Consider the following 113483-nt stretch of genomic DNA (forward strand, 5'->3'; position numbering starts at 1 on the left):
CCTTCTTAGCATCGTAGGCAAAGTATTTGCTAAGGTCATTTTGACCCGACTGCAGAAGCTGGCTGAACGTGTCTACCCGGAGTCACAGTGTGGTTTCCGCGCAGAACGGTCAACCGTAGACATGATTTTCTCCCTACGACAACTCCAGGAGAAGTGTAGAGAACAGCAGATGCCCCTGTACGTCTCCTTCATTGATCTCACCAAAGCCTTTGACCTGGTCAGCAGAGACGGACTCTTCAAAATCCTTCACAAGATCGGCTGCCCACCAAAACTGCAGTTTGATTGAATCCTTCCACACAGACATGAAGGGAACAGTGCAGTTTAACGGCAGTTGCTCCGAGCCTTTCAGCATCAGCAGCGGCGTCAAGCAAGGCTGCGTTCTTGCCCCCACATTGTTTGGGATCTTCTTTGCCCTGCTCCTCAAGCATGCCTTCGGCTCAGCAACGGAAGGAATCTACTTCCGCACCAGATCGGACGGCAAGCTATTCAATCTCTCTCGCCTCAAAGCCAAGACGAAGATACGCGAGACGCTGATCAGGGACATGATATTTGCCGACGACGCAACAGTCGTCACACATACCCAGGAAGAACTACAGTCGCTGATGAGCCGTTTTTCCATGGCCTGCAAAGACTTTGGGCTGACTATCAGTTTGAAAAAAACAAACGTCTTAAGCCAGGACACTGTCACTCCACCAGCCATCACAGTAGACGACTACCAGCTTGATGTCGTCCACCAGTTCACGTATTTGGGCTCCACCATCACCGATAATCTCTCCCTTGACGCTGAGCTCAACAAGCGGATCGGGAAGGCAGCCTCTACTTTAGCCCGCCTGACAACCCGAGTGTGGACCAACCCCAGGCTGACAACCGCAACAAAGATGGCAGTGTACAACGCCTGCATCATCAGCACCCTGCTGTACGGGAGCGAGACATGGACCACATACGCGAGACAAGAGCGGAGACTGAACGCCTTCCATCTACGAGGTCTGCGCCGCATCCTGGGCATTACCTGGCAAGACAAAGTCTCCAACCTCGAAGTTCTGACTCGAGCCGGCCTCCCCAGCATGTACACCATGCTCCGACAATGTCGCCTGCGTTGGCTTGGCCATGTACGCCGCATGGAGGATGGGAGGATCCCAAAGGACATCCTCTACGGGGAACTGGCATCTGGGAAGAGAACCACAGGGCGCCCGAACCTGCGATTTAAAGATGTCGTGAAGAGGGACATGAAAGCCATCGACATAAACACGCAGTCCTGGGAAGACCTCGCAGCAGACCGCCCGAAGTGGAGGGGCACCCTGACCACACAGCTCAAGTCAGGCGAAACGAACATGATGCGTGCATCAGAAGAAAAGCGAGCCAGCAGGAAGTTACGCAACAACAACAGCCAGGGAACCACCTACAGCTGCGACTTCTGCGGCAAAGAATGCCTGTCCCGGATTGGCCTTTTCAGCCACCAACGACGCTGTCCCCGACGCTGTCCCAGACAATCCGACACGAACCAAGACGAGAACTAGGATACGTCATCCATGGTCAACTGACCAACGGAGGCCAACAGTGTCCTGCCCCTAGCCAGCCTCACTGGAGGTTTCAGCTGCTCCCTGTGGATCCCCCACTCCCCCCCCCTCCCCGCAAGGAGCCTTCATTCGAGGACCCAAGCCAGGCTCAGTAACACAACAGAGGCTGCTCCCTGCCACACTCCATTGTTCATACATTAGTAGATTGGTGAATATTTGTGCTTTATTTCTCGCATGAATTGCTCTGCTTTCAGCTTCCAGCCACTGCGTCTGTCTGCTCGATTGCACAGCTCTTTGATACCTGCTGTTTTCTCTCCGGGAAGACACGTCAACACTTCAATAAAGTCACCTTTCAATCTTCTTTGTATAGCCAAGCAGACTGAGCTTTTTCAGTACCTCACTAGAAGGTATTTTTCTCCAGCCCTCGAAACATTAGGTGTCTCTTTGCTGCCTGTGATGGGCAGACCAGGCCCTGAGGCCAGAAAAGAGCATAGAGGAGTCCTCTAAGGAGTCTAGATGGGCTGCAGCCAATCAGGGGCCAGGAAAGCCAAGAGGAAGCTAGAGGACCAGAGTCAGCTCAGTTGCAATTGAGCCCTGAAGGAGAGAAGAGCAGGAGTAGGTGAGGGTGGGGAGCAACTGGCTGGCTGAGGGAACGGCAGCACAATGGACAGCTCCCAGTGGAGAGATGCTGCGAGACTGAAGGACTGGAAGACAAAGCCCCAAGGGTCTGTCTACACAGCACACTCACTTCAAAACAAGCTAGTTTGGATTTTTTTTTCTGAAATGGCTTATTTCAAACTAGCACGTCTACACTACAGGGAAGCCTCAAAATGAGTCCGAGGTTGGCTCCCCTAATGTGGACGCGCTACCTCGGTTTAGAGCCCCAGGAGGCGCTGGAGAGAAGCTACTCTGAGTGGGGGAGGAGCCATTTTGAAATAGCCGCAGTGGAGCGTGCACACGATGGCTGTTCCAAAATCGCTATGTCAGAAGAGACGTTATTTCTCCTGGAATGAGGTTTGTAGATTTCGAAGTAAGCCGTCCGTTGCTTCGAAATGATTTTGAAAGAACGGAATTGCTGTGTCGTCGCTCGCACGGTTATTTCGAAATAACTGTCCTGTGTAGACGCACCCAAGATAGGGGCGAGGGAATTGTCTCCAGGAGGAGGAGCCCTGGAGGCACCACTCTTGATGGGAGTGGGGAGAATGAACCGAGAGACACTCCACAGGGAGCACCGGGATGGGCCCGTTAGACGTGTACCCAGGGAGGTGTTTGTGATACAGCGGGTGGGACTCGGCAGAGGGCTGAGTTGCCCAAGAGACGTTGGACTAACAAACTGAGGCAGTGCAGACACACGCCCTGGGCCAGATGGGAGCACTCGTGGGAGGGGACGGCTCCACATGAGCACCGGTTTCCCCAGTGCTGCTTGCCCCCTGCCCTTGTTGCTGCCTCCGGTATGAAGGCAGCAATGCAGCGAGGCAGGCAAGAGCCGGTGCTCATGGGGAGCCGTGACAGTCGGCTCCCTGCGAGTACCAGCTCCCGCCTGCCCCCGCGTGTAAACATAAACACATTACCAAAATACGCCGTTGTGAACTCCCCTAGAGTAGATGATCACAAGGGTCCCTTCGGCAGAGTCGCAAATCGGATGCTAATCTGCATCCCTGGAGAGAACCCCAGGCGAGATTGTTTAGTGCGTTGGATTTCGACATCGTCACCTGTGGCCCCTACACATTTCAAATAGATGTGAGGTCCCCATGGGTATTTTCAGCTTCCTCACTGGCCTGCCCAGAGCACAGGCTAAAAGCCATGGGTGTGGTCAGTCGTTTGGCTCAAGAGACCCAATGCCAGTGACACTCAGGTTTATTAATAAGCACAGGAGAGAGGTTCTCAACTCCAGCAAGCCCTGAAGAGCTGTCCCCTGTAGCCACTTTCCAGGTGCCCTCCGCAGAAGATTTGCCCCCGGCGCGCACATTCCAGCGAGGATCACTGATTCTGTTTCATGCCTGACGTGTTTCTTTCCACGTCACTAAAACTGCCCCTCACTTTGTCCCAGTTCTCCAACTTGTTCTCTTCCTCCCTCACCTGCGTGCGGGACCAGCCTCCCAGGGCAGTGCAGGAACGCTGCTTCCCCAGCCTGTTCTAAGGCGGGGAACGAGCGTATCTTCCTTTGGATAGATATCTCCTCTATTGGCTCCGCCCAACGGCTTGTTTCAGAACAAAGGCGGGGAGTTCTGGGCTGATTGGCAGAAGGGACCAGGGATTGGGATTGGGTCCAGGCCAGCTTAGTCTACAGCATGGCTACAGGAGTGGGAGAAGCAGCAGGAAGTTGGGGTGGGGATATGGGGGTGAGCCTGGGGCAGAGGGAACCGGACAGGAAGGTGCTTCCTGCCTGATCACACCAGTTGCTAGTGGCACCTTGACCCAAGGCCAGGCACATGGCAGATGCTCCAGCCATTCTCTATTCTACACAAAGGCATGGACTTCCTAATTTCCCTGGGAGCACCTGACTTCCACTCTGCCCTAGGCCCTGCCCCCACTTCCACCAAAGCCCCACCCCTTCCTGTCATACCCTGCCTCTTCCCTCTCAGCCCACCCCCTCTGCCTCAGTGCCTCCTGCCCACAGAGAACAGCTGACTGCAGCCGGTGGGAGGGGCTGAGATGGAAGGGGAGGAGCTGAGCCGCACAGGGGGGGTGCTCCATGGAGTTAGCACCTAAGCGCCCAGGCCCCGATCAGCTGGGCACACGGGTTGTGAATCCTGAGTCCCTTCTGTAGGACAGGGAATTCTGGGTTCTTCTCCTTCCCCACCCCCACCCCATCCCTTCCCCCTCAGGACCAGAGCAAGCTGGGGATCCTGCCACAGCCCCTCCCATGCCCTAGATCACACCAGTGTGGTTCTGCTCCCAGAACCTCCATACCAGGGGCACTGAGAGGCCCACATCAAGTCGCCCCCTTGCTGAGCTAAAATGCTCCAGCTCCTGATGTCCCTGCAAGGCATAGGGTCGTGGATTTCAAGGCCAAAGATGAACATATTTAATGACACAAATAATAAATAACAATGAACGACAACCTGAACTAAACCTCACTTGGAAACTCAGCAGCCATCCTGGCATAATACATCAGTAGTGTTACATCAGCAGCGTTACATCAGTAGCGTTACATCAGTAGTGTTACATCAGTAGTGTTACATGAGAAGCGTTATCCCCATTTTACAGGCCAGAGACCCTGCGGTGACTCTGCGAGAAGATGGGGTTGGTCTCCCAGCTCTTGGCCAAGGTCCAGGGCAGCAGGCAGAGGAGCATGGCTGGATGGTAGAGCCAAGCAGTGTGAATTGTCCTAGCTCCTCCCAGGGCTCAGTTGCTGTGAGATAACAGAGCCCGCTTGGTGCTGATGGTGACTCCAGCTCTGCCCAGCCAGTCCCCTAGGTCTCAGCCCCGGCTGGCTGCTCATGGCCAGCGGGGCCGACTTGTCCTGAGCTGAGCCCAGCTGGGACCAGGCAAGAGGCCTCTTTAGGTTCTTCCTGCTCAGCCTTCCTCCGGGAGCAGGAGCCGACTGGGCCTTGGCGGAGATGGCAGAGAAACGCAGAGACCAGCAGGAGGAGGAAGAGGCAGGCAGCACAGAGAACAGCCAGGCGGCTCCCCAGGCAGGAGGCTGGGGGACCCAGGAGCCCTGCAACAGAGAGAGGACATGGGACGGCCTCTCAGGGCAGGGGCGAGTGCTTTGAGAAAGGGGCAGGGCCCAATCGCATTGGCTGGGCAGATCTACCAATGGGAGCACTAGACTGAGGGAGATGGATGGGGCTCCCCTGTCCTGGTTGGTTCCCCCACACACACACACTCTCTTTCAGGGTCTGCGAGGCTGCACTGCTCCTGGGGGCTGGACCCCCCACCCAACTCACCTGGGCTCAGCTCCAGGCTCAGGGACCGGGTGATCGGCACTCCCAGCACACGAGGGGTTAACATGAAGGTCAGCTGGGCGCTGCGAGTCTCAGGCGGCACCGTGACCCAGCTGGTTACGTGGTACAGGCCCTGTTCATCCGCCCGCTGCTCCGTGGTGCTCTCTGCCATGATGTCCCCGCCTGCCTCGTCCAGCCACCGCACTGTGGCTGCGGGGTACCCGCCCCCTGTGCAGGCGGTCAGCCTGAGCCCGGCGCTGGAGAGGCTGACATTCAGATGGGGCTCGCTGAACGGGGCTGGAGAAGGAACGTGGGGGCAGATTTAGGCAGGGGGCTTGGATTTGGGCCCCGCCGTGTCCTGCCCTGGGCTCTGTGAACACGGCAGTGCTGTAACGCGGCAGTGCGGCCACTCCCCCACGTGCTAAGAAAACCAACTCCCTGCACCGGGAGCCCATTTACTGGTGCGTTACTGCACCGTCCCCAGCTGCGCGCCGAGGGGGGTGTTTTCACACCCCTGGGCGAAGTTACAGCACAGCAAAGTGGCCACACAGACAAGCCCCACGTTGACTCCCAGAATCACGGCAAATGGGAGCTGCAGGGGCGGAGCCTGCAGGCGAGGGCAGCGGCCGGACAGAGCTCCACGATGCACGGCTTGTGGCTGCAATGAGGCTTGGGGAGAGGGGGGAGAAGAGAACGGCAGCGTGTGGAGCTGCGCCTCATCCCAACCACCAGGCAGAGCTGGCCCCGTACTCAGCACACAGGCACTTCAGAGGCTGCAGCCCAAGCCCCTCCTGAGCCCCAGCCCTAGGCTGCAGCCTGAAGCGCTGCTCTGAATTCGGGCTGGGGGGGGCACTGAGCAAGTGTGCACAGCGACAGCGAGTTTCTGTGGGACTGCGGAGCTGACACCCTGCCCCCATCCCCTGCCCTGGAAGCAGCCCAGCCCAGCGCAGTGTTGATAAAATACCACCTGCACGATGAGGGAGGCTTGGACCTGAGCTCTCAGAGTCCGAGCGCAGAGAGCTCTGGGCGGCAATTACATAGTAAAGCACCCTGCAGCCCCCAGCTGAGGGCATGGAGAAGGCCCCATCCCAGGACCCAGCGTTCCCGGCACTCACCTCCCACTCGCAGCTCCCAGTTCTCAGTCCTGCTGCCCTGCTCCGAGGCAACATGGCAGCAATAGACGCCCTCGTCCTGCGTGCGGACGCCCCTCAGCACCAGGGATGCATTCCCCCGGGCCAGCCCCTCGGCATCCAGCCACGTCCGGTTCCGATAAGCCACATCCTGTCTCTCCAGCTGGTCCTTCCCATAGTAGTAACTATGAACCACCCGGGGCTCTGCCCTCGCCTGCTCCAGCTCCTTCTGCCAGGTGAGGGTCAGACGATCAAGGTTCATCCTGGGCTGGGAGGGGAAGAGGCAGCTCAGGGTGACGTCCCCCCCGAAGTGAGCTACCATGTCTGGTACTGACTGCACTGCAGGGAGCAGGAAACATGGAGTAGTGAGTTTTAGGGTAAGAAACTCCAGTGACCCAGCAGGGGGCACCATGGGGAGCCAGGTGGGACTGTCGGCCTCAGAGATGTTCCTGGCTACTCCAGCCTAGCCCAGTAGGGGGCATTGTGGGAGGTGGGATGGATCTGCCATCAATGGGAGGATCTTCTCAGCTACCCCAGTTCCAGTATGGTCCAGCAGGGGGCACGGTGGAGAGTGGGGTAGGAGTGCTAGCCCTGGGAGGAGCTCCCAGCAACCCCAGCCCCAGCCTGGCCCAGCAGGGGGTGCTGTGGGGAGTGGAGTGGGAGTGCTAACCAGGGGCAGAGCTCCCAGCTACCCCAGTCCCAGGTTGGCCCAGCAGGGGGTGCTGTGGGAGTGGAGTGGGAATGCTAGCCGTGGGAGGCGCTCCAAGCTGCCCCAGTCCCAGCTTGGACCAGCAGGGGGCGATATAGGGACTGGGGCAGAGCTCACTCCAGCTGTGATGCACAAGGTGCTGAGGGTGACACATCCCATTACCTGTTCCCATGATCAGAACTGGGAAGTGCAGCCAGTACACGAGGAACATCTTCATGGCTGTTGCAGGCAGCAGGTGCCTAGTGAGTAAGGGTCAGGACTCCTGGGTTCAAATCCTTGCTCCACCACAGACAACTATCTGCACCTAGGATGTGGCATGTCCTCCTCTGGGCCTCAGTTTCCCCATCTGCAACAGGGGAACACCAAGCTGCCCAGTGTCTCGTTCACTGCCCGATCGCTTCAGGCCCAGCCAGTGCATGTGATTTCAACTGCTCAGCGTTGTTCCTGTCAGATCATTTTGTGCCAGGGCAGGGGTGAAAGTAAATCACGTTTCTTACAGGTACTGTTGCATTGCACCCTTGGGAGGGACTTAGGGCAGGGGCATGAGAGGTTGTGATAGGGCAGTATCTGTAAGAAATGTAAGTGTGGGCTGGAGTGCAGGGGAGGGGGGGACGGATGGGGGGGACAGGAGCTTGAGGGTGTGGGGAGCTCAGGGTAAAGGGTTGGAGTTTGGGGGTGCAGGAGTCAGAGTTGGGGACTGTGAGGAGGGGCTCAGAGCAGGGAGCTCAGGGGGTGTGGGGTGAGATCTGGGGGGGCAAGAGCACCATTTTGGGAGGGGGGCTGCAGGCTAGCATTTTCCCCTTCCTCCCTGATAGTCAGGGGAAGAAGAGTAGGTAGGACTGCAGGCCCCTCCCCCACCCTCTCAAAATCGCCCGGGGGGGAGGAGGCTCAGGGCTGGGGCAGTTCCAGAAAGGGGGGGTGCACCCCTGTCACTTGTCTGGCAGCCGCGGCCCCTCCTCCTGCACCCGAGCGCCCTGGCCACGGCTCCTTGCCAGAGCAGCGCACCAAGGCACAGCGGCTCATTCTCAGCTCTGGGCCCTTTGCCCTGATTGTAAAGTCATTTTAACTCCGAAAACCCATCAGTGGAATTACATGGGGGGGCTTCAAACAGCCCTTTAACCTGCATCGCAGGGACTGTGCCAGCTCCTCCCCCTGCAGCAGGTGTGGGCAATCATCTTTGGTGTGGGCCACTCCAAGAGTCAAGGGCTGCACTTTTCTGTGGAGGGAGTGCGGGGTCTGGGATGGAGGTCTGAGGAAGTGGGGAGTTTTGAGGATTCAGGGGAGCTGTCTGCAGAGGGACACTCAGTGCCCGGATGTTACTGGTTTAATGTGACAGAGGGGAGGGAGGTTGTTTCAGAGAACAGCCCAGAACTGGAGCCCAGTTACCGGTACCCTGGTGACCCCGGACCTGCTCAGACGACACAACGGCTATGTCTACACTGGCGGGTTCTTGCGCAAGAATCCGCAGCACATACACTGCCCGCCCGCTCTTGCGCCAGAAGATTTACAGTACGGCGTCGGAAGAGAGGGCTTCTTGCGCAAGAGCTATGGTCTTTTCTAATACGTGTAAGCCCTCTTGCACAAGAGAGCAGTGTGGATACGCGGCAGGGATTTCTTGAGCAAGAAAGCCCTATGGCTAAAATGGCCACCAGTAGTTTCTTGTGCAAGAGAGCGTCCACACTGCCATGGATGCTCTTGTGCAAAAGCACATGGCAGTGTGGACGTGTTCTTGCACAAGAACCTTTGCACAAGATGTTCTTGCACAAGAACCTGCCAGTGTAGATATAGCCAACCAGTCCCGGCCAGAGGACAGACAATGGGCTGCAGAGAGAAGACCCCAGGGACCGACCCATCTGGTCCCAGCGAGGGGCGATCATTGGACAGAGGAGAGAAGAAGTGGAGAAGAGAGGGGCCCAGGTGATCCTCTTACCTGGAGAGTGTGAAAGTAGAAAGAATTATACTGTAAGAGAAAGATGAATTATGCTGTAATAATTGAATAAGTTGAAGGAATTCTGTTTGTCTCTGAACAGGAAGAAGAAAAGTATGTTAATGTTGTTTGTAGGAATGCAGATTACAAAGTGCTAGCCAGAGTTAATAGGAAAAGGAACATTAGGTGTTAGGGAGACAACAATTGAGATAACCAAGCAATTGGACAGGAGATTGCTGTGTGCTTGATGTGGAAATGAAGAATACTTGAGTAGCCTCACACTAATTATGTGAAGTTTTGCCCCCCTTTTAATCCTGTTAATTTTGGCTTTCTTTTGACTGTATAAATCAAGGGGTTTGAACCTTGTATGGCGCTCACATTTTCTCCATGCATTTTAGCAGAGCTTTGCTGAATAAACAGAGCAGTCTGACAAATCTGTGTGTCCTGTCTGACTTTGACAAGAGAGACAATGGCCGGGAAGGGGCTGTTGCTAAGGATATTGGAGGCTCTGCTGGGAGACTGCTGGGCGGTTTGAGACAGAAAGCAGAACAGGCAGGACTCACTGGCTGCAGGAGAGACTGATATGTGGGGCTGAGGGCCCAGCCCTACAGGCCTGACAGATCCTTTCCTGTGTTCAAAGCTCAATAAACCCTCTTGGCTGAGAGTCGCTCTGCTCCAGGGAACAGGGGGGCGCTATTCCCTCTGGGTACGTCTACACTACAGCGCTAGTTCGAACTAACGCGTCTAGAACTAAAAACTAGTTCGAATTAGCGTTTTGCTAATTCGAACTAGCAAGTCCACATTGAGTGGACTCTGAACAGTGCTTAAGGATGGCCGGAAGCAGTGCCGGCAGGGCATCAGAGGAGGACTTAGAGCATGGAGATGCTGTCTCAGGCTAGCCAAGGGCTGCGCTTAAAGGGTCCCGACCCCCACCCCGGACAGACAGTTCTAAGGGGTGCCCCACTTGCAAAGAAGTTCTGGCTTGGAGTGCCCGGAGTACCCACACTGGGCACATCACACCACTCGGCCATCAGCCCGGCTGCACTTGCCGCAGGCTGCCATCTGGGGAGAGGGGGTAATTGGGGGGCTGCACGAGAGCTTCCACCCCCAGAAGCCCGCAGAGCCAGCCCAGTCCTCCCCATCGGGGGTTCGTACCCCATTCCTCCCTCACCTCCTTCCACTTACCCTTCCCTAGCCCCCCTTCTTATTGATGTACAAAATAAAGATAACGTTTCTTCCAACATTGACTCTGTCTTTATTGAACAAAACTGGGGGAGACTGGGAAAAGGAGGTGGGAGAGGGGAAGAGAAAGGCTGGGAGAAGGGAGGGCAACTAACATGATCAGGGGTTGGGAACAGGTCCCAGATGAAGAAAGGCTACAGAGACTGGGACTGTTCAGCTTAGAAAAGAGGAGACGGAGGGGGGACAGGATAGAGGTCTCTAAAAGCAGGGGTTGGGTGGAGAGGGTGCATTCAGAAAAGTTCTTCCTGAGTTCCCATAAAGAAGGACTAGAGGACACCAAAGGAAAGGAATGGGTAGCAGGCTTGAAACTAGTAAGAGAAAGTTGTTCTTCTTGACAAAGCAAATAGTTAACCTGCAGAACTCCTTGCTGCAGGAGGCTGTGAAGGCTACAACTAGAACAGAGTTGAAAGGGAAGTGAGATCAAGTCATGGAGGTTGGGTCCATGGAGTAGTCTTAGCCAGGGGGTAGGAGTGATGTCCCTGCCCAAAGTTTGTGGAAGGCTGGAGAGGGATGGCACGAGACAAATGGCTTGGTCACTGTCTTCGGTCCATCCCCTCCGGGGTCCCTAGGGTTGGCCGCTGTCGGCAGACAGGCTACTGGGTTAGATGGACCTTTGGTCTGACCCAGGACGGCCATTGTAAGCTCAGGGCTCAGTGTCGGGGGTCTCAGTGGACCCCCTTGATTTTCATGCACACCTGCTCCTGGGTGGCCAGGCTGGCAGCTCTCCTGCCCTAGACGGCCACTTTCCTGTGCCTAGTGCGGAGATCGTGGACGAGGTCCACGATGTCCGCACTAGCCCAGGAAGGTGCCTGCCTCTTGAGGTCCAGGGCAAGCTCCCGGGAGCCGCCAGCCTGGTCCCGGGAAGAGGGGGTGGGCTGGGGGACATCGGGTGGGTGGCTCGATCCGTGCCAGGTTCAGGGTCTGCTGGCTGGGTGCTGGAAGGCTTGCATCTGGCACGGGCACCGTAGCCAGCCCGTGCCCCTTTAAGGAGTCCGGGGCCTCAAGGGGGGCATAGAGTTTCCCTGGTGTTGGCCAGAGTGGCCACCAGGGAAACCTGGGGAGGGCTAGCCTCCCACTAGTTCGAACTAAAGGGCTACACAACCCTTAGTTCGAACTAGGCGTTAGTCCTCGTAAAATGAGGTTTACCTAGTTCGAACTAAGCGCTCCGTTAGTTTGATTCAAATTCGAACTAGCGGAGCGCTAGTGTAGCGCCTAGGAAAGTTAGTTCGAACTAACTTTTCAGTGTAGACATACCCTCTGGGAGTAGAAGCCCCAGGGGTCTAGAGGGAGGGGACCCCCTGAAGGGGCTCACGGAGGAGGCAGGCGGCTGAAGGCCCTGAGAGATGCTGTTCTGGAGGCGGAGGGGCTGACCCCCCCAGGTGAGAGTGGGCCCCCCAGGAGAGGGTCACTGCAGTGGAGCGGGCTCCCTGAGAAGGGGCTGCTACGCTGAAGAGGGGGGTCACGCCCAGGGCCGAGTGCGGGCACGACCTGTGAGCTGTGACAGGAGGTTGGGTGCAGAAGGGCACACGGGGTAAGGGACTCAGTGCAGGAGACGGTGTGAGGTCTGACTGTTTGGGTGGAGGAGGCGGTTGTGACCTGGGGCAGAGGGTTTGGCTGGTGACCTGGGAGAGGAAGTTGGGGGGCAGGTAGGGCTGCCAGGTGTCCGATATTGACCTGGACAGTCCGCTATTTTCACCTCCTATTCAGTAAAAAAATTCAGAAAATAACGGACACCTGAAATGTCGGGTATTTTCTGGGATTTTTCCCTGCCAGGAGGCGAAAATACCAGACACCTGGCAACCCTACGAAACACTCGACAACTGGTCGTCCCCCCCTTCTACCCCCGGACCCCCGACCACGGACCCTCTGCTTACCTGGGGGGGGGGGGGTTCAATCAATAAAACAAGATGGCCACCTGCAAAAAGACCTGAAGCAAGGGGATGCAATGCCTCCCCTCTCTCAGTTAAAGAGGCCATGCTGTTTTGATGCTGTTTTATTTTATTTATTTGTTTGTTTGTTTGTTTTGTTCCAGCGAGGGGCGAACATTGGACATTTCCCCTCTCCCGCCCTCAGGAATGGCGTGGGCCTAAGGGAGGGTTGCACATACTCCCCCTCCCCCTCCCCCTCGGGAATGTGGGGTTTTGTTTTGTTTTTTTTTGCTTAATAATTTTCAGTCCTTTTTTTCCCCTCAACATCTTTGGTCTTCCCCCTTCCTCACCCCCAGGTGGGTTTTTTTTGTGGTGGGGGGGGAGGGAGGTATTTTTGGTTAAACCATCTGGCAACCCTAGTGGCGGGGGTGCCAGAGGCAGGCTCTGGCTGGGAGGTGCCTACCTAAGAACTCAAGGCAGGCTGGGCTCCCTACCTGCTGTAGCCCCAGCCAGCTTGAAAATACAGGCTGCTCCCTCCATGTGGCTTTCAACTCTGGCAGGGGGAAGAGGCTTGCAGTGCCCCACCCTCCTCCCAGGCCAATCGCTCAGCTCCTATCAGCTGGTTGTTTCTGGGCTGGGGGCAGGGAGATCACACAAAACTTCCCCCCTCCCAGCAGAGCAGCCTCTTCATAACACAGGAGTGTTTATGGCTGGCCCGGATCTGGCCTCTCCAGAGCTCAGCCCTGGGCAGCTGAGGCCAGAGGTGCCCCCCTCTGCTGAGACCCAGCTTGGCTGCCGGTCACTCTGCAAGGGCCCTGCTGTGGTCACAGCAGCGTCAGGCCCAAGCCGGGCCTCTAGGACCAACGCCTGTGCCACGGATTCCCAGGAGCCCCACCTGGAAATTCCCCGCTGGCTCAGCAGCCTTGCACAGCTGTGCCTGTGGAGAGGGGCTCGAGCGGCTGCTGACCAGCGCGGGAGAGGGGCCAGCAAGCGCCCAGGACCCTGGTTCGGAGCTGGAAACCCGGGGAACACGGCTGTGGGGCTGGAAGGACTGAGGCTGGGGTGGGGCTGAGTTGTGGGGAGCTTTTGCCAGGCCTGTGGGTTCTCAGGTTGAAGAGGCGTGGGGCTTGCTCAGCAGCTGTCTGGTCACTCGGCGCTGCGGCAATTCCTCCGGCCCAGCCCTCAGAGAGGAAGCCAAGGCCGGGCGCTGGGCCGGTGAGGCTGTCTGGGAGTAGCCCCAGCCAGGTAGGCAGGGGACTGTGTAGCCACACGGGAGAGAGACGTGGTGCATGGAGGGGGAAAGCAGGTGCAGGTACCTCAAACTGCAATGCTCCCTTTCCAGGGGCTGGTTTGTCTCCGCTGCTGCCATCCCCTTCTCACCGGCTCTCAGCTGCACCTTGGTCCGTCATGCTCATTAGCTAAAACAACAGCATAGGCCTGACGTATCACATAAGTGGTAACCATGGCACCAGCTGAGAGCTTCAGATATCCAGGCTCCCCTGGGTAGTAAGGCAGCCTTGCTGGGGAAACCGAGGCAGGAGTGGCCCCTAAAACACCGCGATTCAGGGACAGCTCTCTGCATCCACAGCCACATGCTCCCCCAGGCCAGGGAAAATCCGAAACAACCTCCCTTTGCCCCTAACCCTACCTCTCTCCACTCTTCCTCCTAGATGAACTGGCCCAGGAGAAAAGAAGGCTGGACGGCAGGTGCAGTCAATAGAAGTCTGCATCTTCCTCTCTGCACCCTAACATCGTTGGGGCCTTTCCACCATCTCCAGGCAAAGAGTCCCACAGCTTGATTGAAGAAATAATTTCATTTAAATCTGCTGCCTATACAATTTCAGTGGATCGGCTTCTTGTGTTATGTTAGTGAAGGAGTAAATAATGTTTCCTGATTCTATTCTTCCACACCATTCATGATATGCTAGACCCCTAACATATCCCCCCAGATTTCAACTTGGAAAAGAAATGACTGACAAGTCCCTCTCTTGTTAATCTCGCCTCATATGGAAGCTGTTCCAAACCCCTAATCATTTCTGTTGTCTTGGATGTTCCTTTTCCAAATCCAAGATAGCTTTATTTAGATGGGGTGACCAGATCTGCATACAGCATTGAAGTTGTGGCCTTACCGTGACTTTATACCGAGGCAATATGGTATTTTCTGTCTTATTCTGTTCCTTTCGTAATGATTCCTACGCAGGCTGCGCTGGTCGCTGCCGATTCTCCACTGGAGCCTGAGTTGTTTACAGGGCAGGGCTGAGCCAGGTGGCTGGGAGTGGGGCAGGGTGGGGAGAAAGCATGGGAGTTAGCAGAGCCCTGACAGGTGCCGATATTGACTTTATATCAGCGAGGATCTGCAGACACGGCTGCAGATAGCACTGGCTCATTTGTACGGATACGGACGCAGATACATGATTGTGCATCTGCGCAGGGCTCTGGGTGCTAGCGCTTTTGGCTGAGTTGCTGGGAAACCGTGGGGCTGGGCAAGACGAGACGTTGTGCCTGGCATGCTCCAGGGTGCCAGTTCCAGGCAAGCAGAAGGGCAGGGGAGAGCGACAGAACATGTTAGCGCTGCCGTTCTGCTGGGGAGATATAACCCGGCTCTGTGACTAGCCCCACTGCAAACCATTAACCATGTGTGTGTCTGTACGTCTGTCCTTCCTGCTGCCCCCCCGCTGGAAAGTCCCATGTGCTGACCTTGCCTGACCCAATGCATCAGCCCCACCCACGAGGGCCTCGTGCCCAACAGGTTCCTGCCTATCAGTGCGAGCCCAGCGCTACCAGTCTGTGATCACCGCCCCAGCCTGCGTGCTCCATGGGGCACTGGGGGCCTTGCTGGCTTTTTCCTGAGGCATTATTTGGAACTCGGGGGCCAGTTATTTCCAGCCCTTTCTCCAGTGTCTCAGAATGGGGGGGATGATATTGCGCAGACCCAGAGATACTCATACAGATGAAAACGCCCCTGCTAAGTGAACGTCCCCTTTGGCCTCTCCTAAAACCTTCAGCCCCCCTTCCCAGCTGCCCCCGAAATCCCAGGAAGGTTCAATAGCAGCTGGAATGGGGAGAGGCAGAGAGCGGCTACCCCAGTTTGGGCACCACATGCTAGATGTGACAGCAGGTGCAGGTGTAGGTGTTGGCTGCTGTTCTCAGGTTACCTCCCCCGGGGCCTCCTATGAACCGCCATCAGCCCAGGGCTCCTTCCCCCCCCCCCCCCCCCCCCGTCTCCAACAGTACCTGGCTTCCAAGGCAACACACAGAACAGGGCGATTTTCAAGTGATCCCGCCCCGGGGCCAGCCCCAGCTTCTCGCGCTCTGGTTCTCTGTCCTCTGCAATTGCCCCTTCGACTGAGCTGGCCTTGGCTTGGAGAGGCCACTCGGCGCTAGTGCTGAAAGAGGATCCCACCACACCCACCCCTTATGCCTTCAGCTTCCCACAGGGAATGTTAATGCCACTGAACTCCAATTGAATCCTGGTCCTTCCCCTACACCAGACAGCTGCTGCACTTCCCTCAGTCCCTGCCCTCCCATTGCTGTCACAAAGGCAGGAAGCTACCCGTCCCACCTTTTCCTAGCAGGCCTTGCAGTGAAGGGAGCTGCTCTAGCCAGGAGTCAGCAGCTGGTGCTGTCACAAACTGCCTTCCAAAGCTTTTTTTAAATTGGATCTTGGGTTGGGATCTGTAGCTACTCTGGATTAACCTCAGTAGTGTAGACGTAGGCTACAGCAGCAGAAAGGGGGTTAGCCATCAGTGTAGGACAAGCCTGTGTCTACGGTAGATGTTTGGTCGGGATAGCTACAGTGTTCAGGGTGTGGCTTCTTCAAACTCCTGAGGGCCTTTGCTACATGGACGTAAGCGTGTGAGCGAGAGGCCAGTCTTAGGAAGACATTATGGAAGGGTGTCTGTGGGGGCCATGTAGTTGTGTGAACAGCAGGTCAATTCACTCTCTGCCTTGAAACGTCTCATGGAATCCAAGATTTTCCTGTGGCAGCCACGTGAAGGAGAAAAGGCCAAATCTCAGGCTCAGATCCCACCTGAATGCCCAGCCCCGAGCTCAGGAGATGCTCAGGGCCACCCTCCATCTGGGAAGCTGCCAGGCACATCCAAAGAACCCTATGTGGGCTGAAAAAACATGTCCACACGTGGCTTGTCTGTAAGCCAGGCTCACGGCTGGAATGATGCTGCCACTCAATGCGCCAGCCAGGCCTTTGCCAGGGCTCTATGCTTCCTCTGTGCTGGGATGGGGGGAGGGTCACAGGCAGACGCTATCCGGGTCTATGTCCCAACCTGTAACTAGGGTTGCCAGGTGTCCGGTATTCACCTGGACAGTCCGGTATTTTCACCTCCCGTCCAGTAAAAAAATTCAGAGAATGCTGGACACCTGAGATGTCGGGTATTTTCTGATTTTTTTTCCATTCCCCTGTTCCTATCCCTGTGCTCACTCTTAAAGGGGACATGCTGTTTTAATGCTCTTTTATCTTAATGATTTTCTGCTTAATAAGTCTTGGAGTCTTTTTTTTTTTTTTTTGCTCAACAACTTTGGTCCCCCCCCCCTTTTTTTTTCCGTCAACAGAATTTTTTCCCAGTGTTTTTTTTTTGTGGGGGGAAGTTCAGTATTTTTGTTTCAATCATCTGGCAACCCTAGCTGCACTGCCTCACGGCTGGCGCGGGCCTGGTGCGTGGGGGAGCTGAGTGCACAGGGTCGGTGTTGCTGTCCAGGACCGGTCTCTAGGCACTGGCCGCAGGTGGGGGGATCTCCCCCCGCTTGGCGCTTGGCTGGGCGGTCAGAGGGACGGCTGGGGGAGGAACACCCAGCTGGCAGGTCTGTGTTTCCCAGGCGGCGCCGCGCTCTGCTGAGGAAGGGCATTTGAATGTCTCCTGACGCTGAGAGCTGCTGAATCTGCAGCCCAGCTTAGCCTGCGTGTATTCTGTGTCTGGCCATGGCTGCTCTCTGCCTCTGGGCCCCATGGCGCCAGTGAATCAGTCCAGGGGCCCACCTGGCCTGGGGCCCCATCTCTTAGAGGCCCGGCTAAAGCTGCTCCGTCCATAGGAACCCAGGCTCCGAGCTTTGAGGGCCCAGCAGCAGCCACCTCGTCTGTCCCACGGCCGGGATGATTCCCTGTATGGATGTGAGCCCGGGGGTGGAGGGCAGCCAGGGGGGTTGCTTGGGGGCACAGGGCAATGGCAGGGGTAGACCCCCTGTGCTCACCATGGCGCGGGAGCTACAGGACACGGGGTGACCCAGCAGCCTGCTCCACTCCGCCGCCGTCTCCCAGCTGGGTCACAGAGTGCAGTGGGATGCAAAGTGACCTGTCTCTCCCCTCCCCCGAGCAATGCGGGGCTCAGGGGAGCAGCGTGGAGAGGCTGGGCCCAGGTGGGGCGCCCTGCTTCCCGCAGCTCCTGGCTCTGTGGTGAGTGTGAGGGGGGCGATCCCTGCTGCCGCGCCATGCCAGGCCCCCCAATAGCTCCCCGGCTTATGTCTCTTGGAGGAAAGGGGTGCAGTGGGGGGAGAGGCCAGAGCAAGGCTGGGGCTGGAGCAGGGGCAGGAAGGGAGTCGCTCCATGCCTGGGGAAGGGACGCTGTTGCCGCAGACCCCGCACCCCTCTAGCGATGACCCTGGTCATGACCACCCCCTGCTTCACAGGGAGGTGGAAGCAGAGACATGTGGAGGGCTCAAGGGGTCACATGACCCCCAAAGGCATGAGCGGGAGGGGCTGGCCAGCAGCTGGCAGGGGCATTAGTGGGGAGAGGGGGGCCTGGCACCTGCAGCAGGGGGCTGGCCCACCCACCCCCCGGCAGTGGCGGGGGAAGCAGAGCAACGTGGCCCAGCTCGCTCTGCTCTCCTGGCAGCCCCCCCAGTCCCCCTCTGACCAGTCACCTCCGGGTGTAGGACAGGAAGGGCATCCTGGGATACCCTGGCCCAGGGCCAGTTCCCGCCCAAGCCCTGTGAGCCAGGGTTTGGCCTGTCTGAGGTACGGAGCCTGTTCTCAGGTGGATGCAGAGAAAGGTCCCTCTGAGCCTTGGGCCTCACTGGTGTGTGGCAGCGAGCACCACAGGAGAGGGACCGAAGGGACCTGCGGGGGATCTGCCTCGCGCTGTGCGGCCCCATCCCACCTGGCAGTGCGGCACCGGCCAGTAAATACTGCGATCCAGCTGCCCACGCACCTTCCGTTTAGTCGGCTCTTGGTGAGGGGCCGGGGCAGGGGCAGGAGCTCGGGGCAGTGACCAGGGAGCGGGTTGCTCTGTGTGTGCAGGTCCCAGTGGTGGCTCCAGGAGCTTTGAGACGTGGCTGTGCAATGGGAGCAGGCAGGCCCTGGTTGGGGGTCTAACGGAGATCACCCTCCCCTGCTGCGTGAGCCCGGTGCCAGCGCTGGGCTGCGGCGTGCTCAGGGCGTCATGGGGTGGGCGTCACTCAGCATCGCGAGGGCTGGGGCGTCTGGTGAGTCCTCCCCTAGCACAGATGCGCTTGCAGCCCTGGTGGCTTTCTGTGGCCTGATGCTTCGCCCTGACCCCCATGGCTCATTCAAACCTGCCAGATGGGGGTGTGCTGGTTGCTGGCCAACTCCGGGATGTGCTCCCTGCAGCCAGAGGCGCCCTCACACACACACGAGTGGTGCCCCACATGCACATGCATGGTCACACAAACACTGTGCTTTCACTAACACACCTTGGGTATGTCTATACTGCCACCCTAGTTCGAACTAGGGTGGCTAATGTAGGCATTCGAACTTGCAAATGAAGCCCGGGATTTAAATATCCCGGGCTTTATTTGCATGTTCCTGGGCGCCGCCATTTTTAAATGCCCTGTTGTTCAAACTCCCTGAGACACACACGTTGGCGGTCGCACGTGTGTGCACATGCACACAGGCACACGATTTGAGCAGTCTGACGTGCCAATGGTTATTGTTCTCCATGGCAATGGTCAATCCATGGTGGAGATTGATCTAGAAACAGCAAAGAAAGGAAAGCGGCAAAACGCCCAGCGCCAGCACCTCTGGGGCAGGGGGCAAAGAGTCCTGACTTAGGGGCAGGGAGCAGCAGCAGCAATGGGGTAGCCCCCCCATCAGGGGTACCAAGGCCAGGTGTGTCGTTCCATGCTTGGAGGCCCTGCCTCTGGGAAAGGAGTGTAGTGTAGTGGTGAGAGCCGGTAAAAAAAATTCAAAAACAACCAGACACCTGAAATGTCCGGTATTTACTGATTTTTTTTCCCAGCCAGGAGGCAAAAATACCAGATACCTGGCAACCCTACGACACACTCGGCAACTGGGCCCAGACCCCGGCCACCCTCCCCCCCGGGCCCTCGACACCCCCAGCCCCCTGCCCCCGGACCCTCTGCTTACCTGGTTCCACTGAGAAACTGCATTCTGGCTTGATCAAGAAAACAAAATGTCTGCTGACAGAAAGCCTAAAGGCCAAGGGGAAGCAAAGCCTTCCCTGGGTCGTCTTAGTGCTCAGCCGCTCCCCTGTTCCTATCCCTATTCTGCATGCACTTTGAAAGGGGCCATGCTGTTTTAATTAATTAATTTAGTTATTTTTTACTGATCAACTTTGGTCTCCCCTCCCCCCCCCTAGAATTTTTTCCCTGGTGGGTTTTTGGGGGGGGTCGGTATTTTTGGTTAAACCATCTGGCAACCCTACCTGTAACTGCCCCCTTGGGCGGCCGGGTCCCACACAACCCTGTAGCCTCCATGACCCAGAGTGGGCCTCCAGTCCATCATTCCCAGGCAGGCTGGAACCCGAGCTCCGAAACCCGTCAAGGAGAAAGAGCCTTGAGCTCGGGTTGCAGCCCAACCAGGACCTGCTATTTTGTAGCCCTGACAGCAGCACTTTCTCTCACTGGACGTGGGGTCTTTAGCTGTGTGTGTCGGAATAACTCAGACATGCGTTGTCACAGCTCACCCCATCCAGGTCTAGGCAACCTGCAGCCCAAAGACAGAAGGATAAATCCCTTGAAACTGGAAGTCAAAACATCTCACCTCTTCACAGAGCTCACAAAGGGCTTGTTCACCCAGACACACAAGCCTGCCCCACGAAAGCTCATCACCTAATAAACCATCTTGTTAGTCTTTAAAGTGCTACGTAGTCCTGTCTTTTGTTTCAAGTCATGACAACTCTCTCTGGAGAGTTGATACATCCTGCCTCTCTGTGGACGCGCCAAGTGTTTTCACATGGCATCGTAACATGCTGCTTAAATCATCAACTGCTTGGATGAGGAAGGCTCACAAAGACTCTATCCACCATCCCCGCCCCGGAGTGACACGGTGATTTCACCGCCGTGGTACCAGACCTGATCTCTCTGTGGGCTCTTGTGGAGCCGCAGGGAACCCGCCTCGGTTTCTTGAGGAGAGGGGCCGAGGTTGCTTCTATTTCAGTGGTTCTCAAACTTTTTGGCCCGTGGACCACCTGGCTCAATGTAAACCTTTCCATGGACCACCAGTTGCTTATGGAAACCCACCGCTAATTACGTAATTACGCCCGAGCCATTTTGCTAGTGCTGCAAATAGGGAGAAGGGTTTAATTTATTAAACAGATTAAGCATTTTACTTTCCTCGTGTTAGTTTATCAAACGTCATTTTAAATAAAGTAAAATATTAATTTATGTCCAACATAAAAGGTTTCAATGTTTTCTTTCTTTATGGCAGGGGTAGGCAACCTGTTTTGGGTTGGGGGCCACTGAGTCACAGAGAAATCAGTTGGGGACCACACAAGTGAGAAGCAAAAAAACTCTTCCAAAAAACCCAACACTCCCTGATGTGGCCGCCAACTGAGACACCTCCAGTGCTGCAGCCCCACAGGGTGAGGGGAAAGGACAGGGAGGACGGGTGCTCAGGGCTTCCCATAGGCCAGATTTTCTTTTCTGGTGAATTTTATGGAACGAAGGGGGAGAGGTTGTGAGGTCTGGGTGGCAGGTAGGGTGCAGAGGCAGGCTGGGAATAGGGTGTCTGGCCAGGGGAAGGGAGCAGGAGCAATGGTGGATGCAGGAGCAGGGTGAGGGAAGGGTGTCTGGCCAGGGGGAGGGAGCAGGAGGGGATTTGAGGTGGGAGTTGGACCTCTCTGGTCTGGCACCCTCAGGTTCCAGATGAGGGATTTTTCCAGACCAGGGGAGATCATTTCAGGCCCCCTGCTGCTGCCCCCCTCCACTGGGCTTCTTGGTACCCCCTCCCCCACAGCCCAGCTGAGCCCCACACCAGTTCCCAGTGCCCCCCCTTGCAGCCCGACTGAGCCCTGTGCCACTTCCCTGCACCGCCCCCCTCGCAAATCACTTGCTTTCCCATGCTCCCAAGCCCCACCTCCTGCTGCTCCTATTGAGCAGGAAGCGTCCATGACACCTATTCCCCCAGTGAAGAAGGAGAAGGGGAAACAGCAGCATGCAGCTGTGTTTGGAGTCTCGGGGCTTTTCAGGACATGTCAGTGCTTCACAGGGACACCAGGACAGGAGATTAAAAATCGGGACTGTCCCGGATTTTCCAGAATGGATGGTCAGCGTAGGGTTAGCTGTACCCTCCATCTCTAGTTCAGGCCCAGGTCTCCAAAGGTCAGCCCTGGTCTCCCTCTTCCCCCTTTGTTCTCCAGCTGAGCTCAGTGGCTCCATGCTCTCTGTTGATTGTTTAGTCGCCAGGGACCTCAAGGGCATTCTGGATCCTCTGTGGGTCTGGCTCAGTTTCAATCAGTTCTTTAAAGGCTTATTCGTTGCACCCCAGCTGCCAGGCCATTCACAACTCCTGCTCTTCTCCAGAAGCAGGGTTATCCCTTTTGAATCCAGGGGACAGCAATGCTAACTCCAGAGGGAAACTGAGGCACAGATCCATTTCATTAACAGGTTACAGAACATTCTCTCTTCGTTATGCCAGCCATGAGCTTATCGACTGCACATAACCCCCTTGGGGTGCTTTTCAGGAGGAAGGCTGGCATAGTGGTTAGGGTGCTAAGGTAGGACACGGGAGACCCATGTTCTTGGTCTACCCTCGACTGGGGTTTGTCTCATGTCCTGTGAAAAGTTCCAGAGAAAGAGCAACTTCATGCGAATTCCCGCTGTACCAAGAGTTCCATAAACCTTAGGAGCCAGGAGTGTATTTTTTCCCTCTGCAGGCAGCATCAGCAAGGTAGATACAAGAACATCGTGTCCTTAGGGTGTTGAAAAACTGGAGAGGGGCAGAGAAAAGCCACAAACAATTATTTGAAGCTGGAAAACTGCCTGATGGGGAGTTTTACAGGCTTCACTTTCTTTGTGTTATTACCACACTGGTCGAGAGGTGGCATGGCCCCGGTACGTACAGGGAATAAACCCTGGGTACTAAGGGGCTCTTGAATGTAGCAGCAAAGAGTCAAACAAGAATCAATAGCTGGGAGTGCAAGGCAGACACGCTCCAATTAGAAGTCAGGCCCCCATTTTCAACAGTGAAGGTGATTAACCAGAGGATCAAATTCCCCAGGAATGGGGTGAGCGCACCATCTCTCAGTGGCTGGGTCATAGAATCCTAGGCCTGGAAGGGACCTCGAGAGGTGATCGAGTCCAGTCTCCTGCCCTCACAGCAGGACCAAGCACCATCTAGATTATTTCTGGATGCCTGCTTTGGGCTCAGTGCATGGGGTGGAGGGGATGGGATGGGCGAGGTTCTCTGGCCTGTGCCAGGCATGTCTAGCTATGTGATCCAAATGGGCTCTTCTGGCTATAAGGTATGTAATCAGCCATTTTCCTTCCACTGCCGATCCCACCGCTGCCACCAGCATAGTGAAGCTCAGCAGTTTCCTTCCTGGCAGAGTCAGAGCAGAGAGACAGACTCTCCATGGTACAGATGCATCCTGCATTTAACACCATCCATTCATTCCTGGCAGCAGAGCTAGAGGCTGTTCCCATCCTGTTGCTGGGGCTAACAATGAGTTCTCTTCCTAAGCTGAATTGATGTTTCCTGTGAGTCGGGGCTTTCCCCCGTGGAATACCAGGAAACAGCCGCACACCCAGCCAGCATGTTAACACTGGGAGCTTGTTCAATGGGGACTGTAAAGAGCACAGGAATTACAGGCATTGGCTCAGCCATGCCTCTTATTGGCTACACTGGAAATGGTGGTGGATCCCAAATCGAACAGATTAATAATAAATAATAGTTCCCTGCTCTCGGGTAGCAAGATCAGTCTCCCCATTTCACAGGTGGGAAAACTGAGGCAGAGGGGGTGCAAACTGGCCCAAATTCACCCAGCAAGTGAGTGTCAAAGAGCTGGGAAAAGAGCCCAGGTTGCTAGGGGCTCAGCCTGCTGCTCTACACACTAGGCAATGCTGTTGCCCATTGGGCTCTCCCGGAGGTAGTACCTGACAAAGCTAGGACCTCTAAAACTGGAGCAAGGAATCCTGCCAGCTGAGAGGGAGCAAAACTCGGAAGTGATGTGGATGTGGTTGCAGGCCCAGGAGAGGATCTGCCTGTCCAGCCTGGCTGCCTGCCTAGCCCCGGCCGGAGACTATCCCCCAGGGATGCCAGCCACCAGCCTGGATCTGATGGTCGAGCTAGAGCACAGTTTTTAGAGACAGATGCCCAATTGCAATGCAGGTCACATGATGAGATGCTGTGAGATTCAAGGGGAAAGGAAGAGATGTTGGAACCACCTGATAAACTTGGGAGCTACGTGGCACATGCGAGAATTCAGAAGCAAATTTAGGACTGAAGTACTGGTACTTGAGGTCAAGGCAGCCTTCTCTTGCTCTACGTTTCAGGCCTTGAAGACAGGAGCCAGGGTCTGATCCATCCTCAGCCCACTTCCTCCATCTCCCCTTTCCTCCCAAGGGCCAATGTTTGCAATGAGGCCCCGGTGCAGGGGAGCCCGGCTCCCCAGAGAGATCCCACGGGGTTCCCTTCTTTGACACGGGAACTGATTTGGTGGGTAGCAGGAATGTGGGGGCTGTGATGTCCCTGGACTTGAGCAAGGCTTTTGACACAGTCGCACACGACATCCACATAAGGAAACTGGAGAAAGGCAGCAAATTGGACTGAAAAGCAGCCACAATACGACCGGTATCATGACCTCACCATCCCCAGAGCAGAGAGAGGGTCATGTTATCACCACATGTTTCTACTCTAGGCTCTTCTCTGCAGTCATTAGGCCTCAGCTGGAGTGTTGTGTCCAGTTCTGGGCACCACGTTTCAAGAAAGATGTGGAGAAACCGGAGAAGGTCCAGAGAAGAGCAACAAAAATGATTAAAGGTCTAGAGAGCATGAGGAAGGAGGCAAGGCTGAAAGAATCGGGCTTGTTTAGTTTAGAAAAGAGAAGACAGAGAAGGGACATGAGAGCAGTTTTCAAGTAGCTAAAAGGATGTTACAAGGAGGAGAGAGAAAAATTGTTCTCCTTGGCCTCTGAGGACAGGACAAGAAGCAAGGGGCTTAAATTTCAGCAAGAGAGGTTTAGGTTGGACATCAGGAAAACCTTCCTATCTGTCGGGGTGGTTAAGAACTGGAATAAATTGCCTAGGGATGCTGTGGAGTCTCCATCACTGGGAGAAGTTCAAGTGCAGGTTGGATAGGCAGCTATCTAGATCTAGATGGTGCTTGATCCTGCCGCGAGGACAGGGGACTGGACTCAATGATGTCTTGAGGTCCCTTCCAGTTCTAATATTCTATGATAATCGGGCAGCACCATCAGCCCAAGCCAGGACATACGGACCAGAATCAATAAAACCAGGATCACTTTCAGGAGCTTAAACACAGCCTGGAAATCATCAAAACACAGCACCAAAACCAAACTCAGGAGCAAGACTTATCAGAGCTTTCTCTCCCGCCCCGCCCACAGGAAGCCAAAGCTGGCGCTCCAGTCTTGGGGAGAGGGGGTTCCCATTGTGCAGGCGGGAGGGCAGGGGGTGGGGTCAGGCTAAGTTCGACCTGCAGAACCACTGCAAAAGAGCCATATTTGGCTTGGGAGCCATAGGTCGCCGATCTCTGCTGTAGATGATCTTAGAGTTACCGGTCTGTTGTGAGCTGTCTGCTGGCCAGTTAGACTGAACAGGAGTGAAGAGTTGGGTTCTGCGGGACATGAGCAGAAGCCCCAAGGCAGGACGGATGGCAGGACTGAACCCAGCATCCCTTGGCAAGAGCCCCCCATTTTTACACTTGGGAGATCCCGCTGGAGTCTGTGGGTTTGGCAGTGTCATGCTGCTGTCCTTGCTGTGTTACTCTTGGGGGGTTGCCACCATTCTCCTTTGATGTTTCTGGCCAGGCTCCCTTATCTCGTTTGTGGTCTCCCCTGCGGAGTGTCCACCTGTGTGACGGAGGGCGGGGAGGCACCGGGCCCTGCGCCCCCACCCGCGGCAGGGAGAACAGAAGGGTTATTGGTTCCCAGGGGCACAGCGTAGAACAGACTTGTCAGCACAGGAACCAGGAGCAGCCAGCACCATCCATCCTGGGGAGAGGGGGGCTCAGAGCCAGGGCCCGGGGCTCCCTCCCTGTATCCTGAGCCAGCGGAGACCCACTCACACACCCAGCAATCAGTCTAAGCCAGCAGGCAGCCCCACCCCCTCCTCTGTCCCCTTCCCAGGCAAAAGGTGACACCTGGTTGCACCCCCCATCTAGGCTCAGGTTACAGAGAGCCTGGCCCATTGTGTACAGGCTGGGTAGGGCAGCCTGGGGCAGCCTCCCCTCAGTGAGAGCCACCCCCAAAACTTCCAGCCCCAGCCGGGCACCAGGTGCAGTGCCCAGGGAAACTGAGGCACACCCCACGTTACTACAGAACAGCACGGGTGAGTAGAATCAGGTGCCACACAGTGGAGTGAACAGCGTGAACAAAATGTCCCTTTCCTCTCAGCCAGCCTGCGAGCTTAATCAACTCTGCAGGTTTCATTCTAGCGTCAGTGGATGTTTCCTGCTTCTCCACAAGGGTCTCACTTGTTCCGAACCACCTGGGCGTGTGCCGTGGCTCTCACACGAAGCCTAAGCCACGCGCCTGCCCTCTACATACCCCACACCATACTCACGGCATTTCCTGCTCCCCAAGTATGCAGAGAGTGTCCGACGGGGCTGCGGCGTGGAACTTGTGCGCTAAGTGATGCAAGATGGGATGAAGATGGACAGCCCTTGGTGGGTAAAGAACAGGTTAGGAACTATTTAGAAAAGCTAAATGGACACAAATCCATGGGTCTGGACTTAATGCATCCGAGGGTACTGAGGGAGTTGGCAAATGTCATTGAGGAGCCTTTGGCCATTATCTTTGAAAAGTCGTGGAGATTGGGAGAGATCCTGGATGATTGGAAAAAGGCAAATGTAGTGCCCATCTTCGAAAAAGGGAAGAAGGACGATCCAGGGAACTATAGGCTGGTCAGTCTTACCTCGGTTCCTGGAAAAATCATGGAAGGAATCCTTAAGGAATCCATTTTGAGGCACTTGGAAGAGAGGAAAGTGATTAGGAATAGTCAGCATGGATTCACAAAGGGCAAGTTGTGCCTGACCAAGCTGATTAGCTTCTATGATGAGGTAACTGGCTCGGTGGACATGGGAAAGTCAGTGGATGTGATATACCTTGACTTTAGCAAGGCTTTTGATATGGTCTCCCACAATATTCTTGCCAGCACGTTAAGGGATTGTGGATTGGATACATGGACGGTAAGATGGATAGAAAGATGGCTAGAAAGCCGGGCCCAGTGGGTAGTGATCAATGGCTCGATGTCAGGATGGTGGTCGGTTTCTAGCATAGTGCCCCAAGGTTCGGTTTTAGGACCCATTTTGTTCAATATCTTTATTAATGACCTGAATGAGGGGATGGATTGCACTTTCAGCAAGTTTGCGGATGACACTAAGCTGGGGGGAGAGGTAGATACGCTTGAGGGCAGAGATAGGGTCCAGAGTGACTTAGACAAATTGGAGGATTGGGCCACAAGAAATCTGATGAGGTTCAACAAGGACAAGTGTAGAGTCCTGCACTTGGGACGGAAGAATCCCAAGCATTGTTACAGGCTGGGGACCAACCAGTTAAGTAGTAGTTCTGCAGAAAAGGACCTGGGGTTACAGTGGATGAGAAGCTGGATATGAGTCAACAGTGTGCCCTTGTAGCCTAGAAGGCTAATGGCATATTAGGTTGCATTAGGAGGAGCATTGCCAGCAGATCCAGAGATGTCATTATTCCCCTTTATTCAGCTCTGGAGAGGCCACATCTGGAGTATTGTGTCCAGTTCTGGGGCCCCCCCCACTACAAAAAGGATGTGGACGCATTGAAGAGGGTCCAGCGGACGGCAACCAAAATGATTAGGGGGCTGGAGCATATGCCCTATGAGGAGAGGCTGAGGGAGTTGGGTCTATTTAGTCTGCAGAAGAGAAGAGTGAGGGGGGATTTGATAGCAGCCTTCAACTTCCTGAAGGGAGGTTCCAAAGAGGATGGAGAGAGGCTGTTCTCAGTAGTGACAGATGGCAGAACAAGGAGCAATGGGCTCAAGTTGAGGTGGGAGAGGTCCAGGTTGGATATTAGGAAAAACTATTTCCCTAGGAGGGTGGTGAAGCACTGGGATGGGTTACCTAGGGAAGTAGTGGAGTCTCCATCCCTAGAGGTGTTTAAGTCTCGGCTTGACAAAGCCCTGGCTGGGTTGATTTAGTTGGGATTGGTCCTGCCTAGGGCAGGGGGCTGGACTTGATGATCTCCTGAGGTCTCTTGCAGCTCTATGATTCTATGATTCTATGGAAGGGAGACACGGTTACTAAGGGCAGGGCGGTTGGCGGTGCAGACAAGAGGCACAAGCCTGTAGCGCTAACAAGAAGCCAGCCCTTCTTCCAATATTGCCAAGCCATGGCAGGTGCCTGGCGGGGTCAAGTGCAACCCACAGAACGGATCAGCCAATCACCACAGAGGGCTTATTACTGTCTAGTGCCACGACGGGACTGCTGCATGTTGGCTACACACGGTTCGGGAGGGGGCTTGACCTGGGGCAGGAGTGCAGGAGGGGTGTAAGGGATTGGGGTGCAGGGTCCGGGAGGGAGTATGGGTACAAGAAGGGCGCAGAGGTTTGGGGATAGGGTGGGGCTGGGGTGTCAAAGGCAGGCTCTGGCCAGAAGTTGCTTACTTGGGAGGCTCCTGGCCAGCAATCCAATGGGTTCATCACCCAGACTTCCCTCCTTCCATGCCCCTGCCCATGGCTGGGCGAACCCCACTCATTCCCAGTGGCAGGGAGTTCCACAGGTTAACCCCACTCACACCCAGTGGCAGGGAGTCCTGTGGGTTTAGGGTTCAATGATTCTAACCCCGCTCTGTCAGGAAGTGCCAGCCTGCAGAGGTGCAAGTCACATCTAGGCAAAGGAAGGTGCAAATCCTGCCCGTCCCCCCTGGATGGGAGTGGAGGTGCAAACTTCACTTGCTTTGTGACAGCAGGTGCCTGGCTCTGGGGGCTGGATCTGGCCTTCTTTGTCTAGTGGCGCTTTTGTACCTGCTGGGGGGGGGGGTGTCTACGCCAGGCTCAGCTGGCCCAGCCTGCTGCACACTCTCCCATCCCCAAGTCCCAGTGCAGGTCAGGCACTGAGAGAGCAGGACCCTGAAGATCTAGGTTAGGCGACTCCCTGCTGCTCCGAGCCCAGAGGAGCTGGGGATGGGCACAACGGAGACAGCACAAGGGGTCAGGGGATGCGCCCGTCAAACCCCTTCCCAGACTGGGGAGATTGCCAGACCCCTGCTGGCCCCATCCTGGCTGGTACCCGCCCTCTGCCCCATGCAACCCCGGACCAGGCCCCAGCCTGGCATGCGCTGCCAGGGCCCAGGGCCCATCGCCCCCAGCTCAGGGTCTGGCCCAGCAGTGCTGAGTCACGTTAGGTGGGGCTGAGCAGATGGCGCTGAGCTCAGTGGGGGAGGGGCAATTAGCTGACAGCTGACAAACTGCAGAGGGCGGCAGGGAAGGAGCTGCGGGGGGGGGGGAGGGGGGCTACAGGGTTCCCCAGCCCTGTGCTGATTTTCCACAGGGCCTTTTCCAGCTTCAGAGACCTCAGCCCTGGTATCCCCCCACCCCCCTCATACCAGCCCCCCATACTCACCCCCCTCCCTGTGTTCTGCCCCCTCACCCAGCTGCAGGGCAGGGGGCTGAGGGTCCCATCCCAGAGCTGCTGCCAGGCTGGGGGAAGCAGAGCCCCGCAAGCCAAGGGGCTAAGTCTCCTACCTGCTCCTGGCCAGTCCCTGCAGCCGTGGCTCCAGACAATGGTGGGCGGGATACAAAGGATGACAGTGGAGCTGATCGAAAGCCTATAGCCCAGGAGAGGATCTGCCTGTCCAGCCTGCCGGAGACTGCCTAGCCCCGGCCGGAGACTCTCCCCCAGGGATGCCAGCCACCAGATTAGCTAGAAGGTCTGGAGTGGGGGGGGGGGGGCGGCTCTGTGCTGAGTGGAAGCCTGGCACCTTGTGGGGGGGCCTTGCACGAGTGCGACGTGTCCCAGCTCACCAGGGCTTTGCTGCAGCACAGGACTCGCTGCGACTGGCCTGGACCCCAGACAACAGCCTGGAGATGGGGCACCCTGGTAGCGACTGGTAACACCCCCCCTCCCCCGCCGGCTAGCAGTCAGTTGTTTCTGGCCAGTGAGAGGCTAATGGGCTGAGGAGAGAAGGCCCAGGCAGGGCTGTCAGGGAGGGGGCAGTTTCCCTGGGGCTGGCGATTTAAAAAGCCCAGCCTTAGGGAAAATTGCATCCTAGGCAAATTGCACCCTAGGCCATCCCCCTTGGTCTCCAAGGCCTCCCTGGGCTTCCCCGCCCCATCACCTCTGGACCCCGCTGCCCTCCAGTGCTTGATGACAGAGATGTTGGAGCCCAGCCCTGGCGACCTGGCCCCAGTGTTTGCAGGTCGGGTGCCCCGGGCCAAAGGCAACGACACCGCCAGCAGCAGCGCAGAAGTAAGGGTGGCCTGGTCTAGGGAGCTTTGCCACCCTTTCTCTGCCCTGCTGGTGAATCCTAGAATCCCAGGGCTGGCAGAGAACTCAGGAGCCAGCGAGTCCAGCCCCCTGCCCGAAGCAGGACCAATCCCAACTAAATCATCCCAGCCAGGGCTTGGTCCAGCCGGGACTTAAAAGCCTCTTGGGATGGACATTCCACCCCCTCCCTAGGGAACCCATCCCAGCGCTTCCCCATCCTCCTAGTGAAATCGTTTTTCCTAATATCCAACCTAGACTTCCCCCACTGTAACTTGAGACCATTGCTCCTTGTTCTGCATCCGTCACTACTGAGACCAGCCTCTCTCCAGCCTCTTTGGAACCTCCCTGCAGGAAGTTGAAGGCTGCTATCAAATCCCCCCTCACTCTTCTCTTCTGCAGACTAAACAGACCCAAATCCCTCAGTCTCTCCTCATAGGTCATGTGTCTCAACCCCCTCATCATTTTGGTCGCTCTCCTCTGGACCCTCTCCAGTGCGTCCACATCCTTTCTGTAGCGGGGATCCCAGAACTGGACGCAACACTGCAGATGTGGCCTCACCAATGCGGAATAAAGGGGAATAATCAGCTCTCTAGATCTACGGGAAATGCTACCCCAATGCAACCTAATTAGCCTTCTTGGCTACAAGAGCAGCTTGTTAACTCATATCCAGCTTCTCATCCCTTCTAATCCCCAGGACTTTTCTGCCAAACTGATGCTTAGCTAGTCGGTCCCCAGCCTGTAACAATACTTGGGATTCTTCCGTCCCAAGGGCAGGACTCTGCACTTGTCCTTGTTGAACCTCATCAGATTTCTTTTGGCCCAATCCTCCAATGTGTCTAAGTCACTCTAGACCCTATCCCTGCCCTCCAGCGTATCTACCTCTTCCCCTAGGTTAGTATCATCCGTTAACTTACTGCGGGTGCAGTCCCCTCAGCCAGGCCATCCCGTCGTGCCTCTGTGTTTTCCTACAGCTGCTGTTGTGTCTTAGAGCAGCCTCTGGGCTGCTCCAAGTCTGCTCTGGCCAAGGCCCATAGGAGGCCAAGAATACACACAGCACGGCTCCAGTTTTCCTCCAGCGTGCCCCTATACCAGGAGTTTGGGGGGGGGCACCATAGCACCATTTAATTGTCTCAAAGCACCTAGGGCTTCCCCTAGCTACACTGGGGGTACGACCCAAGGAGGGAGGCGAGATCACTGCCTTTAGGGTCCCCTTGCGCCACTGGAGAGCAAAATGGTTCTGGGCTGGAGTGGACAATCATTTTTGACCAGAGGCCATTGCAGAAATGTTTAAAGAAACGCCAGGCTGCCCCAGAAGGGGCGGGTCCAGGATACTTCCATTGCTTCCTGATTGGCCTGGGCTTGGGGGAGCTCAGAGTTTTAAATACTTTCTTCAATGTACATACGATTCAATTGCCTTTCCTCTGGATAAATACAAAACAGGCCACTTTTAAAACCACGGCTTTGCGATGGCATAAACAACCAATCAACGTGGGGCAAGGAAGGGATTTGCTCTCCCTCAGTGGGTACAATTCAGACTGCCGAGATTTCAGTGGGAAGATACAACCCTGGTGCCAGCTGATGACAGTATTTCTGCTGGTGCAAAGACAGGCAGGTGAGGAACTGCCCTGGTGAATAGCTCTCATGCTGACCTTCTGCACCGGAGTGAATTCCCCCCGCCCCTTCCCCGTGTGATCATCCTGACTGAAGAACGAGCAGTGCCACAATAATCTTACTGTGCTGATAAAAAAGTTTTTCCTGCGGGATGACAGTGACATCATCATGTCACTCTGGTGTCCCGCAGCCCCTCCCTCCCCTTTCCCCCGGGCTTGGCTGTCAGGAGGAGAGAGCGGGGTGTGCGAGGCCTCGGAGCAGCTCCCCACCACCACCAGCAGGGGGCAGAGCGGGGCCTGATGCTGCCTTGGCTGGAAAGTGGGGTTAAGGTTAGGCAGCGGCAGGGTGTGGGGGAGAGAAAGAGGGCCTGGGCTGGCGTGCCTGGGGGAGGAGGGAGAGGGAGTCTGGCTGGCGCAGCTGCAGCCCAGCCCTCCCTGGTGGTGACCAGGGGAGAGCATGGGGCCTGGTGAGGCCGTGGAGCAGTCCCCTTCCAATCCTCTCCCCCAGGAGGCTGGGGTGGGGCAACAGGCCAGGGTTCCCTGGTGGCTGTGGGGAGCACTGGGCCCTCCGGCCCACACAGACAGGGGGCTGTACACTGCCCCCTAGTGCCCTGGACTGGTGTTTAGCGGATGTATCTTCTCAGGTGCCAATCAACTGGAGAAACAAGAACATTAAGCTGAAGCTATGGTCTGCTCTTGACCTAATTTGTTCTCACCTATTTCATTCCCAGTAGCCCTCTGGAGGTGGATACTTTAGAAGAGCACATGGCGGCTCTCTAGTGCGGATGTGCCATCCCTTCCATGCCCTGCTATGCCAGACAAACCGAGGGTGGGACAGATAATCTCACCTCTGTTGAAAACCTCCCAGTAAAATCACAGCCAGGGTGAATTGCATAGACAGCTCTTGCTGTTCAACCGCGTGAGGTTAACTGACTCCTACCGTTTACCTGCTAAAACAATCATTAGCACAATTAAAACAAAAAAAAATATATAAGATCTTTTTTAAAAGACAATCTTTCTAAAAGCACACCAAAGAGTAAAAATGAATTGTTCAGCTACCAATTTAGGAGAAAGATTGGATGGCTAGGTACGATTCAAGATAGTTGCTAACAGTTAGCTATCCAATCTTTGTCCTAAATTGGCAGCTAAACAATTTATTTTTATTCTTTTGATGCGCTTTTAGAAAAATTGTCTTTTTTAAACGTTTATATATATAAACTACACACTTCAACCCACATATTCAGCACTAGGTGGAAGTGGTAATGAGTGCATCTACATTGCTGTTCCCTCCCTTCCACCTCACGGGCTCTTCAGTCGCTCCCGTTCTCCACCGGAAGGAGCAGAGGAAAGCCAGAGTCCATACTCAGACCCGAATGGAGGGCAGTGTCAACACAACGTGTCGTAATTCGGAGTTACTGGTCTCCAGGTGATGGCCCAGAGGTCTCCGGCGTGACCCTCCAGTGGGCACTGTGGACTCCAGTGCTGCTCAGCCGGGCAAGCAGGGAAAGCCCTGAGGAGCTTCTGAATGGTCATTCCCCGCTGGAGCAGGTGGCAAGCTCAGTAGGACAGCTGAGCAGGCCTGGCCAGAGGCAGGGACACACTCCAGCTGGGATCCCTCAGGAGAGATGCCGGAGAGACACTGGATCTGACTGCTGGGGAGGGGGAGAGTCCCTGGGGGCAGAGCTCTGAACCAATCAAGGAAATGCCCAGAGTGCACAGGGCAGGGCGGGTACAGGCTACTCCGGGGACTGCCATGTGAAGGTAAAAGCACCAAGACCCGTGTCACAGAGGACAAGAACCACAGACGTGGCAGGCTGATGACGTGCTCATTCCATGAGGGACAGGGACCCTCGCCTGGGATTCTAATATGCTGCAGGGACCATGTCACAGCTACCCACTGGGCATCACTCCTGGAGCCCATGCAACCCCTGGCAGGGAGGATGGGCTCAGTCCGCTACAGCCACCTTGTGGGGACATGCAAAATTGCATTTGTTAAATGAATCAAAGTAAAATCCACCCAGTTTTGGAGACACCCCTTACAGCCAGCTCTGCCCCAGCCCTGGAAGTCCGGCTGAAGGGACGCAGCTCCAGAGATGTAAATAACGTAGCTGGAGTCGACATACCTTAAGCTGAGCTTGGCACCATCTTCACAGTGGGAGGTTGATGAGAGCAAAGGCTCCCTCCTGACTGCCAGGAGTACCAGCATCCATGACCAGGGGCGCCCTCAGCGTTTGATTTAGCAGGTCTTTCCTAGACCCGCTAAATCAACCGCCAGAAGATCAATCTCAGGTGCGGCTAGTGGAGTGTGGCCTAAGTGTAGACAAGCCCTGATCCTCTTCTTTATTTTCTCATGGTGCGATGCTCTTGGAATACAAAGTTAGAGAAGTGGGGATGGTGTTTCAAAGTGCAGGTGAACACTAGACCTACAGCCATTTGAACCTCAGAAAAGTATCTGACCCCAAACACACGAGTGGCACGGTCCTTACAATCCCAGGTTTTGTTAAATGACAAGGAACGTTCTACACGGCTGGTTCAATGCCAAGGGAGGTGCAGACGTGCAAAACAACCTAGCAGAGGAGCGAGGAAAGATGATCCCAGGACACAAGAGCAGAAACTAACCTGCCATCACCAGAGTCACACAAGCCACGAAGTCTCTGTCCAGGCTGGTTAGAATCCGACATTCTCCTTCTAGCCATTTACTCATGTTCGCAGCAAAGCCGCCCGGGGAGAGGGACATGGAGCCTTTGTAGGTATTATTGAGGCAGTTTGCCTTTCCGTCCCTTAGCACCATGATATCACGGAGTGAGTGCACAGTTTGCCTGCTGACGGAGACTCCACATGCTCTTGGGTAGTCAATTGGGACAAACACACGAGCGCCCTCAGGTGAGACGCAGTGATATGCAGGGCAGATTTCTATAAGAAAAAAATTGCAAAGTGCCAGTTAGTACGGGAGTTGCCACCGATGTCAGCTCAGTGCCCCCTTTCCTTCCCCCTCCCCTGTGCCGCTGGCTCACAGCCACCCCCTGGACTGCAATGAAGGGAGCCAGCCTCTTGGGTCCTACTAGCCTGTTTCCTGGCACTGTTAGCCCTTCACAGAAATTGAGCCCCTCGGCCCATCTGCCTGAGGCCCTCAAAGTCAGCACTGCCCCAGCGATGGGCAACCTCGGCTAGTGAGTGGGCCATGTTAGCAGCCTCCTTCAGCTCAGTAGCTGCAAGACTGTGGGAGCCCAGGCGGTCTCCCTGGGTAGGGTAGAGTTGCTGTCCGCGCTTGCGCACCTTGGATTAGCGGGTGAGCTGACGGAGCAGTCACAGCGTGTGGACTGGCTGCAGAGCGAGCGCACGGCTCCCCCCCCCCCCCCCCCCCGTCAGTGCTGGTGCAATCCGTGCGCCCCTCGCACCACGGGCCGTTTAGGTGAGCGTCACTTTAGTAACAAAAACACTTGTGTGGGCGGAAAGCAGCGGAATCTGGCAACTCTGGCCATGGGCAAGGGGAAACAAAATGTCTCGCAGGCCACACCTAGAACCCCAATGGGCCATATGCAGCCCTCAGGCCACAGCCCGTATGCAGCTCACCACTGCCCCAGTAAAGAGGTGGGGTGGGTTCTGGAGAGGCCTAGGAGATATGGCGTTCGCCTGGGGACACAAGGTGGTGGAATCGTCTGGCAATTACAGATGAGTAAGTCTAACATCAGTACCAGGCAAATTAGATGAAACTATAGTGAAGATGAATATAATTTGTTAGGGGAAAGTCAACATGGTTTCTGTAAAAGGAAATCATGCCTTACTAATCTGCTAGAGTTCTTTGAGAGGGGCAACAAACATGTGGACAAGATTGGATCCAGTGGATATAGTGTACTTAGATTTCCAGAAAGCCTTTGACAAAGTCCCTCACCAAAGACTCTTAAGTAAAGTAAGTTATCATGGCGTAAGAGGGAAGGTCCTTTCATGGACTGATAACTGGTTAAAAGACAGGAAACAAAGGGTAGGAATAAATGGTCAGTTTTCTGAGTGGAGAGAGGTAACTACTAGGGTTATCTCATCCTGCTTTCTAACTATGGATGCCACCCCGCTGTCCCCAAGTGAATGCCCTATCTCCTAGACCACTCTAGAAACCACCCCTCCTGCTCTGAGCTTTCTGCTGGTCCTTCATCCTGCTTGGGTGCAACCACTCTGCTCATGCCTTATCTCCTAATCCACACCAGAACCTATCCCACCTCCCTACCTTTTGCAGGTCCCTAATCCTGCATTTGGACTGCAGGTGCCAGCTCCATCACTGGGGCAATCTGTGTTAACAGTTCCTCAGGTAGGTAGGTGGTACTTGAATTCACCACTCTAGGTGAATGCACACATTGCTATGCCACTCCAGAATCCACCTTAACACCCTTCCTTCTTTGGGTCCCTTATCCTGGTTTCTAAATGCAGGAGCCAGGTCTATGTCTCTAGCATCCTTTGTTTGCTGTCCAGCTGCCCCCAGAGTGGGCAAAAGTGGGACTTCAATCCACCACCCTGCTCTCCCCAGGCAAATGCCCTAGCCCCTAAACCACTTCAGAACTTCCCCAGTTCCCTACTTTCAGGGTGTCCCCTCCCCCATGCCAAACCCTGTGGCCCAAGACCAAAGTCTGCACCCCAACCCCCCACTCCAACCTGGTGAAAGTGATTGAGATTCCAGGAGGAAGGTGGAGGGAGCGAGGGCGGAGGGAGGGTGAGGCCTCAGAGAGGTGGGCAAGGAAGTGGGCAAGGGTATTTGTGTTTGAGGTAGATCTTACATTGCACTTAAATTGAAAAAGTGATTTTGTGTTTAAAAAGGTTGGAGACCACTGATGCAGATCATCCCTGACCGGTGTCTCTCTAACTTGCTCTTAAATATCTCCAGTGATGGAGATTGGACAACCACCCTAAGCAATTTATTCCAGTGTTTCACCACTCTGACAGCCAGGGAGTTTTTCCTGATGTGCAACCTAAACCTCCTTTGCTGCAATTCAAGCCCATTGCTTCTTGATCTCAGAGGCCAAGGAGAACAAGATTTCTCTCTTCTCCTTGTAACGCCCTTTCTGAAACTTGGACACCGCTCTCGCCCCCTCTCCGCCGTCTCTTTTCCAAACTAAACACTCTGGATTCTTCCAGCCCCGCCTCCTAGCTCCTGTTCTCCAGACTGCGCATCAGTCTGTTGCTCCTCTGGACCGTCTCCCACCGCTCCACGGCTACGTCTAGACTGGCATGAATTTCCAAAAATGCTTTTAACGGAAAAGTTTTCAGTTAAAAGCATTTTCGGAAAAGTGCGTCTAGATTGGCAGGGTGATTTTCCGCAAAAGCACTTTTTGTGGAAAAGCGTCTGTGGCCAATCTAGACGCGCTTTTCCGCAAAAAAGCTCCGATCGCCATTTTCGCCATCAGGGCTTTTTTGCGGAAAACAGTACTGTGCTGTCTACACTGGCCCTTTTGCGCAAAAGTCTTTCGGAAAAAGACTTTTGCCCGAGCGGGAGCAGCACAGTATTTCCATAAGATCACTGACAATCTTACATGAGATCGTCAGTGCTTTTCCGGAAATCCAAGGGCCAGTGTAGGCAGCTGGCAAGTTTTTCTGGAAAAGCGGCTGATTTTCCGGAAAAACTTGCCAGTCTAGACACAGCCCACGTGTTTCCCGACACTGGCCTGGGAGACTCCAACAGGGGCGGAGCCTGGGAGGGGAGGGGCCACGTGGGCGGGCGGGGCCAATTTGGGCGCAGTGGGAGGGCTGGGCAATGGGGAGGGAGAGGCGGGGCCAGTGTTTGGGGCGGGGCCAGAGCAGGGGCGGGGTCCTGCGGGACTCGCCGCTCTACTCGGCGTAGGAGACGGAAAATGAATTAGAATCACGTGCCCCGGGCAAAGGCCAATGGGAGCCCTGCCTTCTCGGCCCCGTCCCACGTGAGACATGCAAGCCACGCCCCCTTCCCGCTAGGAAGGTTTCCCGTGCGCCCCGCCCTTCTGTTACGCCATAAGATCGCGCCGGAAATGATGAGAGACAACTTCCACAGTGGTGTTTAACTTCCGGCTCCGCGCCGGAAGCCTCCTTACGTCATCACCGGCCCGCCGGAAGCGGGTGCGTCGGGCCGCAGCGCGGAGCGGCGGAGGCTGAGTCCAGACCCCGCCATGGCGGCTCCGCCTGCCCCGCCCCCCGCCGGGGGGGCTCCGGCCCCGGCACCCGCCCCGGCACCCGGCCCCGCCGGGGGAGCCGCGGCTGCGGGGGGCGCCAAGAGCGGGGAGGAGCGACTGAAAGAGATGGAGGCGGAGATGGCGCTGTGAGCGCGGGGGGGGGGGGGGAGTTTAGGGGGAGTCTGAGGGCGGGGATCTGGTCCCTGGTTTCAGGAAAAGAGGAGCCTGCAGGCTCCAGGGGCTGGGAGGGATCAAGAGCAGGTGGGGGGAGAGGGGGGAGCTGGAGCATGGACGGGAGGATCCGTGGAGATCCCCGGCTAAAAGGGAGGAGGGAGCCCATGGGTGGGGAGAGACGCAAGGGGAGACCTAGGGGGTGGCTCAACCAAGCTAGGGCAAAAGACTGAGACCCCTGGGGGGGGGGGAGTGACGTGGAGCAGGTGGAAGGAGGATGAAAAGGTTGTGGAGGAGCTGATGGGAATGGGCCGGTTCAGATGAGGAATTAAAGCTGGTGCATAGCCCAGAACAGAGAATTCTGGAGGGAGAAGGAGAAAGGGACTGTGGTGTTATAGGTCAGTAGATATTTGAGCAGTGGAGTGTTCTGGAGGGAGACTGAAGGTCAAAAGGATGGAAATCTTTCAGTGGGTGCAAGAGTGTAGGATGGGGTAGGCAATATTTTGTATGGGGAGGGGGGGCACTCCAAGATTTTGGAAAGTGGTCATGGGCTGTACTCTTCCATGATATTAATGGAGGAGGTGCAGGGGCTGGGATGGAGGCTGGGTGGAGCAGGGATTGGGGTGCAGAAGGGAGAATGGAGGCTGGGAGGGAGATTGGGTAAAGGCAGTCATTGTGACCTAGGTCAGGGGACTAGAGTTTGGGAAGTGACCTATGTTAGGACGGGATTGTGATCTGGGTCAGGAGACTGAGGTGCCAGATCTGGGAGGGGGTATGGATGCAAAAGGGAGGCAGAGGATTTGGGTATGTTGACTGGGTGGGGCAGAGGATTGGGGAAGATGGGAGCTGGAGTGCCAGAGGCAGGTTCTGGCCAGGAGACTTACCAGCCAGCAGCCAAACCTGCCTGCCTGCCCAGCCATGTGCTTTTGTGGCTAACTGAGCCAAGAAGGGTGGGGGGAGGGGGTTCTTCTTGGCTGCCTGTTATTCAAATAGCTCCTGAAGCTTTCCTCCATCCCCTCCAGTTTTTAAAAAAAAACAGGACTCAGCAGCCATTTTTCTGAGTGGCATGCAGGGGCAAGCAGGGGAGCCTGCCTGGAGCTCCTCATTGGCTGAATTTTGCCCAGGCCTAGTATAGGAGCCATAGGAGTCCTTGGGGGTGTTTGGAAGGGTGATGGGGAGCCTTTTCCGGGAGGGAATGGAGAGCTGGGTGGAAGAGGGCTGGAGGTGGGCAGATACCAGGGCAAAGCAGTAAAAGATCCTGAATTGAAGAAGGAATGGACCTTGCATCAGGAGGGAGACGTGGGGTCTCGGGGCCCTGAGATGATGGTGGGGAAACTTCAACACGCTTCCATTTCTCACACTGTACAGGTTTGAGCAGGAGGTGCTGGGGGCCCCTGTTTCCCTCCCTCCTGGGGCTCCAGTGGTTGAGGCTGTTCCAGTAGCTCTGGCAGTGCCAGCTGTGCCCGCGGTGCCCCCAGTCCCAGTGATCCGGCCCATTATTGCCACCAACACCTACCAGCAGGTAAGGCACTGACTTGTCCCTCACCAAAGGCCATGAGCAGCACAGGGGTGGTGCTGGGTGCAGCTGCTGTTTGTTGCGCAGAAATGCAATGAGAGAATGTAGTTGGTGGCAGCCAAGAGATTAAAAAACAGATTCCCTGGGCACATGCTGGCCACAGCCATGACTTGGGCTCTCTGTGACTCCACTCTCCCCGTCCCCCATCTATACCCTGCCGCCACTGCTGCATGTCCATCTTGCCTGCTCAGGGGTAAGTGGTGACACCCCTCACTAGGGAATGAGTGATCCCCTCCTCCTGCTTATTATATGTACATATGCCCACCCAAAGTATCTTTTCCTCCAGGTTAGTAAATCAACGTAATGGCGTCTCTCATTGACCTCGGGGGACAGGCTGTGCATGTGTCTTTCTCCCACATTGGCTTTTTGCGGGCTGTGCTTGTAGGTTGCTTTGTTAGTGGTGGAGTAAATTGTGGCGGAAATGTCATGAAATGCAAAACACCTTTCTCCATTGTGACATTCCCTTATTTGTGTTGCAGTAGCTCCTACAGCCCTATTCATTACTAGGCTGGGAAGGAATTGATTTTTTTTGAGATGTCAATTTTACTTGCAAATGCTGAAAAGATTTTTCCATGCATGATAGTCAAAATTTACATTCAAAGTAAGCAAAATTAGCTTGACAACTTATTTGATTTAAGGTCGTTTACTTTGCATATTTTGAAATGTGATGTTAACAGGTTGTGTTTTAACTGTTATAAACTTATAACTTTTTGAATCTCAGCATCTACTGTTGGTAAATAAATGTCCGACTTCTGATAATTTCCTGCAACTGTGGAAATTTAAATGGATAAATTGTGTGTGTGTCGGGGGGGATCAATATTAGTATCATAACTGTTTTAAAAAAAATCAAATTCTGCCATGTGTGCAGGGCTTCTCCTAGGTGCTGTACAAATACACAATGAAACAGACATTCCTTCCCCAGGAGATTTAAAATTGTTTGTGTGTGCAACTAGTTGGGAACAAGTGTTCCCAAATAACTTCCGTGTTTGCATGTTCCCAAGTGAATAAAAGTGTTCACATAGGAATAGGTACTGCGCTTTTAAATTCACACCCTTCCTTGGGGGTTTTCAACCTGGGGATCTGCAGACTGTCTAAGCTTTCCAAAGAGGCCTGCATCTCCAGGGTTTTTAGGGGACTGTAAATGAAGAAAAGTTGAAAGCTGTTGCCCTGTCTTGTTCTAGACTTGTCTACACAGAGAAGTTTAAGGATGTCTTGTTCCTGTTTAGCTTAATCCAAATAAATCTTTGGTGCATACAATCCACCGTGGTCCTTGGGAGTAAGTTTGTTGATGTCTCCTTACTGGCAGATGCTTGACTCAGATATGAGTGATTGGGCTCAGGACAGTGGGAGCTAGCTTAAATTTTCTAGCCTGTGTTAGCCAGGCGGTCACACTTGCTCTAATGGTCTCTTTTGATCTTGGAACCTGCATGAGAAGCAGTAGCCACAGCACAAAACGTGGGTCGCCATGTCCTTGCCCCGGCTGGCTGTACCCCTGTTTTGTATGGTTGTGGGTTGGCAGTAGGGATGGTAGCAACTGGCCAGCTAACCAATAAGCAGGAGCACTGTTGACTAGTCCCATCCCCCCGGCTGCCACTCTGCTTTGCACAGCACAGGGAAACCGGCACAGAGACGCTGGGTCAGTCCCTGCTCCGTGGGTCTTCTAATAAGAGACTCCCCTGGGCCGTGTGATACAGAGCAGCAGCTGGGGAGGAGGGGGGTGTTATGCTCAGTGATAAACGACCCCCGGAGCAGGGACTGACCCAGCTTCCCTGGGCTGTGGGATGCAGAGCAGCAGCTGGGGAGGTTATGCTGTGAACTGGCACGAGCCAGACTGTGCTGGAACTGCTGACCCTTATCAACTGCTCGAGTAGTAAATGAATCACATTTTAACATCCCTAGTTGGCAGGAGCTTGGTGAATCCAGACTGGCTGGGATCCAGCCTGCTAATAGGCTGTGCCCAGGTGTCAGTACCATGCTCCACTGTGGGTCCCTGGCTCTGCTCATGGCTGTGGGGTTGTAGAGGCCAGGGGTGTGGCTGAGCCGAAGCTAAATTAACCCTCCACTCTTATGCCAGGTTTGACAGGGCAGCTGAGGGGAGTAAGTCCCCCTGGTCCTGTGCCCTTTAATCTGCTGCTCCTTTCTTCAGCTGGCCAGCGACTTCCTGGGGAAGTGGGGGCTATGTCACCTGAGGCCGGTGAGCCTCCAGACAGATGTTTCAGGGCAGGGGCCTGGGCAGAGGTGGGTGTTCCTCCTGCACTAGCCCAGGTGCCTCTCCCCCAGAGGTATCGCAGAGTTCTGTTGTGATCCCTCCCTCCCTCTGGGGCAGCTGGCAGTGGCCACTGTCGGCAGACAGGACACTGGGATGGATGGACCTTTGGTCTGCCCATTGTGGCCATTCTTATGTCTACATTGACCTTTGGTCCTGTGTCCGTTCTGCCCCAGGTCCAGCAGAGCTTAGAAGCCCGAGCGGCTGCTGCAGCCACCGTTGTGGCCCCCATTGTTGCCCCCCCGGTGCCGTTTGTGGGACCAGGTAGGTAGCGAGTCTCGGGGGCCTGGTGTCTGGCTGCACCTGGCCCGTCTGAGATTCCAAGGCAATGTGTCTGTTCTTTCTCTTTTGAGTGAACTTCAGCGCTGGCGAGAGGTGCCGGATTGACAGCCCCGAGAGCCGAAGCCCCCTCTTCATCCGCAGGGCAGGTACGGAGACAGGGCAAAAGTCCCCCCGTACCTCACCGCCTGGAGGGAGGCTCGGCCAGCCCGCGGCTCCCCTGCCACGGCTGCCGATGAGCTGTTTGTGCCAGCTGGGTGCTGGGTTTGCTGGGGCATCGATACCGCTGGGGACTGCCAGGGGGCCCAGCAGCTCCACTTCATAAATGGGGCAACTGAACTGTCATCTCTGGGGCGCAACTTTATCCTGTATCTAGCAATGGGCCCTTCTAAGCGGATATCCTGCTGCCACGGATCAGACCCGTGGCTGCCTCCCTGCCGTCTGCATCAAACCAGCAAGTCCACCTAGCGAGGTCTCCCGCTTCCGCCAAGTGACCTACACCAGCCGCTGGTCCCCGTTATGGAGTAACCTGCTCTTGGGAAAAGTTTGCTCCTGAAGAATCCTGTACGAAAGCTGCGCACCACCCCAGAGGCAGCTGCACTGTAACCCTGCCCTGGGGACTCCAACAGAGGATTTCCAAGCCCTTTAGCACCGTAGCGTCCAACCTCTTCAGAAACAGTAGCCGCTCTAGGGGCTGCTGCTGTAGTGAACTAGCCACCCTCAATGGGCCAAATAGCCACTAGTGGCTAGCGCGTTGGAGGCTGCATACGCAGTCGTCGTTCTCTGTGGTGAGATGCACCTGTCTCTAGGGTAGAGCACAGCAGCTGTATCCGCAGGGCCATGTCATCACTGAGTGAACGAGGACTGTGCAGCATCTGAAGGGCTGTGGGAAGCGTCAGCTGCAGAGGTGTAGCAAGATGCTGTGTGTGTTCTGTCGGCTGTGCTGATGTGACCAGACGGGGGTGGGGATGAATCCAGCTCAGTCAGCAGTGAGCTGTGACTCAGTTTGCCCAGTGTTTGCGACATGTTTGTGGACACCTGCCCTCCAGCTGGGGGAGGGGATTCTGGCTGTCATCTTCCTTCTCTCCAGATGCTGGATGTAACTGTGTGATCCCTGTACAGAATCGGGTTTGGGTTGATGGATATTAACACGGTCCCTCCTCCAAAAGCAGCTGTCTAATCAGCCAGGATGCAACTCCCTCAGTGCTCCACGATTCCTGAGCAATGCTGCCTTATGGCCTCCAGTCTAGAAGGGGTTTTCCCCTAATGATCTATTCCAGAGCTGGTACGCATGGACTGTCTGTGTGTAATGCTGTAGCACCCCTCAGCTGAGATCGGAGCCCCCTTGTGCCAGGCACTGTTCAGACCCAGCTGGATACAGGCCCTGCCCAGCTGGGATCAGGGCCCCGTTGTACCAGGCGCTGCCCAGGCCCAACCAGAGACAGGCCCTGCCCCAGTTGGGATCAGGGTCTCGTACCAGGCGCTGCCCAGGCCCAACCAGAGACAGGCCCTGCCCTGGAAAGCTCTCAGGGCAACTGGACAAAACAAAGGACAGACCATTCTCTTAGTTTTTCAGGTGAGGAAACTGAGGCACAGAGAGTCACATGTAACTTGTCTGCGGTCACGCAGGGAGCGTGCGGCCTTGCTGGGAATTGAATCCACCCCTCCCAAGACCCAGCCTGGTGCCTTAACATAAAACCGTCCTTCTCGCCCTCTGCAGTTGTCCCTCCACAGAGGCCTCCCATCCTTCGGCCAGCCTTTGTGCCTCACGTCCTGCAGCGATCCGGTAAGTGTCCTTCGCCAGCCCCATCTTTGCACCAGGCTCCATGCTGGGAGACACTGAGTCTGACGTTGGGTTGAATTAAAAGTTCCATCCTGAGTTTTCCTGATAAGATTCTTGCAGAAAAAAGCCCCCAGGCCACCTTATAAACCCTGAGATTGGCAGTCTGGTGTGGCCAAGGGACTGGGGAGGGTGGTCCCTAAGATGGTCAGAGGAAATGACCGTCGAGCACGAAGGGGAAGCCTGTTATCCTAGCGACTTTTGCCCTTTGCTCGCTCTTTTCCTTGAACTTCCCAAAGCCCAGGGGAGGGTGGTCAGTTTCACTTCCTGTTGGGTCAGTTTCACTGCCTAGATTTGGCTAGTCCCGGAATCAAATCTATGTGGGAAATCCCGTTGCCACAGAAATGAAACGCCTCTGTCTGTCTGTCTGTCTGTCTCTCAGCAGGTGCTCCCAGGCCCCTGGCAATGCGCCCGCCTCACCACCCTGCTATGGTGGGGCCCCCCATGCCCGGTCCCCAGGGCCCACAGATGATGATGGGCCCCCCCATGCAAAGGCCCCCTGGCCCACCCCTAGGGCCCATAGGACCGATGAGGACTGGCCCTCCGGTGAGTGTGTTTCCTGCAGTGGGGGGGAGGCGTCGGCCGAGGGGAGAGTTGGCTGTTCCTGTGACAGGGTGGTGGGCAGAGAGGGTGCCCTCCTCCAGCAGTCGTGTAACCCCAGACAGTGCTAGGGGGCGCTGTGCTGCAGGGAGGAGGAAGGGCTCTGAACAGACACATTTATGCCCCACCCCAGAGGCAGCAGCACGTCAGCATGGGGTGCATCATCGGCTTTGACGGGCCTGTATCCTGGGCTCTCAGCAGCTGGACAGACCCATGCTGGGGAGCCAGCGTCTGCATTCGCCCCTTTAACAGCCTTACTGTCGCTGCTTTCTAGGTGGGACCCGGGGTCCCCGTCGGGCCGATCACACCTCTCATGTCGGTTCCCCGCCCCCCCGTCATGGCCGCTCCGAAGATAAACCCCATGGTGATCCAGGCAGCCCCCACCGTGTATTCTGCCCCACCCGTGAAAAAGCAGGAGGTGAGTGGGGGGGAGGGGGGGAGCCTGCTGCCACTCAACCTCCATCCATGCTGGGAGGAAGCTTTACTACCCCGCTCCCTGTGGTGCATCTCGCTGGGTCACCTGATCCTCGGGGTCCTTCCCTCCTGGCCCGTGTGGGCTTGTGCCATGCCCTGAAGCTCTGGTCCCTGCCATCCCAGCCTCACATGGAGTTGTCGCACAGCGAATGCCCCTTTTAAACATGCCAAGCGGATTGCCTCAGTGGCCCTGTGGTGGGGAAGTTTCCTAGAAGGGGTTTGATTCTGGTCAGGTGGGGCTGGTTCTTGTAGTGGGAGTGGAGGTTTCCCCGAATTAATTTCACCAGAATTCAAGCCTTATAATGAATCTTGGGATTTATCCCCTGGCATTGACCTGGAGGGGATTGGTGCATGGAACTTGCAGAACCTCCAATATGTGTCCCACTGGCAGGGAGTTCCACAGGTTAACCCCGTTAACTGCCCTAGCGCCAGGGAGTCTCATGGGCCAGCTCTGCCATCCTATTGGTCCATTCCTTTATAATAACCAGGCAAGAGGAACCCCTGCAGGTTATTCAGTTAACTCAGCACATCAGACTGGTCTATGAGATTCATGGGGCAAGGAGTCCCACAGGCTAGCACGCTACCCCCTGCCCTCGGGGGGTCATGAGGAGGGGAGTTCCACAGGCTAATCCCTCTACAGTCACATGGCCCGGGTGCTAGTCTCCTCGTTGCCGCAGGAGGAGTTGCGGGAGCCACCCCCACCAGTCGTGGTGGAGGAGAAGGAGCCATGTGGGCTGGAGGAGGCTATGATCGGCCCCAGCATGCCCGAGATGGAGCCTGTGATGCCAGAGGTCAGGGTCCTGCCGCCACTGCGAATGCCAGAGCTGGGGCCCATCCGGGGGCGGCGGCCCAGGGGCCCCGAAGCCGGATTTGCACCAATGGAGGTAAAGGGGGCATCTGGCCGGAGGCGGGACAGATCGAGGCAGGAGTGAGGGGCCTGCAAGGGGCGGGGGGATTATGGGGTAGTTGGGGGGCTGGGATGGAGTGGGGCTAGGGGTGGGCTCTGTGCCAGTGGGTAAGGAGGCGTCTGTGCCGAGGCTGGTCCGCCCTGGAGGAGAGGGGAGAGTGGTGGAAGGGCTGCTCCGGGCTCTGCCTGTCATTGACCCCTGGCCTCCCCCCAGCCCATGGTGGAGCCAGTAGTTGAGGACAAAAAGAAAACCAGGCAGGAGAAGCTGAAGCGCTGCATTCGCACGGCAGCTGGGAGCTGCTGGGAGGATTCCAGCTTGCTGGAGTGGGACCCTGGTGAGTGAGGGGAGGGGAATCTGGGGGGTGGGGGGCGGGAGCGATCGCCGCTGGAGAAGGTGAGCTCCAGGATACTGCTGTTAGCTGGTGCAACTCTGCTGCTGGGGGATTGAGGTTGACTGTTAACCTCCGGAACTCCCCACCACTGGATGCTGCTGGGGGTTAACTAGAGGGCGCGTTCCATGGAGCAGGTGCTGGGCCATGGCAGATGATGCTGCGAGCACAGGCAGCCTTGACCTGGCCCTGCCCCTCTCACTCCTCCCCTCCTCCATGCCAGACGACTTCCGGATCTTCTGCGGGGACCTGGGCAACGAAGTGAACGACGACATCCTGGCCAGGGCCTTCAGCCGCTACCCGTCCTTCCTCAAAGCCAAGGTGATCCGGGACAAGCGCACCGGCAAGACCAAAGGCTACGGCTTCGTCAGCTTCAAGGACCCCAACGACTATGTCCGCGCCATGCGTGAGATGAACGGTGAGGGCCTGGGGCAGGGGAAGGGGCTAGGCTGACCCGCTGCTGATGGGTGGGGGAAGGGGAGGGGCTAGGCTGCCACGCTGCTGATGGGCGGGGGAAGGGGAGGGGCTCGGCTGTCACGCGGTTGATGGGCGGGGGAAGGGGAGGGGCTCGGCTGTCACGCGGCTGATGGGCGGGGGAAGGGGAGGGGCTAGGCTGTCACGTGGCTGATGGGCGGGGGAAGGGGAGGGGCTAGGCTGTCACGCGGCTGATGGGCGGGGGAAGGGGAGGGGCTAGGCTGCCCCCCTGCTGATGGGCGCGGGAAGGGGAGGGGCTAGGCTGTCACGTGGCTGATGGGCGGGGGAAGGGGAGGGGCTTGGCTGTCACGCGGCTGATGGGCGGGGGAAGGGGAGGGGCTCGGCTGTCACGCGGCTGATGGGCGGGGGAAGGGGAGGGGCTCGGCTGTCACGCGGCTGATGGGCGGGGGAAGGGGAGGGGCTCAGCTGTCATGTGGCTGATGGGCGGGGGAAGGGGAGGGCTCGGCTGTCACGCGGCTGATGGGCGGGGGGAAGGGGAGGGGCTCAGCTGTCACGTGGCTGATGGGCAGGGGAAGGGGAGGGGCTCAGCTGTCACGTGGCTGATGGGCGGGGGAAGGGGAGGGGCTCGGCTGTCACGTGGCTGATGGGCCGGGGAAGGGGAGGGGCTCGGCTGTCGGGCTGCTGAGAGGGGTGGGAAGGGGGGTCAGGCTGTTGCGGTGCTGATGGGGTGAGGTGAGATGCAGCCAGATGCCCCCTGTGCCTGTGCTGAGCCCGCCCCTCTGTGCCGCAGGGAAGTACGTGGGCAGCCGCCCCATCAAGCTGCGCAAGAGCATGTGGAAGGATCGCAACATCGACGTGGTGCGCAAGAAGCAGAAAGAGAAGAAGAAGCTGGGCCTGAGATAGCGAGGGGGGGGCAGGGCCTGTGCTCCCGCCGCCCCCGCCCCCGCCTGCCCTGGGAGCTCCGGGCCGGGGGGCCAGCCGCCCGCCCTGCCCCTGCCAGCGCCTGCCCCAGGGCTGCTCCTCCATGGACTCTGGGGAGCCCCGGGGGTCGGGGCTCCACCCTAATAAAGGTTCTTGGGTTTTTGTACTTCCAGGCCCAAGTGCTGGGGTTGTAGAGGGCTCCGGCTGGAGGGGCGGGGCCACCAGTGCTCTGCAGCCAGCGCCGCCCCGCACTCTGCTCCCTGCTTGAAGCTGCCGGGGAGGGGCCCCGCCTGCTTGTGGGCACGGGCAGCTCCCGGGCCACGTGCTGCGCAGAGACGCGCACGTTGGGGGGGCAGGCGGGAAGCTGCCGGAGGGTCCTGCTGGCCGAGAGCCACCTAGGTAAGCGACTCCTGGGCGGAGCCCGTGCCCCTGCCCCAGCTCCCCGCCACAGATCACAAACCAAACACTGTCCCAGCTCCTCCCCCAGGCCAGGACCCTCTCCTGCACCCCACCCCAGTCCCAGCTCCTCCCTGACCCTGCACCCCTCCCCCAGGCCAGCATCCTCTCCTGCCCCAGTCCCAGCTCCTCCCTGACCCTGCACCCCTTCCCCACCCCTCCCCCAGGCCAGTGTCCTCTCCTGCCCCGGTCCCAGCTCCTCCCTGACCCTGCACCCCTTCCCCACCCCTCCCCCAGGCCAGGACCCTCTCCTGCACCCCACCCCAGTCCCAGCTCCTCCCTGACCCTGCACCCCTTCCCCACCCCTCCCCCAGGCCAGTGTCCTCTCCTGCCCCGGTCACAGCTCCTCCCTGACCCTGCACCCCTTCCCCACCCCTCCCCCAGGCCAGGACCCTCTCCTGCACCCCACCCCAGTCCCAGCTCCTCCCTGACCCTGCACCCCTTCCCCACCCCTCCCCCAGGCCAGGACCCTCTCCTGCACCCCGCCCCAGTCCCAGCTCCTCCCTGACCCTGCACCCCTTCCCCACCCCTCCCCCAGGCCAGAACCCTCTCCTGCACCCCACCCCCGTCCCAGCTCCTCCCTGACCCTGCACCCCTCCCCCAGGCCAGCGTCCTCTCCTGCCCCGGTCACAGCTCCTCCCTGACCCTGCACCCCTTCCCCACCCCTCCCCCAGGCCAGGACCCTCTCCTGCACCCCACCCCAGTCCCAGCTCCTCCCTGACCCTGCACCCCTCCCCCAGGCCAGCATCCTCTCCTGCCCCAGTCCCAGCTCCTCCCTGACCCTGCACCTCTTCCCCACCCCTCCCCCAGGCCAGGACCCTCTCCTGCACCCCAACCCAGTCCCAGCTCCTCCCTGACCCTGCACCCCTCCCCCAGGCCAGCATCCTCTCCTGCCCCAGTCCCAGCTCCTCCCTGATCCTGCACCCCTTCCCCACCCCTCCCCCAGGCCAGTGTCCTCTCCGCCCCGGTCACAGCTCCTCCCTGATCCTGCACCCCCCTCCTGCATCCAGAAAAGTGCAGCCCTTGACCACTTACCCAAAAATCAAAAATGCTTGCCCCTCTCCCCGGCTGAGGGCCTCTTTCTCTCCCCTCTGAGCCAGGGCAGGGATGGTGCCCTGGCTGCGGAGGCGGGCGGGCAGAGGGAAAGGTGGTTACTGCAGTCCCAGCCCCAGGCTGCCCCGCTGGGGGTACTGGATTCAGGCTCTGGCTGTGGAAGGTGGAGAGCCCTGCTGTCTCCCCTAGGGGGCAGTAGCGCTGTGTGGCTCCTAGGGGCTGGCTCCCAGGTCTGGGCCTGGCCTCAGCCCCATTCAGCCAGGCATCCCCGGCTGCCCCCATCCCAGCGCCTGGGGGCCAGGAAGCAGGAGTGCCAGGGTTGGGCTGGTGGCGCAGGGCAGCTGTAGCCTCGGGGGGGGGGGGGGTTCTGGAGTTCTTACCCCCCACAGCTAATCCCCGTCCCTAACCCCTGCTTCCCCCCCCCCCCCATCCCTCCAGGGTGCCCCGCAATCATTTTGCAAACAGTCTCGCACATAACAATGCAACCTTTAATACGGGGGGAGGGGGGACACATTACAGTCGCTGTCAGCCCCATGGAAGCCGGTGGGCTGTCCCAGATACAGTCCCTCACAGAGCCGCGTCTCTGCGCACCGCTTCCCAGGGAGGGGGGCTGCTGCCATGAGCCGCACAGGGTCTGCCTGGAGGGGTGGGGTAAAGGGGATGGGGGGCATCTGGCTTGGCTCCTTGGTCCGGGTCCAGGTGCGGGAGCTGGTTTCCGGCCCTCAGTCAGCGTCCTGGGGTGTGCAGGCGCCAAGCAGAGCCCCCACTCGCTCGCCAACCTCTGCACCTCTTGGGGGTAGAGGCAACGGCTGCTCCACGGCCACAGAGGGCTCCATGCGGCAGCCCCCACCCCCACGCTGCATCCACCCAGCGGGTAGCCAGCCTACACCAGCGGCATCCACCCAGCGGGTAGCCAGCCTACACCAGCGGCATCCACCCCAGCGGGTAGCCAGCCTACCCCAGCGGCATCCACCCAGCGGGTAGCCAGCCTAGACCAGCGGCATCCACCCAGCGGGTAGCCAGCCTACACCAGCGGCATCCACCCCAGCGGGTAGCCAGCCTACCCCAGCGGCATCCACCCAGCGGGTAGCCAGCCTACCCCAGCGGCATCCACCCCAGCGGGTAGCCAGCCTAGACCAGCGGCATCCACCCCAGCGGGTAGCCAGCCTACACCAGCGGCATCCACCCCAGCGGGTAGCCAGCCTACCCCAGCGGCATCCACCCCAGCGGGTAGCCAGCCTACACCAGCGGCATCCACCCCAGCGGGTAGCCAGCCTACACCAGCGGCATCCACCCCAGCGGGTAGCCAGCCTACACCAGCGGCATCCACCCCAGCGGGTAGCCAGCCTAGACCAGCGGCATCCACCCCAGCGGGTAGCCAGCCTACCCCAGCGGCATCCACCCCAGCGGGTAGCCAGCCTACCCCAGCGGCATCCACCCCAGCGGGTAGCCAGCCTAGACCAGCGGCATCCACCCCAGCGGGTAGCCAGCCTACCCCAGCGGCATCCACCCAGCGGGTAGCCAGCCTACCCCAGCGGCATCCACCCCAGCGGGTAGCCAGCCTAGACCAGCGGCATCCACCCAGCGGGTAGCCAGCCTACACCAGCGGCATCCACCCCAGCGGGTAGCCAGCCTACCCCAGCGGCATCCACCCAGCGGGTAGCCAGCCTACCCCAGCGGCATCCACCCCAGCGGGTAGCCAGCCTACCCCAGCGGCATCCACCCCAGCGGGTAGCCAGCCTAGACCAGCGGCATCCACCCCAGCGGGTAGCCAGCCTACCCCAGCGGCATCCACCCCAGCGGGTAGCCAGCCTACCCCAGCGGCATCCACCCCAGCGGGTAGCCAGCCTAGACCAGCGGCATCCACCCAGCGGGTAGCCAGCCTACACCAGCGGCATCCACCCCAGCGGGTAGCCAGCCTACACCAGCGGCATCCACCCCAGCGGGTAGCCAGCCTACCCCAGCGGCATCCACCCCAGCGGGTAGCCAGCCCACCCCAGCGGCGGCCTGAGCCAACAGGCTACTCAGGCTGTTCAGTGCCCCTGTGCAAGGGCTGGGGAGGGGTGGCATCTGCTGAAAGCAGGATTTGGGGGCAGAGACAACTGCAGGTTAACCTCTCCTTTAAAAACCCTGCACCCCAACTAACCCTGGACTCCTGGGCTGTGCCCCAGACTCTCCCTTGGCCCCCCAAGACTACCCACGGGTCAGGAGACCCCACAGCTAGTAGAAGGCTGGCAGGTGGCTGCTGGCGGGCCAGGGCACCGTGTGGCTAGTAGGAGGAGTCAGGTGACCACTGGTGGGCCAGGGCACCCGTGGCTAGTAGCAGGAGTCCAGCTGGCTGCCGGTGGGGCGGGGCACCCCGGGGGCTAGTACAAGGAGTCCAATTGGCCACGGATGGGCCAGGGCACCCCGTGGCTAGTAGCAGGAGTCCAGCTGGCTGCCGGTGGGGCGGGGCACCCTGTGGCTAGTAGGAGGAGTCCAATTGGCCACAGACGGGCCGGGGCACCCCGTGGCTAGTAGGAGGAGTCCAGCTGGCTGCCGGCGGGCCGGGGCACCCCGTGGCTAGTAGAAGGAGTCCAGCTGGCTGCCGGCGGGCCGGGGCACCCCGTGGCTAGTAGAAGGAGTCCAGCTGGCTGCCGGCGGGCCGGGGCACCCCGTGGCTAGTAGGAGGAGTCCAGCTGGCTGCCGGCGGGCCGGGACACCCCGTGGCTAGTAGAAGGAGTCCAGCTGGCTGCCGGCGGGCCGGGGCCCCCCGTGGCTAGTAGAAGGAGTCCAGCTGGCTGCCGGCGGGCCGGGGCACCCCGTGGCTAGTAGAAGGAGTCCAGCTGGCTGCCGGCGGGCCGGGGCACCCCGTGGCTAGTAGAAGGAGGTCAGGTGGCCACCCGGGGGCCGGGCCACAGGCGGGCTCTGGTAGAGGTTCCCGGAGCTGGCATTCCAGTAGGGCGTGGGGGTGCCGAAGAAGCTGGCGGAGGAGACGGGCAGCTGGGTGCTGTGGCCCAGGCCGAAGCCAACCTTCTGCTGGTGGTAGGGCGGCAGGTAGGCCAGCTCGCCCGGGTGGTACTTGTAGGCAGCCCCCTCGCCCGGGTGGTTCTGCTGGGCCTGGCTGATGCCCTGGAAGTCGAACTTGTAGGCGTAGCGCTTGCCGTGCACCTTGGTCATGATGCTCTTGTCGTAGTAGTAGCGCAGCGCCCGGCTCAGCTTGTCGTAGTTCATGTTGGGCTTGCTCTTGCGGGCGCCCCAGCGCCGCGCCACCTCGTCCGGGTCCGTCATCTTGAACTCCCCGTTGGTGCCCTCCCACGTGATGCAGCCGGAGTTGCTGCTGTCCGACAGCAGCTCCAGCAGGAACTGCCAGAGCTGGATCTGCCCGCTGCCTGCCGGGCGGGGAGACGGGCTGTGAGCCGAGGGGCTGGCCTCTGCCCAGGGAGCAGGGCCCTGGGGCGTCCGCGCAGCACTTGGCTTTGTTATTGGAGGGCCTGCTGTGTGCACTGGCTGGTTAATGGGGGGGTCTTTCCTGGTTTGTTATTGTAGGGTCTCTAACACCCTAGACCCCACTCCCCACCCACAGCCCGGGTAAAACCCAGGAGTCCTGATTCCCAGCCCCCTCTCCTCTCCCCGCTCCTTCAGCCCCACTAGGTGCCACTCCCCTGCCAGAGGGCCCCCCTCCCCAAGCCTCCAGCCATTCTATAGTCCCCCAAGAGGGAATAGGTACCCAGACCCACCTGGGTTTGCCAAGCGGCTGCTGGTGGGTCCCAGGACCTGGTATGGATCTGGGGGGTGAAAAGGGAGTCGGGGGAGTTAGTTTTATGGGTGTCAGAGACCCTCCCGTAAGATCCCTCCCCTGGCCCCATCACCCCCAAAGGGGCTTCACCCCAAATCCCAGGGGCCAGCTACCCCCCATCCAATCAGACCCCAACCCGCAACTCTGCAGTGGCTGGAGCTCTGGGCCTTCGTAACCCTCGCCCAGTTTGGGGGGGGGGGGTTAGCTACAGGCTCAATCGCCCTAACCCCCAAGCAGCGGCACCCACCTGGTACGATTCGTGGGGAGTCACTCGTCCGAGTCACCCCCTGGATCTGTGGAGGGGAGCCTGCGGGGGAGGGAGGGAGAGGGTTAGTGGGGGAATGGGTATGCCAGCTGCCAAGCCCGGGTAGTAACCCCAGGGTTCACCCCCATGCAGGGGCTCCGGGGCCATGGGGCACTGCCCCCCAAGGGATGGGGACAAGGGGCTGGTACCTTTGGGGCCGCTGCTGACAGAACTGCTCCAGCTGTTGCGCCTGATTTCCTCATAGGGGGATTCTGCAGGCAAATGGGGGGAGGGGGAGAGACAGCCCATTAGTAGTGTGTGGGGGGGGTGAAATCACTGCAGGAGGGACAAGCCCAGCAGTGTCTGGTCCCAGCACCCCCCTGTTCTAACCACTAGACCCCGCTCCCCCCGGGATAGACGCCAGGTGGCCTGGCTGCCAGCCCTCCCGGGGGGGCCTGTGCGCACCAGGACTGGTGTTTGTAGACTCACCAGTTTTCACCTGCACCCGTGACGGGGGCGCAGGGGGCTGGGGCGTCACAGCTGGGGCGGCCGGGTAGCTGAAGGTCGGGCTGCCTGTGTGGGAAGACCAGAGAGCTCTGCTCAGAGCTGGAGTCTGGGTGGGGCAGGGGGCGAGGGCCTGGGTGGGGTGGCGCTCCGAGCCAGGCCACGGCCATCCTCCTGCTAAGGCGCCAAGGGCAGGGGAAGGTGGGTGAGTGGGTCCATTGATGGGCAGAGGCCCAGCAGGGGGCGCTGGGCTGCAGGGAGCCGGAGGGGGTCTCAGCAGGGGGCGCTGGGGAGTGGGACAGGGGCCCAGCAGGGGGCACTGGGCTGCAGGGAGCGGGAGGGGGGCCCGGCAGGGGGTGCTGGGGAGTGGGGCAGGGGCCAGCAGGGGGTGCTGGGCAGCAGGGAGCAGGGCGGGGTCTCAGCAGGGGCCGCTGGGCTGCAGATTGGGTGCCCCACAATGGGGCTCTGGGGAGCAGGCATGGCCCGGCAGGGGGCTCTGAGCTGCAGGGAGCGGGTTGGGGGCCCATCATGGGGCACTGGGTAGCAGGGTGGGGCCCAGCAGGGGGCGCTGAGCTGCAGGGAGCGGGTTGGGGGCCCATCATGGGGCACTGGGTAGCAGGGTGGGGCCCAGCAGGGGGCGCTGAGCTGCGGGGAGCGGGTTGGGGGCCCATCATGGGGCACTGGGGAGCGGGGCGGGGCCCAGCAGGGGGCGCTGAGCTGCGGGGAGCGGGTTGGGGGCCCATCATGGGGCACTGGGGAGCGGGGCGGGGCCCAGCAGGGGGCGCTGAGCTGCGGGGAGCGGGTTGGGGGCCCATCATGGGGCACTGGGTAGCAGGGCGGGGCCCAGCAGGGGGCGCTGAGCTGCGGGGAGCGGGTTGGGGGCCCATCATGGGGCACTGGGGAGCGGGGCGGGGCCCAGCAGGGGGCGCTGAGCTGCGGGGAGCGGGTTGGGGGCCCATCATGGGGCACTGGGGAGCGGGGCGGGGCCCAGCAGGGGGCGCTGAGCTGCGGGGAGCGGGTTGGGGGCCCATCATGGGGCACTGGGTAGCAGGGTGGGGCCCAGCAGGGGGCGCTGAGCTGCGGGGAGCGGGTTGGGGGCCCATCATGGGGCACTGGGGAGCGGGGCGGGGCGAGGCAGGGCCCAGCAGCGGGCGCTGAGCTGTGAGGAGTGGGTTGGGGGCCCATCATGGGGCACTGGGGAGCGGGGCGGGGCCCAGCAGGGGGCGCTGAGCTGTGAGGAGCGGGTTGGGGGCCCATCATGGGGCACTGGGGAGCGGGGCGGGGCCCAGCAGGGGGCGCTGAGCTGCGGGGAGCGGGTTGGGGGCCCATCATGGGGCACTGGGTAGCAGGGCGGGGCCCAGCAGGGGGCGCTGAGCTGCGGGGAGCGGGTTGGGGGCCCATCATGGGGCACTGGGTAGCAGGGTGGGGCCCAGCAGGGGGCGCTGAGCTGCGGGGAGCGGTTGGGGGCCCATCATGGGGCACTGGGGAGCGGGGCGGGGCCCAGCAGGGGGCGCTGAGCTGTGGGGAGCGGTTTGGGGGCCCATCATGGGGCACTGGGGAGCGGGGCGGGGCCCAGCAGGGGGCGCTGAGCTGCGGGGAGCGGGTTGGGGGCCCATCATGGGGCACTGGGTAGCAGGGTGGGGCCCAGCAGGGGGCGCTGAGCTGTGGGGAGCGGGGGCCCGGCAGGGGGCGCTGGGAGCAGGGCGGGGGCTCCCTGCCAGTGGCCGGGGTCTGGGGCCAGGGCCGTACTCTGCCGCAGGTAGGCCAGGTGGGACAGCAGCACGTCGGCGTTGTAGGGCGTGGTGAGGCGCAGGAACTCCTCCTTGCCCATCTTGCACAGCTCCTTGCCGTCGACATGCTGGAACAGGGCCACGTCCACCCCCTCCAGCCCGTATTCCTTCACCGCCCAGTCCAGCCACTGGCGTACGTGCTCCTGCGTCCACACGCCCGGGTCTGCGGGAGACAGACACACGGAGTCCAGCCGGCCCGGACGCCGGGTTCCCGAGTACAGCGACCCACCCAGGGCATGTCACAAATACGGCGGGGGGAGCCCGAGTGGTCCAGGCTCCTCAGAGCTCTACCCACCCGAAGCGCGGTCCCCACAGACACGGGCGGGCGCCGGCCCAGATGCCTGAGTCCAGGGGAAGAGCAACCCCCTTGCGCCTCGCTTGGAGAGGAAAGAGTCCAGCTGGCCCGGACGCCTGGGTTCCTGGGCTACGGCCCCCCCAGAGCCATGGCACGGTGAGGGGCAGCCTGGGTTCCTGGGCTACGGCCCCCCCAGAGCCATGGCACGGTGAGGGGCCGGCTGGCCCGGACGCCTGGGTTCCTGGGCTACGGCCCCCCCAGAGCCATGGCACGGTGAGGGGCCGGCTGGCCCGGACGCCTGGGTTCCTGGGCTACGGCCCCCCCAGAGCCATGGCACGGTGAGGGGCCGGCTGGCCCGGACGCCTGGGTTCCTGGGCTACGGCCCCCCCAGAGCCATGGCACGGTGAGGGGCCGGCTGGCCCGGACGCCTGGGTTCCTGGGCTACGGCCCCCCCAGAGCCATGGCACGGTGAGGGGGCAGCTGGCCCGGACGCCTGGGTTCCTGGGCTGCGGCCCCCCAGAGCCATGGCACGGTGAGGGGCCGGCTGGCCTGGGTTCCTGGGCTGCGGCCCCCCGAGAGCCATGGCACAGTGAGGGGCCGGCTGGCCCGGACGCCTGGGTTCCCGGAGGTGTTTACCAGCCCTGCCCCAAGCTAGGACTCTGGAGACCTTGGGGCTGGGCATGCGCCAGGGGAAGGTCCCTGGTGAGCACGAGGGGCGGGGGGGCACTCACCCGCTGGGACGATGACCCTCTTCTCCTCGCTGTGGGGGTTGGCTGGGGGGCTGCTCCGCTGGTCGCTGTAGCTGGCCGGGTAGGGGATGGGGTGGGGGTCGCTCCCGGACTTGCCCCGCCTGGACACGCTGCAGTCGACCGGGGACTGTCTGCAAGCGACAGGGGCAGTGAGCTTAGCCAGTTTCAGGCAGCTGGGGGGGGGGGGGGGGGGGCAGGGGCTGTGGGTCAGGAGTGAGGGACACTGGGCCGAGGGTTGGGCCACCCTGCCCTGGAGCACTGATGCCGGCTGGGCTCACAGTGCAGCCCCTGGCACTGACTGAGGTTTCCTGGGGATGAGACGAGGGAAATGAGTCACTTCCTGTGGATGCCACCACAGCCCAGCTCGACTGAGCCAGGAGCTTGGGCTGTGCCAGGTCCTGCTGGGCCATGGACCCCCCGTCTGTGGCCTAGCTCCATGGGCCAGTCTGCACAGTGGCAGGGAGTCCCGCAGGTTAACTCCATGAACACCCAGGCGCAGGGAGTCCCGCGAGTCAAACCTCCTAACCTGGAGCAGTTGACGTTTTCGTTCTCCCGCTTCACAGGGTGCCCCCTGCTGGTCTGACTGGACCAGTCTGGCTCCCCCAGCTCGGGCCCTTCCTTGCCATTGTACTCCTCAGCGGGGGCAACCTCAGTCTTCATGAGGTGGGGGGGGCCGTAGGACGGGTTGAATATGGACTGGTCCTCGCTCACCACGGAAAGCGCCTCCTGCAGGGAGGACACATGGTGGGGTTAGAGCCCCTGGCCTGCTCCCTGCAGCCCAGCCCCCTGCTCCCTGCAGCCCAGAGCCCCCTGCTCCCTGCAGCCCAGAGCCCCCTGCTCCCCCCTGCTCCCTGCAGCCCAGCCCCCTGCTCCCTGCAGCCCAGCCCCCTGCTCCCTGCAGCCCAGCGCCCCCTGCAGCCCAGCCCCCTGCTCCCTGCAGCCCAGAGCCCACTGCTCCCTGCAGCCCAGCCCCCTGCTCCCTGCAGCCCAGCGCCCCCTGCTCCCCCCTGCTCCCTGCAGCCCAGCCCCCTGCTCCCTGCAGCCCAGCGCCCCCTGCAGCCCAGCGCCCCCTGCTCCCTGCAGCCCAGCCCCCTGCTCCCTGCAGCCCAGCCCCCTGCTCCCTGCAGCCCAGTGCCCCCCCCGCTCCCTGCAGCCCAGAGCCCCCTGCTCCCTGCAGCCCAGCCCCCTGCTCCCTGCAGCCCAGAACCCCCTGCTCCCTGCAGCCCAGCGCCCCCTGCTCCCTGCAGTCCAGCCCCCTGCTCCCTGCAGCCCAGTGCCCCCTGCTCCCCCCTGCTCCCTGCAGCCCAGCCCCCTGCTCCCTGCAGCCCAGAACCCCCTGCTCCCTGCAGCCCAGTGCCCCCTGCTCCCTGCAGCCCAGTGCCCCCTGCTCCCCCCTGCTCCCTGCAGCCCAGCGCCCCCTGCTCCCTGCAGCCCAGCCCCGCGCCCCCTGCAGCCCGGCGCCCTCTGCTCCCTCCTGCTCCCTGCAGCCCAGCCCCCTGCTCCCTGCAGCCCAGCCCCCTGCTCCCTGCAGCCCAGCGCCCCCTGCTCCCTGCAGCCCAGCCCCCCCGCTCCCTGCAGCCCAGAGCCCACTGCTCCCTGCAGCCCAGCGCCTCCTGCAGCCCAGCACCCCCTGCTCCCTGCAGCCCAGCGCCCCCTGCAGCCCAGTGCCCTCTGCTGAACCCCCTGCAGCCCAGAGCCCCCTGCTCCCTGCAGCCCAGCGCCCCCTGCAGCCCAGTGCCCTCTGCTGAACCCCCTGCAGCCCAGAGCCCCCTGCTCCCTGCAGCCCAGCGCCCCCTGCAGCCCAGTGCCCTCTGCTGAACCCCCTGCAGCCCAGCACCCCCTGCTCCCTGCAGCCCAGTGCCCCCTGCAGCCCAGCACCCCCTGCTCCCTGCAGCCCAGTGCCCTCTGCTGAACCCCCTGCAGCCCAGCACCCCCTGCTCCCTGCAGCCCAGTGCCCCCTGCAGCCCAGCACCCCCTGCTCCCTGCAGCCCAGTGCCCCCTGCAGCCCAGCACCCCCTGCTCCCTGCAGCCCAGTGCCCCCTGCAGCCCAGCACCCCCTGCTCCCTGCAGCCCAGAGCCCCCTGCTCCCTGCAGCCCAGCGCCCCCTGCTCCCTGCAGCCCAGAGCCCCCTGCTCCCTGCAGCCCAGCGCCCCCTGCTCCCTGCAGCCCAGAGCCCCCTGCTCCCTGCAGCCCAGCGCCCCCTGCAGCCCAGTGCCCTCTGCTGAACCCCCTGCAGCCCAGCACCCCCTGCTCCCTGCAGCCCAGCGCCCCCTGCAGCCCAGCACCCCCTGCTCCCTACAGCCCAGCGCCCCCTGCTCGCCCCTGCTCCCTGTAGCCCAGTGCCCTCTGCTGAACCCCCTGCAGCCCAGCGCCCCCTGCTGAGCCCCCAGCTTGTGCTCCACGGCACATACACTCTAGTGCTGCACTGGGGCATTGGGGCACCCTCCTGCCCGGTGCGCTGGTGTTATTCTGCCCCTAGCAAGGTGGTGTCTGTCCCCGGCTGTTAGCCCTGGGGGGAGGGGACATTTCCTGTTTGCCAGAGCCCAAGCGTGGCTGCTGGCAGGTGACAGTTAGTGGCCCTGACTGACTTCCTGCCTAGCCTAGCCCTACAAACCCCCTTCCTCCCCCAGCCCTGGGTCCCAAGGAGCTCATCCATCCTTGGGCAGCTGCAGCTGCAGCTGCAGCTGAACTTGGCCAGGTGACACACCCGGGCCAGGTACAGCCACATGGACACACCCGCTGCACCAGCCAACACACAGACGGACACCTGCACTTCATAGCCTGACACACAGTGAATCACACATACACACACATGCCTTGGGCAGGCCTGGACAGTGATACATGGTCCATGCATACCATTATACAGACTTGCACAGTGCATGCAAAACAGTCAGCCACTCCCAATGCCCTCATGAAAACGTACAACCGGACACACAGACGTCATGCACTGTAATGTGGGCAGGGGTATACGTGGTTGTGTTCCCTTGTAGTTATTTGGCTCCTGGAGAAACTGAGGCACGGGGGGAGGGATAACCTATCCAAAGTCACATATTTACTGGCAGAGTCAGACCTGGATCCCATCTCTTGCTGCAACCCACTGCCCTCCCCGAGCTGGGGCTAGAACCCCAGAGTCCTGGCTCCCCGTTCTGCAGGAGACTTGCACAGGGTTGTGACACTGGGCTGGCTGTGCAGTTGGGAGGGGCTGTGGCCTCAGCGCTTTGTAGCCAAGGGAGCAGAGAAGGGCCATGAAGTTGGGCCAGAGCTCAGAGAAGCCACCTGCAGAAGTACAAGCAGAAAATACAGGCGGAGAAAGTGCACACCCCCAGGGAGGTACAGCAGCAAACAGGCAGGGAGTCTCAGGCTACAGGTAAAAAGTCCCAGATACAAGCAGAGGTGGGAAAGGCAGACATGGGGAGTCCCGGGCACAGGCAGGGAAGCAGAGGTGGGAAGGTCCCTCCCACACCAGTTCATAGCTCGACCTCTTCCCTCTCCCCTTCCCTGCCCTGGGTTACATGCACCAGTCATAGCTCCACCTCCCCACCCCCTGCGCTCGCAGCGCCCCCTGCTGGGGTGAGGGAACTGAGCCCTGAAATCCCCCCCCCCTGCGCTCGCAGCACCCCCTGCTGGGGTGAGGGAACTGAGCACTGCAATCTCTCCCCCCCCCCCCCCCCGCGCTCACAGCACCCCCTGCTGGTGAGGGCGGCCAGAGCTGCAGGAAGACCCAGACCTCAGGGGAGCCCCTCCCAGCCAGACTCAGCCACCACAGATCTTCCCTCTCCCCCTAAAAGTGCCTCTTCTGCAGGGCTGGGGGGTGCTGCTCTGTGGGGCTGGGGGGCGCTGCTCTGTGGGGCTGGGGGGGATGCTGCTGCTAGATTCCCCGCCCCCCACCCCCCCCCGGCTGTGCACTGGGTGTGGGCTCTTTGCACAGAAAGCAGAAGTCTCGGGGGAGCTGGGCTGATCTTTTTTTGCAGCCTGAGCTGCTGCGCTGGAGATGTTATCGGGCCCTAGAGGGGGGAGGGGGGCTGGCTGTGGTTGCTCCCTTACCATGCCTGCCCGCCCCCGAGCCCGCTGCTGCACAGGCCTCGGCTGAGCGTGCATGCAGCACCCCTCCTTGCAACGGCAGGTAGGAGCCATGAGGTGCAAGGGACCCCCCAGTGGGGCGCCGGGGAAGGCCGCCTGCAGGGTGCCCCATGTGGGGCGAGGCGCGTGCCACCGGCAAGGCTGCACGAGCAGCACAATGCCCACGGGGCGAGGTGCAGCCCTGCCTGCATGACACCAGAAGTGGTGACGGGACGGGGGGGCTGCAGGATATTGCAGGGGGGCATCCAACCTCGTACAAACCACCCTGGGCTGGGCCGTAGCCACTGCGGGGCACAGGGTGCAGCAAAGATGCCACGGTGGCGCACAAAGGGCAGGTCGGGGTTGCTGCACGGGCTCTGGGTGCCCAGCTGGGGTGAGCAGCCTGTGGCCTGCGCCCAAAGCAGGGGCCATGTCTTGCAGCACAGAGCCCCACAGAGCTGGCCCCATATTGTGCCTCCCCATCACATGACGGATGCACCATGTGCCCCACAAGCCCTGTCACCACCTCTTCAGTGTGTGCACAAAGGCAGCCCTTCCAGCAACAGAGGCACCACTCACATCACAACCGGTGTGAGCCCAAGCAGTGCAAACTCCACGTGCACCACAACAGTGCAAACATGACCCCACTGCACGAGGGACGTGCCATTTGCCTCCCAGTCAGTGCACTCCATGGATCACAGTCGGAACAGGCACAATCCATGCAACTGCACACTAACCGTGAGGCCGTACCTCAGGCATCACAATCAGTGCAATTGCACAGCCATAGCATGAGGGATGTGCCAGTTGAATCACAAGCAGAGCGTGCACGAGAGCACTTGCACTGTCATTGCACGGCAGCTGAGCCAGGTGCATCAAAAGCAACATGCGCAATCAGTGCAAGTGCACACTCACTGCATGATGGGTGTGACGTGTACACCAATGCTGCATGCACAATGAGTGCATTTGCACACCCATTGCACAACAGCTGTGCCATATGCATCAAATCAGAGGCCAACCAGTGCAACAGCATACCTGTTACAGTGCATCCATGCAAGACGCATAACACTTGGCGCATGCACCAGCACTGCAACTGCACACACGTTGCACGATGGATGAGTTGCATGCTTCTCATTCAGAGCAGGCACCATCCGTGCAATTGCACGACAGCTGTGCCACACTCAGCACATGCATGACCAGTCCCATCAATAGCCCCGTGGCACCTGGCAGATACACTGTTGGAAGCCCCGTGCACAACGGAGGGCCCCGTGTAACACAAGCCATGGGGGAAGAGGAACTATGGTGCCTGGTGAGGAGCGCAATAGCATGTAGGCCATATGCCATGGCCATAAAATCGAGGGAGGCACAAGCCCATGCCCTGCACTGCAAGGAGGCACAGCTAGCCTGTGCCAAGGTGCCAGGGAGGGGAGCCAGGTCCAGTGCCTGGAGGGAGGGACACCTGGCTCGGCACAAGGTTCTGTGTGTCACCATCTGAACCCTTCCCTTCGGCTGCACAGCAGGGAGTGACCGGCCATGGTGGAGCATCTCCACACGAACGCTCTGTCAGTGCTACAGGCAGGGCTCTGACCTAGGGGGCAGGGAGGGGGACGGAATACCGGGGTAGACGGGCCCCGGGGTCTGATGAACGGTGGGATCCCAGGATAGACGGGCCCCTGGGCCTGATGAACGGCAGGATCCCAGGGTAGACGGGCCCCGGGGTCTGATGAACGGCAGGATCCCAGGGTAGACGGGCCCCGGGGTCTGATGAACGGCGGGATCCCAGGGTAGACGGGCCCCAGGGTCTGATGAACGGCGGGATCCCAGGGTAGACAGGCCCCGGGGTCTGATGAACGGCGGGATCCCAGGGTAGACGGGCCCCTGGGCCTGATGAACGGCAGGATCCCAGGGTAGACGGGCCCCGGGGTCTGATGAACGGCGGGATCCCAGGGTAGACGGGCCCCGGGGTCTGATGAACGGCAGGATCCCAGGGTAGACGGGCCCCGGGGTCTGATGAACGGCAGGATCCCAGGGTAGACGGGCCCCGGGGTCTGATGAACGGCAGGATCCCGGGGTAGACGGGCCCCGGGGTCTGATGAACGGCAGGATCCCAGGGTAGACGGGCCCCGGGGTCTGATGAACGGCGGGATCCCAGGGTAGACGGGCCCCGGGGTCTGATGAACGGCAGGATCCCAGGGTAGACGGGCCCCGGGGTCTGATGAACGGCAGGATCCCAGGGTAGACGGGCCCCGGGGTCTGATGAACGGCGGGATCCCAGGGTAGACGGGCCCCGGGGTCTGATGAACGGCGGGATCCCAGGGTAGACGGGCCCCGGGGTCTGATGAACGGCAGGATCCCAGGGTAGACGGGCCCCGGGGTCTGATGAATGGCGGGATCCCAGGGTAGACGGGCCCTGGGGTCTGATGAACGGCGGGATCCCAGGGTAGACGGGCCCCGGGGTCTGATGAACGGCAGGATCCCAGGGTAGACGGGCCCCGGGGTCTGATGAACGGCGGGATCCCAGGGTAGACGGGCCCCGGGGTCTGATGAACGGCGGGATCCCAGGGTAGATGGGCATGTGGGTCTGATGAACGGCGGGATCCCAGGGTAGACGGGCCCCGGGGTCTGATGAACGGCAGGATCCCAGGATAGATGGGCCCTGGGGTCTGATGAACGGCAGGATCCCAGGGTAGACGGGCCCCGGGGTCTGATGAACGGCGGGATCCCAGGGTAGACGGGCCCCAGGGTCTGATGAACGGCGGGATCCCAGGGTAGACGGGCCCCAGGGTCTGATGAACGGCGGGATCCCAGGGTAGACGGGCCCCGGGGTCTGATGAACGGCAGGATCCCAGGGTAGATGGGCATGTGGGTCTGATGAACGGCGGGATCCCAGGGTAGATGGGCCCTGGGGTCTGATGAACGGCGGGATCCCAGGGTAGACGGGCCCCGGGGTCTGATGAACGGCGGGATCCCAGGGTAGACGGGCCCCAGGGTCTGATGAACGGCGGGATCCCAGGGTAGACGGGCCCCGGGGTCTGATGAACGGCAGGATCCCAGGGTAGATGGGCATGTGGGTCTGATGAACGGCGGGATCCCAGGGTAGATGGGCCCTGGGGTCTGATGAACGGCAGGATCCCAGGGTAGATGGGCCCCTGGGTCTGATGAACGGCAGGATCCCAGGGTAGATGGGCATGTGGGTCTGATCCAGGGTAGATGGGCCTGTGGGTCTGATGAATGAGGGGATACCAGGGTAGGTGGGCCCATGGGTCTGACCCAGGGCAGGATACTGGAGTAGATGGGCTGGTGGGTCTGATTGAGGCAGGATACCTGGTGTGACATAGTGGGGGGTGCTGTTACAGTCACTGCTGTAGTGTGTGTGGGGGGGTGTACCTCATTCCCCCCCCCCCCTTTGCAGCTCTCTCTGCAAGAGGGGGAAGAGGCCAGGCATGACTCACCGTGGAAGTGTCAGTGTCTCACCTGCTGGGGACCAGGTGACAAAAGATTCACCTTTGGTCTGGGAGCAGGCCAGTGCAGGCGGCGGAGCTGCCTGGGGGCTCAGGGACCAGTTGCTGGGCCTTGCTTTAGTCTGGTTGGGGGGAGCATGAAGGGAGCAGACTAAGTCGAGTACGGGGGGAGTTCAGGGGCCTGTGAACTCCTTTTCCCCAAGAGGACTCAGGCTGTCGGCCCTGGCTCCTAGATCAGCAAGCGCCTTTGCTGTGCTGTACCTCTGAGAACCAATAACCCTTCTGTTCTATGGCTGGCAGAGTCACGTCTGGCTGCGGACAGGGGGTGCAGGGTCAGGGCTCCCCAGTGTGTTGTCACACCTGGGTAGGTGGGCCCATGGGTCTGATGAAAGTTGGGATCCCAGAGTAGGTGGGCCCGTGGGTCTGATGAATGATGGGTTACCAGCGTAGGTGGGCCCATGAGTCTGATGAAAGTTGGGATCCCAGAGTAGGTGGGCTCGTGGGTCTGATTGGGGGTGGGATATCAGGGTAGGTGGGCCCATGGGTCTGACGAGAGGCGGGATACCAGGGTAGATGGGCCCGTGGGTCTGATGAATGACGGGTTACCAGCGTAGGTGGGCCTGTGGGTCTGCCCCAGGGCAGCATACTGGAGTAGATGGGCCGGTGGGTCTGCTTGGGGTGGGGTACCAGGGCAGGTGGCCATGGGGGCGGGATGCCAGGGTAGATAGGACCCAGGGTGTAATTGAGGCGGGATACCAGGGGCAATGGGCTGTGGGGCCGACCTGGCAGGCTGGGGGAGGGGGCTGTAAGAGCCGTGCGGAGCTGTGGGGCAGCAGCACAGGAAGCTGAGGCAGGAAGCCTGAGGCTGCGAAGCCGGAAGCCTCTTGGGCTCCTGATAAGGCCACCTGATGGGGAGCGAGGCTCTGAGCGGCTGGCCTGGGCTGCTGTAAATAGCTCCCATCCGGCCAGACAATGGCTGGGGGCTGGGCACCAGCTGGGCGGGGGCCCCTGCTTGAAAACCCCTCCAGCTTCTGCCCACAGCCCAGGAGTCCTGGCCCCTCTCCCTGCTCGACACTGTGTGGGAGGAAGGCAGGGCTGGTGGGGAAGCTGCTGGATTTGGGCCAGACTCCCTAGTGAACTTGTGTTCGTTGTCACATCACTCTGTGCCTCAGTTTCCCCCTCCACACAATAAGAAGGACTCTCCCTTTGTGTTTGCAGCCGGGGAGCAGGGGGCCACACCAGCCTGCCAATGACAACCCTCCCCCACCCCCAGCTAGTTCATTTACAGTCACCTGGAAACTATAATACAGCAAGCAGTAGCTGTATACTCACACAGATACAAAGACAGGCAGACAGACACAAACCGGCAGGGGGCAAGTACATACACGCATAGCTACACCTAGCCAGGTAGATATACAGACACAGACCCAAAGACAGGCAGACGCAGACAGGCGGACATGCCCAGAGACACGCCAATACAAGCACACACAGGGAAAGGGGCAGACATGCAGAAACAGGAGCCGCATAGATGCACAGACACACAGGGAAACAAGCGGACACTCACACACACACAGACTGAGAGGCAACTACCCCCCATCCCCTCAGAACAGCCCACAAAGCCAAGGAGAAGGGACTCCCTATAAGAAGGGGGTGTCCCCGCCTGTGCGTTTCTAGGGCAGATCCACCCACCCAGTGTGGTAAGGGGCTTTCAACCTGGGAACAGCCCAGACGCTGAATCTGGACTTTGGGAGACGCCGGCAGAGCTGCCAAACGTTGTTTGAAAACAAGCCATGTCGGGGGGCTGGTTGGAGCAGAACGGGGGCGCTGGCCGCGAGGGGGCTGGGAGCCAGGGCTGCTAGGCAGGGAACCCACCCTCCAAGTCTGGCCTGGAGTCTCCAGGGATGAACGATCATGTCACATGAGGCCATCTCCAGGAACAGGTCCGGCCACCCTACGTGGAGCCAGGCCTGTCAGTTCGCCTGGCGGGGTTTGTTCAGCTTTTGCGGCTGTTCGCCCTTGGCAGGAGCCGTCCTTGCCCTCCCGCAGGTGCAGAAGGGGTGCCCCAGAGACCCCCGTGAGCGGAGCACGACCATAGTTTGCGCAGGGCACGGCTGCGGGCTGGGGCCTGAGAACCCAGACGAATCCCTAACCTGCCTGCTTCGTCAGTTGCTACTTGTGTTCAGACTGTGAACTCTTTAGGCAGGGCCTGTCTCTGGGCAGCGTCTGGCACAACAGGGCCCTGATCCCAGCCAGGGCAGGGCCTGCAGCGCCCTGCACAACAGCTCCCCTGGGCTGGCCAAGGAGCCGCCGGGACCCCGCTCTCATTGCCGAGGCTTCCGATTCCCCTCAGCCTCAGGCACGGCCTGGCCGGGGAAAACGTCCTCTCGCCGGACAGGCTTAGAGTGGCCGGGGAACCGTGTGCGGGGATCTAGCATCAGCCAGGCGCGGGGCCCCCGGCCGGCCCGCCCCTCCCCAGGCATCAGTGCCACTGATTTGTTAGAATGGGGGAGATCAACATTAATAGACCTTCTGTGTTATCTGCTGGTGCCGGGCCCCTCCCCACGGCGCACACCAGCTTCCAGCCCCATCTCTCCCTGCAGGCTCAAATCCTGGAGACCAGCCAAGTGGCGCTGAGCCCTCCCCTTGGAGAAAGGGGCCCTGTCTCCAAGCAGCAAAGGGAGCCCCCCCAAATCCAAGCAGGGCTCAGCTCCAGATCCGGTTCCCCTGAGCAGCGTGCGAGATTCCCGGCTTCCCAGGCTGGCCGTTGGGCTCTCAGCTGGGAGGCACGCGACCCACCGGTGGGCGCGCTTCGGGCCTGAAATCGGTGCACCGGGAGCGCTTGCTTTGCTCAGACAGCAGCAAGGACAGGGCGGCCAGCGGAGAGTGAAAAAAAAAACCAAAACAAAACACCAAAACCGAGAGAAAAAGAAAGGGAGAGAAAACCAGTCAAATGCGAAGGAGAGGAAGGAAGGAAGGAAGGCTGGGCAGGAAGGGGAGAGGGCACAAAAGGACCACGCAACTAGAAAAGGAACGAAAGAACAAACCCAAGGGCCAGCAGCACCCCGGCTGGGACAGGCACAGAAGGGACAGGCTGACCTGTTAAGCAAGGTTGCACCCCGGTACCTCCACGGTGCGGGCACAGCCCCCTATCTCCATCCCAGTCTCAGGTCTTTTCTCCCCTGCTTGGGGCGGGGGGGTGCAGTTGCCCCATGGCGCCCCAGTGCTCCATGGAGGGGAGCCCCCCATTTCCTTCCCTTGGGGTGCAGGTGCTCCCCGATCCTGGCCCCCTTCTCACACACGCCTGGGGAGGGAGGGGGAGAGATGTGTGGGGCTCTGGCTGTGCCGTGCCGTGCGTGTCTCTCTCTGGGGCGGTTTGGTTTGGGTTATTTAAGCTCAGCGACATCGACCGCCACGAACGGGAAGGAAGAGGAAATTTTTTGTACCAGAAGGAAAGAGCGGACGGGGGGGGGGGGCGTTTGTGGAGCCGGGGCGCGCACCAGAGAGAGGAACTGAACACCGCCCGCCCGGCGTGAATCCAGCACCAGCTGGAGCCGAGACGCCCACACCTGGAGGAACATCTCCAGAACCTACCTTGATGGTGCCGTCCATCGCCGGGCCCGCGCAGAGCTCCTGCTTAGAGCTCCATGAACGAGGCGAGGTGGTGCATTGGCAGAGGGGGCCGGATGAGCGGGGCTTGGGGTGTGTATGTGTGTGTGTGTGTGTGTGTATGTGTGTGTGTGTGTATGTGTGTGTGTGCGTCTAATTTTGGGAAGTGAAGTCACACAAACCGCTGTTGCTGGTTTCCTATTGGTGTGACCGAATTTTGCAAAGCTTTTTTTTCTTCTTCTTCTTTTGGCGCTAGGGCTGGGTGCTCCTGTACTGCTCTTGAGGGCAGCAGCACTAGGGGCTCAGTGTGGAGATCTGGGGAGCTGGGGGGAGGGAGGAGGGGGTACGGGGGGGATATCACATTTAGCCCTTGCACAACGCTGGTGCATGCACGTGCACACCTCTCCGTATTCACTATTGATCTGCACAATGGTAGCATCTAGAAAGGCCAAGGCAAAATCAGGGCCCCCTTGTGCCCGGTGCTGCCCAGACCCAGCCAGAGACAGGCCCTGCCCAGTCAGGATCAGGGCCCCCTTGTGCCCGGTGCTACCCAGACCCAGCCAGAGACAGGCCCTGCCCAGCCGGGATCAGGGCCCCCTTGTGCCTGGTGCTGCCCATACCCAGCCAGAGACAGGCCCTGCCCAGCCGGGATCAGGGCCCCCTTGTGCCGGGTGCTACCCAGACCCAGCCAGAGACAGGCCCTGCCCAGCCAGGATCAGGGCCCCCTTGTGCCCGGTGCTACCCAGACCCAGCCGGAGACAGGCCCTGCCCAGCCGGGATCAGGGCCCCCTTGTGCCGGGTGCTGCCCAGACCCAGCCAGAGACAGGCCCTGCCCAGCCGGGATCAGGACCCCCTTGTGCCCGGTGCTGCCCATACCCAGCCGGAGACAGGCCCTGCCCAGCCGGGATCAGGGCCCCCTTGTGCCCGGTGCTACCCAGACCCAGCCGGAGACAGGCCCTGCCCAGCCGGGATCAGGGCCCCCTTGTGCCGGGTGCTACCCAGACCCAGCCGGAGACAGGCCCTGCCCAGCTGGGATCAGGGCCCCCTTGTGCCCGGTGCTACCCAGACCCAGCCGGAGACAGGCCCTGCCCAGCCGGGATCAGGGCCCCCTTGTGCCGGGTGCTGCCCAGACCCAGCCAGAGACAGGCCCTGCCCAGCCGGGATCAGGGCCCCCTTGTGCCGGGTGCTACCCAGACCCAGCCGGAGACAGGCCCTGCCCAGCCGGGATCAGGGCCCCCTTGTGCCCGGTGCTACCCAGACCCAGCCGGAGACAGGCCCTGCCCAGCCGGGATCAGGGCCCCCTTGTGCCTGGTGCTGCCCAGACCCAGCCAGAGACAGGCCCTGCCCAGCCGGGATCAGGGCCCCCTTGTGCCCGGTGCTACCCAGACCCAGCCAGAGACAGGCCCTGCCCAGCCGGGATCAGGGCCCCCTTGTGCCGGGTGCTGCCCAGACCCAACCAGAGACAGGCCCTGCCCAGCCGGGATCAGGGCCCCCTTGTGCCGGGTGCTGCCCAGACCCAGCCAGAGACAGGCCCTGCCCAGCCGGGATCAGGGCCCCCTTGTGCCGGGTGCTACCCAGACCCAGCCAGAGACAGGCCCTGCCCCCAAAGAATTTAGTCTCCATACTCGAAAGTGGGAAGAGAAACTGAGGCCCAATGTCACAGCATTGAGAATAGAACTCAGGAGTCCTGGCTCCTCCTGCTCTAACCACTAGACCGCACTCTGCTCCTAGAATTGGAGATGGAACCCAAAAGTTCTGGCTTTCACCCCCCCCCCCCCCCCCCGCATACAACCAGGAGTCCTGGCATCTAGAGGGGAGAGGAGACTAATGGTTAGCGGGAGGCTGGGCGTCAGGACTCCTGGGTTCCGTGCCCGGCTCTGGGGTTACAGTGGGGTCTGGTACGTTAGCACAGGTGGGGCTGGGAGTAGGACTCCTGGGTTCTTCCCATCCCCCCCTTAACCATCTCACACAGCAGGAGGGGGCTGGGCAGGAAGTGGTGAAGGGGTGAACTACCAAGAAATGCAAATCCTCGAAGGAGCCTATGCCAGGAACCCAGAGGTGCAAAACCCACGGCCCCCCTCCCCATCTTTGTGCCCCTCTGTCCCAGGGGGAGGGAATAGCCACTGAGGGTGCCTAGAGAGCCTGGGGGCCAGGGAACAGCCACAGTGCTGGGACCCCATCCGGCTGCGTGCGAGGTGCTGCAGTAACCCCCGGGGGTGTGTACAGATTTGCGAGTTCTGCAGGCGTTGTGGGGCGTGTGTCAAATTGAGGGTGTGGGGGTTATGACTGTGTGGGGCCAGTGTCTGGATTTGTGTGTTTATGTTGATGGGGGGGGGGGGGGGGGCGAGATTGGTGGTGCTGTTTGCATTTGTTAGCCATTATGTGTGTGTGTGACTGGATTTGTGCATGCGTAGGACTGTGTGTGAATGTTGGCTTGTGCCTGGATTTGTACGTTTGTGTGTGCATGCTCTGCCGCCCTCTGCTGGCTGCAGCCACAACCACGCCTCCATGTGTCAGAGCCCACACACAGCTGGGAGAATCCCCCTTCCTTTGGGGGCTGGCTGACCCTGCCCCACCCTCCCCTGCGGAGTGTGGCAGGGCTGCAGTGTGCCCCCATGGGGCAGGCGTGGCGCCAGGCTCCGATGCACCTGGAGGGCAGCGTAGGCAGGGCGGGCCAGGCCCTGTGGTTTCCGTTCGGCGTTGCCTGGTGTTAGGCCGTTGCACAATCCCCAGCCCTGCTGCACAGCATGCGGGGGGAGAGGGGTGGAGCAGCTGACCCAGCACGGGGGGGGGGGGGAGGTGGCTGGGGGAGAGGGGAGGGAGACCCCAAAACCAGCAGCAAAGGGATGGACAGATGAGGCAGTCTAAGATCTAAAGGGGAGCAGGGTCTAGTGGTTAGAGAGGGGGAGGCTGGGGCTCAGGCCTCCTGGGTTCTCTCCCCGGTGGGGTCTGCTGGCTACGGGGGAGGAGCCAGAGCTCCTGGGTTCTCTTCCCAGCTCTGACTCTCTTGTGCAATCCCTGAGCCGTTACCCAACCCACCAGCGGGTAAGGGGCTGGGGCTGGGTTGCAACAGGCCCAAGAGTCCTGCACCAGCCCTTTGTTACTCAACCAGGGGCAGGGCAGGGGATGGCTGGGGAGTCCCCCGGGGGGGTCACACTGCCCTTGCTGCACAGGCCGCACTAGCCCAGTCCCAGCCTGGGGCAGATCCTGGGGGCCCAACCCCCACTATCATCACAGTTCTGGGCCCCTGGCCAGGTCCCACTCCATTTCAGAGTTGTCCAGTGGCAGGGAGTTCCACTGGCCAGGTCCTCGGGGAGGGGGGGAGCAGTGGGAGTCAACGCTGCACAGTTGTGTCTGAGTGCGACTGTGAGTATTCTACAGGTGTTGCGGGAGCGCTTGTCTCTCTCTGGGGGGTGGGGTAGGCCCTGGGTGTGTCATGCGTGTGCTTGGGATTGTGGGCGTCCACACAGACTGGCCGGGGTGTGTGTGCGCGGCTGGCTGGGGGTGTGCCTGTATGTGTGTGTGTGTTGTTTTCCCCTGCAAAGCCCAGCCCTGCCCTCACAGCATCTCATGGACACAGAGCAGGGCTCAGCCCCACCAGCAGGGGCGGCAGTAGCAGGCCCTCCCTCTGGCCGCCTTAGGGGGCTTCCCATTAGGCCCCTACCCACCACTGGTGCCCCACACTGGGGAGCGGGAGGCAGCCATGGGGCTGGGACAGTGTGAAGCACGCCAGCACAATCAGGCAAGGCCCTTAGCCCAGCCAGCGAAGAAAGCGCAACCCCAGGGCAGGGAGTGGGGGGCACTGGGAGCCAGGACTCCTGGGTTCCTTTTCCATCTCGTTCCAAGATCCCAGGCCAGCCCTCTTAGTGGGGGGGATAGGAGAGGGGCGCAGCCTGACCCCAAGGGTGTGATTTGACCCCCTCCCCCACTCTGGCAGAGTCAGCTGGTGGGTTCACTGGGGTCTCAGGCAGACACCCCCTGGTGGTTGCAAGGGGACTCCTGAGCCTGGCGGGGCAAGAGGTGAGATGGGGCCACAACGGCAGGAGGGGGGCAGATCCAGCCCCCTGCTGCAATCCTCAGGGCTGGCGGGGGGCAGCAAAAGGGGAGTGGGGTGGGAACTTGCTGGAGCCGAGGCTCTGGGGCAGGAAGAAGTGGGGGGACATGGGGCAGGGGTTGCCAGGCTCGGGGAGCTGGGGGAGAGTGACACTGTGGGGCTCAGGGTGGGGCTGACAAACAGGGCTGGGGCCTGTTAGCCCTCCACTGTCACCCAGCCAGCACAGCAGGGCCCAGGGGGCAGGCCCTAACCTGCTAGGTAAGGGGGGTTATTTTGGGGGAGCCTGGGCGCTGCAGCATCACCCAGCTCTGGGGATGGGCCCCTCGGGCCCACCCCCCTACAACTCCCTTCACCTCCCCCTGTAATCCCAGGCACTGCAGGCCGACCGCCACCACCAGGCCCTGCCGGAGACCAGGGCCCACCCCTCCTGCTGGAGCAACTCCTGGACCCACATGCTGCCCCCTCCTTCAGGGGCCCAGCCCCATGGCCAGCTCTGTGATCCCTTCCCCCACGGACAGACAACCCCCCCCCCCTTGGTCCTGGGCCACTCCAGCACGCTGGGCAGCACAGGGCCCAAACAGGCAGCAGGACAGGGGGGTGGGAACTAGGATTCCTGGGCTTATTGCCAGCTCTGCAAAGGGAGGGGCCAGGACTCCTGGGTTTGGGCCATTCACCTCGCCTGTGCCTCAGTTTCTCTGTGGAAGAGGGACCATGACACTTCCTCCCCCCCCCCCCCCCCCCCACCCTCAGAATGGCTTGAGAGCTGGCTCTGCCCTGAGCCCTGCTAGACCAGGAAAAAGACACCCCCTTGAGCAGGGCAGGAGGAAGCCTGGGATGAGCAGCCCCGGGGGAAAGGGGAAGGAGCCCCGCCCTGCCCCTGCCCGGGGAAAGGCCCCGTAGCCCAGTCCCTGCTCAAGGTCTGACTGTGAATTTGGTCCGATTTATTCAGAACAACGGGAGCCACAAAGCCCAGGGGGCGGGAGCCACAAAGCCCCCCTCAAACCCTCCCATGACCAGCACCTGGTCCCCCCTTCCTACGCCCAAGCCTGCACAGAAGGGCAGCTCCACAGGGCTACACCCCCATTAACCACACGCCCCAGCCATAGCCCCTCCCTCACTGGGCGGCGCCGCCTACAACTCCGCCCCCTAGGAGGGGCCTGGGGAGCCCTGCCCCCAGGCCCGGCCGGACTGTCAGGCCCAACTGTGGTGCTGCTGCTGCTGCTGCTGCAGGGTCCGGAGGGCCAGGGTCCAGCGCTCCAGCCACTGCTGCAGGGTGAGGCCCCGACGGCGCTCCTCAGGCAGGGCGAACTGCCCCGGCTGCTCCCACCTGTGGGGGGGCAAGAGGGGGATGAGATGGCTCCTTCCAGCCCTGCCCCTGCAGAGCCACCCCCCACCCCTCAGCCCCTGCCCCCCAGCCTTCCCCTAGCCAGACACCAGGGCACCCCAGCCCTTAACTCTCCCAATCAGCCCCCACCTGGGCAAGCCCCCTTCCTCCTCCCAGCCCCCCCCGGGAGCCAGGTGGGCGGGGTCTCACCAGGCGTCGATGGCGGCCTGCACCGTGGGCCAGCGCTCGATGCGGCGCTCGCACTGCTCCGTCACCAACCGGATCCGCGGCCCCAGGGCTCCAGCCTGCTCCCGGTTGTGGGCCCGCACGGCCTGCACCAGGGCTGGGGGAGAGAGGCCGGTGACGCCCGGGAGCCGCGCACTGGCTGGGAGGGTGCCAGGAGTGTGCTGCCCCCCGGCCAGGCATGATGGGGCCTCACGCAGCCCCGGGGGAAGGGAGGGGACTCACCTTGCGCGTCCGTCCCGGGGGAGCCCTGGCACTGCTGCAGGCTGGCCAGCGCCCGGCTCTTGTAGCCCAGCTGGGCCCGTAGCGCCAGCAGCTCCTTCTTCAGCTCAGCCACATGGGGCAGGAGGTGCTCCGGGGCCTGGGCAGACAGACGGGGTGAAGGGAGTCAGAGCCGCTCCCCCCGAGACGCTTTAGCACAAACTAGGGGGTGCTCCTGCCCCACCCCTCCTCCGGGACCCCATCCCCTCCCCCACAAGACGATCCCATAGCCCAGAGGAGTTCAGCCCCCCAAAGCGTGTGCCACCTTGTAGAGGGGAAAGCCAGCAGCCAGGCACACGGTGAGGAAGGCCCGGTGTTGGGCGGGCGCCGTCCGGTCCAGCCTGTGGATGGAGAGCTTGTGGGCTGGCACCAGCTGGGACCTGGGAGGGGGGCGGAAGATGCCAAACATCAGCCCCTGAACCCCCCACTCCCAGCCACCCCAGCCCACATGCCCCCCCCCCCCCCCCCCCCCAGGAAGGGCTGACGAGGCAAACCCAGGCATTTCTGCCAGCCCCAGAGCTCCCAGACAGGGTCAGGGCTACGAGGCCCGAGGCCCCTACAGCCCTGCCAGCCCAGAGAGCGGCTGTGTTCCTCCCCCAGCTGGGGGACCGACGCTCTCGGATCATTGTTACCCCGGAGGGAGGGGGTAACAAGGGGGGCTCACATTCCCTCTCTTCACTTTGCTTTGAGTGCTACTGTCCTGCAGTAACCCCCTCTGTGTGACTCAGTTTCCCTAGGCTCTGCCCCACTCTCTTCGTGCAGGTGGGGATTTGGGTACACACGGCTGATACTTTCTATAAGGGGGTGCGCGCAGGTGGCATGTTTGGGCACAGGCTGGAGGCGGGGCTGGCTGGGGGTAGGGGGCAGTAGGCAGACACCCCCTAGTGGTTGCAAGGGGACTCCTGAGCCTGGCGGGGCAAGAGGTGAGATGGGGCCACAACGGCAGGAGGGGGGCAGATCCAGCCCCCTGCTGCAATCCTCAGGGCTGGCGGGGGGCAGCAAAAGGGGAGTGGGGTGGGAACTTGCTGGAGCCGAGGCTCTGGGGCACTTCTGGGGCAGGAAGAAGTGGGGGGACATGGGGCAGGGGTTGCCAGGCTCGGGGAGCTGGGGGAGAGTGACACTGTGGGGCTCAGGGTGGGGCTGTCAAAAAGGGCTGGGGCCCTGACCTGCTAGGTATGGGGGGTTATTTTGGGGGCACCTGGGCGCTGCAGCATCACCCAGCTCTGGATCCCCGGGGGCAGGGCCCTCCCCACAAGCTGGGCTGTGCTGGCTGCTCCCGTGCTGACCAGTCTGCCCCACACTGTGTCCCTGGGAACCTCCTGCTCTGCCAGCTGGGATCCAGTGGCTGGGACGGGGGTGCAGGGCCCGGCGACTCCCCGCCCCATTCCCAGGGTAGTCACTCTCCTGTCCCCAGCACCCCGCTCTGGCCGCAGCCATCTCCCACCCAGGTCACCAGGCCCCTCCACAGGCCTGACCCTCCACCTGCTGCTCCCCACGGGGCTGAGCCGGTTCAACAGGGCACAGGCGGCAGGGGAGGGGAGAACCCAGGAACCCTGCATGCCCCAAGTCCAGCAGGCGGGGGGCTGCCCGCCATGGAGATGGGGCCCCGAGGCCTTGCCAGCTGCAGGGAGAGCGCCCAGGGGGCAGGCAGAGCTGGGGGACTCACCCTGGCAGGCTGCGGCGCAGCAGGCAGGGGAGGGCGATGGCCCCCAGCTGCCGGACCTCACGCTCCACGCCCCCGTGCAGCCGCTGCGTCTCCAGCGCCACCGCCTGCTCTGGGCCCAGCAGCTTCCTCTGCACGAAGGCCTGGACCTGAGAGAGGGGCAGGGTGGGCAGGAGAGCACGGCAGTGCCCTCTAGTCCTGATCTGCAACCCCCACTAGCCCTCCCCCCAGCCCTGCTGGTGCCCCTCAATCTCACCCCACAGCCCCTGCTAGCCTAGCCCGGCTGGTGCGCCTCAGTCCTGACCTGCAGCCCCCACCAGCCTCTGCCAGTGCCTCTCACTCCTGCCCTGCAACTCCTATCAGCCACCCCTGCCCTACCCCCTGCCTCTGCCGGTGCCCCCACTCCTGCCCCATGCCATGCCTCACCTCGGCCTGGTCCTTGCGGAGCTGGGACTTGATGTAGGAAGTACCTTTGATTAGTGCCCGGATGTGCTGCTGCTTTTCATGCTGTGGGGCAGGGAGAGGAGGGGAAGATCATAGAATCATAGAGCTGGAAGAGACCTCAGGGGGTCATCAAGTCCAGCCCCCTGCCCAAAGCAGGACCAATCCCAACTAAATCAACCCAGCCAGGGCTTTGTCAAGCCGAGACTTAAACACCTCTAGGGATGGAGACTCCACTACTTCCCTAGGGAACCCAGCCCAGTGCTTCACCACCCTCCTAGGCTGCGTCTAGACTGGCATGATTTTGCGGAAATACTTTTAACAGAAAAGTTTTTCTGTTAAAAGTATTTCCTCCAAAGAGTGTCTAGATTGGCACAGATGCTTTTGCGCAAAAAGTGCTTTTGCGGAAAAACATCCGCGCCCAGTATAGACGCGCTTTTGCGCAAGAAAGCTCTGATAGCCATTTTAGCCATCGGGCTTTCTTGCGCAAAAACTTAAGGTGCCTGTCTACTCTGGCCTCTTGCACAAGTATTCTTGCGCAAGAGGGCTTATCCCTGAGCGGGAGCATCAAGGTATTTGCGCAAGAAGCCCTGAATTCTTACATTAGAACGTCCATGCTCTTGCGCAAATGCAAGTGGCCAGTGTAGACAGCTGGCAAGCTTTGGCGCAAAATCTTGCCAGTCTAGATGCACCCCTAGGGAAATAGTTTTTCCTAATATCCGACCTGGACCTCTCCCACCACAACTTGAGCCCATTGCTCCTTGTTCTGCCATCTGTCACTACTGAGAACAGCCTCTCTCCATCCTCTCTGGAACCTCCCTTCAGGAAGTTGAAGGCTGCTATCAAATCCCCCCTCACTCTTCTCTTCTGCAGACTAAACAGACCCAAGTCCCTCAGCCTCTCCTCATAGGTCATATGCTCCACCCCCCTAATCATTTTGGTTGCCCTCCGCTGGATCCTCTCCAATGTGTCCACATCCTTTTTGTAGTGGGGGGGCCCAGAACTGGACACAATACTCCAGATGTGGCCTCACCAGAGCTGAATAAAGGGGAAATCCTAGGGCTGCTCCCCCTTTACATGCCAGCCAGGCACCCCCACATTTACCCAATCAACGGTCCCCCGAATCCTTTCCTTCCACTTGAGGAATACATTTGCCCGTGTGCCGAGGCGTGTGTTGTCGTGCACCACCAGGAGAAACACACCCAGCTGGGGGTGCTCTGCTAGCCAGCTGGGCAGTGTGTGACACTCTCCTGAGCCCCAGCAGGCCCCCCCAGCAGGCTCCTCCCCCTGCCCTGTCCATTCCCCCTGCCCCCCACCAGCTGCACACCCCTCTTTTCCCCCATCCTGTACCCCTCCACCTGCTCTCCCCCCCAGGCTAGCCAGTCATCCCATGGTCACAGAGGAGCCTTCCATCCCAGCCAGGCCCCCAACCTCCACCACACTCACCACCAGGTGGCGGAAGTCCAGGATGCGCTGGCGCTTGCTCTGCAGGGCCTGGAGCTCGGTGTGGCGGGCGCTCGCCTCCTGCTCCAGCTCCCAGCAGCTCTGGCGCAGCCCGGCCTGCAGCCCCGCCAGCCTCACGGCCCGTAGCTCCAGCTCCAGCGCCGCCCTGGGGCCGAATGGGACGGGACAGCTCAGGCCACAGGCTGGCTCCGGCCCACCAAGCCCTTTGATCCGACCTGTGGCCACCTGCCACTCTCCCACTCCCAGACCAATCGAGACCGAAGCTGGGGGAGCAAGGGAAGTCCTGGCCAGGGCTTCCAGCCAAGGCCCCACCCCTTCCGGGGCAGCCCTGAAATTCATGAAGTTGCTCCCCTTCAAAAATTATTGCCCACCCCTGCTACAAGAGCTGGGGTGCCATAGAGAGCAGAAGATAGAGGTTCCCCAGCAGGGAACGGCTGGGTGGCTGCTGACTGTGCATGGTGTGGGTGTGTTATCCCGAGGCGGGTGGGCGGGTGGCGACCGTGTGGGGCGTGGGCGCGTTATGCCCTGTGGTGGGCGGGCGGGCGCTGACTGTGCGGGGCGTGGGCGTGTTATCCCGAGGCGGGTGGGCGGGTGGCGACCGTGTGGGGCGTGGGCGCGTTATCCCCTGAGGTGGGCGGCGACCGTGCGGGGCGTGGGCGCGTTATCCCCCGAGGCGGGCGGGCGGGCGCTGACCGTGCGGGGCGTGGGCGCGTTATCCCCCGAGGCGGGCGGGCGGGCGCTGACCGTGCGGGGCGTGGGCGCGTTATCCCCCGAGGCGGGCGGGCGGGCGGCGACCGTGCGGGGCGTGGGCGCGTTATCCCCTGAGGTGGGCGGGTGGCGACCGTGCGGGGCGTGGGCGCGTTATCCCCCGAGGCGGGCGGGCGGGCGGGCGGCGACCGTGCGGGGCGTGGGCGCGGGCGCGTTATCCCCCGAGGCGGGCGGGCGGCCGGCGACCGTGCGGGGCGTGGGCGCGTTATCCCCCGAGGCGGGCGGGCGGCGACCGTGCGGGGCGTGGGCGCGTTATCCCCCGAGGCGGGCGGGCGGGTGGCGACCGTGCGGGGCGTGGGTGCGTTATCCCCTGAGGTGGGCGGGCAGGTGCTGACCGTGCGGGGCGTGGGTGCGTTATCCCCTGAGGTGGGCGGGCAGGTGCTGACCGTGCGGGGCGTGGGCGCGTTATCCCCCGAGGCGGGCGCTGACCGTGCGGGGCGTGGGCGCGTTATCCCGAGGTGGGCGGGCGGGCGGCGACCGTGCGGGGCGTGGGCGCGTTATCCCCCGAGGCGGGCGGGCGGGTGGCGACCGTGCGGGGCGTGGGCGCGTTATCCCCCGAGGCGGGCGGGCGGGCGGCGACCGTGCGGGGCGTGGGCGCGTTATCCCCTGAGGTGGGCGGGCAGGTGCTGACCGTGCGGGGCGTGGGCGCGTTATCCCCTGAGGCGGGCGGGCGGCGACCGTGCGGGGCGTGGGCGCGTTATCCCGAGGTGGGCGGGCGGGCGCTGACCGTGCAGGGCGTGGGCGTGTTATCCCCTGAGGTGGGCGGGCGGGCGCTGACCGTGCGGGGCGTGGGCGCGTTATCCCCTGAGGTGAGCGGGTGGGCGCTGACCGTGCGGGGCGTGGGCGCGTTATCCCCTGAGGTGAGCGGGCGGGCGCTGACCGTGCGGGGCGCGGGCGCGTTATCCCCCGAGGCGGGCGGGCAGGCGCTGACCGTGCGTGGCGTGGGCGCGTTATCCCCCGAGGCGGGCGGGCGCTGACCGTGCGGGGCGTGGGCGCGTTATCCCCCGAGGCGGGCGGCGACCGTGCGGGGCGTGGGCGCGTTATCCCCCGAGGCGGGCGGCGACCGTGCGGGGCGTGGGCGCGTTATCCCCCGAGGCGGGCGCTGACCGTGCGGGGCGTGGGCGCGTTATCCCCCGAGGCGGGCGGCGACCGTGCAGGGCGTGGGCGCGTTATCCCCTGAGGCGGGTGGTGACCGTGCGGGGCGTGGGCGCGTTATCCCCCAAGGCGGGCGGGCGGCGACCGTGCGGGGCGCGGGCGCGTTATCCCCCGAGGCGGGCGGGCGCTGACCGTGCGGGGCGCGGGCGCGTTATCCCCCGAGGCGGGCGGGCGCTGACCGTGCGGGGCGCGGGCGCGTTATCCCCCGAGGTGGGCGGTGACCGTGCGGGGCGTGGGCGCGTTATCCCCCAAGGCGGGCGGGCGGCGACCGTGCGGGGCGCGGGCGCGTTATCCCCCGAGGCGGGCGGGCGCTGACCGTGCGGGGCGCGGGCGCGTTATCCCCCGAGGCGGGCGGTGACCGTGCGGGGCGTGGGCGCGTTATCCCCCGAGGCGGGCGGGCGGCGACCGTGCGGGGCGCGGGCGCGTTATCCCCCGAGGCGGGCGGGCAGGCGCTGACCGTGCGTGGCGTGGGCGCGTTATCCCCCGAGGCGGGCGGGCGGTGGCCGTGCGGGGCGCGGGCGCGTTATCCCCCGAGGCGGGCGGGCGCTGACCGTGCGGGGCGTGGGCGCGTTATCCCCCGAGGCGGGCGGCGACCGTGCAGGGCGTGGGCGCGTTATCCCCTGAGGCGGGTGGTGACCGTGCGGGGCGTGGGCGCGTTATCCCCCGAGGCGGGCGGCGACCGTGCGGGGCGCGGGCGCGTTATCCCCCGAGGTGGGCGGTGACCGTGCGGGGCGTGGGCGCGTTATCCCCCGAGGCGGGCGGGCGCTGACCGTGCGGGGCGTGGGCGCGTTATCCCCCGAGGCGGGCGGGCGGGCGCTGACCGTGCGGGGCGTGGGCGCGTTATCCCCCGAGGCGGGCGGGCGGGCGCTGACCGTGCGGGGCGTGGGCGCGTTATCCCCCGAGGCGGGTGGTGACCGTGTGGGGCGTGGGCGCGTTATCCCCCTCACCTGGCAAGGATGGCACGCTCGGAGCCGTCCGCGAGCTGTCGGTGCATCTTCTGCACGAGGGAGGCCAGCTGGGCTGCGCCGCGCTGCTCCTGGGCCCGTAGGGGGAGCTGCTGCACCCACAGCGCCTCACACTTGCTCCAGCCTTCCTGCAGCCGGGGGAGGGCAGGTTAGGAGGGGGCAGGGGACATGCCCCCTCTCCCCATCACATCTCAGCCATGTAGCCCACTACGGCCCCAGGAACCCCCGTCCGGGGATGCAGCCCCTCCCGCAAACTCTGCAGCCAGCGATAACATGGCAGGGGAAGGAGGAGGGCACCAGCCCCGCCTCTCACCACCCCTTGCTCCGCCCCCTGCCCTTGCTCCGCCCCTCTCCACCAGTCTCTTTCCATTGTGGTGGGGAGTGGCACAGCATGGCCTGGAGCCACCCAGCCTGCAGCTTCCCCACCAGCCTCTGCTGGGTGGGGGGGTGCCACGGACTCCTGCCGCCGGCCCTCCTAGCAGCTGCGCCTCCTGCCTTGGGAAGGGGTGTGTGAGCCCTATGTGCACCCCCCACACACTGCCTGTGCCCTCAGCACCCAGACACGACCCTCCCCCTGCTAGAGCCAAGGGCCTCCCATCACCCAGCTCCCCCACCATATATCCCAGCTCCCAGGGCTCCCCAGCACCCAGACCAGCACAGGGACAACCCCTGGGAGTGGGGGTGTCCTGGCCTGCCCCTGCCCTCACTCACCTGGATGAGGCCCTGGACAGAGGGCAGGGCTGCTGGAGGCCCTGCCAGGTCTTCCAGGTGCGACTTCTCATAGCGGAACCTGCCGGGAGGAGACACAGGCCCCTGCAGCATCCCTGGGCGACGGGTTCCCCGCACGCTGCCACTGCTGGGGCCAGAGCCCCACGGCCCTCCTCCCCCAGGACAGGCAGGGGACGCGCACCCGGCCTGCCTGCCCCGCAGCGGTACCCACCTGAGGGCCTCCACGTCACGAGGGATGTCGATGCGGCTGGTGAGCTCCTGCAGCTGCAGCGTGTTCTCCAGGGCCAGGTGCTCCAGGGCCGCCAGCACGTGGCTGGGCGGGTGGGAACCCACGATGTCCTGCACGGGCAGGGAGGTGGCATGAACCACAGCAGGGAGTGGGGGGAGGGGCTCTCTGCAGCAGGCAGGGCTGGTCCAAGGCCCCAGGCGGTGCTGTGTTGCAGGGGGCAGGGTGGGGGCTCTCCCCAGCAGGCAGGGCTGGCCTGGCGCCCCAGGTAGTGCCAGGAAGTGCCCAGCTGCCCCTCCCACAGATGGCTGCCCTCAGCGCTGGGCAAGCTGTCCCCATGCAGTGTTATGTGCAGCTGTTCCCAGCTGCCCCAGCCCAGAGGTGGCTGCATCTCTGCACCAGGCGAGCTGTCCCCAGGCTCACTCCCACGTTACCTCCACCTTGCTCAGCCAGTGCTGGTAGGATGAATCCAGCGAATCCTCGCTCATCCCGCTGCTGAGAGAGAGTGAGAGATGGGAGGAGGGGGTCAGAAAAGGAGCAGGTGTGAAGGGGCCTGGGCCGGGGCAGTTGCGGGGTCTTACGGGAGGGTCCCAGCCGTGCTGTGCTCAAAGAGCGACTTCAGGAAGTGGAAGCGTAGCTGGCAGGCCGTCCGCACGTCCCGCTGCAGAGAGACGGACAGACACGAGGACAGGTTACTGGGCAGGGTGGGGAGCAGACGACAGCCTCCAAGCTGCAGATCACCAGGAATCGCTGCGATTCTGCCCTGCAGCGACCGACTGACTCCTCCCCCGGGGACCACTGGACTGCCCAGCAGCCTCTCTGTGTCCCAGCTCCAGGGTCAGCCTGACTCCCTCCTTGTCCCCGAACACCCTCCCCGCCCCTCCAGATCCTTCAGCGGGCTCCCTGGAGTTCAGATCATCTTGTCTTGTCCTGTCTCAGGATCACCAGATTCCCCCCACAGGATCACAGTGCTGGAACCCCATAAATCCACCCCTCAACACAGGACATTCCCAAATCCCCTCCTCCCCTCCGCAACTCACCAGCACTTCCGGCTCCATGCCACCGGGAAATCCAAGGTCGGACACTTTCCCTCCCACCGGCAGCTCCACCTTGGCCTTTCTGCAGAGACCAGAGGGGCCGTGAAGATGGGACATGGGGGGAGCACAGTTCAGAGCTCCCAGACTGTAACCTCAGCCGGACCCTGCCAGGGAGCAAAGCATCCTGGGACAGACCACCCTCGGGAGCAAAGGATTCTGGGGGATGCTGCCAGCACAGCAGGGACCCCGCCCCTCCATACACACACCTGCTGATGTCCTGCAGCTGCTCCAGCCGTCCCCCCAGCTGTGCCACGCTGCCCTGCAGACGCTGGCGCTCCTTGGCCGCACGGGCTGCATAGGCCCTGAGCAGCAGGGAGCGGCGCTGTGCGTCCCGGATCCGCTCCTGGGTCCCCTCCAGGGAGGCCTCTGGGGTGGGAGGAGAAAGAGCATCAGGGAACCTCCAGACGCTAATCGCTAGGCCCCTCTCCCCTCCCAGGAGGAGGTGATGGGTGTGACACCCACGGGTGTGGGGAGTGAGCCGGGGGAAAGCCGGCATTGCCAGGGCCCTGGGAAGAGACCACATGGGGAGACGCTGCCCCCCAGGATGGCAGGGCAACAACCCTTCTCCCAGGAAGAAGTGGGGGAACATGCATCTGCGCTGAAGGGGGACAGATGGGAACCCTGGGATGGATTTTGTGCCCCAGGGCTGGGGGCACAGACTGTGCTGCCCCCGCCTTCGGACTCCCTCCTCACCATCAGCCATGACCTCGCGCTGGGCTGTCTCGATCTGCAGGTCCAGCTGCTGCAGCTCCCCACGCAGGCGGGCCACGCCCTGGGCCAGCTGCTGGCGCCGCTCCTGGTCTGGTTCCGACCCGCTGGGCTTTCTCTGGAGCCAGGATTGAGGGGGGAAGAGAGATGCTGACTGGGGGCAGGGCCTTGCCTAGATGAGCTTGTCTCCCCGCCCCCAATCAACCCACTGCTGTTGACTTGGGCATCCTCACCCCATGGAACTCTGATCCCCCCAAACCTGCCCCCCACCCTGTACTACCCCCCCCAACCTGGCCCGCATCCCCCCTCCCAGCACCTGCTGATCCCCTTTCCCCTCAATCACAATCCCACTGCCCACTCCCATTCCACTCCACCAGCAGCCTCTGCCCCCACAAGGCCCCCTCACCTCTGCCTCCTCCAGATGCTGGTACCTGAAGCAAGGCCTGAGTTAAGGAGGCTGAATGTGATAAGTGACAGAGGCCTGATGGACGGACAGATGTCAGGGAGGGGTGAGAGCCACCAGGCTGGGGGGGTGCAAGGCCAGGAGATAGAAGCCAGCCAAGGGTTGGCAAAGGAATTAAACCTGCTCCCAACTGCTGTAGGGGGCAGGGGGACATCAGGCAGACCAGGCCCAGGGGTCTGATCTAGGGGGCAGAGAAAGGTGGGACACTATTGGACAGGCCCTGTGGTGAGAAGCCTGCAGATAGCTAACATAGTTCCCAAGGTGGAGGGAGATGAGGGAAGGATACCACAGTAAGTTCCCCCGGATCTTCTTTACGTTCCTGCAAGGAAAGAGAGTGAATCTACTGTTGAAACCAACGGCTCTAGGAGGGGACTGGGGTCCAGTGGTTAGAGCAGGAGTTGGCAAAAGGGCCTCCACGAGCCGGATCTGGCAAGCGGGTGGATCTGGCCTGCAGAGGCCTGGCTGCTCCCCCGCCCCCAGGCCAATAGATCACTGCACACCCCTCCCCTCCTCCCCCCACATGACCCTCCCCAGAGGTCAATTAGAGCCTGGGGGGTGGGGGGGACACACAAAGTTTCCTCTGCCCTGCCAGGAGCACAGGGCGCTGCTCGCAGGGTGGGGACAGAGCAGCGGAAACTTCCCACGCTCCCCCACCCCTGATTGGCCTGGGGATAGGGCAGCGTGGGAAGTCTCCTCCCAGCCAGGGGCACACCTAGGGGGCAACAAGGCGCAGGTGGGCAAAAGTCCGGGGGGGGGGGGACCCAGAAGTATCCCCGCCCCGCCCCTCCTGCTTGAGGCCCTGTGCCTTCTGGATTTTTGAAGTGGCCCCAGCAGAACAGTATTGCCCACCCCTGGGTTAGAGCAAGAGGGCTCCATGCCCCATTTGCTGCCGCCCCAACCAGCCAGTCTCCGCCCTGCGGCTCGATGGGAGCCAGCGCCCCACACCGAGGGGTCAGGCCCCGCCCCCTCCCCTCCGGAGACAGCCCGCCCCCCAGCAGCCAGGCCCCGCCCCGCTGCTCTCACCGCTGGTGGCGCACGTGCCGGGTGACGTATGTCCAGATCTCCGCGCACTGGCCCGAGCACAACCTGGGGACACAGCGGGCGCGTCACCCCGGCGGGACACTGCGCGGGCGGGGGACGCAGGGCCCAGCCCTGGCCTGGACCCCCCCGGCCTGGCTCGCGGGGGAACCCCGCACGGCCCAGGCCCTTCCGGGTGGGGAGGTCGCAGGGAGCAGCCAGGAGGCCGGGGGAGTTCCCAGAGGCGCTGGGGGGTGCGATACGGGGGGGGGGGTGCGATGCGGGGGGGAGGGTCCCAGAGGCGCCGCGGGGGTGATGCGGGGGGGGAGGGTCCCAGAGGTGCCGGGGGGGCTGATGCGGGGGGGGAGGGTCCCAGAGGCACCGGCGGGGGTGAAGTGGGGGGGTGCGATTCGGGGGGGAAGGGTCCCAGAGGCGCCGGGGGGGTGATGCGGGGGGGGAGGGTCTCAGAGGTGCTGGGGGGTGCGATGCGGGGGGGGTGCGATGCGGGGGGGGAGGGTCCCAGAGGCGCTGGGGGGGGTGATGCGGGGGGGAGGGTCCCAGAGGCGCCGGGGGGGTGATGCGGGGGGGGGGGAGGGTCCCAGAGGCGCCGGGGGGGGTGATGCGGGGGGGGGAGGGTCCCAGAGGCGCCGGGGGGGTGATGCGGGGGGGGGAGGAGGGTCCCAGAGGCGCCGGGGGGGTGATGCGGGGGGGGAGGGTCCCAGAGGCGCGGGGGGGTGATGCGGGGGGGGAGGGTCCCAGAGGCGCCGGGGGGTGATGCGGGGGGGGGAGGGTCCCAGAGGCACCGGGGGGGTGATGCGGGGGGGGAGTGTCCCAGAGGCGCCGGGGGGTGATGCGGGGGGGGGAGGGTCCCAGAGGCGCCGGGGGGGGGGGGTGATGCGGGGGGGGAGGGTCCCAGAGGCGCCGGGGGGGGGGTGATGCGGGGGGGGGAGGGTCCCAGAGGCGCCGGGGGGGGGGGTGATGCGGGGGGGGAGGGTCCCAGAGGCGCCGGGGGGGGGCAGATGCGGGGGGGGGAGGGTCCCAGAGGCGCCGGGGGGGTGATGCGGGGGGGGGTCCCAGAGGCGCGGGGGGGGTGATGCGGGGGGGGAGGGTCCCAGAGGCGCCGGGAGGGTGATGCGGGGGGGGGTCCCAGAGGCGCCGGGAGGGGTGATGCGGGGGGGGGTCCCAGAGGCGCCGGGGGGGGTGATGCGGGGGGGGTCCCAGAGGCGCCGGGGGGGAGATGCGGGGGGGGTCCCAGAGGCGCCGGGGGGGTGATGCGGGGGGGGTCCCAGAGGCGCCGGGGGGGGTGATGCGGGGGGGGGTCCCAGAGGCGCTGGGGGGGGTGATGCGGGGGGGGGGTCCCAGAGGCGCCGGGGGGGGTGATGCGGGGGGTGAGGGTCCCGGGGGTGATGCGGGGGGGGTCCCAGAGGCGCTGGGGGGGGTCCCAGAGGCGCTGGGGGGTGCGATGCGGGGGGGGGGTCCCAGAGGCGCCGGGGGGGGTGATGCGGGGGGTGAGGGTCCCGGGGGTGATGCGGGGGGGGGTCCCAGAGGCGCTGGGGGGTGCGATGCGGGGGGGGGTCCCAGAGGCGCTGGGGGGTGCGATGCGGGGGGGGGTCCCAGAGGCGCCGGGGGGGGCGATGCGGGGGGGGGGGTCCCAGAGGCGCCGGGGGGGTGATGCGGGGGGGGGTCCCAGAGGCGCCGGGGGGGTGATGCGGGGGGGGGGTCCCAGAGGCGCCGGGGGGGTGATGCGGGGGGGGGAGGGTCCCAGAGGCGCCGGGGGGGTGATGCGGGGGGGGGGGAGGAGGGTCCCAGAGGCGCTGGGGGGGTGATGCGGGGGGGGGAGGGTCCCAGAGACACCGGGGGGGTGATGCGGGGGGGGAGGGTCCCAGAGGCACCGGGGGGGTGATGCGGGGGGGGAGGGTCCCAGAGGCGCCGGGGGGGTGATGCGGGGGGGAGGGTCCCAGAGGCGCCGGGGGGGGGGGTGATGCGGGGGGGGGAGGGTCCCAGAGGCGCCGGGGGGGGGTGATGCGGGGGGGGGAGGGTCCCAGAGGCGCCGGGGGGGGGCTGATGCGGGGGGGGGGGAGGGTCCCAGAGGCGCCGGGGGGGGGTGATGCGGGGGGGGGGTCCCAGAGGCGCTGGGGGGGGTGATGCGGGGGCGGAGGGTCCCAGAGGCGCGGGGGGGGGTGATGCAGGGGGGGAGGGTCCCAGAGGCGCTGGGGGGGTGATGCGGGGGGGGGTCCCAGAGGCGCCGGGGGGGGGTGATGCGGGGGGTGAGGGTCCCGGGGGTGATGCGGGGGGGGGTCCCAGAGGCGCCGGGGGGGGTGATGCGGGGGGGGTCCCAGAGGCGCTGGGGGCGGTGATGCGGGGGGGGGGTCCCAGAGGCGCCGGGGGGGGTGATGCGGGGGGTGAGGGTCCCGGGGGTGATGCGGGGGGGGGTCCCAGAGGCGCTGGGGGGGGTGATGCGGGGGGGGGGTCCCAGAGGCGCTGGGGGGTGCGATGCGGGGGGGGGTCCCAGAGGCGCTGGGGGGTGCGATGCGGGGGGGGGGTTCCCAGAGGCGCCGGGGGGGGTGATGCGGGGGGTGAGGGTCCCGGGGGTGATGCGGGGGGGTCCCAGAGGCGCTGGGGGGGGGTGATGCGGGGGGGGGTCCCAGAGGCGCTGGGGGTGCGATGCGGGGGGGGGTCCAGAGGCGCTGGGGGGTGCGATGCGGGGGGGGGGTCCCAGAGGCGCCGGGGGGGTGATGCGGGGGGTGAGGGTCCCGGGGGTGATGCGGGGGGGGGGGGTCCCAGAGGCGCCGGGGGGGGTGATGCGGGGGGTGAGGGGTCCCGAGGGTGAGTGATGCCGGGGGGGGTCCCGGGGGGGGTGAGGGTCCGGGCTCGGGGGGGGGGTGATGCGGGGGGCGGAGGGTCCCAGAGGCGCGGGGGGGGTGATGCGGGGGGGGGGGTCCCAGAGGCGCCGGGGGGGGTGATGCGGGGGGGGAGGGTCCCAGAGGCGCTGGGGGGGTGATGCGGGGGGGGGGGTCCCAGAGGCGCCGGGGGGTGATGCGGGGGTGAGGGTCCCGGGGGTGATGCGGGGGGGGGTCCAGAGGCGCCGGGGGGGGTGATGCGGGGGGGTCCCAGAGGCGCTGGGGGGTGATGCGGGGGGGGGGTCCCAGAGGCGCCGGGGGGGTGATGCGGGGGGTGAGGGTCCCGGGGCGCTGGGGGGGGGTGATGCGGGGGGGGGTCCCCAGAGGCGCTGGGGGGGGTGATGCGGGGGTGGGGGTCCCCAGAGGCGCCGGGGGGGTGATGCGGGGGGTGAGGGTCCCGGGGGTGATGCGGGGGGGGTCCAGAGGCGCTGGGGGGGTCCCAGAGGCGCTGGGGGGTGCGATGCGGGGGGGGGTCCCAGAGGGCGCTGCGCTGGGGGGGTGATGCGGGGGGGTCCGGGCTGGGGGATGGGGGGGGTCCCAGAGGCGCCGGGAGGCGGGTGATGCGGGGGGGGGGTCCCAGAGGCGCCTGGGGGGGTGATGCGGGGGGGTCCCAGAGGCGCGGGGGGGTGATGCGGGGGGGGGGTCCCAGAGGCGCTGGGGGGGTGATGCGGGCGGGGGGGGTCCCAGAGGCGCCGGGGGGGGCGATGCGGGGGGGGGTCCCAGAGGCGCCGGGGGGGCGATGCGGGGGGGGGTGGTCCCAGAGGCGCTGGGGGGTGATGCGGGGGGGGGGGTCCCAGAGGCGCCGGGGGGGGTGATGCCGGGGGGGGGAGGGGTCCCAGAGGCGCCGGGGGGTGATGCGGGGGGGGGAGGGTCCCAGAGGCGCCGGGGCCGGGTGATGCGGGGGGGGGAGAGAGGGTCCCAGAGGCGCTGGGGGGGTGATGCGGGGGGGGGAGGAGGGTCCCAGAGGCACCGGGGGGGTGATGCGGGGGGGGGAGTGTCCCAGAGGCGCCGGGGGGTGATGCGGGGGGGGAGGGTCCCAGAGGCGCCGGGGGGGTGATGCGGGGGGGAGGGTCCCAGAGGCGCCGGGGGGGGGTGATGCGGGGGGGGGAGGGTCCCAGAGGCGCCGGGGGGGGGCTGATGCGGGGGGGGGGGGAGGGTCCCAGAGCGCCGGGGGGGGTGATGCGGGGGGGGGGGTCCCCGAGAGGCCGCTGGGGGGGGTGATGCGGGGGCGGAGGGTCCCAGAGGCGCGGGGGGGGGGGTGATGCAGGGGGGGAGGGTCCCAGAGGCGCCGGGGGGGGTGATGCGGGGGGTGAGGGTCCCGGGGGTGATGCGGGGGGGGGTCCCAGAGGCGCTGGGGGGCTGATGCGGGGGGGGGGGGGTCCCAGAGGCGCCGGGGGGGGTGATGCGGGGGGTGAGGGTCCCGGGGGTGATGCGGGGGGGGGTCCCAGGAGGCGCCGGGGGGGGTGATGCGGGGGGGGTCCCAGAGGCGCTGGGGGGGGGTGATGCGGGGGGGGGGGTCCCAGAGGCGCCGGGGGGGGGTGATGCGGGGGGTGAGGGTCCCCGGGGGTGATGCGGGGGGGGGGTCCCAGAGGCGCTGGGGGGGCTGATGCGGGGGGGGGGGTCCCAGAGGCGCTGGGGGGTGCGATGCGGGGGGGGGTCCAGAGGCGCTGGGGGTGCGATGCGGGGGGGGGGGTCCCAGAGGCGCCGGGGGGGGTGATGCGGGGGGTGAGGGTCCCGGGGGTGATGCGTGGGGGGGGGTCCAGAGGCGCCGGGGGGGGTGATGCGTGGGGTGAGGGTCCCGGGGGTGATGCGGGGGGGGTCCCAGAGGCGCCGGGGGGGGTGATGCGGGGGGGGGTCCCAGAGGCGCTGGGGGGGGGTGATGCGGGGGCGGAGGGTCCCAGAGGCGCGGGGGGGGGGTGATGCGGGGGGGAGGGTCCCAGAGGCGCCGGGGGGGTGATGCGGGGGGGGGTCCCAGAGGCGCTGGGGGGGTGATGCGGGGGGGGGGTCCCAGAGGCGCCGGGGGGGGTGATGCGGGGGGTGAGGGTCCCGGCGTGATGCGGGGGGGGGTCCCAGAGGCGCCGGGGGGGGTGATGCGGGGGGGGTCCCAGAGGCGCCGGGGGGGTGATGCGGGGGGGGTCCCAGAGGCGCTGGGGGGGGTCCCAGAGGCGCTGGGGGGGGTGATGCGGGGGGGGGGTCCCAGAGGCCGGGGGGGTGATGCGGGGGTGAGGGTCCCGGGGGTGATGCGGGGGGGGTCCCAGAGGCGCTGGGGGGGGTGATGCGGGGGGGGGGTCCCAGAGGCGCTGGGGGGTGCGATGCGGGGGGGGGTCCCAGAGGCGCTGGGGGGTGCGATGCGGGGGGGGGGGTCCCAGAGGCGCCGGGGGGGGGTGATGCGGGGGGTGAGGGTCCCGGGGGTGATGCGGGGGGGGGTCCCAGAGGCGCCGGGGGGGTGATGCGGGGGGGGTCCCAGAGGCGCCGGGGGGTGCGATGCGGGGGGGGTCCCAGAGGCGCCGGGGGGGTGATGCGGGGGGGGGGGGGGTCCCAGAGGCGCCGGGGGGTGATGCGGGGGGTGAGGGTCCCCGGGGGTGATGCGGGGGGTGGTCCCAGAGGCGCCGGGGGGGGGTTGATGGCGGGGGGGGGTCCCAGAGGGCCTGGGGGGGGTGATGCGGGGGGGTCCCAGAGGCGCTGGGGGGGGTGATGCGGGGGGGGGTCCCAGAGGCGCTGGGGGGTGATGCGGGGGGGTCCCAGAGGCGCTGGGGGGGGGTGATGCGGGGGGGGGGTCCAGAGGCGCCGGGGGGTGATGCGGGGGGGTGAGGGTCCCGGGGGTGATGCGGGGGGTGAGGGTCCGGGGGTGATGCGGGGGGGGGTCCCAGAGGCGCTGGGGGGTGCGATGCGGGGGGGGTCCCAGAGGCGCTGGGGGGTGCGATGCGGGGGGGGGTCCAGAGGCGCTGGGGGGGGTGATGCGGGGGGGGGGTCCCAGAGGCGCCGGGGGGGGTGATGCGGGGGGTGAGGGTCCCGGGGGGGTGATGCGGGGGGGGGGTCCCAGAGGCGCCGGGGGGGTGATGCGGGGGGGGTCCCAGAGGCGCCGGGGGGGTGATGTGGGGGGGGTCCCAGAGGCGCCGGGGGGGGTGATGCGGGGGGGGGGTCCCAGAGGCGCCGGGGGGGGTGATGCGGGGGGGTCCCAGAGGCGCCGGGGGGGGTGATGCGGGGGGGGTCCCACAGGCGCCAGGGGGGGTGATGCGGGGGGGGGGTCCCAGAGGCGCCGGGGGGGGTGATGCGGGGGGGGGGTCCCAGAGGCGCCGGGGGGGTGATGCGGGGGGTGAGGGTCCCGGGGGTGATGCGGGGGGGGGTCCCAGAGGCGCTGGGGGGGGTGATGCGGGGGGGGGGTCCCAGAGGCGCTGGGGGGTGCGATGCGGGGGGGGGGTCCCAGAGGCGCTGGGGGGTGCGATGCGGGGGGGGGTCCCAGAGGCGCCGGGGGGGGTGATGCGGGGGGTGAGGGTCCCGGGGGTGATGCGGGGGGGGGGTCCCAGAGGCGCCGGGGGGGGTGATGCGGGGGGGGTCCCAGAGGCGCCGGGGGGGGTGATGCGGGGGGGGGGGTCCCAGAGGCGCCGGGGGGGGTGATGCGGGGGGGGTCCCAGAGGCGCCGGGGGGGGGTGATGCGGGGGGGGTCCCAGAGGCGCCAGGGGGGGTGATGCGGGGGGGGGTCCCAGAGGCGCCGGGGGGGGGTGATGCGGGGGGGGTCCCAGAGGCGCCGGGGGGGTGATGCGGGGGGGTCCCAGAGGCGCCGGGGGGGGGTGATGCGGGGGGGGTCCCAGAGGCGCGGGGGGGGTGATGCGGGGGGGGAGGGTCCCAGAGGCGCCGGGGGGGGGTGATGCGGGGGGGGTCCCAGAGGCGCCGGGGGGGGTGATGCGGGGGGGGTCCCAGAGGCGCCGGGGGGTGATGCGGGGGGGGTCCCAGAGGCGCCGGGGGGGGTGATGCGGGGGGGGTCCCAGAGGCGCGGGGGGGGTGATGCGGGGGGGGAGGGTCCCAGAGGCGCCGGGAGGGTGATGCGGGGGGGGGTCCCAGAGGCGCCGGGAGGGGTGATGCGGGGGGGGGTCCCAGAGGCGCCGGGGGGGGTGATGCGGGGGGGGTCCCAGAGGCGCCGGGGGGGGTGATGCGGGGGGGGTCCCAGAGGCGCCGGGGGGGTGATGCGGGGGGGGTCCCAGAGGCGCCGGGGGGGGTGATGCGGGGGGGGGTCCCAGAGGCGCTGGGGGGGGTGATGCGGGGGGGGGTCCCAGAGGCGCTGGGGGGGGGTGATGCGGGGGGGGGTCCCAGAGGCGCCGGGGGGGGTGATGCGGGGGGTGAGGGTCCCGGGGGTGATGCGGGGGGGGTCCCAGAGGCGCTGGGGGGGGTCCCAGAGGCGCTGGGGGGTGCGATGCGGGGGGGGGGGTCCCAGAGGCGCCGGGGGGGGTGATGCGGGGGGGGGTCCCAGAGGCGCCGGGGGGGTGATGCGGGGGGGGGGAGGGTCCCAGAGGCGCCGGGGGGGTGATGCGGGGGGGGGGGGGAGGAGGGTCCCAGAGGCGCTGGGGGGGTGATGCGGGGGGGGGGGAGGGTCCCAGAGACACCGGGGGGGTGATGCGGGGGGGGAGGGTCCCAGAGGCACCGGGGGGGTGATGCGGGGGGGGAGGGTCCCAGAGGCGCCGGGGGGGGGTGATGCGGGGGGGAGGGTCCCAGAGGCGCCGGGGGGGGGGTGATGCGGGGGGGGGAGGGTCCCAGAGGCGCCGGGGGGGGGTGATGCGGGGGGGGGGTCCCAGAGGCGCTGGGGGGGGGTGATGCGGGGGCGGAGGGTCCCAGAGGCGCGGGGGGGGGTGATGCAGGGGGGGAGGGTCCCAGAGGCGCTGGGGGGGTGATGCGGGGGGGGGGTCCCAGAGGCGCCGGGGGGGTGATGCGGGGGGGGGGGGTCCCAGAGGCGCCGGGGGGGGGTGATGCGGGGGGGGTCCCAGAGGCGCTGGGGGGGTGATGCGGGGGGGGTCCCAGAGGCGCTGGGGGGGGTGATGCGGGGGGGGGTCCCAGAGGCGCCGGGGGGGGTGATGCGGGGGGGGGGGTCCCAGAGGCGCTGGGGGGGGTGATGCGGGGGGGGTCCCAGAGGCGCCGGGGGGGGTGATGCGGGGGGGGGTCCCAGAGGCGCCGGGGGGGGTGATGCGGGGGGGGGGTCCCAGAGGCGCCGGGGGGGGTGATGCGGGGGGGGGGGTCCCAGAGGCGCCGGGGGGGGTGATGCGGGGGGGGGTCCCAGAGGCGCCGGGGGGGTGATGCGGGGGGGGGGTCCCAGAGGCGCCGGGGGGGTGATGCGGGGGGGGGGGTCCCAGAGGCGCCGGGGGGTGCGATGCGGGGGGGGGTCCCAGAGGCGCCGGGGGGTGCGATGCGGGGGGGGGTCCCAGAGGCGCCGGGGGGGTGATGCGGGGGGTGAGGGTCCCGGGGGTGATGCGGGGGGGGGGTCCCAGAGGCGCCGGGGGGGTGATGCGGGGGGTGAGGGTCCCGGGGGTGATGCGGGGGGGGGGTCCCAGAGGCGCCGGGGGGTGCGATGCGGGGGGGGGTCCCAGAGGCGCCGGGGGGGTGATGCGGGGGGTGAGGGTCCCGGGGGTGATGCGGGGGGGGGGTCCCAGAGGCGCCGGGGGGGTGATGCGGGGGGTGAGGGTCCCGGGGGTGATGCGGGGGGGGGGTCCCAGAGGCGCCGGGGGGTGCGATGCGGGGGGGGGTCCCAGAGGCGCCGGGGGGGTGATGCGGGGGGTGAGGGTCCCGGGGGTGATGCGGGGGGGGGGTCCCAGAGGCGCCGGGGGGGGTGATGCGGGGGGTGAGGGTCTCGGGGGTGATGCGGGGGGGGGGGGGTCCCAGAGGCGCTGGGGGGGGCGATGCGGGGGGGGGGGTGGGTCCCGGGGGTGATGCGGGGGGGGGGCTCACCGGCGGAAGGCCGCGTCGGGCGGTGCCTTGGCGGGGGGCAGCCCCATCTCCCGGGCCGCCCAAAGCTTCAGCTCCAGCGCGGGCCCGGCCCGCTCCATTTCGGACCGAGACCCGCCGCAGAGCCTCACGGGAGGCGCGAGGGGCGCTGGGAACTGTAGTTCGGGGGGGAGGAGGGTGCTAGGAGCTAGGGGATGCTGGGAGCTGTAGTTCGGAGGGTGCTAGGAACAGTAGTGGGGGGCGGGGGCGGAGGAGGATGCCGGGAGCTGTAGTTCGGGGTGTGTGCTGGGAGCTGTAATTTGCAGTTTTTTCCATTCACGGGCAGGTGACAACCAGAGCCCCTGGGCCCAGCTCCGTGCTGGGAGCCCCCAGCTCCCTGCAGACCCTGCACAATCAGCCCCAGGTCCCCGACTGATGGTTTTGTAAAAGCCACTTTATTATCCAATGACCAGAAACATAAGGGGCAATTCCCCGACCAAAACTGTGTGAAATCCAGGAAAGGGGCAGGAACTGAAGCAAAAAGCAGCCAGGTGGTAACACTGCCCTGCCCGGCATTCTCCAGCCAGAGATGGCCAAGTGCTACAGACAAGAGGGCAGGATCATTACCCCTCTTGCACACATGGGGAAACTGAGGCACAGAGCAGGGCTGTGAGTTCCTCAGGGGCAAGCAGACCTCAGATTGCCTTCCTCCCAGTCCCGCTCTCTGGCTGCTAGGCCAACCTGCCTCCTGAACGCCAATTCAGCCTGGAAAAGGGAAGCTACAGTTAACCTGCCCAGAGGTACCCAGTGCCAGTGGCCCAGGTGAGGCTGCTGCAGGTCTGGGAGTCAGGACACCTGGGTTCCCGTGGCTTTCCCTGCTTCCGGAGGCTGTCCAGGGAGTGAAGAGTGGTATCTAATCGAGTTCTGGCTCGCAGTAGATGTGGGAGCGCGGACAGCAGGGATCTCAGCTGTGCTCAGTTACAGTAGTTCTTTGAGCTGTTGTAATAGTCCTCTGTGTTATCCGAGGGGTGAGGAATATCCCCAACTCCTATGATTTCCTGCCAGGGGCACAGGAAGAGAGACAGGGTGTGTGAAAGGGGTCAGCCCCCCAGCAGGAGATGTGTGTGTGATATCTGCCTGTACCTACAATAGTGGGTACCTGTACCTGGCAACTGGGAGATTCTCTGGTCTAGTGGTTAGAGCTAGGTAGGGGGCAGATGGCTTGGAGCCTGGACTCCTGGGTTCCATCTCTGCCTTTACCACCTTACAGAGCTGTGAACTGCAGTTATGTGGCACACTCAGCCTGAGCATCCCCAGCTGGGTTTGGGCAGAGGTCTCCCAGCCTCCTGCACCAGCGCAGGTCCTGGCTATTTGATGAGGAGACTCTTCCCTAGCCATCAGTGTGAGAGGGTCTATGACAGTGGTCCCCAACCTTTTGGGGCTGCTGAGCGCCCGGGGGGGGCTGCTCACATGTCGGCATCCGGGGGCGGGGCCGCACACGCGCCCGGGGGTGAGGCTACCCATACGCTGTGTGCCCGGAGCTGGCGCCACCCATGTGTCGCACTCCCAGGGCTGGCGCCGCAACTATGCTTCACTCCCGGGGTGGGGCCGCCCATACACCGAGTGCCCGGGGCCGGAACAGCCCATGGCCTGTGCCATGCGCCCAGGAGCTGGCAGCGCCCCTGTGCTGCGCGCCTGGGCTGGCACTGCCCGTACGCCGCATGCCCGGGGCCGGGGCTGGCACAGACCTTGCGCTGTGCACCCAGGGGTGGGGCCACCTAACCGCCACACACCCAGGGACTGGCACCGCCCATGCACCGCGCGCCTGGGGGCGGGGCCGGCCCCGATCACTCAGTGGGTGCACAGAAATGGCCCGGCGGCACCATGGCGCCCACTGGCACCACGTTGGGGACCACTGCTTTATGACGGGGGTGGGTGGTGCTGGTTCTGTCCAGCCAGGGCAGAGCTTCAGATGGCTGGGGGGAGAGGCTGCACATCACTCCCAGCCAGCAGGGGGGGCAGTGGGGCCCAGGGCTGGCAGATGCTTCCCCACTAACCTCATACAGTGAGTCTTCCTGTGGGGCGCTGGAGTCCACTCTGTTGCCCCCTAGGGAAGGAGACAATTTACCCCTTTTGCTTTTTATGTTTCTGCAAGTCGACCATTTCCACCGCCCCCGGCAGCCCCCGCAGGCTGCTTCTGCCAAACATCACACCCGCAGGGCAGCAGGGGGTGGCAGGGAGACTTGAGCTGCCAACCCAAACACTTTTACCCTGCCCCTTCACTGCACCCTCCCCCCCATTGCTTGCTCTCCCCCACTGGCTCATTTTCCCTAGGTTGGGACAGTGAGGGGTGGGAAGGGGTGTGGGCTCTGGCATGGGGCCAGAAATGAGGGGTTCAGGGTGTAGGAAGCAGCTCTAGTCTGGGGCAGGGGGTAGGGGTGGGAGTGGGAGCTCGGGGTTGGGGTGTGGGAGGAGCTCAGGGCAGAAGTTTAGGGTGTGATGGGGGTTTAGGGTGAGGCTGTTAAGAGGTGGGTGATCCACGAATCGTGTAGTCGATACAATTTTTATCGACTACACGATGAGTCGATAAGGGAAGTCCTGGCTCGCAGTACCTAAACTGCAGAGGCGCAGCGGTGGTAGCCCCGGACCCAGCATGAGCCGGGACTGAGCCGGGATTGGTAGAGGCAGCAGCGCAGGGTGGAGGGTAGGTGGCACCGTGGAGACGGTGCTGTGGGGAGCCGGCTTTTAATAGAGGCAGCAAGGGGGGAGCAAGTAGTCGAAGAGTGACTCCACTAAGCAGTAAGCCCAGGCTTCTCGGTACTCGACTACTCGCCTACACCCCTAGTTTAGGGCAGCAATGACCTTGGATCCAGATTCCTGTCCCTCCAGCTCCTAGGGCCTAGGCGGAGGTCTGGCCTGGGGACTCTGCTGCCAGCACCTCCCCATGCCTGCGCTTCCCAGGAGCCAGCAGAGCTGGGCAGGGAGCCTGCGAGCCCTGCGCCAGCTGGACTTTTAATGGTCCGGCCCATTGTGCTGACCAGAGATTCCAGGGTCCCTTTTCGACCAGGTGTTCTGGTCGGACACAGGACTCTCTGTCAGGGCAGGGCCCGTTCTCTCCAGCAGGGGGCAGCAGGGACACAGACACTGTCTCTTCATCCTGTCCAGCAGGAGGACTCTCTCTCCCAGGGCAGGGCCTGTCCCCACCCCCTGCTCCCACAGAGCTGGCGCATCCCCTCCAGCAGGGATGCACATGGGCACACAGAGAGCGAGAGAGATGGCCCTCCAGCAGGGGGCAGCAGGGACACAGACTCTCTCAGGGCAGGACTCAACTCCTCCAGCAGGGACAGAGACACACGCTGTTTCCTTCCCACGCCCATACTCCAGGTTTTCCAGAAGGCAGGGTCCCCTCTTCTCCCTGCCGCCCCCAGGGAGACCCTTGCCTGGCAGAGTCTCTTCCGGTTCCTGCCAGGGGCGGATTCTCCTGGCCAGGCAATAAACCCCGAGGTTGCTCAGGAGGAGGAGCAGCAGGACCCCTGCCCCGAAGCCAGCCATGGGGCCAGGGCTCAGCCGGTACCAGTCACTGCCATCTGGGGGAGTGGACAAGAGCTGTTAGTCCCTGTGCCGAGCTGGGGACTAACAGGTGGTGGGAGCTGGTTGAGGGGAAAGCATAGTCCAGGGGGCTGGGGGAAGCGGTGGGCAATGAAGGTACATCTCACTGGACTGGGTGGGAAGGAAGCTGGATTTTTAACTGGGAGATTTTTCCTCCCAAATGTTTATTGGACATTGAAATTTCCCAAGTTCATAAAACCTCCAGACCCCTTTTATTACATGGAAACTCCAGCTAGGATCAGAGCCCCGTTGTGCCAGGCGCTGCCTAGCCCCAGCCATAGACAGGCCCAGCCCGAGCTGAGATTGCAGTGAGATTCAACCTGCCCCAAGTGAGAGACCCAAAAGGCAAATGGTAGAATGAAAAGTTGAGTATAATCACAGCAGGATGTGGGTGTTCCTCCCAAAAGGGTTGGGAATTTGCTATTTGAAACTTTTGCTAAACTTTGAATCCAGCTTTTCGTCAAATGCTGAATCCGACTTTGAGCGAGCGTTTCCTCAAACTGTTCGTCTCATGGTTTATCTACATTTTGATCAGCCATAACAATTGTCAGTTCCTCAAAAACCTACACAGTTTTTTTGCCACCCCCACCATTTTCTGTTTAACAGATTATTTGACTTTCATTTTTATTTATTATAATTTTCAACAACTGCCCTTTCAGAAATACAGTGAAATGTAATTTAAAGTCTGGCAAAGAGCTAATGGTGGGAGAGAACCAGACTTTTTTTTACGGATGATTAAAAAAAATATTAAATTTCAACCAAACGTATGGGATTTGAATGGTGTTTCTCAGCCTGACGACAGGGCAACCATTCAGTTGCTAAATGGCTCTGTGCACTGGACAGGGAGAAAGGAGCCAGGTCAACAAAGGGAACTCAGCTGGAGCAGGAGCTGGACGCTTATCTACTGTGGATGATCCTGAAGAAGGATGGTGACAGAGCGGCACTGGGGGGAAAGTTCAATTATGGTACTTGGGGTCTCTAAGTCCCCCCCCCCCCCCCCGGCTGTGTACTGTGGAGTCAAATGTGTTGGGTACTTACACACAACAGTGATGATGAGTGGCAGGGAGGTGGATTTCCCTAGGGTGTTGTGCACTTCACACTGATACTGCCCCGCATCCTTCACTTGGACCCCCGGAAAAGCCAGCTCTGGCTCTGCCCATTCCAGCCGCTTGCCATCCTTGTACCAGGAGAAGCCCACTCCACCATAGGCACTGGTGTTCAGCCGGCATATCAGGGACAAGGGTTCCCCCGCGCTGCAATGAGGGCCTGGGGTGGCCACCACATGCACCACGGGGGGCACTGCAGAGGAAGCGGAACAAGAGATGAGGCACGGCACACTGATGGGACAGCGACCGGGGGGGTTAGGCACAGTCTGCAGGGTGCAGAGGGGCTCCATTGCTCTGTCCCCAATACTCTAGCCCCACCCACATAAGGCAGGCTCCTCCCATTTGTGAACCTGGTCCCACCCCTTATGGCTGTGGCCCCGCCCCCAAATGGAATGTGGGTGAGAGGAGGCCCCTCCCATCTATGCTCCTTGGTTTCACAGCTCCCCCCAGCTGTGGCCCTGCCCCGGGACTGGCTACCCACCAAGGATGCCCACGTAGATCGTGTGGGACACAGCCAGGTAGCCCCACCCGGGCCCGGAGACCCACTCTATGCAGGTATAGTTGCCCCTGTCAGACAAGGTCGCTGCCTCCACCCGCACGGAGTAGGCGGAGGGCAAGTCCATGTCATTGTGAACCCAGTAGTAGCTCCGGTGCGATGGCTCCATGTCCCCCACGCATCTCAGTGTGAACGAGTCGCCCTCCCGGATTGGGCCCGGGCCTTCCGTGTCCACCAGGACCTTCAGCTGGCGAGGCCGGCCTGGAAACGTCATCGGAGATGGGTCAGAACCAGCGCCCTCTGGAGGGGAAAGGCCCTGCACATAACTTCACTCACCTGTGGCTGGGGGCTGGCACCCTTGGGGGAGGCATCTTTTCTGGAAGCCCTGCACCCGGCACTCCAGCGCCGTGCCCCGGTGCTGCCAGATGATGTTCATGCCCACGTAGGCACTGCGGCTCCCCGCCTTTTGCTCCCGGAGTTGCGCACCAGCTCTGTCGTACCACGCCAGGTTAGAACAGGCACACTGCTCGGACACGTGGCACAGCAAGCGGCCCGTCAGGGCTCCTGATGTCCTGCCGAAGCCAATTCCAACGCTGCAGGGATGTTCTGGGCAGAGGGTGCCAGGGGAGCCAGTCACTACTGGGGGCACGGCCATCTCCAGCCAACACCCCTGCTCCTCTTTGAGAGCTACATCAAGGTCAGGTGGGGTGTGACCTGTCCCAGGCTCCCCTCCCAGAGCTGGGATAAAACCCAGGAGTCCTGGTCCCCCCCCACCCCGCGCTCTGACCTCTGGGCTCCACTGTGACTTCATGGCTGAGCAGAACGGAGTCATGTGATTGGAGAGACACGTGAGCAGAGGTGTACAGGGGACGGCTCGATGGGCTCTAAGGTGCAGCCACCTCTGGGGTAGAGCAGGGGCAGAACGGTCACCCATAATGCCATACAGAGACGGCTCGCCCAGCGCTGACCTGCAGCCACCTCTGGGGCGGGGCAGTGAGGAGCAGCTACACAGGGCCGGGCTGTGGGATGGGTAACCCTCGTTTGCAAGCGGGGGCTGTGATTACCTGACACCGTGAGGCACAGGGCTCGAGGGCTTCTCCACATTTTATTGGTCTCAGTCTGGAACTCAACATGGTACGTGCCCCCGTCTCCCAGCTCCAGTGGCCCGAGGCGCAGGCTGCAGTTGTGCTGCAGGTTGCCCAGGAGCTGGGCGCGCTTGGCCTTGCTGTAGTCCTGCCCCGTTGCCCCAGGGAGCTGCACAATTTTCTCCTTGCCCCGGCACCAGGTCACGCTTCTGACCAGCTGCCCCTTGGGGTAGGTGTAGGAGCAAGGGATCGTCACACAGGAGTCTCTCCAGCCGGTCACGTGCTGGGGCAGAGTCACACCCCAGTTCTGGCAGCAGGCGCCTGGAGAGGAAACAGCACCCTGCTATCTGCGGCACAGCGCCCCTAATGCCGCAGTGGGGCAGCCCCGACTGCCCGGGGAGACTGCACAGCGCCCCCTAGTACCGCCCTGGGGCACTGCAGCCAGCCCTGACTGCCCCGGGGAGACTGCACAGCGCCCCCTAGTACCGCCCTGGGGCACCGCAGCCAGCCCTGACTGCCCGGGGAGACTGCACAGCGCCCCCTAGTACCGCCCTGGGGCACCGCAGCCAGTCCTGACTGCCCCGGGGAGACTGCACAGCGCCCCCTAGAACCGCCCTGGGGCACCGCAGCCAGACCTGACTGCCTGGGGAAACTGCACAGCGCCCCCTAGTACCGCCCTGGGGCACTGCAGCCAGCCCTGACTGCCTGGGGAGACTGCACAGCGCCCCCTAGTATCGCCCTGGGGCACCGCAGCCAGCCCTGACTGCCCCGGGGAGACTGCACAGCGCCCCCTAGTACCGCCCTGGGGCACCGCAGCCAGCCCTGACTGCCCCGGGGAGACTGCACAGCGCCCCCTAGTACCGCCCTGGGGCACTGCAGCCAGCCCTGACTGCCCCGGGGAGACTGCACAGCGCCCCCTAGTACCTCCCTGGGGCACTGCAGCCAGCCCTGACTGCCCGGGGAGACTGCACAGCGCCCCCTAGTACCGCCCTGGGGCACCGCAGCCAGCCCTGACTGCCCCGGGGAGACTGCACAGAACCCCCTAGTACCGCCCTGGGGCACTGCAGCCAGCCCTGACTGCCCCGGGGAGACTGCACAGCACCCCCTAGTACCGCCCTGGGGCACTGCAGCCAGCCCTGACTGCCCGGGGAAACTGCACAGCGCCCCCTAGTACCGCCCTGGGGCACTGCAGCCAGCCCTGACTGCCCGGGGAGACTGCACAGCGCCCCCTAGTACCGCCCTGGGGCACCGCAGCCAGCCCTGACTGCCCCGGGGAGACTGCACAGAACCCCCTAGTACCGCCCTGGGGCACCGCAGCCAGCCCTGACTGCCCGGGGAAACTGCACAGCGTCCCCTAGTACCTCCCTGGGGCACCGCAGCCAGCCCTGACTGCCTGGGGAAACTGCACAGCGCCCCCTAGTACCGCCCTGGGGCACTGCAGCCAGCCCTGACTGCCTGGGGAGACTGCACAGCACCCCCTAGTACCGCCCTGGGGCACTGCAGCCAGCCCTCACTGCCTGGGGAGACTGCACAGCACCCCCTAGTACCGCCCTGGGGCACTGCAGCCAGCCCTCACTGCCCGGGGAGACTGCACAGCGCCCCCTAGTACCGCCCTGGGGCACCGCAGCCAGCCCTGACTGCCCGGGGAAACTGCACAGCGCCCCCTAGTACCGCCCTGGGGCACCGCAGCCAGCCCTGACTGCCCGGGGAGACTGCACAGCGCCCCCTAGTACCGCCCTGGGGCACCGCAGCCAGCCCTGACTGCCCGGGGAAACTGCACAGCGCCCCCTAGTACCGCCCTGGGGCACTGCAGCCAGCCCTGACTGCCTGGGGAAACTGCACAGCGCCCCCTAGTACCGCCCTGGGGCACCGCAGCCAGCCCTGACTGCCCGGGGAGACTGCACAGCGCCCCCTAGTACCGCCCTGGGGCACCGCAGCCAGCCCTGACTGCCCCGGGGAGACTGCACAGCACCCCCTAGTACCGCCCTCATAGACCCATAGACTCATAGACTTTAAGGCCAGAAGGGACCATTATGATCATTTAGTCTGACCCCCTGCACAGTGCAGGCCACAAAATCTCACCCACCCCTCCTAGAATAATCCTCTCACCTATAGCTCAGATATTGAAGCCTTCAAATACTTCGAAGACCCCAAGATGCAGAGAATCCTCTAGCTGTGATCTGTACCCCATGCTACAGAGGAAGGCGAAAAACCTCCAGGGCCTCTGCCAATCTACCCTGGAGGAAAATTCCTTCCCGACCCCAAATATGGCGATCAGCTAAACCCTGAGCATGTGGGCAAGACTCACCAGCCAGACACCCAGAAAGTTCTCTATAGTAACTCCTATCATCCCTCCAGTGACCTATTTCCACTGATAATGAATGGTCAATTAGTTACCAAGATCATGTTATCTCATCAAACCATCCCCTTCATAAACCCCTCTAGTTTAATCTTGAAACCAGATAGATCTTTTGCCCCCACTACTTCCCTTGTAAGGCCGTTCCAGAACCTCACTCCTCTAATGGTTAGAAACCTTCCTCTAATCTCAAGTCTAAACTTCCTACTAGCCAGCTTATATCCATTTGTTCTTGTGCCCACATTGGTATTAAGCTTAAATAATTCCTCTCCCTCCCTGGTATTTATCCCTCAAATATATTTAAAGAGTGCAATCATGTCCCCCCTCAGCCTTCTTTTGGTTAAAGTAAACAAGCCAAGCTCCTTGAGTCTCCTTTCATAAGTCAGGTTTTCCATTCCTCGGATCATCCTAGTGGCCCTTCTTTGTACCTGTTCCAGTTTGAATTCATCCTTCTTAAACATGGGAGACCAGAACTGCACACAGTATTCCAAATGGGGTCTCACCAATGCCTTGTATAATGGCACTAACACCTCCTTATCCCTACTGGAAATACCTCGCCTAATACATCCCAAGATCGTATTAGCCTTTTTCACGGCCATGTCACAATGGCGGCTCATAGTCATCCTATAATCAACCAGGACTCCGAGGTCCTTCTCCTCCTCCGTTACTTCCAACTGATGTGTCCCCAGCTTATAACTAACATTCTTGTTGTTAATCCCTAAATGCATAACCTTACACCTCTCACTATTAAATTTCATCCTATTGCTGTCACTCCAATTTACAAGATCATCCAGATCTTCCTGTATGATATCCCGATCCTTTTCTGAATTGGCAATAGCTCCCAACTTTGTGTCATCCGCAAATTTTATCAGGATACTTCCACTTTTGGTGCCAAGGTCAGCGATAAAAAGATTAAAATTTAAAATTGGCCCCAAAACTGATCCCTGAGGAACTCCGCTAGTAACCTTCCTCCAGCCTGACAGTTCACCTTTCAGTATGACCCGCTGTAGTCTCCCCTTTAACCAGTTGCTTATCCACCTCTCAACTTTCATATCCACCTCTCAACTGACTGCCCGGGGAGAGCCCCCCACAGCACAGCGCCCCCTAGCACTGCCCTGGGGCACCACAGCCAGCCCTGACTGCCCGGGGAGAGTGCACAGCGCCCCCTAGTACCGCCTTGGAGCATTGCAGCCAGCTCTGACTGCCTGGGGAGAGCCCCCCCACAGCACAGCGCCCCCTAGTACCGCCCTGGGGCCCGGGGAGAGTGCACAGCACTCCCTAGTACCGCCTTGGGGCATTGCAGACAGCCCTGACTGCCTGGGGAGAGCCCCCCACAGCACAGCGCCCCCTAGAGGTCACAGCTGAACCCCAGTCATTCCACATGCCCCCTGCTGGATTCCAAGTGCTGCTGTGTGGGGCTGTTCCCATGGCAGAGTCTCCCACATTCCCAGCTCCCTCTTCCTCCCGGCCGTGGCATCCCAGCCCCAGCCCCAGCCCCAGGGCAGCGGGCACACTCACCAGTCAGGATGGAGAGGGCCAGCAGCAGGGTCTCCATCTCCTCCAGGGGGCGCGTGGCCAGAGGGCCTGTACGAAAAGGGGCTGGGTTTGGGCCCACCAAGGCTTCCTGTGAAAACGGTTTGAGCACAAAGGGTGTCTTCAAAAGGTCAGGAGTTGTGGGGCTGGGGCTGAGGCAGGAGATCTAGGAGACCACCTAGTGCCTGTTCCATGGGGCTGTCTCCCCTCCTGCTTACGTACCCCCCCTCCCCCGCGCTGGGGCCCATCTCCTCCTGGAAGGTCATGGCTCCCTTGCAGTGGGCTCAGGCTAAAACACCCCAGCTGGTGTTAGCTCGCGCTCCCGGTGCCATTCAGGACAAAACGCCCCTGAACACTCTACTCCCAGGTCCCCAGAACTCAGGGATTATGTGGGGCTGCTGGTCTGCGCCAAAGCTCACAGAACCCCAAGCTGTGGGCCAGCTGCTGAAGCCAGGAGACAGGCCTGGGGGTTCCTTGCCCTACTGCTGCATCAAATCAGTGCTAAAGCCGGCTTCATGAACTGCGCGAGGCTCCCGCAGGGACCCCGTGTGTCCATGCACAGCGTCCCCTGCCTCCATTTCCCAGGCTTGGCACTCTGGCTGGGTGTGGCCAGCGCCTGGCACAACGGGGCCCTGATCCCAGCTGGGTCATTAGACACGACTGTAACCCACGTGGCAAACAGCACTTACGCCCTCGCTTGTTTAACGTTATGCAGCACGGCAGCTTCCTGACTCACCAGGGAAAACTCACAGGCTCCCTGCCCAGCCTGTGTTCATTGATCTTAGCGCCAGCAGGAACCAGTGTGCCTGCGCAGTTTGCCCAGGCTAGAGAGCGCCCCCCAGGGATCCTGGCCCCCAGCCTTCATCAGATGGTCGAGCTACAGCCGTGTTTTTAAGGTCCTCTGATCTCCATAGAAAGACTCCGAGGGCTGGAGGGTCTAGTGGGTCTGATCCTGGGCAGTCGTTCCCAGGGGCAGCCCCCTCCTGGGGAAACTCTGCCCCTTATGCCCAGTGTCGGGTTCTGGCTCCATCCCCCAGCTCCTTCTCCAGCTCTTGCTTTGCCTGTCTGGTTGACGAGCCCTCTGCTCCCCGAAATGTGACAGGCCCAGAGCTCATCTCCAGGTTAGAGGCACTCGATCGCTTGCCGCCAGCCTGGGCTCTAGAGCAGATTTCAGATCATTCCCGCTGCTCTTCTTTGACCCTTTCCTGATTTCCCAATGTCCGGTCTGACGTGCGGCCCCCCAGAGCTGGGTGCAGTCACCAGGCGTGGCCTCTCCCATGCCATGCACCGTTCCTCAGCAGCTCCAGCGGGAGGTCCTGGGCAGCGGGCTCCCCCAGGACATCTGGGCCCTTCCCAAGGTCACTGCTGACCAGGAGGCAGTCGCCCCTTCCCCAGCTGGTTGCTATGGGCTCCCCCAGCATCCCGTGGGGCCGGCTCGCCCTCTGTGTGCACAGCGCCTCGAGCTGAGCCCGCCTGTCCTGCCCACCCGCACCAGAGACACTGAGTTCACCTCTTGGCCAATCTGATGTGACAGGGATTCTAAGAACAGATTCTCATAGAGGAGGCGGAAGGGGCCAGCTACAGGCAGCTCTTTGGGGCTTGCAGCACAAAGATTAGTGGTGAAAGCAGGACTCCTGGGTTCTTTCTCCAGCTCTCAGGGTATGTCTACACTCACCCCCTAGTTCGAACTACCCTTAGACATACCCTTAGAGAGGAGTGGGGTCTAGTGGTTAGAGCAAGGGATGAGGGTGGGGAGTCAGGACTCCTGGGTTCTCTCCCTGGCTCTTGGAAGGGAGCGGTGGCTAGTGGTTAGGGCTATAGGGGACTGGACATCAGGTTCTACCTTTGGCTTTGAGATGAGAGGCGGGGCAGGTGGGGTTGGGGCTGGATGGCTCCCAAGGGGCCATACTGGGGGAAGGGTTTCTCCCTGGGAGGCGGCTGGGTGGAGTGAGCTGTGAGTAGCTGAGACGTGTTCTTAGCAAACCCTGTCGAGTCGCCGTCCCAGGTGGCATTAACCAGCCCCTTGCCGGCTGGACAGGCCATGGGACTGAGGTCCCCGCTCCCCCCCAGAGAGGAGGAGGTCTGTAGGGTGTGGCGCAGAATGGCTCAGCAAAGACCCCAGGGAGTCTCTCTGGCTCATAAGCTGCTCCCTGCGTTGGCTCTGCCCGAAGCTTCCAGCCGGCGCGGTTACAAACGGCCTGGCTGAGCCACATGCCCAGAGTGCAAGCCCTGAACTCTGCCCCGACCTCCCCAGCCCTGAACTCTGCCCCGGCTGCCCAGAGGGGCAGTGCTAGTCCTTTGTACAGCACCTAGCACAACGGGGCACCTGTCCGTGTGGGGCTCAGCATCACAACAGTGCAAATAATAATGAACAATAAATCGACAATAAAACTTCAGTTACACTTTTGCACTGTTACCAGCTGCCCACCAATGCTACATGCATAGCAGCCTGCTCTGGGGCAGGGGAGCACCCACAAAATGACACTCCCTAGGGATGGCTCACTCAATGCTGAGATGCAGCCACCTCTGAGGTGGAGCAGCCAGGGAACATCTGCACAGAACACCATGTGGGGATGGCTCACCCAGTGCTAAGATGCAGCCACTTCTGGGGTGGGACAGCTGATAGTAAATTAAGAGCAGCACCTTCTGTTTTAGTTTAAGCTGCTTTGCAAGTCTAAGAGCCCCTGTCCCAAAACATGTCCCCTGCTCCAGAAGTAAACACAGACACTCTGCACAGCACTTACCCTGGCCCTGGGATTGGGCTAGCCTCTGGGTGTCCGGTCCAAGCCCCTAGGGGACAGCAACCCGCTAGGCAATGGGATGTAACTCTGGCAGCTAAACAAATATCCCTGCTCATGTATTTCTACCCACTAGCCCTGGGGGGAGGAAGGAGGGGAGGAAAAGGAACTGTGATAAAGGCTTCCTGGCTCTTCATGACACCAGTCTGATTTTCACATGTCAAGACAAGATGGGGTGGGAGGGGCTGGGAGCCAGGACTCCTGGGTTGTACCCCAGCTCTGAGAGGGAAGTGGGGTCTGGTGGTTAGAGGATCTGGAACTGGAGGTCACCACACAGAGCAGGCCTGGGCAGCAGCGGGGAGTTGACAGCGAATCAGCGAGGGCAGCCGGGCGAGGAACTACCCTCGATCCCCCGGCACTGTCTGCACCCATTCTGCCTGCTGCTTTGCACAGCGTGGTCTGCTCCTTGCCGGCCTCCTCGGCATCTGTCTGCATGTCACTCTCCCTGGGAGAAGTTAAGCCCTTCGCATCCAGTGGGAAGCCAGGCCAAGCAAGTGGGGAAACTGAGTCATTAAATGATAACACACACACACACACACACATTTCCCCCTACCCTTATCCCCGAGGAGGAGATTTTGGGGTGCAGAGGGCTTTTTAACCCAGATCACAAAGGCAGACATGGATGGCTCCTTTCAGCAGCTCTGCTCTAGCTCAACTACCAGATATGCGCTTGAAATCTACACAGGGGGTGGAGTTAAGGGTACTGCAGCTTGGCCACCAGATATGGGCTTGTAATCTACGAAGGGGGCAGAGTTGAGGGCATGCATGAATGGGGGCAGAGATGAGGGTGCTTTAACGCGACCCTCTGAGCCCGCCCTTCCCTTCCCCACACTGCTTCTAACCACTAGGATTTATTATCTCCTAAACAGCAAATGTCTTGCTCCTGAGAGCTAGGAAGTTTCAGCTCCACTCTCTCAACTCTCAAGGGGAGAGATTATTTTTATCAGCCTTGACCCCACTGCCTCCGAGATGGGTGTCAGCGGTGGGATCAGCCCAGACAACCAGCTACTATTGCAGCTCCAGGGAGAATCACTCTTAGTTCTCACCCTCCCCCCAGCTTTGCCTAGTATGGGCCCACAGACATCACATTTAGGGGACACAAAGGGCTCTTGGTGTCTGCAAGGCAAATCGGAACAGCTTCAATGGGTAACAAGGTACCAGAGAGTGTTGTTTAGAGCCGGCAGCCAGCTGACCCATCCCGCCATCCCTGTGTGGCTTCTCTATGAAATAGTGACTGCTTCCCCCACCCCTCACCCCAGAAGCAACTGCACTTCGAGGGCTGGCAAATGGGTCACAATGTTCACATCCTGTGCAGTGTTTTGAGGAGACATTAGATGCATCTGTAATTGTACAATGTGAGCAATAGATGTATTAGAGCAAGGAGGGGCAGGGTTCTGGGGTTCTATCTCTCAGTAAGGTCTGTCGCTGGCTGGGTCTGGGCAGCACCCTGATCCTCATCCAACTTACTCTCCATCTATCCCTCCCCTCACCCCATTACGCAGCTCCATGCACCCCCCACTCTCTGACCATCTCCACCGTGGGTGCCCCTAGGCGGAAGGACACTCTATGAGTCACACAGGCGCCCTCTTTCTGCTCCTACAACTAATGACTCTTCACTTCCCCTTGCGTCTCGGGGACTAAAATGATCGGTGCTATAAATGCTGACTCTGATCCCAGCCCCTCCCCCGGCTCTACCCCCCAGATCCTGCTCCCCTCCCAGGCCTGGGGATAGAACCCAGGTGTCCTGACTCCTGGCTCCCCCCACTAGCTCCTGCTGCCCTCCCAAGGCTGGGGTGGCCGTGGCTCACGTTGCAGAGGGACACCGAGCCCCTGCCCTGCAGAGAGGGGTGGGGTGGCAAGGATGCCCAAGGATTTCTCTGTGGTGGATTCAGGACTGAGAACCTCACTCAGCACCTGGGCAGTGCATGGACCAGGATCTGCCCCATCCACACAGCCTGCCCCACAAACTGTCCGCAATGCCTGCCCCCATGGGTAGCAGCTTCACTGCCACTGAGCCTCAAGCTGGGGACTCGGGGCTAGATAGAACCTGTGCTGTCTCTAGGAGGGTGGGAGGTTAAGGTGGTGTAAATGGGGATAGATGGGCAGAGAGAGGGGTGTGAATGGGATGGAGAGAAGGGTGTATATGGGGAAAGGCAGACAGAAGAGGTAGAGGGGGTGTATGGGGACAGGGAGACAGAAGGGGTGCATAAGGGGACAGGCAAAATGAGGAAGTGGAGAGGGGTTGTATGGGGACAGGCAGACTGAGGAGATGGAGGGAGACAGGAAGAGAGAGGGGGTGCACATGGGGACAGGCAGACTGAGGAGGTGGTGGGGAGTGTACATGGGGACAGGCAGACATATGAGGTGGAGGGGGATGTACATGGGTACAGGTAGATGGAGGGGGTGCTCATGGAGACAGGTAGGTGGGGGTGTACATAGGGGCTGGCAGACAGAGGGGGGTTCAGTGAGATGGAGGGGTGCACATAGGGAAAGGCAGATGGAGGAGTGTATGGGGACAAGCAGGCAGAGGAATGTATGGGGACAGGCAAACATAGGGGGAGTATGGGGACAGGCAGATGAAGGGAGTGCACTTGGGGACAGGCAGAAGGAGCGCATGTATGGGGACAGGCAGAAACAGGGGGTGCACATGGCAACAGGCAAACAGAGGAGGCACATGGGGAAAGGCAGATGGATGGGGCGCATGGGGACAGGCAGATGGAGGGGAAGCACATGGGGACAGGACAGGCAGACGGAGGGGGTGCGCATGGGGACAGGCAGACGGAGGGGAAGCACGTGGGGACAGGACAGGCAGACCGAGGGGTGCGCATGGGGACAGGCAGACAGACGGGGCGCATGGGGACAGGCAGACGGAGGGGAAGCACATGGGGACAGGACAGGCAGAAAGAGGGGGTGCGCATGGGGACAGGCAGACCAAGGGGGCGCATGGGGACAGAACAGGCAGATGGAGGGGAAGCATGTGGGGACAGGACAGGCAGATGGAGGGCGTGCATGGGGACAAGCAGACGGAGGGGAAGCACGTGGGGACAGGCAGACCGAGGTGTGCACAAGAGGACAGGCAGACAGAGGGGAAGCATGTGGGGACAGGCAGACGGAGGGGGTGTGCGTAGGGACAGGCAGAGGGAGGGGAAGCACGTGGGGACAGGCAGACCGAGGGGTGCGCATGGGGATAGGCAGACGGAGGGGAAGCACATGGGGACAGGCAGACAGGCACGTGGGGACGGGTGCGCATGGGGACAGGCAGAGGGAGGGGAAGCACGTGGGAACAGGCAGACAGAGGTGTGTGCATGGGGACAGGCAGACGGAGGGGAAGCACGTGGGGACAGGACAGGCAGACAGAGGGGGCGCATTGGGACAGGCAGATGGAGGGGGCGCATGGGGACAGGCAGAGGGAGGGGAAGCACGTGGGGACAGGCAGACCGAGGTGTGCACAAGAGGACAGGCAGACAGAGGGGAAGCACGTGGGGACAGGACAGGCAGACAGAGGGGGCGCATGGGGACAGGCAGAGGTAGGGGAAGCACGTGGGGACAGGCAGACCGAGGGTGCGCATGGGGATAGGCAGACGGAGGGGAAGCACATGGGGACAGGCAGACAGGCACGTGGGGACGGGTGCGCATGGGGACAGGCAGAGGAGGGGAAGCACGTGGGAACAGGCAGACAGAGGTGTGTGCATGGGGACAGGCAGACGGAGGGGAAGCACGTGGGGACAGGACAGGCAGACAGAGGGGGCGCATTGGGACAGGCAGATGGAGGGGGCGCATGGGGACAGGCAGAGGGAGGGGAAGCACGTGGGGACAGGCAGACCGAGGTGTGCACAAGAGGACAGGCAGACAGAGGGGAAGCACGTGGGACAGACAGGCAGACAGAGGGGGCGCATGGGGACAGGCAGAGGTAGGGGAAGCACGTGGGACAGGCAGACCGAGGGGTGCGCATGGGGATAGGCAGACGGAGGGGAAGCACATGGGGACAGGCAGACAGGCACGTGGGGACGGGTGCGCATGGGGACAGGCAGAGGGAGGGGAAGCACGTGGGAACAGGCAGACAGAGGTGTGTGCATGGGGACAGGCAGACGGAGGGGAAGCACGTGGGGACAGGACAGGCAGACAGAGGGGGCGCATTGGGACAGGCAGATGGAGGGGGCGCATGGGGACAGGCAGAGGGAGGGGAAGCACGTGGGGACAGGCAGACCGAGGTGTGCACAAGAGGACAGGCAGACAGAGGGGAAGCACGTGGGGACAGGACCGAGGGGTGCGCATGGGGATAGGCAGAGGGAGGGGAAGCACGTGGGGACAGGCAGACCGAGGTGTGCACAAGAGGACAGGCAGACAGAGGGGAAGCACGTGGGGACAGGACAGGCAGACAAAGGGGGCGCATGGGGACAGGCAGAGGTAGGGGAAGCACGTGGGGACAGGCAGACCGAGGGGTGCGCATGGGGACAGGCAGAGGGAGGGGAAGCACGTGGGGACAGGCAGACCGAGGTGTGCACAAGAGGACAGGCAGACAGAGGGGAAGCACGTGGGGACAGGACAGGCAGACCGAGGGGGGCGCGTGGGGACAGGCCGGTGTCGGGGGAAACAGGTGCAGCGCCCTGCGCGTGCCCCGGCCCGGGCCATACGCCTCTCGGGAGGGCAGTGCGGCCCAGTGGGCACAGCGGGGGCGGGCGGCGCAGGGGCCCCTGCAGGGAAGCCGGGGGCGCGAGGCGCCGCGCGGGGACAAACCCCGCCCCCCTCCCCTGTGGCCGTGTCGGGGGGGGGGGGTCCAGATCTGTGGTTGCCGTGGGGACCAGCCGCGTCGCGTCCGCGGGGCTGTGTGATTGGCCGCCAGGGACACGTGGCCGCGCGGGGGCAGCTGTGGCTGCTGGTGGGTGTCGCGGGCCGGGGGCCGGGCTGCGGGGAACACCCGAGGGCGCGGGGGGGGGGGGGGAAGCTCCCTGCCCCGGCGCTGTGCCCCGCCCGGTGTCACTTCTGCAAACGCAGTCAGTGGGAACGGTGACGTCGTGCACGGGGGAACCCCTCGGCCAGAGCCGGGGGAGACCCCACGAGTCCGGGCTCCCAGCTCCGCCCCCGAGCACTGGACACCCCCAGAGCCGGGCGAGACCCCAGAAGTCCGGGGTCCCAGCCCCCCGAGTACTGGACACCCCCCGGAGCCAGGCGAGACCCCGGGAATCTAAGGTCCCAGCCCCCCCAGCAATGGACACCCCCAAGAGCGGGGCGAGACACCAGGAGTCCGGGCTCTCCGCCCCCCCCAAGCACTGGACACCCCCCCCCCGCGAGCCGGGGAGACCCCGGGAATCTAAGGTCCCAGCCCCCCCAGCAATGGACACCCCCAAGAGCGGGGCGAGACACCAGGAGTCCGGGCTCCCCCCCCCCCCCCGAGTACTGGACACCCCTCCGAGCCAGGCGAGACCCCGGGAATCTAAGGTCCCAGCCCCCCCCAGCAATGGACACCCCCAAGAGCGGGGCGAGACACCAGGAGTCCGGGCTTCCCCCCCCCCCGAGTACTGGACACCCCTCCGAGCCAGGCGAGACCCCGGGAATCTAAGGTCCCAGCCCCCCCCAGCAATGGACACCCCCCAGAGCCGGGCGAGACACCAGGAGTCCGGGCTCCCCCCCCCCCCCGAGCCCGAGAGACCCCGGGAATCTAAGGTTTCTGGCCCCCCCCAAGCACTTTGGACACCCCCAGAGCCAGGCGAGACCCCCGGTGCCCTGGTGCCAGTGATCGGGGCACAAGCCGGTTTGTCGTAGCCCCGCCCCGGGCGGGGGTGGGGAGGTGTGGCTGGGCCGGTCTCGGGAGCGTGTCTAATGTTTCCTCGTCCAAGGCGGGGCGGGACTCGCACTTATAAGCGGGAGGCGCTGGGGCCGGCTCAGTGGGGCAGTGAGCTCGCGGGGCACGGCGGCCGGGGGGCATGCGCTCGCAGAAAGGTGAGTGGGGCGCGCTGGCCCTTTAAGGGGGGCGTGGCTGCTCCGGGCCATATATTGGCGCTTACTGGCTACCGCCGCGCCTTGAGGGAGGGTCCGTGCGGCCGGTGCCCAGGCTGCCGTAGCTGGAGGGGGGCTGTACGGGTCGGGCATTGCTGCGCCTGGGGCGTATGGCGGGGGCGGGGGGCTCTCTATGGCCCGGGATCGGGCCGTAAGGGGCAGGTATAATCTAGTCCGCCCGGGGGGCTGTACTGGCCCGGTCTCCGTGCAGCCCGTGCGCGCTGGACCAGGGCTCCGCTCCGCGTCTGGGAGGCGCTGCGGGCTCTCTATGGGCTGGCGCTGCTGTTAGGGCTGGCTGGGGCCAGACCGCACTGGGACACCCCCGCCTGGTGGTCCTCGTCCTCGCGTGGAGAGCGGCGTGGGGTCAAGTGGGCAAGGGGGGCGGGAGCCAGGGCGCCTGGACCCCATCGCTCCCCTGGGAGGTCACTTCTGGGGCGGGGCTGGTCTGAGTTCCCCTCCCACCGCTGGCCCTGACAGTCCCAGGGCACTGGAGCGCGAAGCGGAATCCCCGAGCAGGAGCCCTGCGTCACCGGGAAACCCCTGCAGCGCCGAGCCCTGGCCTGGGGAGGAAACAGCCTCTGGCCCCAAGGGAGCAGAGTGTGGGGAACCCGCCGCCCTGCCCAGCCCCCCACTCAGGGGCGCGGACCCAGGAGTCCTGGCTGCCAGCCCCCCCCCCCCCCCCCCGACCACAGCACTGCGCTGCCCCTTGGGGCCGAGGACAGAGCCCGGGAGTCCTGGCTGCCAGCCCCCCCCCCCCCCCCCCCCCCCCCCCCCCCCCGACCACAGCACTGCGCTGCCCCTTGGAGCCGAGGACAGAGCCCGGGAGTCCTGGCTGCCAGCCCCCCCCCCCCCCCCGACCACAGCACTGCGCTGCCCCTTGGAGCCGAGGACAGAGCCCGGGAGTCCTGGCTGCCGGCCCCCCCCCCCCCACCACAGCACTGCGCTGCCCCTTGGAGCCGAGGACAGAGCCCGGGAGTCCTGGCTGCCAGCCCCCCCCCCCCCCCCGACCACAGCACTGCGCTGCCCTTGGAGCCGAGGACAGAGCCCGGGAGTCCTGGCTGCCGGCCCCCCCCCCCCCGCCCCCCAGGTAGGACCCCGGAGTCCTAGCACCTGACCCTCTGCGAGTTCCCCTCCCTCCCCGTTTCCAGGACACACTGGCTCATTTCCCAGCGGGCAGTGTCATCGGGGTGCGAATGGCTCCGTGTCGGTGTCAGTGTGGGGGGCGGGGGGCGGAAATGAAATCGGCTGAGCGGTGGGGCGCGCTGGGAGGGCCCGGGGGGTGTGTTGGGGCGCTTGGGCTCCCACGGGGGGGAGGGGCAGGGAAGGGGGTGCATGGTGAAGGCAGCTACGGAGCGAAGGGGGATATGACCCCCAAAGGGAAGCCCTGAGCGATCTG

General features: G+C 62.6%; 5 protein-coding genes and 1 long non-coding RNA gene across 23 annotated transcripts; 1 reads left to right on the top strand and 5 right to left on the bottom strand.

The window, feature by feature from the left end:
- Positions 1-4478: 4478 nt before the first annotated feature.
- LOC102445912 (CD276 antigen homolog) lies at positions 4479-15694 on the bottom strand. 10 transcript variants are annotated; one of them, XM_075907268.1, is made up of 7 exons: positions 15518-15694; positions 14413-14552; positions 13600-13701; positions 7409-7592; positions 6523-6876; positions 5411-5704; positions 4480-5181 (listed from the first exon to the last, which is right to left on the bottom strand). In XM_075907268.1, exons 4-7 carry the CDS (start codon positions 7461-7463, stop codon positions 4934-4936), a joined length of 951 nt encoding a protein of 316 aa, XP_075763383.1. In that variant the 5' UTR covers positions 7464-7592; positions 13600-13701; positions 14413-14552; positions 15518-15694; the 3' UTR covers positions 4480-4933. The 10 variants fall into 10 exon arrangements, with proteins under 10 accessions (XP_075763388.1, XP_075763383.1, XP_075763384.1 ...); XM_075907269.1 differs by having other exon boundaries at positions 13600-13720; XM_075907270.1 differs by lacking the exon at positions 14413-14552.
- A 4562-nt stretch (positions 15695-20256) lies between these two features.
- LOC102453790 (uncharacterized) lies at positions 20257-29541 on the bottom strand. Its single transcript, XR_012897502.1, has 3 exons — positions 29387-29541; positions 26234-26332; positions 20257-22421 (listed from the first exon to the last, which is right to left on the bottom strand). It is a non-coding gene; the product is annotated as an uncharacterized LOC102453790 (long non-coding RNA).
- An 8249-nt stretch (positions 29542-37790) lies between these two features.
- Positions 37791-47893, top strand: RBM42 (RNA binding motif protein 42). Of its 4 annotated transcripts, none has more exons than XM_075908324.1 (11): positions 37792-38015; positions 39409-39562; positions 42059-42146; positions 42236-42310; positions 43882-43947; positions 44384-44547; positions 44876-45019; positions 45753-45959; positions 46197-46317; positions 46595-46789; positions 47597-47893. In XM_075908324.1, exons 1-11 carry the CDS (start codon positions 37867-37869, stop codon positions 47707-47709), a joined length of 1476 nt encoding a protein of 491 aa, XP_075764439.1. In that variant the 5' UTR covers positions 37792-37866; the 3' UTR covers positions 47710-47893. The 4 variants fall into 4 exon arrangements, with proteins under 4 accessions (XP_075764442.1, XP_075764439.1, XP_075764440.1 ...); XM_075908325.1 differs by having other exon boundaries at positions 44387-44547; XM_075908327.1 differs by lacking the exon at positions 42236-42310 and having other exon boundaries at positions 37791-38015; positions 44387-44547.
- Positions 47894-49706: 1813 nt separating this feature from the next.
- LOC102456818 (FEV transcription factor, ETS family member) lies at positions 49707-67862 on the bottom strand. Of its 6 annotated transcripts, none has more exons than XM_075908332.1 (10): positions 67705-67862; positions 57123-57322; positions 56579-56727; positions 55512-55715; positions 53748-53831; positions 53468-53530; positions 53262-53321; positions 52956-53003; positions 50368-52607; positions 49707-50119 (listed from the first exon to the last, which is right to left on the bottom strand). In XM_075908332.1, the coding sequence occupies exons 1-9, from the start codon at positions 67720-67722 to the stop codon at positions 52093-52095; spliced, it is 1341 nt and encodes a 446-aa protein (XP_075764447.1). In that variant the 5' UTR covers positions 67723-67862; the 3' UTR covers positions 49707-50119; positions 50368-52092. The 6 variants fall into 6 exon arrangements, with proteins under 6 accessions (XP_075764447.1, XP_075764443.1, XP_075764444.1 ...); XM_075908328.1 differs by having other exon boundaries at positions 50368-52709; XM_075908329.1 differs by having other exon boundaries at positions 50332-52709.
- A 4837-nt stretch (positions 67863-72699) lies between these two features.
- Positions 72700-93288, bottom strand: HAUS5 (HAUS augmin like complex subunit 5). The gene is made up of 19 exons (XM_075908323.1): positions 93132-93288; positions 84304-84366; positions 83567-83599; positions 83224-83248; positions 82803-82935; positions 82316-82475; positions 82053-82131; positions 81594-81673; positions 81447-81507; positions 80998-81125; positions 80769-80847; positions 80040-80185; positions 77152-77314; positions 75691-75771; positions 75268-75413; positions 73867-73981; positions 73566-73701; positions 73308-73440; positions 72700-73100 (listed from the first exon to the last, which is right to left on the bottom strand). Exons 1-19 carry the CDS (start codon positions 93227-93229, stop codon positions 72965-72967), a joined length of 1995 nt encoding a protein of 664 aa, XP_075764438.1. The 5' UTR covers positions 93230-93288; the 3' UTR covers positions 72700-72964.
- A 295-nt stretch (positions 93289-93583) lies between these two features.
- LOC112544195 (B-cell receptor CD22-like) lies at positions 93584-103378 on the bottom strand. Its single transcript, XM_075908109.1, has 8 exons — positions 103278-103378; positions 99383-99724; positions 98655-98924; positions 98304-98579; positions 97755-98015; positions 96548-96694; positions 95165-95214; positions 93584-94165 (listed from the first exon to the last, which is right to left on the bottom strand). The coding sequence occupies exons 1-8, from the start codon at positions 103312-103314 to the stop codon at positions 94082-94084; spliced, it is 1467 nt and encodes a 488-aa protein (XP_075764224.1). The 5' UTR covers positions 103315-103378; the 3' UTR covers positions 93584-94081.
- Positions 103379-113483: the final 10105 nt, after the last annotated feature.

The sequence above is a fragment of the Pelodiscus sinensis genome, chromosome 24 (genome assembly GCF_049634645.1).
Source record: "Pelodiscus sinensis isolate JC-2024 chromosome 24, ASM4963464v1, whole genome shotgun sequence".
In the NCBI taxonomy this organism is placed as follows: domain Eukaryota; kingdom Metazoa; phylum Chordata; order Testudines; family Trionychidae; genus Pelodiscus; species Pelodiscus sinensis.

Coding starts and splice junctions, on each gene's coding strand:
- HAUS5 (XM_075908323.1), bottom strand. CDS start 93,229: ATGGAGCGGGCCGGGCCCGCGCTGGAGCTGAAGCTTTGGGCGGCCCGG. Junction 84,367..93,131: donor CCCGACGCGGCCTTCCGCCG/GTGAGCCCCCCC, acceptor CTGTGTCCCCAG/GTTGTGCTCGGGCCAGTGCG. Junction 81,674..82,052: donor GCATGGAGCCGGAAGTGCTG/GTGAGTTGCGGA, acceptor GTCTCTCTGCAG/CGGGACGTGCGGACGGCCTG.
- RBM42 (XM_075908324.1), top strand. CDS start 37,867: ATGGCGGCTCCGCCTGCCCCGCCCCCCGCCGGGGGGGCTCCGGCCCCG. Junction 38,016..39,408: donor ATGGAGGCGGAGATGGCGCT/GTGAGCGCGGGG, acceptor CACACTGTACAG/GTTTGAGCAGGAGGTGCTGG. Junction 46,318..46,594: donor CTTGCTGGAGTGGGACCCTG/GTGAGTGAGGGG, acceptor CCTCCATGCCAG/ACGACTTCCGGATCTTCTGC.
- LOC102456818 (XM_075908328.1), bottom strand. Junction 53,832..55,511: donor CCTGGCCTACCTGCGGCAGA/GTACGGCCCTGG, acceptor CTTCCCACACAG/GCAGCCCGACCTTCAGCTAC. Junction 53,004..53,261: donor CTCCCCACGAATCGTACCAG/GTGGGTGCCGCT, acceptor TTCACCCCCCAG/ATCCATACCAGGTCCTGGGA.
- LOC112544195 (XM_075908109.1), bottom strand. CDS start 103,314: ATGGAGACCCTGCTGCTGGCCCTCTCCATCCTGACTG. Junction 98,016..98,303: donor GATCTACGTGGGCATCCTTG/GTGGGTAGCCAG, acceptor CTTCCTCTGCAG/TGCCCCCCGTGGTGCATGTG. Junction 95,215..96,547: donor ACCGGAAGAGACTCTGCCAG/GCAAGGGTCTCC, acceptor CTCCTTCCCTAG/GGGGCAACAGAGTGGACTCC.
- LOC102445912 (XM_075907272.1), bottom strand. CDS start 7,463: ATGAAGATGTTCCTCGTGTACTGGCTGCACTTCCCAGTTCTGATCATG. Junction 6,877..7,408: donor AGTTCTGATCATGGGAACAG/GTAATGGGATGT, acceptor TGCTCCCTGCAG/TGCAGTCAGTACCAGACATG. Junction 5,705..6,522: donor CTGGGAGCTGCGAGTGGGAG/GTGAGTGCCGGG, acceptor TTCCTTCTCCAG/CCCCGTTCAGCGAGCCCCAT.